Source organism: Phaseolus vulgaris, chromosome 11, assembly GCF_051622355.1.
Source record: "Phaseolus vulgaris cultivar YP4 chromosome 11, ASM5162235v1, whole genome shotgun sequence".
In the NCBI taxonomy this organism is placed as follows: domain Eukaryota; kingdom Viridiplantae; phylum Streptophyta; class Magnoliopsida; order Fabales; family Fabaceae; genus Phaseolus; species Phaseolus vulgaris.
Window position 1 is genome coordinate 9,749,078 of NC_143508.1, and position 125,137 is coordinate 9,874,214.

Below are 125,137 nucleotides of genomic sequence, written 5' to 3' on the forward strand. Positions count from 1 at the left end.
ATATTAGTATATCATTCGAAATGTGAAGTTAAATGTAATTGTTACGTAAAAAAGTACTTATCATTGTACCTTAATTAGCTCACTCCAAACTTCGTCCTCGGCTTCAAAAAGTTTGGTGGTCTGGTTCCATGCGAAACCACTCAATCCACCAAACAAATCATGGATTTCCCTCCACCTGTCCTTCAGGCTTTTCTTAAGACCCGATAAACCAACCTCATTTAAAGCCATAACTATGTTAGTGTATCCTTGAGTGGTCCAGCTACCATCAATTCCACACCCTTTTCGTACCTCGTCAATCATTGCATTGAGCAAAATTTGGTCCATCTCCACCGTCCACTTGGTGAACTCTCGATAAGAACCTGATGAATTTGAAGCCACATTTTTTCCGCGATCCATCTAATTAACTTAAATAAAGTTAGGATGACAAACATTGAAAAATGGTAGAAAATATATTATTTCATTAAATTAATTGTTTACATAATCTTGCCACATTTCGTTTGCTATAGCGTCCCTAATATCACACCCTATCATGTAATCATGTTCACGAGCATGGGTGGTGCTTGGTTGGACATCTTGTTCTAACAATTCATTATCTACTTATTATCGATCCCGCGTAGAAAGTTATGCACAATACAACAATCTAACACAATTTTTGTCATAGTATCCACATCATAATGTGGCTCAGTCCCACTGGCTATAATTGGAAAACGTTTTTTAAGCACCCCAAAGGTTCTCTCAATTACGTTCCTAAGTGATGAATGTTGATGATTAAACAACTCTTTTGCATTTTGTGGCCCTCTTCGCGAATATTCTTTCAAATGGTATCTCACCCCGCGATAAGGTGTTATTATATTTCGTTTTAACATAAAACCTGCATCACCAAGATAGTATTTTCCTACAAAGATTGTGGAAAACTGGGTTAGTATATATTACTACAACCTTTTAATTTTTCTGCACACCCAATCCCCTATAACTAACCTTCTGGAATAACCAAAGGATCGCCTCGTACCAAAGCATCTTTCAATATCCTTGAATCGAAGGCAGTTCCTTTCCAACCGGCTAAGACATATGTGAACTTCATGTCAAAGTCACAGGCTGCAAATATGTTTTGGGTTGGCCAATCTTTTCTCCCTCGAAAACGAGGCGCATCAGCACGTGCAACCTTAGCACGTACATGACTCCCATCTATGGCCCCTAAACAATCCTAATGTAAACAAAAATTCATAACTTTAATTAACCACAAACTAAAGAAGACATTACACATAATTTCAAGTAATGTTTTTATCAACAAACCTTAAAGTAGGGGAAAAATCGACTGTTTTTAAGGATGTGTGGTTCTACAACCGTTCCATTTGGTTGGATTAAGAATTCCCCCTCCAACCTTAAAATTGCACTCAAAACATTATGAAAGTGACGGGAAACTGTTTCTCCAGACCGATGAAAAAAGAATGACACACTTCAATTCTTCACATTATGCCTAATAATGTGCAAAAATTTCGCTACTTGTTCTTCCACGGTTGATCGATATGCATCTTTAACAAGTCCAATTCCCCGTATTCGTTCACATAATTTAATGAAAGCTTCTGGTCCCATGCGAATAATGTGACGAGATTGTTCAGTGTAAACCAAGTACTCCATCAATTCTTGTCTGCGACGCTCTTTTTGTGCTTGAGACTCACTGATACAGTTGCTTGTAGTAGGCACCGTGCGTAAATTTTTTAATCCAAAAGCAATCATACAAAGAATCATGACTGATGCACCTTCATTATTATTTTTTATTTGTTCTTCGATTTGTGAAATTAAATTCATGTTCGCCGCAACAAGATCGTCATAAATTGCAACTGTTTCCTCAAAATGTACCATCTCTGCCTCGTCATAATTTCTTTCTGAATTCATACCGAATGCGGTTACCGTATCGGTGTAAAAGTACACCAATACAGTTACCCTAAAACGTACTTTTAATTAATTTTAATAAAAAAAATTCATAAAAAGTACTATATCATTCAATAACATAATTTAATCAAACAACAAATAAATATAAACAAACCAAATAATTTATGTACAATCTCAAAAAATATTAACTAAACATCAACAAATCTTATGTAAAAAATTTCTGACTTTTTAAATTACTATAACATTTTTTTATAACATTTAATTTTAACACCAATAATTAATGTGAAATACAAATTAAAAAAAATTAAGTCAAAATCATATTTTTACTCAAAACTTTGACTGTTTTTTTAAATTACTACAAATCTTTTTTAATGTTTTTAATTATAACATTAATAAATTATGTTAAATCTACAAAAATGAAAACCCTATAAAAATATTTTTAAAATTTTTAATTTCATTCTGTCTAAATTAAATTTTGTAAATCTTTTTTATGAACAATTCATTTTTAAATAAATAATAACTTTGTACATTTATTATTAAAATATCAATTAAAAATACAACTTCTAAAGTATCAATTACTTTTTAAAAAACCTACGAATTACAAATTTCTATTTTAAATTGTAAAAATATTGATTGTACCTTAATCATTAATTTTATTCTTTAATCACTACAACATTATGTAAAAATATTATTTCTTATAAACAATTTAATTTTGAAACACTAATAACTATCTAAAATTATTATTAAAAATTCATATTTCTTATGTAATGTTTTTCTGACTTTTTAAATTACTATAACATTTTTTTTATAATATTTAATTCTAACACCAATAATTAATGTGAAATATAAATTAAAAAAAATTAAGTCAAAATCATATTTTTACTCAACACTTTGACTGTTTTTTTTAGTTACTACAACATTTTTTTTATTTTTTTAATTATAACATTAATAAATTATGTTAAATCTACAAAAATGAAAACCCTATAAAAATATTTTTAAAATTTTGAATTTTATTCTGTCTAAATTAAATTTTGTAAATTTTTTTATAAACAATTCATTTTTAAATAAATAATAACTTTGTACATTTATTATTAAAATATCAATTAAAAATACAACTTCTAAAAATATCAATTACTTTTTAAAAAACCTACGAATTAAAAATTTCTATTTCAAATTGTAAAAATATTCATTTTAAAAACATTAATTTTATTCTTATAAACAATTAAATCTTATAACAAAAATAACTAAAACAATTTTTTTAATACTTTTAATGATAATATTAATAATTTTTGTCCAATCATTTTAAATAAATAAATCTATTCTCTTATAAACAATATTTAACTAAACTTTTTCACTTCTCTTTAATCACCTAAACTTTAAAAAATTTTGTTTCCAAAATCATTCATTTCATACAAATAAATATTTTTTTAAAATCTTACAAAAATTATAACTATCTACAAAAATTAAAACAATAAATCAAATAATAACATTAATTTACTAACTCCTTAACATAATTAACTAAACTAAAGTCTAAACAAATTATATTACAACCAACATTAATTTACTAACTCCTTAACATAATTAACTAAACTAAATTCTAAACAAACTATATTACAAAACCATAATCATCCAAACATAAATATAAAACAGAAATAAAAAAAATAACTTTACATAAAAAAAATTAAAAACCTGAAGATAAGCAAGAACAACACAATAGGATGACTGATAGGATGAAGAACAGTGCCTGAAAATCACATAAAAAAAATTAAGAAACACAGAATTCCAAAAAAATTTAGAACATAATCGATTATGCTCTCAGTTATACACATAGGATAATCTATTATCCATGGATAATCGATTATGTTGGTAGGCAAAAATCCAGCATAATCGATTATGGCACTCAATCATCGATTATGGCCCTTTTTCAACACTACAAATAATCAATTATGCCTGTAAATTTTTACAGATAATCAATTACTAACTTTGAAAAATCAATTATCTGCACCATAATCGATTATCTGACTGGTTCTAATTGAGGCATAATCGATTATGCACCATTCCAAAAAAAGCTCTCACCTCAGACGAACCCAGATGAACCCAAATGAATCACACATATCAACCCAGGACGTGAGATGAACAAGGTATCCTAACACAAACTATGATGGCTTATAGGAATCTCTCCAACCACACTACACTGCACTCTCTGATGGCTCGGTTTCTTTGGTTTTCTGTGAATGGAGGAACCACCTTCATGCTGTTATATAGCCAGCTTCACGCCCACCTACCTCACCCACTGCATTCACTCTCCTTTCACAGTTTCACACAGAGTCAAACGATTCCTGAGCCAAGTCAGAAATCTCATGGCTTCATGTGGCATGCATGCAGGGCCACTGTTCCTCTTGATTCCAGCAAAAGCAAGGGCAACTTTGTAACTTCCTTCGGATGACTTGGCACTCCCACTCTACAGTGCAACTTTCTCTTCATCTTTGAGCAGAAGGAGAATTCACTCAACTTTCTCCTTCCTTCCACACTCACCCGCAACCATGCATGGATCCAAACGGGGTGCTGTTGTAACTTCCGTCGTCGACAACAGTACCACCCCTGGATCCAAACGGGGCCTAATAAAATTAAATCTCACTGTGAATATGACAAATAACCATCACATAGTTCTCGAAAACCAATCTTCTGTACAAAACAATGCACAAAGCAATAACAATTTTTTTTCAAAACTCTAGGGATAATTTAGTTAGTATACATGATTGTAGGGGTGCAGGAAGAAAAAACAGGGAAGCAAGAAGAAAACTCTTATTTTTTTATGCTTGTTTAAATAGTCCGTTGTTTAATTCTATTGATATTTTTATTTTTTCTCTTAAATTTGATCATTTTATATTTATCTTTCTCCAATCTTATTTAACTCGTCATCAATTCATTCTTAAAAAGGAAAAAAACCACTCTCAAAGGAGATTAGAGAAGAAAAAAACGAGTAGATCGATAAATTAAAGTCGATAAAATAAAAATAATATTCATATAGTCGACAAAAATTAAATGTAAAAAAATATTTTAAACACTTGATAAAATGATTTTTTTAATAAAAAATTATTTAAAAATATCAATATTTATAAAGTTTAATTAACTTTTATTATTTTATATATACCATTATATAAAGATAATATTGGTGTCATAATTTGATAACTTTCTTTGTGTCATCTTTTAATTGGATAATTTTACTTTTTAATAAATAAATGATTAATAACTGTTTTTTTATTTCAAAATACTAAATATATATTTTTTTAAAATAACTACTATATAATTTTGTTAATACTATTTTTATAAAACTACATATATTTAAAATTGTATTAATTAGTTGATTATAAAATTAATAAAATTATATATTTTAGTCTAATAAAAATATAAATACATATGTTATCAATCTAATAAAAATATAAATACATGTACTTACTCACATTGTATTTAGGTTTAAGTAGGAAATTAGTGTAATTTAAAATTATTATTATCAATTTAAGTAAATTATTTTTTTGTTATTCATTTGGCTAAGTTATGGGAAAGGGGACTGATATTAAGAGAGAAGTCGTGGGAGTGGTAAACGATGTTCGTGAGTCATTGCAAACAAATATGAAGTCGCGACGATGGTCTATGATGTTTTTTACATGTTAGGTTGAAGTCTTATGATATTTGCATAACTTTGCTTAATTATGTTAATTAAAGTTAATTATGTTAATTAAAGTTGTGTTAATGTGACACAACTTCAGTTTTGGCTATTTTTTTTAAAAAGAAAAGAATTAGGTTAAGTTTTTAAAAAAAATAAGAATTAGTTTTAAATTGATGATTTATAAAGTTTATATAGTTATTTGTTACTTTGATCATGACACCTCCATTAACGTACTGTCAACTTTCACCATTGTATCTCGACCATAAACTCTATAAACCAATAATATAAAACCAATTCTTAATCTTTTTAAAAATCTTTAACTTAATTCTCTCAATTTTTTTTTTTAAAAAAAACTTATTCACGAGTGACACAATTTCAGTTATATCATTTTGCAGTGAAGTTGTCAGGTTATCATGGCTTTAATTAACATAACTATTTCAAGATGATGCAAATAGTACACAATTTCAAGACAACTCGAAAGAAAAAATCATAAACAATAACAACGATCTTATATTTATTTTCACTAACATAAAATAGTTTATCATTTCCACCATTTTTTCTCTTAAAACGAGTTTCCTCATTGATGACTTAACCAAATCAGTAATAAAAAATAAAATTTGTCCAAATAGATGATAATGATTTTAAATTAGAGTAATTTCGTCCTTAAACCTAGCATCTTTTAGTGTATAAGTTAGCATATAACCATTCTCATTCCATAAGTAATAAAGCAGAAACTATCACCTCGAAGTCTATTTAGAACTGTGTGATGCAAAAAGAAGAAAACAGTGGGCTTTCGGCCCATGGGCCTTCAACTTTCGGATTCGTGTTTTTTTGCCGGGAACGTGTTTTTTAGACAAAACCTGCAAACTTCCAATTTACGACTCTGGCACTGCAGGAATCAAAATTTTTGTTTCGCTTTCTGCAGAAAATTCATGCTCCGTATTCTTGAACTGAAACCAGTGTTCATATTTTGCCGTGCGCGTTCGAAGTCGAGTCGATGAGACGAATTCAGCTTCCGGAGCCGCCGAGCCCTACCTCCCGGAGAGGAACTCCGGACATCTTCGAGTCCGGAGTTCACACGTTCGTGCGACGCGCCGTCGTAATCGGCAACGGCTTCGCCGCATCGGAGAATCAGAGCATCGGATTGGTTCGTGCCCTTGGCCTCGCCGATAAGCACGTTTTACATGTAAGAAGAATGCAGAACCTTTCCTTTTCATTTTTGTTTCTCCGCAACTATTTCTTCGCAGTCCTAAGGTAACAACTAAGTAGAATTATTTGTCTAGTTCTTAACTTGGCGTTTGACTTGATTGAGAAATGGCGTGACTGTGGATGACGGTATAGCTTTTAGAAGAGTTAGTATCGGAATTATTGACTGAAAAAATGTAGCTTTAGTTGTAGTGATCCCTCAAAGATAAAATTACCAATTCAGTCTCTGATGCTTGCAATTGTGCATTACGGCGAGATTAGTGTTGTGTTGATGATTGACAGGGAATAATTGACCGAGGGAGGACTGAATTGGTGGTTTAGGTTACCCTTCTTAATATTGGATCTACAAACTATTCAGGCATAGGGGATAGAATTTTGTTGTTAGAAGATGTGTTGTGGAAGAAGTTTGTACAATGTACAAATATTAAATGTAGTTAAAGCATTTTACTTGATTCGCTCAATAACCCTAGGTATTGCATACTGAATTCGTTGTATCATGTGCCTTGTAGCATGTTGCTTTTATAGAAGGTATTGTAATAGTAATGTAAGAAATGGATGAATCACTAACCTGTACAATGAGCATACCTAACGTTCTCATTCTGCATGCTTGGTATCTGTGTTTAAAAGGGAAAGTAAATTATTGAAGGGAAAACATCTCTGTATGGATTTATGTATAAGTGATATTAGGTAATGGGTGTAGTTTAGAAACACACTAAATTGAGAAAGAAGATTTTTTTTTTGGTTGTCAGTTCCTGCCAAATGAATATTTCCTAAGGCTGAGATTTCCACCTGTTTTGTTATGGTAAACTGTATATTTGTTTACCTTTGTTAGTGTAGCATCTGAATTTGATACACTTTTGTATCCTTACTTGCCTTGTATCACTGTTAGGTGTTTTTATATTAGGTTATGTTTGGAGGAAATGGAGACAAGGTTAAGTAAATTTTCTCTTATTTGAGATTTTTTTAACTGAAGGGAAATAAGAATTGATTGAGATATTACCATGGCAAGAAGCATTTCTCAATGACTCATGCTGATTACCATTGCAATAAGCATTTCTAATTCCTTAATGTCATTGTCACATGACTGTATGCAACTAACACATCTTATTGGGCCTATAATTACGAGCTTAATATTAAGGCTATTATTAATAATTTTTAGGCATCTAATTTGTCTTCTTTATAAAGCATTAGTGCATTATATTTTGTCATGTTCAAATTGAAAGTGCCTCTTAACAGCTGAATGAGTTCACTTATCCTTTTATGACTGACTTTTGGCAGCGTGTTACCAGACCAAAAGGGGGAATTAATGAATGGCTTCAATGGCTTCCAGTCTCTCTCCATAAAAAAATAGATTATATAGTAAGAATGATCCAAGGTTATTCTCAAGAAAAGAAGCTTATGCCTTTACCTTCAGAAAATGGTGTCAGTTCAGGATTGTTAGCTGTCTTGGAAGCTGATGTAAAGCAGATAGTTAGTTTTGCTCGTGAAACTTATGAGAAGTAACTTCCTGTTCTTTTCTCTGTAAACTAATGTCATTAATGTGTGTTGTGTGTTATTTATAGATTGCCTAACCAATTTTGTCGTTCATTTCTTGATGGAGACTGATTCAAATGTCTGAGTAACCTTGCCATTAATAATCTTACTCGCTCAGAGCAGTGTACTTCTTTGAACATTAGAAATATACCTAATATGAGGTGTGATAGGAATTATTTGATAATTTGTTTCTTGTAACTTGTAATAATTATTTTATACAACTAAGACATCTACTAGATTTACATGATTTCCAGTGCATTAATGTTAAGACATGCTTGTCTCTTCCTGTTGTGCTGCTCGGCATAAAACTTAATCTTGTGAGTTGTTATTTAATTTACTCCGCAAATCCAATCAGTATTATGGTTCTGATATTGATGTAATATTAGTCTCTGAATTCATGTTTCTTAACTTTCTTGTATCTTCATCTGCAACTTATTCTTTGGCAATTTACAAAGAATGATATGATTGGTATTTTATCCAGGGAGGGACCATTGTTGGTTGTTGCATGTGGAAGAGATACCATCTCTACTGCAAGTTCCATAAAACGTTTAGCATCTGAGAATGTTTTTGTCATCCAGGTTTGTAGACTTCATGCATACTAATCTTCAATTTAATTTTGATAAGATATCTTGTAAATTATGCAATTTGTTAGTTTGTAGATTAAAATTTGGAAGAACAACTTATAACGTAAACATAATACTATTTCAATGGCACTAATGCTATGTAAGTCCATGTCTGGGCAGGGATGTATAAGGCATGCTCTTTATAGTTTGGTTGGTTTTGTGATGATGAAAACCTAAAGGTGAGACAAAACTAGGCTCAGTGGCTTAAATTAACAAAGAATGGAATTAAGCTGGTGATTGACGAAAGAGGGAATTGTGAAAGCAATTGAAAACACTAGGAGTAATGATTGGAATTTTTTCATGTCAACTTTAATCTTTTGAAATGGTCTTGGTTTACAATTCTTTGACACGATCCTGCCAGGAAATCCAAATATCTCTTACTTCTATGATTTCTTTCCCTTATGAACTCTTATTCAGTCTGCTTTATTTTCTTTACTTTTTTATGTATTACATTCAGGTCTAAAATTATAGTTGTGGTCTTTTTTGTGGTAGCATTCTGTCATTTCAGGTTGATGTTGGTCTATGTAGCCTGTAATTTCAAATTGATGATTGCTACAAAAACACACTATTATGATTACATATTATCTGATGTAGTTAACAATTTAAAACCTTGGTTATGTTGCTTCCAAAATGTGGGCTTTATATTGTATATATGCAGTGTCTATTATCTGGTCAAAATTTCATTGTCCTATGGTGCAGTGTTATTTATTGTTCTTGTATTTTGCTTTGGTGTTCATTACTATGTGAGATGTTAAAAACATCTAATCTTATTTTTTTATCTTGGTCTCTCTGATTGTATTTGTCTCATGACCAGATACAACATCCCAGATCTCTTTTGAATAGGTTTGACATGGTGATTACTCCTAAGCATGATTATTATCCTTTGACTCCTGAAGGACGAAAACAGGTTCCTCGGATTCTGCGAAGTTGGATAACTCCACGTGATCCTCCCGATAGTCATGTGGTATGCATATATTGTACTTGTGTTAGACAGTAACTAGCTTTTTACTTTGATGTTGATTACGGTCAAATCCTGGTTGAGGATTATTATGTGGAATTATATGTTCAGGTACTTACTATGGGGGCATTACATCAAGTAGATTTCAGTTCAATACGCAGTGCTGCTGCCACTTGGCATGAAGAGTTTTCACATTTTCCCAGGCCCTTGCTTGTGGTCAACATTGGAGGACCAACAAGTAATTACTACTGTGAATTTAATTATTTGAAATGTCATTAAGACCTAAGAAGGATTTTCAGTGTGGCTAAAAATTTGGGTATTGACTGATGTCTACAATTGATTTAGGAAACTGTCGATATGGTGTAGACCTTGCCAAGCAATTAGCAGCTTCTTTGCTCAGTGTTCTAGCTAGTTGTGGCAGTGTTAGGATATTGTTTTCAGAGAGGACACCGCAGAAGGTATAGTCCTTCATTCCTTGAAGTTTCTTAGAATAATAACACCCACCAACTTGTCCGTCTCTTCATTCTATTTCTCTCTTTGGTGTTTAAACAGGTGTCCAATATCATAGTAAAAGAACTTGGGAACAACCCAAAAGTTTGTATCTGTGACGGGCAAGGTAAACATATGTTCCAGTTTTGATTCCAACATTTAAAATTTCGTTCAACAGATGAACTTAGACTGTAACACAACTTTCAGGACCTGACCTGCACATGGGCCATTTAGCTTGGGCCGACACATTTGTTGTCACTGCAGATTCAGTTAGCATGATAAGTGAAGCTTGCAGCACTGGGTATGCTTGTACAAGTATTTCTATTATTAGAATAATGATTTTATTTAGTTGTTCTTGATAAAAGTATTTCATGTTATCAAATTATTCTGTTCTATCCCCAGGAAGCCTGTTTATGTTATGGGCGTTGAGCGATGCAGATGGAAGTTCAATGAATTTCACAAATCTTTGAGAGAGATGGGAGTTGTTCGTCCTTTTACAGGTTCCGAGGATGTAAGTTATATAATGATTTTTTTACCAAACAAAAGGGTTGAAGATTATTGTGGAAGGTTTCTGTTCTGGAATCAACCTTATTGTATTTATTTTGTAATGGATATGTGTTTTACTTAAATTTCAGATATCAGAAAGTTGGAGTTATCCACCCCTTGCCGATACTGCTGATGCCGCCAAAAAGGTTCATGAAGCGCTTGCTGCTCGAGGGTGGAAATTGAAGGTATAGAATGCAATTGGAAGTTGACAATATACTTTTTGCGGAATTATTTTTGTCTAAATGGGGTAACCATTTTGTTTGATTGTAAGATTTTGTTGATAGATAATATTTTATTCATACCATAATAGGAAATACATATGGTATGCATGTAATCATTTTCACCATAGCAATTTTGAATGTGTCATGTAAAGTAATAAACACGTTTTTTTTTTTTCATTTTAAAGAATGAGACAAACAAAAAAGGCAGGAAAGAAAGTCTCTTTACCCGTTCTCTTTATATTATTTGGTGTTATCTTTGGTAAAGAAAAGCCGCCAATATGTTGGTATTCAGGCAAGATAATATATAATCTGAGGTTTGGTTCACTCTAAAATGGGAAATTACTTAATTATATGATTTAACTAAACTAGCTTGGAATCACCAAGTTGCTGACAGAATTTAATGTGATTATGTTTGAACTAAACACCAGGTTCATGTTTATTCCTTTCTTATACTTTTAACATGCAAATGACCTAAACTATTGGTAAATTGAGACGAACTCGCCCTACCGATGAACTTACAAATCTTATGATTCTGGTTCAGTTGCCTCAACCTGGCAATTGGTTATAGTGACGCAAGGTAAGATTTGTGGGTTCTAACAACAGTAGTTTTTACTCAACAAAGGCAACAGAGAATCACTGAGAAGAGAGATGGATTTCCTTTCCGGTTTTCAAGCCAATTGCACTACACCAATTGGAGATATATGCTGTGTTAGCACCTAAAACTATAAGGTTGAAGTGTTAGCCAAGATCAGGGAAATAGGGTGTCATGAAATATATTCTCTATGTTAATCCATTCTTATACGAACATGATGTCGTTATCAAAACTTTCGCGGACATTGAGCAGTAAAACGAGGAGAGCCAATTCTTTTCTTTTATTTTTATTTTCGTGCAAGGTGGAGCAAGTGTCAACAACTCCTTCATACTAATGCTTTGTTTGGATTCTTCTATACTAGTTCGATATCACTCAAATCAATGTCAGGCTATTACTTTAAAAGATACTTTTAAATGAATGATTAAGTATTTTTAAAATTATTTTTTTGAATTAAGACAATTACATTATCTTTTGTTATTTTTAGATGTATGACCTTTTTCAATGTTGATATGACTAATAGTGAAAATATTTTAAATTAAGATAATATAATTAATTTATATCAGCAACTAAATTGAGTAGTGTGTATATTATTTTATATGGATAAGGTAATTACCTTATAATGTATAACGTACTTTTTATAATTAACTTAGCACATGTGAGTTTTGCACGCAGAATCTAGACACATATAGAAATATGTATAATCTCTAGAATGTACTATACGGATACACAAGTTTATATATAATTATATAAATTGACAATAAATATTTATATATACGAATTTTTTTTTTTAAAAGATGTTTTTTATGACTGGTTTAAAATGATTTTTTTTCTTATTTTTATAATTGTAATAAAAAAATTATATAATAAGTTTAAGTTTTTAGAAAATTAATTTCTGTTCAGTTTTAAAATTGTGTCCATGATAGAATTGTTATAAATTTAATAAATATTTTTTTGAATTGAACATTTCACCAATACATGTTCTACAAATACATGTTCTACAAGTGTCGATATCCAATATATGATCGATAGACACGTTATCTATGAGGAGTGTCGAGTCATGTCTAATATATTTTTATGAAAAAGAATTATTGTTATACTTTTAAAAAAAGGAGAGTAGTGAAAAATAAGAATATATTTGTTTAATGAGTTGGTATAGGTATTATTTTATCTTAGGGAAGAAGAAAAGAATTTACATTGCATAAGAAAAGACAAAGGAAGTAAAAGTGGCACGTGGGATCAAGTGTGGGTGGGTGGCCAGGTGTAAGGTGGTGAGGGAGGGGACGTTGGTGTTGAAACTCACCGTTCCTTCACCGTTAAAACCTTTCCACACTTTTCTCCTTTCTCTATTCTTCTCTTCAAAAACCCTAATCAATCCTTCTTTTCAGGTCAGTCACTCAACCACTCCATCTCGCATTATTCCCTTTCTTTCTTTTTCTCAATTTTCACATAATCACCATATCCATTTACCCTCTTCGTAATAATTACATTTGCAATTACATTTTTCCTTTCTTATCTTTCATTTCTACCACCGAGACGCCAATTTTTTGGTTTCGATGCGTGCAGGTTGGGGTCGCGGAGGGTTTTGATTTTTCGGCGGCGGAAAATCTTGGTAAAATTCGTCTTCTTAACAAAAAAAGAAAGGTTTTCTTCTTTAAAGTTGGAGGGTTGGGTCTGATGAGAATTGTTAGGGGAATGCAGAGATCGCTTTGCGAGGACCACTACTGCTGTAACGACTCTTTCTTCCAAGGGATTGGCATCACTACGCCCAAGGCCAGGACCCGCGACAAACCAATGATCCAAACCCTCTGAAAATCCAAGATTAGGGTTTGTGTTGCGTTGCCAATTACAATGACTCGTGTGTTGGTCCAGAGAGGTTCTTCCGGTGGTGGTTCTTCCTCAAACGCCAGCCGGAGTGGTGGGTCTTCTTCCAATGCCTCGGTGCGTGCAGAGGCACAGGTTTTGGTTGCGCCGGAGAATACCGACGAGGTTGTTGTTGTTGTGCCAGATGACGTTTTGGAGAGTGGCGATAAGGGGAAGAGTGAGGAGAGTGTTCATTTTGAGCATGGTGATGGGTCGTGTGATGATGACGTGGCTGCTGCTGCTGTTGTTGAGAGTGATGTAAGGGAGGAGTTTGTGAAGAGTGGGCAGAGAGTTGGTGAAAGGGTTGTTGCAGAGAGTGAGGGTGCGAGTGGGGATTCTTCTTCCCCCCCTGTTGGTGGTGGTTCGTGTCCCCCGCCACCTCCGGTGCCGCCTCCCAAGCCTTCTTTGGCGGGGAACATGAATCCAAGGAGGAGTATAGCCGGGAGTTTGAATTCGGGTAGTGGTGGATCGTCGAGGAGGACATCTGCATGGCCGGTTGTTCCGGCCAGGACTTCGCCTGCTGGGTCTAGGCCGTCTTCTCCCAGGTCACATAATGAAAGTGAGGGGTACAATAGTGCTGATGAACAGAAGCCTTGCCTGGTTTCATCTTATGATGATTTTGTAAGTTGATGACTCCCTTTGTACTGAATTTCAGTGTTGCTATGGGTGTTGCTATATGATTCTCTTTAGGCCATATTGGTAAGGAATGGTATTGATAATTTAGCCAATTCCTCTTTCTTTTATAAGAGAATAATCATGATTAAGCAACTATTTAGCTATACCCTTGGCATTTCTTCCTTGTCATGGATACAAAGTAATTGAAATAACATGATGACATATTTAACACGGTTTATATCTTTTTAGGATTAAGTTATATAGTGCTTCAGGGAATGTGTTTAATTTGTATAGAGCACTTGCCATTATTGATCATTCATACATCGCATTTCTTTATGCCGGCAATCCTATGGTGGGTTGTATATCGATACTTGCATAGGGATATCTTTATGTATTTTGTTACAATCTTTTTTGCTAAGTTTCTCTATGTGAATTTGAAGATGATATGACCGTTTTGTTTCTTGACAGCCTTTTCCGAGATCCTTTATGTCAACATATGTATTTAATAAATTGGACTTTTATTGACATCTATTCCAGGAAAGGGAGCGGCAGTTTGAAATTGATATCAGAAGGGCAAAAGGTTACGAAGTAAAAAAAATGCTGGAGGATGGAAATTGTCTTTTCCGAGCTGTTGCAGATCAGGTGTATGGGGACCCTGAACTGTATGATTTGGTCAGACAGATGTGCATAGATTATATGGTATGATAATGTTGTATTAATTTGTATTTATGGCAACTATCCGCACTGTATATGCTTCTGCTCACTATAACTGATAGTATGTTTCTCATTATCTTCTCATGATCAGAAGCTGATTTAATTTCAATGGGTTTCAGTTATCTTAACAGTGTTGATTTTTTGAAAGGATTTAGTTCTTTTTAGCTTTTGTCAACCATGTCTTTTTAGAACATTGGATTTTAGGTTGCTCGTTTTTGGGTGAAGAGGGCATTGAGAGAATTGGCACTATGGTTGGGGAAAAATCATATGGGCAATGGTAACTTGGTCGGCAGTTGATAAAATGAGAAGAGCAAGCCTAAACTCACAATTTTTTAGGGAATGTTTTACAATTTTGGTGCCCATAAGGGATTCAGGAAAGTCCAGTAACTTTATTTTATTTAATTTTTTTATTTGTCAGTGGCTAATACATGTATATTTGCACAATCGGATTGAATTTCCTTAAATTATTGTTCCTTGTCCTGCTTTCTTGCTTTTAGTTTGGTTGGAATTTATTTTTCCTGTTTGAATTTTCATTAATATGCTGTCTCTAATTCAAGTGACAAATTGTTTTAAGTATGTACATTCAACTGAATGGTGGCACATTTTTGTATATGCATAATTCCTAGATTTTTCTCATTTACATACGTTGGTAGAGTTTTATTGAACTTCAGAGGATGAAGTATTTCTGGTTTTATCTTCAGGAGCAAGAGAGAGATCATTTTTCTCAGTTTATAACTGAAGGGTTCACATCTTACTGCAAGAGAAAAAGAAGAGATAAGGTATTTGGCAGTACAATTGGAAGACATTTTATTTCTTGGTTCAACGGAAAACTTTAAGTTATTATTGGGATTTAAGGTCTTTGTGTTTGGATATAATTGCTTTATTTCCCTCTCTTTTCATTTGCTATATTATATGGAGCTTTGCAGGAAACTGTTTAGTTTTTATTTATTGTAAATATATTTTTGGCAAACTGCAGTTTACGATGTTATATACTATCAAAGCTGTATGCCTGTGATAGAAACTGGTTCAGATTAAGCACACAAAAAGTGTACTGGTTAGTAATAATCAGAATTTGAGAGATCAAGGAACTCCCCTACAATACCAACTACCAACTGATTAACTCCTCTCAACCCCTCTTCCTATTTATGGGGGGGGGGTGCATGCATTTATTTGCCCATGAAACTTGATCTCTTGTTCCATTGTGAACTGTATTGTTGCACAAGATTGCAGATCATGTGGGTGGTAAGATGCCAACTTTTTCCTTGATACTCACTGCGATTCTTGATCTCAAGATTTTTATTATTGTTTTAGTTGTCGAGAATGATGTTGGGTAGCTTTTGTTGTGTTTCTCCCGTTAATTTTTTAGATTTTTTTTGTATTTTTTCTTTTCCTTGAGCTGCTGGTTCTATTCTCTCCAAACATCATATTCTGTTATATTGTTTCTGTCTTCGTCATTAGGTCCTACCTTTTCACTCCATTGGTTCATAATGCTTCATTCATTCATTCGGTGTTGCATTTTGCTTTCTCTCCTTCCAGGAAACTCTATCTGAGAGCTCCTCTCAATGAAACCATGATTGTTTCATGTCTTCTTCAGGTACTAATGTTGTCCTCAAAACTCTGGTCTGCATTGGTCAGCCCCGAACTGGTCCCCCTTCCATCATAACTGGAATCAATCTTGAAGTCATTTTCTAGACAATTTCCCCATTCAACTAGGGCTCTCATACCAGATGTTAGAACTGTTTCAGATTATGCACATAAAGACTGTACTGTGATGAACTGAAAGAATGCACAAGTTCCCTGAATTTAAGAGATCCAGGACTCTCCCTAGCCACAATACTAATGTAATGGGTGGTTTGAGAACTATCTATTTGAATAATTGGTTAGAATTTTTCTTTCTTCGTTCTTTGTATCTACAATAAAATGTGATGGTTTAGTTGTAAGAGAGTTAAACCCCCTTTCACTAACATGACGTTACCCTAATGTTATGGAATTTTGGTGTGTTGTCATAACTGAAACATTCCTTGAATGACGTGGGGACAATGAGTTAGGTGAATTGAAGCTTGACTTCTGGTTAACCTATTTTGTGGTGGCATAGATTAACAACACAATAAGAGAAAATCTAGAAATGTGATAGAACTGTCATCTTTTAATATTTTCCTCTGCCTCACTTGACATAATAAATGTCTGTTAGTTCTCTTAATTTTTTGGCATGCCTCACATCAGTGTTTCAAATACGAGGAATTTAAGTTGGAACCAGTAAGTTCTGTTATAAGTAATCTAATCTAGTACTTGCGTGTTGAGACTGTTTTCTGTCTGTCATGAATAATTTAATCTAGAACTTAAATGTGTCGAGACTAGTTTTTCTGTCTGTCAGTTGTGCAAAAAACTTAATTTCTTTAAAGGAAGTGGACATCAATATTTACACGTCATTGCAAACCTAATATAATCTCTGGATTTTTTTCTGTATTTTCAATAATGTGGATGTGGATTTTCCTTTTAAAGGAAGTGGGCATCAATATTTACATGTGGCTCTTAGACAATATTCTCATAATTAAATCAATCTGTCTTCTTTCTCTGACCGTATTTACCTTATTTGGATTAGTGCCATTGTGGATTGTAACCATTCCTTGGCATTCAATTTATGAGATTAACAGTATTTAATTTTCTGCACTTACTCATAGCTAGTGGTGAGCTTGTCCATTATAGAATGACATTTGTATATCAATTTCTTGGAAAAAAGATCGTGTGCATTAATACTGTGGTAATATTATCTGAGTAGTATTTTCATTTGGAATATGGTTCTTTGGACAGATCCCTTGTCTCTTGGTGTTTTGTGTTTCCATTTTTTTTTTTTTTCAAAGTAAATTGTGTATACCTTCTCTATACCTAGAAATTGTCCCAAAAAAACTAATTGTTGGTTAAGAGTAAAGCATATCAGTAGTATCTTTAATAGAATTTATGTTGTCAACAGTCATAGATATTAGTGTTGATGGATGTAATAATGAATGCTTTAATTAGCCTGTGTCATGTTCTTGAAACGTAGTTTGTTGTAAGGAGTTGAAGCTGGCAGTAATCTCTCATAAGGGGCACTGAAAACATAATTTTAGCTTCTACCAGCTATATATGGGGCACCGAAATTGCATGATTGTTTATGCAACTCATATGACCCTTACTTTTTTAATACCGTTTGTCTGTTAGAAAGTGTTTCGAGCTATTTTGAATTTAGGCAAAACTTATGTTCATCCTTTTTGGCAACAGGTTTATGGAAACAATGTTGAGATCCAAGCCATGTGTGAAATGTATAATCGTCCAATTCACATATACTCCTACAGCATAGGTGAGCCTCTGAAACTTTGATGTCTGATTGTTTATGTAACCATTCTATAACATCAATCATTGTGCAGAACCTATCAATATCTTTCATGGAAGCTACAACACTGATACGCCACCAATTCGATTGAGTTTTCATCATGGGAATCATTACAACTCCCTTGTTGACCCACGGCGCTTATCAATTGGTGCTGGGCTTGGGTTCAGCAGTCTTCGTGGAGTAAGTACCATTGCCTATTATTTCATAAGTTGCTGTCATTCTTCTCCTTTGTCATGATTTTAATTTTCTATACTGCTGTGAGACATCGAGAGTTTAGGTTTATCTGACAACGGATAATTAAACTTCGTATTGTACTCTGGAATAAATGATTATATGAAACCTCATAACAATTTTAGGGCTCAGAACTCTGGAAGTTGTGACATTAATAAATTGGTTTGCTAATAGTTGATGGCCCTTGTGTGTTTCATGATGATACGCAGACAAATGTTGACAAAGATCAAGTCAAGGCTGCTATTAAATCTCAACAGGAACAACAGATAAATAATGTAAGTATTTCAAATTGAAATGGTGAGGATGGCAGTTTCTTTCTTAACTCGGTTGCAACAATAATTTTTATATTGTTTTCAACAGGCACTTTTAGCTGAGGGTAGGTTTTACTCTGATCTTGAGCTGACAGAAAAGGAAATTGAACGCATGGTCATAGAAGTTTCTCGAGCTGAGTACCTTTCAGATAGTGGTACATTTAAGCAACAGCTTGGTGACAGAGAGTCCTCTACCTCAAACGCTGAACCATCGTCTTCTGGAGCAACAGGATCATCCGGCACTGGTGGTGGAAAAGAGCATGGTTGTGATCTGAGTAGTGGAATGCAAATTTTACTATCGATGGGATTCACATACATTCAAGCGATTGAGGCTTACAGCATATTTGGAGACGATGTTGATTCTATGGTTTGTTACCTCTTAGAAACTGGCAGTAGCAGCAGACGAAAGGGCAAGGCCACTGAATGATGCCTTCTTCGACTTTAATAAATAACTATCTTTACTTTTTAAATTCACTTTAATAAATATAAATACCCTGTATCAACCTACTAATCATCCTTTTACTTCAATTTCCTATCTCCCATATTCATCACTATATAGCATATAAATACAAATTTTATTTGCCTAATCATCATCCAATGTAGCATTTATCTATCTTACTTTTATAGCAAATATTTCAATAACGTCTGCTCTTTATATAAAATCTTTTGCAATAATTTTTTATTACATTTTTTATTGCATTTAACTTGCATTAGTACCCTTCATATATTCATCTATAGTATTAATTTTGGATATGATTGGCAAGGCATTATTTTGATAAGGAAGTATTTTTTTCTCACTAGTTCAGGGTTTTTTTAAAACTCTAGTTTTAAATGTTAATCTTTTATGATTATTTCCATTTTATCTTTCAAGAATTTATTCACCCTTTCTATTAATATTACCTATGAAAGGTATGTTTACAAACACATGTATATATATAAATTTTTTACTTTGTACTTTTTAATAATTAAAATATCCATATTATTAGTTAACATTAAATTTTAAATATTGATATATAATGTCTTTCAGTAATATATTCATCTACCATTATATTAATTAACATAATGGAAATATGATGTCTGCTTAATGTTATTTAATTTTAAATTTGAATCAGGAGTATTTTAAAGATAATCTGGAATAGTAAAATACATATATTTTTAAAATAATTGAAAAATACATTATTAAAATAATTGGTTTAAAAAGATTAGTTTTTAAATAAAAAGCAACAAATTATATTTGGTGTATTTATTTTTGTCACTTTATATTTAGAATTTATTTTTTATATAAGTATACCCAATATTTATAAGATATTGGCTTGCTTTTTATGTTACATTCTTTTTAACTATTACATCAGTTAACATAAAAAAATTGATATATATATATATATATATATATATCAATTTTTGGTGTGTGTGTATGAATATATAAAAGTTCCTGAAAAAGTTTTCAATTTTTTTTTCAAATACTATGAAGTCCTAGCATTGTATTAATTATTTTTATTTTTAAAATATTTATATGAAAAGATGGGTGAGTTAAAGGGTCCAATTGGCTTAAAAGGATTTTTTTTATTGTTGACTTTTTTTAAGAGATTTATAATGGTTAACGGGTAATCTTTTTTAATGTTAAATTGATGTATTAGATTGGTTTGCTTTTGTATATAATTTATTTTAGTAATGCCATGATATATGACATATTTGAATAAAATTTAAATTTTATAAATTTATGTATGTTATTTTTTTTATAAATGTATTAAAAAAAATTTAAAAATTATTGAAACCAGTTTGACCTCAGTTAAATCTTTGAATTTCGCAATTATCATCCTGCTTTGATTTATTTTCACTAAAAAACATAGAACAAGTGTGTTTTTTAAGACTAGAAATCTTAAAATTTTCAATTCAAATAAATAAATACGAACTAATTAAGCTACAGAAAAATTATATAAAGTACTATTTTTTTTTTCTTTAACAATCGCAATTTTAGAAACAAATATGTTGACTTTTATTATCGCTTAATTATCAGTTTCTAACATGTAAAAATATAATTTATATATTTTTAGTGATTTTCATTATTGATTTTCAAATAATTTTTCCAATGCTTACATAAATTTATAAAATAACTAGTTTAATTTGAATTTTCAAATTAGTTTAAATGATAAAAAGAAATATGAATAACATTAATTTATTTTTAATATTAAATTACAGTAAGTGGAAATCCAATAAATGTTTAAAGTGAAATATAAGAAATAAATACATAAAAGATTAAGTCAATTGGTGTAAGGCAACTTCTTCCTGCACCTCTACAAATTTCTCCCTGTACCTCCACACTTTCGGAAGACTATTTTGCCCCCTTTAAAAAATGATTTTCAGATTGATCTTTCTGAAATATTTTCAGAACGTCTTTTCCAGAACATGTTTTATGAATTTCGGATTTATAAATGTGGAAATTAAAAAAAATGTGTTCAAAAAATAATTATTTGTCTTCCAGATTTTTTATTCCGAAAATATCTTTTGCTAACGGAACTACTATTTTGGAAACACCTAAAACTATAAAGGGTAATTTCAGTCTTTTCGAAAAATGTAGGGGTGCAGGAAGAAAAGTGTAGAGGTGCAGGAAGAAACACCCTTGGTGTAATTATTAGACAGTAGAGAACCTGTGTAACTAGTAACCTTCTCTCTAACATCTCTATATTGTAAACTTGTCTTGTGATAACTTCTTCCATAATATTTATAATTTTTTCAAACAAGTTTACTCTTTTATCCTATTTTTCACTCATCTAATTCTATACAGAAAAAAACTTCTTAAATGACTATTTTTCTCCTAAAATAATTAACAAGATTCTATTAATCAATTTATTTCAAAATTGATGTTTACTGACATTTTTTTCTATCTTCATCTGTTAACCGTAACTAGTCTTCTTTTCAGAAAACCCACAAAAGTAAATTAAATTCAGTTTGGCTTATTCTCACTCAACTTGACCAATTTTTTTATCCAGAATAAACTAATTTAAAAATAAATTATTCAAATAAACTTTTCACTATTTAATTCCTAAACTACACACGTTTATTAGTCGCTATGAAAAATTAGCTCCTAATGTAAAACAGTTGCCACGTAATACAGACCAAAATTTGGTTCTTAGGAAGTCAAATTCTGGCATAATTTTTTTAAAATTTATTTTGAAATATGGAAAAAAAAGTAGGGAGAATCTGTTATTCAGGGACTGAATTCTGAATGTATCAAAAGTGAATGATATAATTGCATAAATAATATTGGGAAGAGTTTATTTGGATAATTTTTAAAGAAACTTTAATCTAGAAAATAAAAATCAGCATGAGCAAAGAAAAATACAAAATGTACAAATTAACCATTACCCTTATGGAACCTATGAGGAGCATAATAAATAGTCATAGAATCCTAGCAACTCAGATAAACAAATAGTTGTTGAAGAAAGACCAAATAAAATAAATATATTCTATAATATATATATGGCAAATTTTACAATTAATTTTGTAAAATTAAATTATACTTAAAATTTATTTTTAAATATTATATTAAAATTATATAAAATTTATTATAATAATAAAAAAGAATTTGTTGAACTTATCAAATTATTAATTAACTTTTTATTATAATCTTACATATGAGTTGTGAGGTTTAAGAAAAGTATGTTTGAACACATTTATAAAAAAATTATAATAATTAAGAATAATAATCAACAATAAATGTGATTTTTTTTACTTCATAACTTTTTTTTTATACTTCTCCTTCTTTTGGAGTTAAATCTCAACATAAAAAATACATTCTGAAAAGGCTTTTGCTTCCTGCACCCCCACAATTCTTAATATTCCTAAAGTATCCTTGACCTATAATTTGAAAAGGGCACTCTCCTGGACTTGCATTGTAGCAGTTCATCTTCGTCACTGAAATATCAATTACTGTTGGGTGTCTTTGCAATTCTTCGGAGCAAGGTGGAGCAATACAGAACGTTGCCGAAGTATTGTTCGGGTGTTAGAGGTAAGACTATAGTTTTTTTTAAAGGCATGACGGTTATGGGGATTTCGAGGTTACCGGATATCGGGATCTGGTAATATATTCCGGATTTAAGAATCCGTAATTAATTACATTGTGTTTTCCAGATGAGGGGTGTTCCGGAAGTAAAATTATCATAGATTGTTGTTTTCCGGAAGCCTGAATTGTATTACGGATTGGTGAATCCGGAAGCTTAAATTGCATTATGGATTGGTGAATCTGGAAGCTTAAATTGCATTATGGATTTCTGAATCCGGAATGGTTTTTTTTGGTTATGGATTCCTGAATCCAGAATGGTTTTTTTGAGTTATGGATTGGTGGATCTGGAATGATTTTTTTGACTTATGGATTCATGGATCCGAAATGCAATGATTTAGTTTTTTTTTGTTTTGTTTGTAGAAGCATGGACAGTAGTCAAGAAATTGAACAAGAATTATATGATGGGGTTGATGTGTGAGATGATGATGAATGTATAAATGCGTTCACTACAGATGAGGTAAGGTTAAGTTTGTAAAGTATGTTTAAGTTGTTTGTTAATTAGTAAATGAAATAATTTGTTATGATAACTTTTGTAGATATTTCGTACTCGGGATGAGCTCCTAAAGTGAGTTAGAAAAGTTGCATTTCACTTTGGTTTTGTTATTGTGATATTGAGATCGGATACTTCAACTGGCCAATGAGGAAGAAAGACATTTGTATTATTAGGTTGTGAGAGAGGTGGTAAATACAGACAATATAAGAAGGATTTAAAGGTTACTGAGAGTGGAACTAGGAAATGTGGTTGTCCTTTCAGATTACGAGGGTATCCAATAAAGAGTGGTCAATGATGGATATTGAAATTAATTTGTGGGTCTCATAATCATGAGTTGGCAAATACATTGGTTGGTCATCCATATGCTGGTTCACATGTAGTGAGAAGTCAATGCTTATGGACATGACAAAGAGTTCGGTGAAGCCTAGAAATATTTTGCTAACAATGAAAGAGCATAATGAGAAAAATGTCAGCATAATAAAACAAGTTTATAATGCACGATATATGTACAAAAGATCAGTACGAGGTGATAGAACTGAAATGCAACAATTGATGATGTTACTTAAGCGAGATATGTATATCTATTGGTCTAGGTTTGAAGAAGGGACGAATGTTGTGCAAGATTTATTTTGGACACACCCTGATTCAGTGAAGTTATTGAATGCCTTTAACATTGTATTGATGATGGACAATACGTATAAAACTAATAGGTATAGGATGCCCTTGTTTGAAGTTGTTGGTGTAACCTCAACGGGATTGACCTTCAGTGCTGCATTTATGTTACTCGCATCAGAACGTCATCATAACTTTGTATGGGCCCTCAAGAAGCTAAAAGGTTTGTTTTTGAGAGTTGATTCATACCCAAAGGTTGTGGTTAGTGATAGAGATATTGCTTTAATGAATGCAATAAATGTTGTGTTTCCCGAAGCTGCTAATTTGTTATGTCGTTTTCACATTGATAAAAATGTTAAAGCAAAATGTAAAATGATTGTTTATCCAAAAGAGGCATGGGATCAAGTGATGGAATCTTGGGGAGCAATTGTTGATTGTGAAAATGTAGAGTCCTATGAACATCGTGTGGAGGCTTTTAATGTTGTTTGTTCACCATGGCCTATATTTACTGAATATGTGATTAGTACTTGGTTAAATCCACATAAAGAGAAGTTTGTTAAGGCTTGGACGGATAAAGTCATGCACTTAGGCAACATGACAAGTAACAGGGTTGAGGCTGCACATTGGAGTTTAAAGAGGATCCCTTGAGAAGTCAATGGGGGACTTATGCTTTTGTTGGGATTCCATTAATAAGATGATCATCTTGCAACATAATGCAATTAAATCTTCATTTGAAAAGAGTTTGCATGTAGTGAGTCATGTCTTCAATGTAACAAGATATAAGAAATTGGTTGGCTTCGTTTCAAAATATGCCTTGCAGTATATTGCAGAAGAGAGTGATCGAGTTGAATATGTTGGTTTAGATAAATCTCATTGTGGGTGCACCATTAGATCTACTCATGGCCTTCCTTGTGCTTGTGATTTGACTTCCTTTGGTGTTGGTAGCATACCATTGCATTCAGTGCATTTCATTTGGACACGATTAAGCTTTTTAGATATTTCAAATGATGATACTTTAGCAGAGTTGTCCATCCAACAAGAGTGGGTTGTCATCATGAATCGGTTCAATGAGGTTGACATGGCTGGTAAGATTAACATCAAAGTCCAAATTACGTGAGATTGCCTATCCAGATAAGACATCTTTATGTCCACCAACGGAGAAAGTCAAAACAAAAGGTGCACAAAAAGGGCGTCAGAGTAAATTTGGTAGATCAACGAAGCGAATTCCTTCTTACTTTGAACATGTTGATGCCATTCTTTCACAACATGATAGTTCATCTAGTTTGAAATGTAGCAAGGGATTTATTTCAGAGACTCCTCTGACCAAATCAATACCAATGCTACAACAATTTCCAGTGCGAATTCATCCTTACATTGTTGATATTGTTGATGTTAAGGCTGACGGTCATTGTGGTTATCATGCGGTTGGTGCATTATTGGGTATGGGAGAGGAGTCCTGGGCTATTGTACGCATGAACTTGCATAAAGAACTTTGTCAATGGCGTCAAGAATATATTGATTTGTTTGGCGGTGATGAACGATATGAATTTCTGAAAAATTCACTTCTAGTTGACCACATGGTAATTCTATAAATTTTGAATGATGTTATTAATTGTAAAATGGTGTATGAGTTGGATTAACTTGTTACATTTTCTTATGTTTGCAGATAAGTACAGATAAGTGGATGACAATACCGGATATGGGATACGTTATTGCGAATCGATATAATGTGATTGTTGTGTGTTTATCTCTTAAACAATCATTGACTATTTTTCCATTAAGATCCCAACCTCCAACAGATTTTAATCATCACCGCATCATCTGTATTGGACATGTTCATGGAAATCATTTTGTTCAGGTTTGTTCAACTTCATTGTTAATGAATTTTAGGAATCATAGAAAAACATAATTCATAATTAATGACATTGTTTACAATTTTTAACAGGTTTAGTTGCAACAAGGTTGCCCGATTCCACCAACAGATATTTTATGGTCTACTCATTGTTATCCAATTGCCAAAACTTGGTGTTCATATTATACTAGTCGGATGCAAATGTTTACACAAATTATGTCCATTAGGCGACATTTATAGTTTTAATTGCATTGATAAATGAATATGTTAACATTCTTACTGTTATAAATGCGGAAGAAGAATTGTCTAATTTCATAACCAAAATGTTCATTCATCAAATTTAGAAATTTAGAAATAATTGTAAACTAAGTCTTTCTTCACGAAATTACAAAACATAACAACAACTAAAATGATCATCATCGTCGTCCGTGTCGTCGTCTGCGAACATACACAAACATGTCCTCGGTGGCTGATCGGGCTAGCATCAAGGCTGTCTGTGTCCCTTCCCATGCAGGTGAATCCTCGGTTAAATGACCATCATCTATAATCAATTGCAAGGTGGATGCTATTCTTCTACAAAGACCCTACAATTATAAACAAATTACATTGATTGCAATTGAGAATGTATTATTTAAATAAACAAGTAATAAGTTCTTACCACTGCGGGATGCTCAGAGATAGTATCATTCCCGTCCTGACGTCGTCCATCAGGGGTAATCACCGGAGGTCGATTATCCTCAGCCATCTGAATGATATATGGATGTGATATAGACCGAAACCACTCCAAATATGCAGGAACACAGGTTCCAACATCAGCTGCTAATACGACACCCTGTACGAGGTTAGCATTAAAATCTAACCATCGATGGTCGATCTCAGATGTGGAGGGATCACCATTGGCTGGGTGACGAGGGATACACTGTATATATCCATACTGTCTAAGTACACGTTCAGGCAAATGCATCTGCCTACAAGCCCTCAATTGAATGTACCCTGAAAATAAAGAAATCCACTCAAAAGGACGCACCGCTCTATGCTCTTCATAGGGCATCCATTGAACAACACTTATACAAAGACTATCTAATTGCATCCGAACAGATGCAAGTGTGGACAACCTACTCCCGACCACATATTTCATACACCGCGGCTCATCCTCAACATAGTCATCCCGAACTTGTCGATGCCCAATACTCGAAAAGTGCTCATATATCCACGATGCCAATAACATGACATACCAGCTAACTGTCTAGTATTTGCATAAGAACCATCTCCCAACTGCTCATACATGTGGGTCAAAGCAGCTGCTGCCCATGAGTATCCTCCGGTGTGCCTTAAATCTACAAATAATCCTAAGTAGGATACACTAATCGATGTAGCACTCTTATCTGCAAAGATGGTGCAACCTACTAGGTGTAACAAATATGCCCGTGCAGCCACAGTCCATTGTCTCCTGCTACATGCGTCCTCATACATCTCCCTCAACCAGCTTAGACGCACATGTCCACCCCGACAATGGCGAGTCTCAGCAACTGCTACTCCCCGTTCTACACGAAGTGAATCAACAAGCAAATCGGTCGCCGCAGCTACATTCAAGCTCGGGTACGTGTAAAACTGACCGATAATTGGGAGGTGCAACAAATTCGACACATCATCCAATGTGATGGTCAACTCACCTACAGGAAGATGAAAAGAATTTGTCTCTGGGTGCCACCTTTCTACAAAGGCACACAACAATCCTTTGTCTATTGTGTCATAGCTTGCCCCAACAAGTCCAACTAAACCTGACAACTCCACTGTAGGTAGTATCCGAGGATGAGGAGCACCCATCTTATTCATTTTTCGGCCATGAGACACCAATTTTAACTCTCCTCGATCCTAATTTAACCAACCAAAATCATATAAAATATTGGCGGTGATGAACGAAAATCATATCAAATTAACAATGAACAAGTATCATAATACAACATATTTACTTACCACACCATTCCATAATTGCATGGCCACATGGTCTTCATAACTTGTCAATAATGTCCCATCTCGTGGACCTCCAGGATAACCTTCACCTTCTACTTCAGGTGCATCTTCGTCCTCCACCTCCATTTGGGGTTCAGCTTCTTCAAGTTCAACATGTTCTTCATCTCCATTAACATGTCTTCTTCTTCTTCTAACAGAGGTTGTGGGACGTAGACGATCACCTTGTGAACCTCCTCCCCTAGTCTTCACCATTTCTATTCAATTACACCATTCCAGTTAAACCAAATTACAAACTAATGAATAAGATGTTGAACCAATACAAGCACAAAACAACAAATATAAAATTCTATTGAAACCAAAAGAGATAAAAAAAAAAAGCATTGTATCATTTCTACTAAACAAACATTGTTATCTAAGATCATAAAAACACAGGTCCGGATCTTCCTTTTATTATATATGTGACTTTGTCTGATCCTTGTTAATGTAACACGAGTTAAATATTTTCAGGAGATTGATTGCAATATACTGGGATTACTGTATCATAGATAAAACATTGCAGTTATACATCTTTCCCATTTTACTTATGATGTATTTCTTATTCATCTATGTAATTTAACTATTTTTCAAATGCAGATTCTGACAATGGAGTATGTTCCGGGGATTAAAATAAATAAAATACAAGCTTTAGATGAACTTAGTGTTTGGGTGGGTCCCGTAAAGATCTCCCATGTTGGATTCCAAGTACACACTTTGCATGCTATATACTTAACTTTTGGTTTAATCATATCATATTGCATAAAATAAGAGAACAAGTAAGAACTTGCACAGTAGAAGGGTGGCAAAGAAGTTTTGCATAAAATATTGTTACATTCCCTTTTCAGCTCAAATAGAAATTGATTTGATCTTTGGCTGTTTTTGGTACTGCACTTAGCATTGGAAAACATTATGATAATTGTGAAGTTTAAAAAAGATTAATAAACAGGGAGTTCTAATAATTTGTTTTACCAGTTAACATTCATATTATTTCAACTAATTTATATGGATTTCATGAGCAGAGGGGAATAAAAATTCAAAACTTTCCCGGATCCAAAATTTTAAACGTTCCCGGATTCAAAAATTTGAAACTTTTTTGGATCAAAAAATTCGGAACTTTCCCGGAACTATAAATTCGGGATTTTACCGCAAGCATAAATTCGGGACTCAAGCGGATTCTATGATTTGGAATGCTATAAAACACTTACAGAAACAAAAATCCATAAAAAAAACCGGATGTGCAGATCCGAAAGCAACGAAATTAACTTACCTTGATTAAAAACACTCTATATCAGCAAGAGAAAATGTCTAAGATTGTAAGGATGGCGATTTGTAGGTGCGGCTGCTGCTAGAAAATGAAACCCACGGCTGCGCACTGAGAGAATGGTTGCCTGCGCCTTTTAGGGTTTTTTTTAAGTGAAGGGTATTTTTGGAATTTGAAAAACTATTAAGGACGATTTAGTCTTTGCATAAGACTGTGGGAGTGCAGGAAGAAAAACATGGGGGTGCAGGAAGCAATTGCCTTCTGAAAATTGTGTTTTAAAACAAATGAGGGTGGTCGAGTATTTATGGAGGCGACTAAAGAAGACAGCTTCTTCCTGCACCTCCATCATTTCTTTGGGCACCTCCGTAAAGTTTAAAAATACCAAAATTATCCTTCAGTAAAAAGATAAAAATGAGAAAGGAAGTTACTTCGTGTGGTGGGGTGCATCTGGAGCTTGAGTGGTGGTGGTCCTTGTAGTGGTGTTGGAAGTGGTGCTGAAGGTGGTTGAGGTGGTGCACGGTGGTAGGTAGCAGCGGTGGTAGGTGGTGTTGGCATTGGCACTGTTGATGAGGTACATTCTCATTCTCATTCTCATTCTTCTGCCTTAAATAAATATTTCCACATTAGTTAATCCGGTGGATCCACGGATCACATAATTCGGTGCTTAAGTAAAGCGTTTCGGATTAGATAACTTTTGTGCATACCGGATCTGGAACCTGCCAAAGTCATATTTCCAGATTGTGTAATCTGGTACCAAATGAACTATGGATTACGCAATCCGGAAGTGATTTTAGAACTTTCAATATGTCTTGCGTATTACGTAGTCCGATACTCATTTTGCTATATGAATTTCAATTACGCATTACATTACATAATTTGGAACATCAAACATGACTTACGAATTACATAATCCGGTAGTCATTTTGCTGTGAAAATTTTGACTTATGGATTACACAATCCGAAAGTCACCTGAAATGACTTATGGATTACGTAATCCGGAATTCATTATGCTGTTAAAATTTGACTTATGGATTATACTATCCGGAAGTCAAGTTGCCAATTACAAAATCTTATGCTATTTTTGTTTTGCATATGTGAATTTATGGAAATTATAATAAAATGAAAATTTATGTTTTATGAATGAAGGTGTAAGTATGGAAGAATTAATGAATTTTGTGCATCAACATGGATTGTTTGAAGGGGACTATGGTATCCATTTTACAACAGATGAGGTGAATACAATTTCATTTCATTTATGTTTATTGCATTATAATTTGAAGAAGTGATTTTGTAATATTGTTAGAATAACTTTGTGTAGCCTTCGCGAGAAGACTTACTTGAATTGGTCCGTAGGGTTGGTTATGGTACTCATAATCATGATTTGTATGATACCTTAGTTGGTCATCCATATGCAGGCAGATTAAAAATGAATGAACATTCAATGCTTGTTGATATGACTAAAAGCATGGTTAAGCCAGGTAACATTCTACGTACTTTGAAGGAGAATAATGAGGATAATATGACAACAATAAAGCAAATATACAATGCAAGATAATCGTACAAGAGATCAGTTAGAGGACCAAGAACTGAATTACAACAGTTAATAATGTTGTTAGACCGTGACAACTATCTTCACTGGAGTACATGTCATGAGTCTTCAAATATTGTTAGTGATATTTTTTGGACTCATTCTGATGCTGTGAAACTCTTGAATGCATTTAACATTGTATTCTTAATGGATACAACTTACAAAACAAACAAATATCGACTGCCTTTGCTTGAGATTGTTGGTGTAACTTGTACAGGTTTGTCCTTTTCTGCTGGTTTTGCATTCTTATCTAGCGAGAAAGAAAAGAACTTCATATGGGCATTACAAAAATTTAGAGGGTCACTTTTGACATCGCATGTGGGGCCTGAAGTCATTATTTGCGATAGAGATCTTGCTTTGATGAATGCCATCAATATTGTATTTCCTAAAACAAGAAATCTTCTTTGTCGGTTTCACATCAATAAGAATGTTAAAGCAAAGTGTAAAATGTTGGTAGATTCTGTCGAGGCTTGGGAAGTTGTGATGGATTCATGGAAGACTATCATTGACTGTACAGAGATTGGTAAATTTGATGAGTTTGTGAAAAATTTTGAAACTATTTGTTCACCGTGGCCATTACTTTTTGAATATGTGAAGAACACTTGGATTATTCCGCACAAAGAAAAGTTTGTCAAGTGTTGGACAAATTTGTTAATGCATTTGGGAAATACAACATCAAACAGGTATATGAATGCCTTTAGTTTGTTTAGAACGTGTATAACGTGTAATTGTTTTATTATGTTTTATACTTATACAGGGTTGAATCAGCTCATTGGTCTTTGAAACGAATATTAGAAAATAGCATGGGAGACCTGTGCTCGTGTTGGGATGCTATCAAGCATGTTATTATACTTCAACATAACGAGATTAAGACATCATTTCAAATGAGTCTACATGTGATAGGACACACATTCAATGTGCAATTGTATAAAATGTTCGTTGGCTCTATATCTAAACATGCTTTAATTCTCATTGCTGGGCAACGACGTGGTACAACACTGGGTCGATCTCCAAGTTCACCTCTGTGAATGTATGGGTGTGATACTGTCCTAAACCAAGACATGTACTCAGGAACACATGCAGATGGACTGGAAGCAACTCTCAAACCTGTCACCACGTGGTGATCAAACTGCAACCACCTTTGATCAATGACATGTGCATTAGGAGCCTCAGCCACCATCGGTGATGATGGAATGCTCTGCTTGTACCCAAATTGGCGCAAAACACGCTCGGGCATATATCTATATGATAAGCTGCCCAATCGCAAGTGACCCGAGAATAAATAGATGGTCTCAAATGGTCTACTCAATCTATGGTCCTCATACGGAGTCCAGATGATGTCATCGTGTGTGACCCCATCCAACTGCACCCGCATATCACCAACTGTGCAAATCTGAAGGGCAACAATATACCGTGCTGCCCGCGGGTGTACATCGTCATATGAGGGATTAATATCCCTTCTTCCCATGCCCGAGAAGTGCTCATAAATCCATGCATACATAATTCAATCATATTAATTATAAAATATTTAATACAAAACATTATGGAATGTAACATGTGATTGTTAATTATTTGTATGGTTTCATACCTGAACCAGTGTCGCATAACTGGCCAACTGCTTCGTGTTAAAATAAGATGCATCCCCCAACTGCTCATATAGATATGTAAGTGTTGCTGCTCCCCATGCATATCCATGACCCATATGTAGATTGCTGAATAACAATAAGTACGATATAGATACATAGGTGGCACTTTTATCTGCAAAAATAATGCATCCAAGCAGATACAACAAGTAAGCCCTGACAGCACACTCCCAAGCCTCTTGAGCGCAACATTCCTCATATATATCTTGAAGCCAACTCAATCGTACGTGGACGCCTCGACACTGCCTCATCTCAGCCTTCCCCCGAGTCTCATCCACCCCTAGTAACTCAGTTAAAATTGTTGCAGCTCTGTTGTACTCTAAGGGCACATATGTTGGGAATTGACCCAAAATGGGGAGGTGTAAAAGAGATGACACATCATCAAGTGTGATGGTCATCTCACCTACGGGAAGGTGGAAGGAGTTTGTCTCCCGATGCCACCTTTCGACAAAGGCTGAAATCAATCCCTTGTCACCCACTTCATAACTTATATTGCACAAACTAAACAATCCGGAATTTTGTACAAGTAGCTCAATATTAGCATGAGGCATCCCAAATTTACGTAATTTCCTACCGTGAGATACCAATTTAAGTTCTCCCTTATCCTAATATAAATTTTGTATATATTAAATATAATTAAATAAATTTAAACAATAATTAATAAAGATAATTTAATTGAAGGTTTTTTCGTTCTTAGCTCACCCTCCCAAAGCTTAACAACAACATGGTCAGCAAAATTTACCAGTAAAGACATATCAGAAGGTCCTCCAGGAAACCCTTCTCCCTGGTCTACATGGTCATCATTCTGTAAACCTTGTTCATTGTCATTATCAATATGAACATCATCATCAATCCTTTCCTCGACACCACCTCGGTCTCTTCTACGGACGGATGTCGTCGGTCTTCTGCGATCCACCACCTCTAGTTTTAGCCATATCTATCCACAACACAATTTAAATTTCAATTATTTACAAATAATAAATAATATAATCATGAATTTGTGTACATAATATAAAATTTTAAAAAAGTTTTTAACAAGTGGGTTGGAAACTAAATATATAACAAAAACGCAAAATCACAAAAATCAAACTTTGTAAGAACACTACCAGATTACATAATCCGAAACACACACAATGTAAACCTAAACCGGATTACATAATCCGAAACACACACAATGTAAACCTAAACCGGATTACCTAATTCGGAATTACTAAAATAACCTAAACCGGATTAAGTAATCCGGTATTACTTTACATTCACAACTATACCGGATTACATAATCCGGTGCCTATTATGAAAAAATGCAGAGAGTACTGGATTACACAACAAACGGATTACACAGCAGCAGGTTTCAAAAGCAATGCAAAATTTGGAAAATTCAACTTACTAACATGAGAAGAGAGCACTTTGGATGTGTGAGTGATAGAGAATGTGGGGTTTAGAGAGATTTGAGAGATGAAGAGAAAAAAACCTTCGAATAGGAGTGTGGAGCGGTGCCGCTGGAAGGAACAGAGAGAAAACGCACGAAAGTGAAAGTGAAAGTGAAGGTTAAGTAGGTTAAAGGTATATTAAACTATTATTTTAATTTTTTAATATTTTTACTGAGGAATATATTAGTAAATGTACTTTTAGTATGGGAGTGGGAGAAGAAGTCATGGAGGTGCAGGAAGAAGCTGTCCTAAAGAAAAGGGCTAATTAATGTTGGCAAACAGGGTAATCCATAAACACATTTACAAAAGGAATTTATTCTTCACTCATATTTTCAAGCTACACATCCATAAACTTTAAAATTTCAATTTTACCTTTTTAAAATTTATATTTTAAATTGTACAATTTAAAATATAATTTTTTATTTTAAATATACAATTCAAAAATATAAATATGTATTATAAAATATACATTCTAAAAAAATTACATTCCAAATATACAAATTGTATTTTAGATTATACATTTTATGATTTTTTAATATTTAAAAGAAATATATATATATTTTAGTATTCCAAATATATAATCTAAAATATATTAATACATATGGTAAATTTTACGAATTGCAGCAGTGCCCCTGTACAAATTAGGGTGAAAAAAAGTACATGAATAAAAAAAAACATAAAAAGATGGAGAATCAAAAGGCTTTCAAAACCCTGTCGAATAAGACTTACTCACGAGCCTTAAATTTTAATAATTCGACATACGTTTATATAGAAAAATATAAAATATAAATTCTAAAAATGAATTGCTAACAAAGGAGATGAGAACAAGCACCGCCTCAAAAAGGGAAGTTTGGGTGCAAAGAGAAGAATGCATAGGTGACAAAGAGTTTTTCTTTCTGCACCCCATAATTTATTCTCTTTTCCTTACATAATATAGAAAATAAGTTTAAACAAAACTCTAGTATTAATCAATAAGTTCATCAAATTAATTAGGTAATTGAAAGGGTAAATTACCTATCTAGCACCATTTTGTTTTTATTTTCCTATCTAGCACTTTTTTATTTTTTATTTCCCTATCTAGCACCATTTCAAAAATAAATCAATAAATAATAATTTATTTATTTTTTGATAATTTTAATTTTGAATGCATTAAAAAATAAATATTTTTAATGTTTAAAATAGTTAGAAATATAATTAATGAATAAAGAAATGAGTTTTTATAAAATAAAATAAAATAAATTAAAATTTTTAGTTTTAAATTATTTTTTTTTAAGAATGAAGAAAATAAAAAAATTAAACCCTACAACAACATAAAAGTTGAATCTATAAACATAAATTACTATTTATTTTTATTATTATTGACATAATTACAAAAAAATACATGACATAATTAAAAAAAATCAAAGTCAATTAGTATTAATTAATAGTGGATACATAAGTAATATTGAAGTGTCTACCCTAAATGCAAAATCCTAAAAAAAAACTAATGCAAATGTTACACTTAATGCTTAAAAATGAGAAGCAAAAAATGAAAAAAAAAGTCTAGAAAATAAAAACAGCAACAATAAAAAAAAAGAATGGTAGAAAAAAAATAATAACTAAAAACATAAAAGATATAAAATAAAGGCAAAACAAATTAAGATAAAGATAAAAGATATAAAAATAAATCCAAATAAGATAAATATAAGAGATATAAGGTTATGCTAAATAAGTATATGTTGATCATAAAAATGAAAATAAATGAAAGATGATAATTCATTTAATATTTTCTTCAATGGTACATTAAATAGTTTGTATGAAATGAAACATAATTAATTATGAGAAGTGCACAATCTAGTAATGTTGGGACATATTCTTTATGTGTTTGACAATATGAACATTTTTTTCCGATCATGTTGTTCTTTTATGTCTATATCAGTCCTTATTTAACTTTGTTTTTTATAATTATGTCCTATATTTTTTACTTAAAATTAACATAATTACATCATCAATAATAATAAAAATAAATACTAATTTATGTTTATATATTCAACTTTTATGTTGTTGTAGACTTTAATTTTTTATTATTCATTCTTAAAAAAATAATTTTAAACTAAACATTTTAAATTTATTAATTTTTTATTTTTATTTTGTAAAAATACATTTCTTTATTCATTAATTATATTTCTAACTATTTTAAACATTAAAAATATTTATTTTTTAATGCATTCAAAATTAAAATTATAAAAAAAAATTTAATTTATTATTTTTTAATTTATTTTTGAAATGGTGCTAGATAGGAAAATAAAAGGGTGCTAGATAGGAAATAAAAACAAAAGGATACTAGATAGAAAAATAAAAACAAAAAGATGTTAATTAGGAAAATAAAAGTGTAAATGGTGCTAGATAGAAAATTCACCCTAATTGAAAAGTAAACATGACATAATAAGCATTACATGATAAAAAGTAAACCGGTTGCATTTGTTTAATATATTTAGTAAATTAAGGTGTTGCTAATGTTAAAGAAAATGTGTTTCTTGGATGAATGATATAGAAGATAATTCGTTAACATAGAAGATACAAAAATTATTGATGGAAAAATTATAATCACTTCTATTTTTTCCATTTTCGAGAAAGACTTAATATACTATCATTTCCGTTCAAACAAATGGAATATATATTGTACAGATAATTTGCGTTTCCACAATCAACTTGTTTATTATGTTTGGGTATTAGATATGTTACTTGTGATGCACCTCCATTACTTCTTCATCCACCTTCATATAATTTTTAAATATAAAAAAAATGAATATTGGATTAACCACATCAGAACCTCGAACTGGATCTGGAATTTCTGGAATGTATATTGTGTACATTCCGATTTGTAAATTTAAAACACAAATTGGTACGCAATCTTAAATCCGGTTTGAGATTTTGAATTGACCATTTCAAAAAAGAAAGGTGACGATTGAAATTGGATTTGCGATTTGCAATTTGTGTGAAGAAAGAGGAGGTGCCAGTGCCTGTCATGTGATTTGGAATTTAAGAAGATAAAGAAGCATTTTAATGTTCCTATCAAACTGCTAAGTAAATGATCGAATGAATATTTTTTTAAATGAATACTGAATTGAACAATCCAAAATCTTAAACTAATGGTAGATTTGATATTTAAAAAATATATGGAGATGGAGGATGAACCAATGGAGGTAAAAAGAGAACTTGTCCAATTTTTTTACCCCCGACATGCACAGCCTCTAGCATTATACATTTGTTATAACTATACCAATTAACCTTTATTCGTGTTCTCCTAAAAGTCCTTTTTACCTCTTTAATCCAAAATTTACGCTTTCTTTCAACCTTTGCACCTCATTGAAAAGTTTAAAAAGTATTTTTCAACCATTATTTAATATCATGATTATGTTCAAAGTTTTCTCCTTCTTCATCCTTAAAGCACCTTACTGCATCTAGCAGATAAAAAAAAAAACTTCATCAAGATCTTGCCTTTTTTTCTCTTATAACTTTTGCTCTCCGAGATATTTTGTAATCAGACTTCTAATCATGTTTCATTCACTGTTTTTCTTTTCTTATTTCTAGCATTTTGATACCTACTCTACTTTTCAACATATAAAAGGCTTAGATAATTCCTTTTGCGTGTTACCATGTCTTGCAATATCTTCATTTCACCACCAGAATTTCTTATTTTATGTACCACCCTCCTCAACTCCAGGCTTCCATAAAGTTGTAAAGACTTTCCCCAATTCAATTACCCCCATTTTAGTAAAAGATATAGATTAACTTTTCAAATTCCTCAAACAAATCCTCACTTTAAAAACGTAAATACGTGATCATTTAGCAAGGTGACAGGTTACACGATCCGAACAGATTAATTTAGTTTAGTAGGTCTTTCCAATTGCAACCTTATGCAATATGAATTTACTTAAGCAAGCAGTTAAGTTATATTTGAAAAATTATAACCAAATGGATCCTTTATTGAGCCGAAACAAAGTAACGTGAATAAGCCTTGTTTATAACAACCCGGATAACCTTTCTGTTAACAAGGCATAAATTAGTAAACAATTTTTACACTACAAAAATGCGCCAAAGGAAAAGGGGCGAAAAAATATCAAAATTTTGGGGTTGTTAACTTCGCACAGCCAATATCTTACTGTTTTTAACCACTAAAGCAACCAACTTCAGGCAATCAGGAAAAAAATCCGCTACAGAACTTTTCATTAGAAACTGGCATCCTAAGATACTATTTAAATATTGAGAACAACGTAGGCAAAATCCTGCCAGCTACTCACTATGCAGTTTTCACTTTTCGAGATGGAGGCCGCCGAAATAGACTGATTAGATCATCAAGACCCTGTCAAACACCATCAGTTAGATTGAGTCCATACAAATTGGATACCTAAAATTTTGCAAAAGGATTAAAGATAGATAATAAAAAGATACCCTAGTGGTGATGACCAAGAAACAGAAGAGCACAATTAAATACGATCCCAATACTAGAAGCAACAGCAAGTCAAATGTCACACTTGCAACCTGTAAAACCACAACAATTTCTTTCAGGGCAACATGAAACTCCAAAGCTAAAAGTTAAATACTTCAGAGCATGTTTGGATTTAACTTATTTTGTAGCATTAAAGAATTTCTTGGACAAGCTTCTTCAAAGAAATTTTGAATAGACTTATTTCCTAAGAATAGCAACCAAACATGCATTTATTGGAAAAATATTATAGAATTTGTTTATGGTGAAAATTCCCTCCTTTTAATCAGGAAAAGATGTCTTTCAAAACAAATATGGGCAAACAGGTCAGTCAAATAACCAAAAGAATGTTGCGCCCTCAAGAAATTGAAAAAAACTAAATTACAAACATGGTCAGGGCTCGGGACTGAAGATAAGATCGTCTAAGAAGCAGGACTCTATCAATGATTCATTAGGTAGATTCAGCTGCTCAAACTGCCAAGCTTTATATACAGAACATGGTGCAAAGAAAATAACTTCAAATACCTGATATATATTCAGCTTTGCCCTGGTTGAATCATAGAAAGTAAACACCCCCTCTAGCACATCTCTATGCAGATTTACCTCGTCAGTGTGATCTTCTAATTCCTATATACGTGTATAAAAAACACTAGGTAAGTACAGGAGTGAAACTCCAGGTATCGAGAATTGAGGAATAAGCAGCCTGAACTTAACTCGAATCCAGTTTCGTTATAACTTTCTAGTAAAAAACAAGTAAATTTTAGGCCTTTTTTCTCCAGAAACATTATACAATATTGGCATATGTAATCTCCCTTATCAACCCAAATTAAAACTGCATACATTTGAATATTGCCACAAATTAAATTGCCGACAATCTGTGTTTACTGTTCTCACTGTATACGTCATGTTGGACATTGCAAGGACGCTTGTAATAATTGCAGTTGTTTTCTTATTATTTTATTTTACATCAATACAAATTGAAACACCGTGATAATTATATAAATCAAAAAGCATTTTACTATATTTACAATGTAGCTCATATTTTTAGAACATGAATTATTTCTTGTGATTTAAGATTTTTTTTATTTACATTAATTTTAGACTAATTTTGTATGTTCTATGGTAGTCTTGTTGTATCTTCATCATTATTTATAAATTTATCACATCTGTATCATGTCATATTGGTGTCTCGTGTCATATCTGTGCTTCTTAAGCTACAGAGATTCACTCAGCTGATCCACATCGAAACCATAGTATTAGGGGTGATCCTTTAACTTGAAAAAAGATAAAAAATTATGCGTCACAATGGCACTTCCACAAAATAAACAAAAGTAGAAGCATGCAACAATACCTTTCTTAGTGCCATGACAAAAGGATCATCTTTAGAGAGAAATGGAGCTACTCGAGGTGTTTGGGACAAAACATCTAACCATGATCGAACATAAGAAGGATTAACAGCCAAGTTAGTGTTGTCAGCAAATATTTGAATGTTCTTTCCTTGATGTCCATAAATATGCCTCTGCAAAAAGTAGAACAGAAGACTGTTTAAAACAACAAAGTTGGCTTCTCATAAAAATAAAAGATACTGAGAATCAAATGCATGTCTAACGTGACTTTTATTACTGGGCAAATTCTTTAAGAGGATCATTCAAAGAGCATCTATTAAATAATCTAGCTTTAGTCTCGCTGATCAAGCCAGTTTGCAATAATCAACAAAGGCAGTGTTTGACCCTTTTTTATGTTTTTATTCTTGAAAGGTACACGTAGACCAGACATATTTTCTGAAAATCTCTTTAGAAAAAGTAACTTAATTTTATGTTTAGAGCTCTTATTTTGAACTATAATTTGACAGTAGGTTTAAACGCAATAATTAAAAAAAGAAAATTGACAAATAATAGGTTCACACAAAATCAAGGATTATCTTTCAGTAAGGATTACCCAAAATGTCAATGAAATGAGCACTTCGAATTTCAAAAAATATTTTTATGATACTAAACACCATCTTTCATATGTACAACTGACATTGTCACAATTCCTATATAATTAAAACAAATATCAATCCAACAATGTTCAAATTTACAAACTTCATGCCTTTACTTAAAAGATGGACAATGAAAGATAAGGTGGAACACTTGAATCCAGGATGGAAGGAGAAAGGAAGCAAAATCTGTGCCAAGAGTGATTAGTTTTGTAAGTTTGAATGAATCAAACTACACTAGAGTGTAAACTTTGCAAATCCAAGGAATTAACTAAGCAAAATCTCATCACAAACTTTTAATGCAAAATGATATTATGCGCAATAAACAGCACGTCATTAATGGAAGAGTTTCATCCACATGCACAGTGCTAAACAGGCATTAATTAGCTCGATTCAAGGGGGTTTGTTGGATAAGACGAAGTGGAAGGGCCACATATTCATCCAAGGGTAAATAACTGAGTAAAATTATTCTGGCTCAGTATGTTTTTCTTAACCATATAATGAAGCAAAGTAATGTCACCATGCAGGAAGTCAAATGGTCCCAATAGAAGCATCAGCAGATGCAAATGACCAAGTGCATATAAACAAATATCTACCAAACAAATTCACATGAAACATTATGCACAAAATCATAAAAAATATTAGTTTTGAAATTAATAGAAATGCACACTCACTACAACAAATATGATGAATAATACTAGATTTTCCAAGTATATTAAGAACTAGTGCCCAGGACAAACAAACAAACAAAACATTCCCTTGTGATTCTTCTTATGCCAAATGATTGGAAGGAAAATTAATTACAAGTACATTGATAGGTTAGATTCCTAATATTTTTTTTCGGGAGGGGGAATGTACATTGACTTCTAGTTTTTTGAGGTAAACTTAGTCTTACCGCAAGACTTTCAGCAATTAATTTCACACTTCTGACAATAGTCGCTTCATTAACAAAATGCCTGCAGAAGCTCAGTCAGCAAAAAATTACAGAAATAATAAAATTCTGGCATTTAGGTCTAGATATGAACCTGCCGTCAACCAAACCACCAGTCTTTTCTAGCAATTCAGGTGCTGTAGAGAGTCCAGATAGAGTGGCAGCAGTAACTCTCAGCCTTGAAAACTGTTCATGCTCCCAAGCTACCTACAGCAGATGACCATCTTTAATAACTAATATTAGAAGTAGCATTTAGACAAAATGCAGGAAGCATGTGCTTCCTATCAGGAAATATTTCATCCAGATATGAAGCACTAAGATGATTAGGAGCAGTAAGTGTGGTTCAATAGGAAAGCTAAGAAATAAAATACAATGGTTTGACATCAGATTAAAATGAAAATTAGAAGAACAGATACATCTTAGTTTCCAGACCTTTTTTTTATAAACATGTAAACCATATATAAGGTGATTGTACATGGTATGGTAGTGCCACTGTACTAAAATAATGTGCCGAAGGCAATTGTCTGAAAATACATACAATCAAATTGAGATTGAGCAAAAGCTAAGTATAAATTACCAAAGATCTAGGCAAGTGAAACAGAACACTGAGAATGTATCACTTACTCGAGGATTGGAAATGTTTATTTTCTTATGCTTCAAATTCACTTTAAAGCCTAATTCTTCTGCAACACTTGAAAAATCCTACACCAATATTTTCCATTAGAAATCAAAAAGATAAAACTGCAAGTCAATCCATTATAGTAAAGCCTGCGCCACTGTGACCATTCACTTACTTCCACAATTTTCTTAATGAAGGCATTTTCTGGGGGCTTAGACACATGAATCCACAATTCATTTTCCCAAGAGCCAATACTATCTAAGCAAATAGCATAGTCAATGCTCTCACGCATACGTTGATCAAAGCTCCGAAGCCACTGAAAAAACGTAGAATTATGTAACAAATCCATAACAGAAGGGGAGGTTGATCACGTGTTACAGAACTGTCAGCAAATAAATGAACTCTCAAATATGATATATCACCTTCCGAGTTCCATTGTAGTTGTAAGGCCCACCAGATGTTAGCCCAAACAGCAGATTGTATTGTCCTCTTGTCTTTGGATTAGAATACAAGAGAGAAAACAGCCTAGCTATTTCAAGAAGAGCCACAATGCCACTTCCATTACTATCGCTTCCCACTGATAATGCCTGCAATTACAGATATTTTAACATAATAATCATATGATTTCGAACAGTTTGGCTTTATAGGTAAAATTCATAAACATACAGGAGCAGCCCCAAAGGTGTCATATGATGCCACTATCGCAATGGTGGGTAATTGATGAGCATCATCATCTGTCTTCAGTCCTGCCAACCATCCCTGCAACCATATAAAAAGTACATCCACAAAAGTTCTATTTAAAGAACACCAATTTTAAAAGACTAATGAGATTGAAGACAGATTGTGTGTATTTTTTGTGTAATAGAGAATCGTACATAGAAGGGAAATCATTTGTGGATATACATAAGCTGTGATAACCATGCGTGTGGAACATGTTTTCAACTGTTATAATTTATCAAGATGTATTTCTCCATGCTTAAATATAACTCATAACTTTACATTTCAATATCTATAACTAATCTGCTACTTGCACAAGCTTTAGAATATCATAATTTAAGCAATTAAAAAAAGTAGACCTGGTTTGGGTATAAGAAGTCAGAAAATTAGATCAATGCAAGAAATAATCCATCAGGAAGGAACTTGCAAATCATAGGGCTGGTTTGGGTAAATTTCTCCATAAGCACTTACAGGAGAATAAAATAAGAAGGAAAGATGAAATAAAACTCTCCATAAGCTAAAGTTAGTTTATGCATGAGTTAAAAATCATCTTTTAAAGAAGATAACGAGAGAGGTTATATAAATTAGTTTATTCGTAAGCTAATTTCATGTGGAGAAGCTCATTTCATATTTTTTTCTCTTAAAAGTGTTGATAGACCCACAATCATATAGTTGATTATTAAACAGGTTACTATAAGTTTACAAAATGCAATCAACCTTTGAAGTGGTAACTAACTATAATGCATGCAGAAAATTATATTCATCTTGGAAAAAGAATACTACAAGAAGCAGATTATATTTATATTTATACTTCATTATTTAAATGAGTTATTAATACTGTAAGTTAATAATGTTATCAAACACTGAAGTGGCAACTAAAATGCATGAAAAAAAGAATGATACAAGAAGATTATCCAATTAAGATTAATCAGTTTTGCTGACACATGCAGCTACACTGTTACTCAACGCAATTTATACCTGTTATCCAGTTATATTTGCACTTCTATGTGAGAATTCCTAAGGGAAACACACTAAAACACAAAAAGTAGCAGATTCTTTCCCATATTGATTGACCCCTATAAAACAATTGAGACACAACATCCGTGTAGCAAGTGAGATCTCCAGTTCAATCTTCCAAGTGAACCATTTCCTTGTAACTTAGTCCAAAACTTGGATAGTGAGGTTTTAAAAAATAATCTTCCACAGTAGGCTTCCCCAGCCAAGGTTCTTCAAAATTTTCTAGATCTTTTCTCAAGGCTTCCTAGAATGATTATAGCAGCAAGCTGGGGGTTTTGTAACTATAACTAACACTGAACCAGTTGTAGTAGAATTTAAACAAAAGAACAGAAAAAAGAAGGCAACAAATTTATGGTATACAACGTAAGTTTGATTTAGCGTTCCAATCACATTGCATTTATATAAATAAAAGGTTGAACAAACACCTGAATATTTGTAATGGGTGGAGAAACAACTTTCCTTGGTTCTGCGGCTGAAACAACAAATTTGTATCTGCAACATCCAAAAAAAAATGAAAGAAATCATTCAAACTGTTACTTCCAAGAGAAAAATAAACTTGGTAATACAATAACTCTAACATACATGCAAATTAAGTGACTACAATAATAAGTCCAGAAAAGAGAATTAAAAATATAAGACAAAAGCAGCAATTATGAAATGAATTAGACAATTGAAACATAATCCAAACAAATAGAACATAAGGTATTCAATAACACAAAATGTAACACCTAGAAGTTGGAAATATAAAAGGTAATTCCATTTTGCGATCCAATCAGTCAAGCCATTAAGTTCCATATCACTTGCTTTGACCATCTAGAGAATTTTGCGAAATATAGTTAAAGCAATGAATTCTTCATTCAAGATTTGTACTCACCCGCCAGTTGTTGCAGTAGCAGGTTGACCAGTAACATCATTCTTCTTGATATCAGCTAACACAGCATCAATATTGTCATCCTCAAATGCAAAATAAACAGGATACTGCAACAAGATGCAGCACCATAAAAGTTACATCTCTCACAAAATGACACGAGTGTACATGGTTTATAAAGGAGGGGGGGAACAAAAAAATAACTGAAGGGGACATACTTCCTCACATTACTATGTCATGTCACACATACTAAAGAAAAAAATAGTTCGAAATCTTTTCACTTAAGAGAAATGGGAAAAACATTGATTAATGGAAGAACAATTAAATTCAAAGATGTGGGCCTTTTATTTTCTCTCACACATAAAAAATAATAATAAGAAGAAGAAGAAGAATAAATTACACTAACACCCTAGTATTAAAAAAATTACATTTTCACACATTTTACATTACATGTGCATCGCATTAAATTCTAGAAACACTCCCCTTAGACTCACTGATAAGGGAGGCCATTATAAAGGTAAAAAAGGCAGAAGGAGCAAATGTAATTTGAAAAAATCTACGAGGTTGTCATTGTAATTTACTTTTAAATCTACGAGGGTCTCCCTAGACTTAACCCCAGGTGCTGAGGTTTACCCAACTCGGACTTATCCTGAAGCTGTCAGCCGCACACCACATAACATCATGGGCCTCCTCTTAATGCCGATTAGGACCAGGACGGCATACTAATGATTGACGGCACACTAATGATTGACAGAGTAAAAATATTTTGCACTAGGTGTATGAAGATTAAACTCAATAAATAAACCATCTGCTACAAGTGAATGTTAAAGTTATATGGAACACCACTGTATGCATGTGATGATATTTGAAACCCAAACAAGTTTAACATGCACATTATGAGGCTATCCAAAGTCTTTAATCATCGTCACATTGGTGGAACTCTTACAAAGCCAATTGCCTTTTTCATCAAACAAACCACCGAATGACAGAAACAATAAATTTATTTATAAGTGATTGAAGGATAATACAGCTTAATTGGTTAATCACTGCATAAAACACTATAAAGATATAAATTAACTTGAGAACATAGTAGTAGCTGAATAAAATCACAAAATCACCAACAACTACGTGAAAAAAGAATTCACAATTCACAAACAAATTAGTTAACTGTCGCTTCCTCATTTCCAGTTGGCAAATATTTTATTTTCTACAAAATTCCAGAAGAAAAAAGACAAGAAAAAGTCTACAAAAAGGAAAAGCTGTTTGGAATTTACTTACCGGTAAGTTGGCGTGTATGAGTATTTGTTCAAGTTCCACCAGTACATTCTTCAGTGGCCCATCACGATGGTTATTTCCCATACCATCTTTGCTTTCAAAACTGAACATCCGGGGAAGCAAAAATATTAAACCCCCAAGAGGCTTGCTTTCTGAAATATATTCTGCCATATTGCAGTCACAAGATTTTGATCTTGTTAAATAACAAGTGAGACAAAATGGCATTCTTCAAATAAAGATCTCAATATAAATTACAAGGACAAGAAATGTTAAGCATTCAACTAGAAAAAATAAAACAGATCAAGTTATTAACGAAATGGATAACATCAGGGCAAACACAGCAATAACTAATCAATTTTATAAAAACAATAAACATATAACTTTTCTTGCTTAACTAGAGAACAAGAGCTTCTCCATATCTAAACCTACAACATATAAGCTACTACGGATGCCTTTGGAAGAGCTTATTTACAGCTTGTTTGGGCTTATCTTACGACAGAATCACTAGAGTAAGTGTTTCAATACAAAATAGTTTATGATATGTTTGTAAGCTGATTTTTAGCTCATTTCCACAACTCTTCAGGATAGTTTATGAAAATAGCTATACATAAATGATTGCACATTAAAAACACTCATTTAGCAAGTGCTTAATTAATTCGTTTACCCAAACGCACCCTAGGACATTTTCACAGGTATGCATGTCTACTTCCAACCAGACTACTAAGCCTAACATCTTAACCAATTTAAAGTGACACTGAAATAACACTTCTGCCACTTCTCAAACACCGTTCCTAACTTCCGCAACTCCGAATTACGTCATGCGCAACAATTAAGTCTGAGCAGAATCAACCGAAAATAAATAATAATAAAACCTAAAATTACAATTTGAAAAAAGGAAAAATAAAACAGAGAGAAGAAGAACCTTGAACAAAAGACATGTTAAGTTCGCGAAGAGGTATGAGGAGGACGGTGCGAGAGAGATCAGCGTGCGGAGAGAAGTGGAGTGAGGCGGCGTGATGATTGAGGCTGGCAAGTCGAGATCCGAAGGGAACGCCGGACATGTCGTACTGGATGAGGCGGTAGACGTCGACGACGGTGGCACCGTCGCAGAGGTCGACGCAGGCGACGAGAATGAAGACGAGCGCGATGAGGGAGTCGAACAGCATTTCACGCTCGCGAGGTTTGCGAGGCGCCATAGCCATGGAGCAAAGTGAGATCAGATCTGCGAGCTAGGGTTTCCAAATTCGCGATCGACAAGTGGATAGAAGAAGACGATTTGGATCTACGCTTAAATATGTCTGTTTGTATCGATCAATATAATATTAATAATTATTTAGTTTTGATTTGATTTGAGCAGAAGGTAGCTACAATACAAAATGATGCAAGAGAAAGCGATGCTGATGAAGATGGGAGAAACCAGGTCACTTACGCTGAAATCATTAGAAGCATAGCACGGTAGCACACTGTACTATAGCAGCAGTAGTAGTAGTAGCAATGACTAAGTGGTTTTTCTTTTTCTTTTTCTTTTTAACATTTTAATTCTTCTTTTTCTTTCAGGTGAGTCTCGGGAAAAAATTATTAGTCCAACAATCATATTTTTCACTTGATTTTTAAATTCCAGTTCATAATTTTTATCTTTAACTTTTCAAAAAATTTAAAATATAATTTTTATTCTAATTCTCAAATTGATATGTATTTTATTTATTTTTTCAACCAAACTCTAATCATATTCATTCAAGATATCAAAAAATAATTTAACTAAATAAAATGAAATAAGATACGTATATGCAAAATTAAAAATTAGAAAATACTAGGTTATAGGTTAAAATTATAAAAATAGGATTTTAAAATGCGCAAAAATTTAAATAAGCGTAAAATTAGAATTAATATTTTTTAAAATTTGGGTAATCTTAGTAGGTGGCAACATGGCTTCTTTTGGCATGTGAAAAATGGTGCGGAGACTTGTTGTCATGGTTAGATATACTCATAGCTCCAATTTGTCAGTTTTTTTATAATTTTATTTTTATTTTAATATATATATTTTTAAACTCTATCTAATTATAAAATATTTAATTGAGTAACTGATTTCTCTCATTAAATAAATTCAAAAATCAGATTAAATTAATTATTTACAATTAATAATTAGAGTTTAGTTTGTAATTAATTAAATTACAATATTACTATATATATGTATATACACAAAATTTAATTTTTTAAATTATTTTTTAATTTAATTTTTTAAATTATTTTTTAATTTAATTTTTTAAATTATTTTTTAATTTAAATTTTAACTGAAAGAATAAGTTGACAAATCCATGTTAAAGTGAAAATACCAACCTAATTTGTAAAATTGTGGCGAGCTTATAAATTAATTAAACCTAATCTATTTTATCATCCTAATCTCTCGATAAGGAGATGAAATTTTTAATTAAAATTTATTTTTATTAGTAATTAAGTTTCATTTAAGTAATATATTTGTTAAGCTAGTGAATAAAATATGTTTCAATATTGTTTTTGAGTTTTAAATATGAGTTGAAAAAATATATACCAATTGACAGGGAGGATGAATAGTTAAGTGAAACACTTCATATTTTTAAAATAAAAATAATGAAGAGTTTTTATAAAATGTTAAATAATTTAGCTATGAGAATTTATGTATCTCAGAAGTTTGTACCAAGCTTGTCCCTCCCTAAATTGACACCATCGACGTTATCTACAAGAGAGCGTGGTGGGTTTGAAGAAGAATATTTATAGTAAATAGTACGAGAATGACATGGGTGTGAGTTTTGAAGGTTAATGAGTGTTTCTTCCTACAAATACTGCATCTAATTTGTTTTCATTTAACTCTTTCCAGAAACACACTCTGAAAAGTTATTTTGAAAAATACAGAAATATATTATGTACGTTTTGAAAATTTTATCTACGTTTTCCAAAATACATTTTATAAATTCTGAAAAATATGTTTTGGAAAAAGATAATTTGAAAGTCATTAAAAAAAATATAAAATAGTATTTTTTTAAAATTGATGGGGTGCTAGAAGAATTTTAAGGGAAAAAGACCCTACCATTTGATAACATAATTTACACTGTAAACACTAAAGAACCTTGGAAAGTTGGGTCTTCATACGTCTCCATGTCCAAAATAAATTACAATTTAAAAATATACTATAAATTATATAATTCAAAATACATTATAAATTACATTTCAAAATTATTTCAAATAATATGTTTTTTAATTTTTCTTTTTAAATTATAAAATCTAAAATACTTTTTAAAGAAATATCGGTTACAGAAATTGTCTAAAATTAAATAGTTGGATTTTGCTGCATAATACTATAAAACTACACTTCTTTATATGCTTTTTCTTTTATTTTTCATTTTTTTATTTTGATTTAGTATAAATGAAATAACACTTTACACAATACAAGGCTGTGCTAGTAGATTGTAATTGTACAAAAACTTTGCTAAAGTTAGCATCAAAAGTTTAAATAACGAAATCGTTAATTTTTCGTTAATATCGTTTGCTAGAGGGTTAACTTCTTACAAAAGTAAAAGAGAATGAAAAAAAAAAATTAAGCATTATTTATTTTTACTCTTTTTTTAGAAAAGTGGATATATGACATGAAGTTGGAGATATGTATAATTTAAAGTAAACGTGTATTGGATAGTTGAGTAACATATTTTAGATCGAGTGAGTTTAATTATGGGTGAAATTATGTTAACCTATTATTTGAAAAGTCATTAACAGCACAAGATAGTTTCATGGGCTACTTCCTTCTTTAAGATATACAAAATTTAAAATTATAAACTTCATGCAATAAATAATAAATCGATCACTCTAAACCAAAAATTATCAAAATACATTGTCATCTATAATATAAAATAACAATAAAATATGGTGCTTCTTTTATGGTTACAAATAAGTGTCATAAATTAAAAATAAAACCCAAGGGATATATAATATTAAATTTACAATTGACATTAACATTTGTGATTTACCTAAAAAATATAAACTAGGCAAACCAGTAAACGTTTGGATTGGACAAAATAATATTATAAAAATTTTAAGTCAAACTCAAATTTCTAGTTCATAAAATAAGGTTTTCATATACTATGAAATATCTTTATTATTAGTTGATGTCCAACAATAATAAACAATAAAAAAAAGGGAAAAGGGGAAAAGAATAATTGCATAAGAGAAGAGTTATAGTATGGATATTAGAGAATGGTTGAGTTATGGATTTGCATTGATTACTAACTCTAATGAGTTGGTAGTTATCAATAATTGAAACTTGATGTGAAAAGTAGTAGATGCAAGATGTTTATTACTATATCAAAGATCAATGATTAAGGATGTTCCTTCCATTCTTTTAGACTGTTTAGTGTGACAAGACAACATCATATGATATGATGAATAAAAGTGCATGTAATATTTTAAGAACACTTGATCTCTTAAATGGAATTAAATTAGCTTATAACTTTCAACAGTCAACAAATGTTGGTTTCAAAGACATGATATTAATACACTCTTTATTATTTACTGTGATAAAATAGCATCGTTCTAAATTCAACATAAGATGAATGTAGTGAAGGGTTGTAACCTGTGATCAGTGCTCAGCTATGGGTGCAGCTAAGCATTTCAAATGTTCCAAGATATAGTGAGTACTGAGTCAGGTACTCTGCTAAGTGCTGAGCATAGGAAAATACTTCAATTGTTTGATCCATCTTCACTTTCTGGAAATACCAACAGCAAGCCTTCGTTGTCTCTATAAACTTGCACCAGAGCAGCAGCCTTGTAGACAAACATTCCGAACATGGCTGGCACAAGCTAGGGTGAACAAGAGACAAGTATAAATAAATGACCAATGAATTTGATGAAAGTTTAATAGTAAGACTATGATTATTGGATAAACCACTCTATAAATACAAATAGAGGGAAAAAAAGATAAAATGAATTGAGCTTTCTTATAAGCTTATATCAAGTTATGTACTTGAGTTTTTAGAAAAATTAAATGAGATAACTTTTATAAAAGTTAAGTGTACAAGTTTATTTTAGCTTATATGAGAAGTTCAATTCATTTTACTTTCTTTTTTCTTCTTCTATAAGTGTTTATGCTGAAATTTATTCAAATGGAAAATGCTTAGTGGCTGAAGAAACATTTTTTGATACACATGCTGCCAAGGATTACCTGGAAATCAAAAAAGTCATTGGCAAAATGTTGATGAAACAGGGCCCAAAGTCCATATATTGTTGCTGGAATAACAAGCCTGGGAGAGGAAAGTGATATACTGATACCCTTGATTGACCTCTCCAAGAAATCTTCAAGGTCCTCACTTCTTATACCAATTCTGGTTAAGAAATATTTTTTTGCCCAAAACAAGGGATAAGAAAATGTCAACAACAGAGAATGTTAACTGGCACAATTACATCAAACTCAAAGCACAAGTTTTCATGTGTACTTCTTAGACTTCTTTTTCTTGAATATTTGAGGAACATTTTCCCTGGATATGTTGTCTGCATGTTGATACAAGAGTTGAAGGTACAAGCAACTGCATTGAAATGATATATCAGTTAAGTATAATAATAAGGAATGATAAGAACAGTTACATCTTCTTTTTTCTCTCCCACAAAGAGAAACAGTGATGAATAAATATCAACTAAGGCTCTAAGGTTATCTCCAATGCAAGAATCATACTATGAGATCTTATTTTACTTTATGTGGGTCATACCATGTCACATCATTTTTAAGATATTTTGCAAGTTTTGCTCCAATGCAAGAGTTTTATAGTACTCACTTTTATAATTTTTTGTTTACACTTCAATGCAAGTACAACCTTTATAAGATGAAAATATTTTTTTATTACCATGATCCAGGGTCTTAAATTTAAGACTCTTTCATGCCACATTAACATGCTCCAATGAAGGTTTCTTATAAGACTCAATTCTTAAACTTAAGACCTTATGCTCTAATAGTCTCACTAGAGTATCTTAAAGCATTAACAATTACTTCAATGAGACATAACCAATATGATAAAAGGCAATAACAAACCTGAAAAGTACACCGATCACATAACTTATAGCAGCCTACAAATTTAAGAGACAGGCACACATCAGTGAAGGAAATAATTAGAAACTTACACCTTGGGATAGTGTTTGAAGTTAAATCATTATGGTATAAGACACTGACATCCATCTAAAATTAGACTTGTCATGAAGAAAGAGAACAAAATTCAATGGTAAGAAGCACAAAAATGATCTGGTAATTACAATAGAAAATTGATGAGACTTTTTTTTGAGACAGCATGCAAATTAAAGTTTACCTGTACTGAAAAAATTACCAAGCAATATCCACTACATGCGAATCCAATACCCACAGATAGAAGTAGTAATTCCCTCTTGAGCTACAATTAAGAATAAAATTGAAAGAATAAGAAGCTTACACAACATCAGAACTTCTAATTGATCAAAACCTACAGCCTTGAGGTAAGAAAACACTGATGTCACTAACTTGAGCTAAAAAAGAACAATATCAAGGTCAAGAGAGGTATTGTACAGATTCATATTCGAGCATGTTCAGTTTCTTGCGCCTCGCGCTGCTGTCCTGCAAACTCTGTTGATATATGAAGTGAAGCATCCAACATTATTGGATGACTGAGTTATTATTTATTTACCCGAGAGAAGGTGAATTTGAAAAACATTTGAAAGAATAAAATGAGTTGCAACATATCAATTTCATAGTTCATATACAGTTTCCCACTTCCTGTCAATGGGATGTAAATGAAAAACTACTCCAAAGCATACCTTAGCAGTCACCTTCTTGTTTATTGGTGGAGAATTATCACCTGTTAACCACTCTTGGGTTCTTGTAAGTTTCAAAAAACCACCATCATTGTCAGTTTCTGTGATCTACAAATATTAGAAAAAGCAGACCAAATTGAATTACGTGACCAATGAATCAACATACAAAATTTGCAATGGATCAGTACAAGGCAAAAACCAGCCAAAACTGATACAATTGATCAAATGTATTAAATTGGATCGGATGATTTGAAATTAGAAACGAAGAGTCTACTGCACCTGCACTGTTTGTTGAGAAGTGTCATCAGTGAGTATGTTAATATCATTATCAGCAGAGTTTCTGAAATTTCTTCTCCATAATAAGTCAGAAGTTCTTGATATAAAATCGCCATTTAATTCTCTCTCCTTAAAAAATATTTGCAGGACATCCTCATCGGCACCACTCACTAAAAATATAAGTTTCAACCAATTAGATTTCAAAGAAACAAGGTCTACAGGTGACAAGAAAAAAGGATAAATTCCAAGATTAAATATTAATTGTACTGGGGCTAAAAGGATAGAAATAAACATGTATTTTTAATAAATATAGTAGCTACAAGGATGAGATATCTGCCAATGAATAATTAAGCCGCGACTGATTAGCAGTTTTTTTGTCCCATGTTCCCTCATGCAAGAGCCTTTTAGGTCTTCAGGAGTAGGCAATGCTTATACTTAGCTCTTGTCTTCAAATTTAATTTTTATTTACACCCTTTCATGAAAGGGCTCTATTTTTGGCTTGAGGATAGAACATTGTGTCAATTCTTATGCTTAGCTACCATGTACTGAAATTCAACGGATAACTAGGATTGAAGTCTTGCTTACTTTATCAAAGGAACTCCGATAGATACCATATCAATGACCAATTCTCCAAACAGCTTAAGCTATTAGGTTTTAAATCGCATGAATTGTTTTTAATATATCTAACAGAACATCAATGGAAAGAAGGACATAGATTTATAAAGTAAGTTGTGAAAAGAACATCCAACCACAATAGCTTTTTAATTAAGAGCTGGGGAGAAAATTTGCAAGTGTAATATAAATCTACAATATAACACATGTTTTAATAGAATAATAGTCAAAATGAATAACAATATTAAACATAAGAAAGGAAGCCATTAAATTCCCCCACAAATAACTGAAACAATTGTTTCACAACAGTCGTTTACTTGATTTGATGCACCCTCAAATTGAATGTATCAACAAACTACAAGTTCAAGAAAACTACACTTCAAATTTCTCTTCTTTCTAACGGTCCAACCTCATTCTCCTGCTATCCAAACTCCAAAAAGATACATTTACTTACATGAGATAATGTTTTCAGTCAATCTTAAACCTAGCTATCATGCAATGTAACAAAAAAAATGGATTTTTTTTAAATGATCCAACCACGGTAATATATTTTCTAAGTTTTCCCAGACAAAATATTCAATGAGGAGCTAGCAAGTCAGAATTATTATTTTTAAAAACCAAATGTTCTTAATAGCAAAGATTAGAGTGTCTTCAATTAATCTTTACAATCCAGAATCTAAGTTAACAAACTGTAATACAGAGTATCTCCAAATTAAAACTCAAGATGGTGTTTCTCCAGCAGAGGGAAACACTGTTCAGAGTTCAGACAAATGATATGTGTATACAAGTACTTACAACCATGAGAATTGTGGCAGTGCACAGTTTCCATTCTGAGTTTGAAACAGCATGTCCAATTGCCTATTACCCATTTCCCCAAACCCCTTATCCTCTCAAAAGATGCTAACTTTCTCAGCAAAGGATAAAAAGAAGTAATGAAACAAGTCCAATCGGGACCCAAGAAACAGAGTGGCTAACCTGAAGGAGGACCAGCTCTTACAGTTAGCACTGAAACCAGGGGAGTGGTTGTGGAAGAAGCATATGGGAAACGAGAAAATGCAGAGACTTTTGGGAACTGAAGGCTGTAACAAGTGGGGGGTAATGTAATCTTCGAAAGGGTCTCCATGGCCTAGATGGAATGGAACCCCCACAATCTGAACCACCTTACCCGCAACAGCACCACCTTTGAAAAAATAGATTCTAACAAAAGTGTACCAAATTTTAATCATTATTATAATTTTGGACTCTGATTTTTATGTATATTGGCTTTGGTTCTTGTTTTTCCACTCCTTCGATTGTAAACCAAGGATTCAGTGAATATAAATTGACAGATTATGTGAGATAAAAATTTGATAATTTTCAATTATTGCAATTGGTTTGGAAAGTAAAATTTCATTTTTTTTCCTCTAAATTTAATGCAGTATGTTATTATAAGAGTAAGTTATTCTTTAGAAATGTTAATCTTTCATAGGTTGAATCATGGTAATTTCTAATTTAAATAATTAGCTTATGATTAACATTATTATTTTTATGCTTTTAATTTTTAATATGTTAATTATTAAACATCTTTTTCAAAGTAATAACTATTGTCCCTTGTGTTTCAATTCAATTTCACCCCCTGCTTTCGAGTTGCTATGCAAATTGTAATTTTTATTTTATTTTAAGTTCAAATTCTATGTTTAAGTTTTAACAGATTTTTTCAAGGAATCTAATTTTAAAAAAAAATGGGCATTCCAAGTTAGAATTTATTCTGATTTTGTCGAGGTTCCAGTTTTACTTTTTTGCAGTATTTCTCGTGCTGTATTCAGAAATAGTACGTGAAACTAACTAGTTGTACTGTGCACCAATTTTGCTGTTGGTGATGCCAATTCTGGCCAATACCTAAATGTTTTGAGGCGATTACTTCTTGCACCATACCGTATAAGCACCCAATTTTAGTATGAATAGAGAAAAAACCTTTAAATAAAATGGAATACATATAAAAATACACTCTAGACTTCCTTTTTCAGAATTTTTTGTATTAGAAATTTTCTTATCTAGAATGAGATTTTGATTTTGTTTCTGAAATTTTATTTTCATAACACAATAATCTCTTCCAAAAAAAATTTTAAAATGTATTATTTTTAATTTTAGATTTTTATTTCTGGAATGAAGGACAATTTTTTGAAATTTAAAACTATGTAAAGTGCATGTTGAAAAAGGTTGGGTGTAGGAAGAATTTGCCATGTTGATGGATTTTGAAAGAATATGAGCTGCTTCTTCCTGCCCCCGCATGACTTATTCTGACACCCATACTAAATGGAATTTACTATTATATCCTTCGGAAAATAATTTAAAAAAACTCTAAACATTTTACCATTACTTTACCCTTTGCTCTCTATCTCTCTCCTCTCTTCTATCACCTCACGACACCTCCCTCCACGGCTTTTGTATTCCGACACACTTTCTGTAGCAAAATTGGCTTTAAAACGAACAAAAATTGGTTTTCTAAGGCGAGAGTAATCACTGTCCGTAAGGACTTATTCGCGATATATTGCGCAAGTCCTCTCAGGATACAACAGGAACTTCTTGGTAATTTCCGATGATCAGAACTAGCAAGGTACTTTCTAGGAGTAAAACACAATAAACCCATATCTATTATAATGGAATGTTATAATTTAAAAAGAAAGAAAAGAGAAGAGGAAGAAGAATGCACGGTGGTGAGTGTTGTGAGGAAGAAGAAGAGAAGGATGTGCAGAGTAAGCCAGTGTGTTTGAGCATTCTCGTGCCTCTTATTTATAGGCAAGGAGAGAAGCTCAAAACCCACGAAAAAGGGGATATGGAGAATTTTGTTCCGGCAGTTCGGAGGTGACGCCGGAGACGCGCCGGAAATGGTGGAAGGCCACCACAACAGAAGGAAACGTTCCAAAAAACACTTTCAAACTCAAAGGCACGAACTTGAAACAAAAAGCGAGTGGAGAAACAGATCGCAGGAAAAAATGGAGGAGATCCCGCGGTGTATGTCAATCTGCAACGACTCTGAATGTGCACTGCAACGGTTCACTTTCTTCTTCAATATATATATAACGCATATTGTGCTCTGCAAGTGTTCACTTTCTTCTTCATATGTAACACATATTTACAACACCTCATCTACAGTTCTTGCATTTTTGTGGTGATTTTTCTCAAGTTTTTAAAGCGTTTCATTCTTTGCTTGCGATTATGTGGTTGTAGAGGTGAATTTTTGCATTTTTTTAGTATTTTGTTGCAAAGTTTAATGTTATTTGGTTCCTATTTTTTGCATTTAGAACTACAAATTATGTAAATCAAGAGCATTTTTTTAAAAAAACATCTATCGACATAATTTAAAATTAATTTAAAAATTAAATAATACTTAATTCATTTGATAATTAAAAAATAATTTTTAAATTGAATAATCCATGACTCATTTGATAATTCAAAAGTAGCTATTAGATTAAATAATTCATAACTCTGATTGTGTAATCCATAACTCATACTTTAAAATATTATCGATATTATAAGTTATCGTTACCATTGGCGACTGCATGTTTCAGATAATATTAGGAAATGGCCAGGTTTAGAACAAATGGGATATGGCCAGGTCTAGAACAAATGGGATCGCGTAGTATTATCCGAAATGGCTAATAATAGGACTTCCATCATGTGAGTTTGTGTGTTAGGTATGCAAGATATTTTCAGCCTGCAACGTGAGATAAAGCAACAAAAGCTTAAATGATAAGGTAATGGTGTCTACACTCTCCCTCTTCTTCCTTCAGGTCGTCATGGAGACTTTAATATTTTCATCTAAAGTGCTGTTTATGTTGTTTAGTGGAATTCACGGATATCACCAAAAAAGTCTTAAAAAGAAAGTCTCAAAATGTGATTCGAATCCCTCTGTCCCTCTTTAATCAAACTAAAAGCAAATCAAAACTAGTTACATTAACATGAATTTGTGTTCACTAGTATATCATAGTACGGTCTAAACCAGTTTTCAGAGTTACCATACTATCCCTGTGTTACTGATTCTAAGTTGTAATATTATAAACTAGTTTTGAAAGCTGCCAAGTACCCCATCAACAAAATTCAACCATCTAATTATAAATATACAAGATCAAATGATTAAAAGCTGTGATAATAAATTTGGCATTAATGTGTGGATGTCGGAGCCTGAGTAATTTTGATCCACTCGATACACAATTCGTTTTTGTACTGGTAGTCTCCGAATTCTTCAAAGTTCTTTTTCTTCTACGCGCATGTTCCGCCAGTTGGTGGGATACCTGCGATTGCACTCCGACGCTTAAGTCAGTGCTAGTGATTGGTCTATTCTCTTAGGATCTGAAAAACGTACATTCCCCCCCCCCCCTTCATAAGTCTTATTTATAGGTTGACTTGGGTCTCTTCCCGCGTGGGCTAGATAATCAATTCACTAAGACGTGTGTAGTGGTCTCCAGGTCGTGTGTAGTGGCTTCCTGATATCACGGGAGTGTCTTTTGCAGTGTGCCCTTGATTCATTCAAAGTTAGTTGTAACTGCTTTCTTGTCACGTATTTATCATGTTATATTATTAATTCATATCTTCGGTTGTTCGGAGTCCGACTGATACAAGTATCATATTTAAAAAAGAGTAATCTATGCAGCTTACATATAACACAACAGACCTAAATATCACGTTTAATAGACAGGGAAAAGAGGGATGATACTAATGGTGATCACCTCCGCAATGGTGGTACATAAGCAGAAATTGGAGTTGCGCAACATGTTACTTTGGCAGGTACTACCAGCAGATTGAACATGTTACTTTGGCAGGTATGACCATAAACTTGAGACCTTCTATATCACATCAAAGCACTAACAGAAAATGCAATCTACAATTATCGAATTGCGAATTGCCAAACAAACTTTTGAATTCTGATCATAATTAGATTCAAAGATTATGAAAAGGAGCCTTCAAATAAATCACATAGAGCTGACCATATAAGTGTAGTTAAATAGGCTTTAAAACGAACAAAAAATGGTTTCCTGAGGCATGAGTAATCATTGTCCGTAAGGACTTATCCGCAGTGTATTGTGCAAGTCCCCCAGAATACAACAGAAACTTTCCGGATATTTCTGAGGATCAGAACTAGCAAGTTACTCTTTAAAAGAGTAATACCCAATGGAACCCAAGGTTTTATAATATTAAAATAATCTAATAAAGATGAGAGAGAAAACTAAAAATTAAAGGTGATAGGAAGAGGAGTTTCAGGTGGTGTTGGGTGAAGAAGATGAGTGAGAGTTGTGTCTTTTGAGGCAAAGGGTTGCGGCTTTTATAAATGAAGAAAGTAACCGCATCCCACTACATGAGCAACTCTGCTTCCATGGTCAAGGCGGTTCCGAGCATTTTGCGGAGAGAAAGACTACGTCTTCCCGGAGAGTGCGGAGCAGATTGGATCTATTGAGAGCACACACGTTCTGAAAGACCCATTCAAGGTAGGAACCGTTACTGGAGGTCCCCTTAGGTTGCGGAACGTTGGGACTCTATCCCACGTTCAACCTTTGAGAAACGAGGGTTCCGAGCGTTGGTCCTCTACGAACGAGGGTATCGGAGGTTTGTTCGCTCACTCAGATTTCCGTTTCTGCACATGCTCTGTTTCTAGGTTTTCTGTTTTGCAATATTATAGAATCTGTTTTACAAAAAGAGATTTTGTTTTACAACAATCCCCCACATATTGCAAAAGATAAAGAGAAAAAGAAAATAAATTTCTGGGTTCATCTAAGATGTAATGCATCAGATCTGGTATAGCAAGCTATATGAACCAGTCTTAGATTGATGAACGTAACACATAGTGTAGTTGGTATAGCGAGCTATATGAACCAAGACACTTAGTATGTGTTAGAGGTTTATCAGTCACAATACACCCCCACATTACTTGTTGTTATCACTGTGTTGCGCTACTAGGCCTTGCGCGTGCCCGGTATTCATGAGTGTTATAGAGATCTTGCCAAGATCTCATGCAAGTGGCCCCACTTGACACTCATATAGGTGATTTCGTCAAGTGTATGCTGCAAATTATACACCACCCATAAGGGATATGAAAATCATTAAAACTTTGTAAATCGTTAAAACTCTTTTACCTCTGAATTTTAACCACAAAGTTTATCCTCTCGATATGCAGTATCTAACACTTTCACACACACCATAGGAATGGACAAAATTGATTTTAAATCAATATCAGTGCTAGCAGAACTAATAAGTTACTTGTTTTTACCCATATGAACCTTATTCATGGGATCTCCAATCACAAAGGTTGGGTTTCCATCACTTGTTTGTTTGCAAGTGGCTTAAGTCCCATTTTCCTCGATGTTTCTAAAATCATTTTTCTCCCTAGGGGTTTTGTCAGAGGATCTGCCAGATTCCGTTCTGACTTGACATAGTCAATAGAAATTGTTCCACTCTTTAACAACTGTTTCACCAAATTATGTCTCAATTGTATATGTCTATTCTTTCCATTGCAGCTTTTATTTTTAGCTATAGCTATTGCCGATTGGCAATCACAATGCATTGATACAGATGGGGTTGGTTTCATTCCTAAAGGAATGTTTGCTAAGAAGTTTTTCAACCACTCAGCTTCACTACCAGCCATTTCTAGAGTAACAAACTCAAATTCCATTGTTGATCTTGCAATAATAGTTTGCCTGGCTGATCTCCATGTAACTGCACCACCCCCAAGTGTAAATACATAACCACTAGTGGATTTTGTCTCATCTGAATCAGAGATCCAGTTAGCATCACTGTACCCTTCTAACACAGCGGGAAATCCACTATATTCAATGGCATAATCCATTGTACCTCTCAAGTATTTCATGAGTCTCGCAAGTGCTTCCCAATGATCCTGACTAGGACATTGAGTGTATCTACTCAATCTACCTACTGCATAAGCAATATCTGGTCTAGAAAAGCTCATTAAATGCAATAAGCTCCCAATTATCTGGGCATACTTAGTTTGAGAAATAGATTCTCCTCTGTTCTTCTTTAATTTAGAGTTAGCATCATAAGGGGTACTCACTGACTTAAAGTCATAGTAACCAAACTTCTTTAGAAGTTTCTCAGTGTATTTTTCTTGGGATAGTAATATACTATCTCCCTTCCTTATGATTTTAACTCCTAGAATCACACTTGCTTCACCCATGTCTTTCATCTCAAACTTAGATCCAAGAAACAATTTTGTTTTAAAAACTATATCATTGCATGTACCAAAAATTAGCATGTTATCCACATACAAACATATAATGACATATTCACCATTTTTCAGATCTAGAATACACACATTTATCAGCATCATTGGTAGAAAAACCTTCACAAAGTAAAACATTATCAAGTTTTTCATGCCATTGTTTTGGTGCTTGTTTCAAACCATACAAAGATTTTAAAAGTTTGCATACTTTTTCCTTTTGACCTGAGACTACACAACCTTCAGGTTGAGTCATATAAATTTCCTCTTCTAATTCACCATTCAAAAAAGTTGTTTTAACATCCATTTGGTGAATTACTAACTTATGGATAGATGTTAAGGCTAGCAATACACAGATAGAGGAAATCCTAGTAACAGGTGCAAAAGTATCAAAGTAATCTATGTTATGTTTTTGAGTAAACCCTTTAGCTACTAATCTTGCTTTATATTTCTCTATGGATCCATCAGGATGGTACTTCTTCTTAAAGATCCACTTACAACCAATGGGTTTTGCTCCTTTAGGCGGATCTACTAAGGTCCACGTATTATTTTTCTTTATTGAATCAAGCTCAGTTTTAATGGCCTTATCCCAATGTTTAGCATCAGGAGCACTAGTAGCTTCTACAAAACTTATTGGATCATTCTCAACTAGATAAGTATAAAAGTCATCTCCAAAAGATGTTTCCTTTCTCTGTCTTTTACTTCTTCTAACATCCTCACTCAAGGTATCACTAACACTATCTATAGGTTGTTCAGATGTACCACTACTCTTTAGCGGAAAGATGTGTTCAAAGAACTTAGCGTTTTTTGTCTTTACTATAGTGTAGCGTTCAATTATATCACTATTAAGAACTAGAAACCTATAGGTAGCACTATGTTCTGCATATCCTAAGAACATACAATCAGATGTTTTAGAGCCTATTTTCCTTTTCTTAGGATAAGGTAACATCACTTTAGCTAAACTCCCCCACACTCTTAGGTATTTCAGATTAGGTTGATAACCTTTCCACAACTCATAGGGTGTTTTACCAATTTTCCTATGTGGTATCCTATTTTGTTAAAAACACGCAGTAAGCAAAGATTCACCCCATAAATTATCAGGAGCATTAGAACTAATAAGCATGGCATTCATCATTTCTTTAAGAGTCCTATTTTCCCTTTCAGCTACTCCATTAGACTCAGGTGAATATGGTGGGGTTACTTCATGAATAATACCTTCTTTTACACAATAGTCATTAAATAAAACATAGTCACCACCTCTATCTGATCTAATTCTCTTAATTTTCTTATTAAGTTGATTTTCTACTTCCGCTTTATAAGTTAAAAATATGTCAAAAGCTTCATCCTTATGTTTAATTAAATACACTTTGGTGTATCTAAAAAAATCATCTATAAAGGTTACAAAATGATTTTTACCACCTCTAGACATGGTTTGTTTTAAATCAGCAAGGTCGGTATGAATTAAACCAAGAATTTCAGTTTGACGTTCTATAGAGTGACATGTTTTCTTCGTTATTTTAGATTCTACGCATACATCACATTTACTACTTTGTTTGTCATGCATGTTGATTAATCCTAGTCGTTGCAATTTTATAACATACGAAGAATTCACATGTCCTAATCTAGCATGCCATATATCATACAAGTCAACAATATAAGCAGAAGATTTAGATTCATTCATAATTTCAGAAATGTTTAATACAAAAAGGCCTTGATCACAATATCCCTTTCCCACAAAAACATTGTTTTTTGTCATAACAATCTTGTCATATTCAAATGACACTTTAACCCCAACTTTGCTTAGTAATGCCACAGAGACCAAATTAACTCTAATTGATGGCACATGTAGCACATCATTCAAAGCTAGAGTTTTACCAGATGTGAGCTTCAGAAGAACTTTTCCTTTTCCTAGGACAGGAGTTGTCCTGGAGTCACCGAGATATACTTGTTCTTCTCCATCCCCCACACTTGTGTAGGAGGTGAACACATTTCTGTTTACACAGATGTGTCTGGTAGCCCCAGAGTCTACCACCCATTTGCTCACATTTGTCACAAGGTTTACTTGTGAAACGACTGCCACAATAGTATCTTCCCCTTCGGCTAGATTTTCCTTTGGAGGATAGTCGTTTTTAGCCTTATGTCTGCACTGAGGTGCATGATGGCCTGGCTTTCCACAGACAAAGCAATTACCTTTTTTCTTGAAAGTGGGGTTAGTTCCACTGGGACGAGAGAATTTGTTATTAGGTTTCTTTTTGTGATCAAATTTTTTTCTCGTACCTTTTTGGAGCTGGTTTGTCTTCTATCACCACTAGTACAAAAAGGTAAATTAACGACGGTTAAAATCGACATTTAAAGACGGTTCTGGAACCGTCGTTATTACCGGCGTCGTTAAAAGGTATGGTTTTTTAACGACGGTTCCCATAACCGTCGTTAAAACGCGCGACTTATAACGACGGTTCCCACAACCATCGTTAAATGTTGCGCTTTTTTGATTTAAAAAATTGAAGGCACTTTTAAAGACGGTTCCCATAGGAACCGTCGTTATAAGTATGGCTTTTAAAGACGGAACCGTCGTTATATGTCTTGATTAAAAAAAAAATCTTTTAAAAATCTCAAATAACCTGCTTAAAAAGTTTTCAATTCCAGAAAATAAAAACATTTCAAATCATAATTTAAATATAAAAATTAAATACAACAAATTATAACATTATAAAAAAAAGTTTGGTAGTATATAAAAAAATTTGTCATTGTAATTATTTATCTATACTAGAGTGTTATACATGGTTACAAAATACTTTGACCATGTTGTTCTCACATACTCCAATGCTTCTAAATCTAGCGGGTGTTGGTCGTTGAACAATTGTGACATTTGAAATATTTTGAATTAGTGCATGAATAATAAATCTCAAATTTTAAAGTGTTTATTGTATTGAGGTATTACCTTATCCCAACCTTTCTTAATTTCAGCTTGCAAAATAGTCAACATCCACTGCATAACATAATAATCACACTCATAATTTTCAGGTTGCCTGTTGGACTGCATGTGAAAATAAATGTATTAAATGAATGAGTGAAACACATTAAATTAAGTAAACAAATATACTCTAAATACCTTAAGGTACATCCAAGTGAGTTTTTGTGCGTTTGAAGTTCTCCTCCCACACAACATATTATATCCAGAGTAAGCACTAAAATAATAAGATTTCATGTTAGAATACATAACATTATATAATATATAAGTAATAATAAATGTTAAAGGAAACTGTCGTACCTATCTATAATGTTTTTAAAATAGGCATGAGGTTTTTTATGCAAGGAGAAAAACCATGCAGCGGTATGATCTTGAACAGATATGATCAATAGTTGCCAATGACGCCTGTATAACAAATCAGTTAATTAGTTTATCTTATTTCAATAATTTATTAAAACTTATTTAATAAATAAGAACTTACTCATGGATGTACGGAGCAAAATAAATGTGTTTTCCACCATTCTTTAAGGCGGTGGTGATGTATGTTTGTGTTTCCGACTTCTTGTTTCCAATTGATTGAGTGATTTGAGGGTCTAAAAACCCATATATATTGTGTTTCCCCTCATCAAAGCATAATCCAGAAAGATACCTAAATTTCAATAAGTTAGTACTAATATATTTAATAAATCAAAAGTATAAAGATTTTAAAATTTGAACTTACATCATGCATAATTGCAGAACTGTTATGTTAATCTCTTGATCTCCGGATGCAAGGTCCAACAAATCAGACATGTGAACGTACAACGGTAGATTACTATGCCTTCCAAATACATTGGCATCCCATGGAACCTCTAAGACGGTTGTATCTAAAGCTGTAGCAACTTCCACCAATGCCGCCAAAGGATCATCAATGGAGACTATTTTCTTCTTTCCCAAAGGCAGATTTGTCTTAGGTTCCTGCTACTCATCAAAACAAAAAAATACTTAAATTAGTTAGAATGTAATATATCTGATATATAATTCTATTAGTATTAGTGCAAATATATACCATAGAGGCTATAGGTCTGACGAGATGTCTAGGCCAGACAACGAAAGTATGTAATGCCTCTGCCACAATTGTCACCTCTGATGTCGGCATAGGAACTGCAAGATCACCATAAAGGACCTTCTCCACCGTGACCTTCATGAAATTAGAAGGAAGAGGCACATTGTGTAACATTGTGACCCCTTCATAACACTTACCCAAGGCAACGAATCGGGTCAAAGAATTACACTCAACATATAGTTCGCATTGGCTAGTTGAGCCAAAGTCATCCCCTGATAGATCAACTGCCGAACAACTCCCTTTAGTGCTGACTTTCTTAATAGGAGGCGGAGGTGGTTCATCTTCTACCATAGTAGGTGGTTGCTGTGAGTGTCCTAAACCCTCCAACCGCTTTTTGAACTCCATTTCCATTCGCGCACTAAACTCCTCCATGAAGCTTTCTTTAAGCTCTTGAGTTACCTCAGCCTTTAACTGCTCACGTAGTTGTAGTAAATACTCTTGGCTAGGTTCATTGGAAAATTGTTCCTTGCTGTGTGATGGAGTTCCAAAGTATGACCGAATCCCAACCCCATATCTAGCTACACGAACACGTCCAGGGTGTTCAGGTCGTCCGAGAGCAACATTAAGAATATCATTGCGACCACATGGTTTAAAAGTCCCTTGTGTTGATTGCTCATTAAGAGAATCCTAAAACAAATGAAAAGAAATTGACAAACTTCAACACATTGAATTTAAAATAACACATTGAAAAGAAATTGTCAAACTTACAATGCGTTCAACTGTTTGTTCTGTAGACTTAGAACTCCATGTCCCTAATGTGTTTATACGGGCACCCTTCCACATCTCATGTCGGAGTGGTGGGGATGGAGGTCTTAAAGAATCTACACTATTCATTTCCTCAATGGAAGTAGAACGTGCTTTCTTCTTTTCTTCAAGCATCTTCTGCTCTAGCAACTTATAACCACCACGAGACAATAAGTGTGGGGTATCATTATGTGCCTGATTGGCTTTTGCTTTGTTCCGAACCTCCTATCATAACACTCAAAATTTAGTAATACGTTAATATAAACTATATTCAAATATAAAAGTGATACTAACCTGCCATTTTTCAGTTTGTCGAATATTGACAAACTGCTGCCAAGTTTCTTCATCAATGGATGCATATTTTGCACAAGGATTTTCTTCTTTCATTTTCCCATATATATAATCTGTTGTCAATTTTGATTTGAACTGACGAAACTTGACACCCACATCAGAAAGAACCTTCGCTTTCAAGGTTTCCACATTCGGGATGTTGTAATGCATCTACATTGTTTGAAAGAATTAGTTCATAAACAAAAACAAAGTATAAAAGAACTTTAGATTGAGCAAAGTAAAAACAGTTACATACCAGAATATCTTGCCAAATCATGTTTTTCTCGTGGTCAGTCACGTGATCCCAGGACTGAGTTAAGATAGAGATCCTTTCATGAGATAGTACTCCGAGATAACTCCTATATTTCTTTGCTTGTTGCCCAGTGGGCACACCAGTGTGGATATCAATAGACAAAGGTATTTTGTCATCTTTAGTTATCTTCTTAAACATATTCTTCAATCTTGTAGGTCCTCTACTAGATTTTGAATGGGAAACTTTATCATCTGCCATGTTCATGTTATCAAAAAAATATAATAAGCATCAAGAATATGAAATATAATGAAAATGAAATATATTGTAAAACTAAACATGAATGACATGTACATACAAATATAAATTCCTTCATCATGATCATTTCGAGTTGCATGTACAACATCAGCAACATCCTCGTACTCTTTATTGATGGTCGTTCTTGTAAGTGATTCAATCTCACAAATGTCATTGTTTGTATCTTCTGGGTCATTATGTTGTTTTTTTTCCATGTAGCACAACAGACTAGTGGTCAGACGTAGGATCTTGGATATAGAAAACTTGGGAAGCTTGATGTGCCATTATAAATGGTTCGTCATGATAACCTATCTTTCGAAAGTCAACCAAAGTCATTCCTGATTCATCAACTTTGACACCAGTCTTATTGTCAACCCACTTGCATTTGAAAACAGGTACAGTAAACTTGGTATAATTAACTTCCCAAATCTCTACTATGACACCATAATAAGGCATTGATCCCACAACAGGATTTTGATCCTTTGCAGTTGAAAACTGCATAGACTCTGCCTCCAAGGTGACTCCGCTATTTTGCACTGTACTCCTATCATCTCGAGACTTTGTGTAAAACAAACAACCATTTACTTCATAGCCAGAACAACATAAAACATCAAATTTGAGACCGTTTGCAAGCCATGTTAATGTTTCAGATGCTGATGGATCATTCATTATTTGTTGCTTAAACCATGACATGAAAGTTTTGTTATGCTCAATTAACACCCATTTTTCTGATTGTCTTGGATTTTTATATTTGACAATGTCTTTGTGTGTATCTAAGTATGGTAACACCTCATCAGTGTTATTCAAGATATACAAGTGTGCTTGCAGAACCTCTTCTCTAGATTTGCTAATGACATGTACACCTCTTGAAGATTTACTTATGAATCTACGAGAGTGCCAACCTTTTTCAGGAACTCCTATACATTTGGCTTTTGACATGTACTCGGAACAAAACTCAATAGATTCTTCTGAAATGTATCTTTCAATAATGGAAGCTTCTGGACGACATTGATTCTTCACATATCCCTTCAAAATCTTCATGTATCGTTCAACTGGATACATCCATCGCATATAAACTGGCCCACACAATCTGATTTCTCTTACAAGATGAACAACCAAGTGTACCATAATATCAAAAAAAGATGGAGGAAAAAACATCTCGAGTTGACACAAGATAACAATTATTTCTTCTTCAAGTTCATCTAACTTCTGAGAGTCAATCTCTTTACTACATATGGAATTGAAAAATGAACATAGTCGAGTGATTGTATGCCTAACATTTTTGGGCAAGATTCCACGAATAGCCACTGGTAATAATTGTTGCATTAGAACGTGACAATCATGTGACTTTAAGCCAATTAGTTTCAAATCATTCATAGATACAAGACTCTTCACATTTGAAGAGTAGCCTTGTGGTACCTTAACACCTTTAAGACATTCACAAAAACTTGTTTTCTCTTTCTTTGACAAAGTGTAACACGCTGCAGGCAAGTATGTACGTTTACCAACTTCTCTCGGTGCCAATTCCTCTCGTATATTCATTTCAATCAAATCCAGACGTGCATTCACACCATCCTTTGTTTTCCCTTTAATGTTCAGAAGTGTTCCTATTAGACTGTCACACACATTCTTCTCTACGTGCATTACATCTAGGCAGTGTCTAACATCCAACTTACACCAATACGGAAGATCAAAAAAGATTGATCTCTTCTTCCATATTTCACTCACCGTTTGCTTCTTCTTCATTTTTCCAAAAGTCACATTAACATTTTTTATTTTTTCATAAATTTCAACACCACTTAAGGGAGTGGGACAAATGTCATGTTCTTGGTATCCGTTAAAAGCTTTTTTCAATCGACGATACGGATGATATTTCTTTAGAAATCTACGATGCCCAAGATACACGGTTTTTATTCCATGTTTCAACTGCTCATAAGATGTCTTGTCTTGACATATTGGACATGCTCTATGGCCTTTCACACTATAACATGACAAGTTCCCATATGCAGGGAAGTCATTGATAGTACAAAACAACATTGCATGCAATCGGAAAGATTCATTTTTAAACGTGTCAAACACATCAACCCCTTCATTCCACAATAATTTCAAATCTTCAATCAATGGATTAAGATAAACATCTATGTCATTTCCAGGTTGTTTTGGACCATAGATCATCATAGATAACATCATGTATTTGCGCTTCATACACAACGCAGGAGGTAAGTTGTAAATCATTAACAAAACGGGCCATGAACTATGATTACTACTTAAATTTCCAAAGGGATTCATTCTATCAGTTGCCAATCCAAGTCTTAAGTTTCTTGATTCTTTTCCAAATTCAGGAAATTCTTTATCAATATTCTTCCACTGCAAAGAATCAGCAGGATGACGAAGTAATCCATCACATTTTCTATTATCTGCATGCCACCTAAGGTTTTTAGCGTCATCTGCATTTGCAAACAAATGCTTAAGCCTTGGAATTATCGGAAGATACCAAACAACCTTAGCAGGAGGACCTTCCTTTGTCAATTCATCAATTTCATCATTTTGACCAACCTTAACCTTATAGCGTGACAAACCACACCTGGGACATCTTCTTAAATCTTCATACTCATTTCTGTATAAAATACAATCGTTAGGACATGAATGTATTTTTCTATACTCCATACCCATTGGACAAAGTATTTTTTTCGCCTCATAATTTCGATTGGGCAAGGTATTTCCTTCTGGAAGCATATCCTTAAGCAATTGAAGCAATTCTGTAAAACTTTTGTCGGTCCATCCATTCATTGCCTTCAAATTCATCAACCTTAACACTGCTGATAATCGTGTGAAGTTAGTTGAACCAGGATACAAAGGAGTCTCTGCATCATTAGACATATTTTCAAAAACTACATTAGCAAATGATTCTGCTCCCACATCACGTATCATGTCTTCTAATCTATCATCCATTGAGAAATTAACTTCCTCCGAACCTCCGTGCACACTTGGCAAGTCTAACAATTCACCATGCCACGTCCATGTTGTATAACTTTTCAAAAATCCATCACACAAAAGATGTTCTCTAATTTCAGAAACAGTCAATATCCTTCCATTTAAACAATTGATACAAGGGCACCTTATCCTTACTCCATTCTTATAACTAACGGCATTATATTCTGTGAATTGTATGAACTCTTCCACCCCTTTTTCATAAGTATCACTTATTCGTGATGTATTAATCCAACTCTGATCCATAGAACTGCTAAACTAAGAACCAATACTTTCAATATGTAATCATGAAAAAATAAAACAAAAGTGCCGAAGGTCGGACACCTCCAGACTCAGAACCAGTGCGTTCAATATGTCAAAACAATATATAATTACTGAAAATTGTCGAAGGTCGGACACCTCCGGACTCAGAACTAGTGCGTTCAATATGTCAAAACAATATATAATGACTGAAAATTGCCGAAGGTCGAACACCTCCGGACTCAGAACCAATGCGTTCAATATAAACAATTAATATCAAAATCAAAACGAATACTTTCAAAATATAGGTGATAATAAATAAGAATACACTAACCTTAAATGGATGGGCGGTCACGACAAGCGGTTGCAGCAAGGAGTCAGTGGTCACGGACGTGCGTCGCGGCACAGGTCGGTCGTCACGTAGTCGTGGACGGCGGTCGCAGGTGCAACGACAGAGTCGGCCGGCGGTTGCTGGAACGGTCAAGGTGGTGTCCGTCGGGCGGTTGTTCGCGGCAAGGGCACGGGCGGTGCGGTCACGACAGGGGGTCGCGAGCGGTCGCGGTCGTCGCGGTCGCGGTCGTCGCGGTCGCGGGGCCCGGTCGCGGTAGGGACGGTGCGGAGTCGCGGCAGGGGCACGGGCGGTGCGGTCACGACAGGGGGTCGCGAGCGGTCGCGATCGTCGCGGTCGCGGGGCCCGGTCGTGGCAGGGACGGTGCGGAGTCGCGCAGGAGGTCGCGGTCGTGGGGCCCGATCGCGGCAGGGGCGAGCGGCAGCGGCGCGGTGGGGAGTCGCGCGGGGGTCGCAAGCGCTGCGGATTCGCGTGGTCGCGGTCGTCGCCGGTGTGAGGGTTGCGGTCGGCGCAGTCGGCGGCAGGGCTGTCAGGTCGGCGGACGGTCGGACGTCAGCGGTGGAGCTCGGTCGTCTACGGGTGTGAGGGTTGCAGAGAAGAGTTTGTGAGAAAGAGTGTGAAAGAATTGGAGAGAGTGTGAGAAAGAGGGGGAAAAAATCAACTCTGAAACTTTTAACGACGGTTCTTGAAGAACCGTCTTTGAAACTTCACTTTTAACGACGGTTCTTGGCGCGAACCGTCGTTGTATGTTTAGCGTCTGGTTTTAACGACAGTTCTGGTGCGAACCGTCGTTAAAAGTCTGAAAAAATTTGAAAAAAATTACAGGAATGCCACCGCGTCGTTTTTAACGACGGTTATCACTAAACCGTCTTTAAAGGATGTCGTTATTGAAGAATTTTGTACTAGTGCACGTTTGCTTTGGCAGAGAAAGCTTTGGCCTTTGCAGCAGCGCACTCCTTCCTGTTTGTGTCTTCGATGATGATGTGGGTGATCAAATCTGATAGAGACATCTGTTTTTGTCTGTGCTTCAGTTGTTGTTTGTAATCCGTCCAAGACTGCGGAAGCTTTTCGATCAAGAGTTCAGACACGAATTCATCTGGCAATTTTATGCTTTCAGTTTTGATATCTTCAATCAGCTTGTGATATTCGTTTATTTGGATTTTGATGTCTTTGCCTTCGATCATCTCCCAGCGGTAGTAGTTTGCAATTACGAACCTTTGTCTGACGATGTCTTCGGCAGTATATTTGAGGATAAGAGAATCCCAAATATCTTTCGCATTCTTATAAGAAGCATAAACATCGAATAGATCGTTAGATAACACACTGAGTAAAGTGTGACGGCATACCTTATTCGCATAGATCCAGTCGTCAACTTGTTTCGCAGCCGTGGTTGAGTCGGGTTTGCCAGTTGTAAGTGCATGAGCAACTCCGTACATGTCCAATAGGGTGGACACGCGTTCTTGCCAACGTCGGAAGTTCTGACCGGTGAAGACTTCAATTTTGGAGACGTCCGGAAATGGTTTCGCAAAAATGGTTTGCGTTGCGGAAACAACATTTGATGTTCCCGTAGCGGTGTTGTCGTTGTTGTTTGGATTTTCAGTCATAAGTCCTTACGATTGTAGTTAAATAGGCTTTAAAACGAATAAAAAATGGTTTCCCAAGGCGTGAGTAATCACTGTCCGTAAGGACTTATCCGCAGTGTATTGCGCAAGTCCCCCAGGATACAACAAGAACTTCCCGGATATTTCCGAGGATCAGAACTAGCAAGTTACTCTTTAAGAGAGTAATACCCAATGGAACCCAAGGTTTTATAATATTAAAATAATCTAATAAAGATGAGAGAGAAAACTAAAAATTAAAGGTGATAGGAAGAGGAGTTTCAGGTGGTGTTGGGTGAAGAAGATGAGTGAGAGTTGTGTCTTCTGAGGCAAAGGGTTGCGGCTTTTATAGATGAAGAAAGTAACCGCATCCCATTACATGAGCAACTCTGCTTCCACGGTCAAGGCGGTTCCGAGCAGTTTGCGGAGAGAAAGACTACGTCTTCCCGGAGAGTGTGGAGCAGATTGTATATGTTGAGAGCACGCACGTTCTGAAAGACCCATTCAAGGTAGGAACCGTTACTGGAGGTCCCCTTAGGTTGCGGAACATTGGGACTCTATCCCACGTTCAACCTCTGAGAAACGAGGGTTCCGAGCGTTGGTCCTCTACGAACGAGGGTTTCGGAGGTTTGTTCGCTCACTCAGATTTCTGTTTCTGCACATGCTCTGTTTCTAGATTTTCTGTTTTGCAATATTATAGAATATGTTTTACAAAAAGAGATTCTGTTTTACAACAATAAGTGCATCGAATGGACCAACGTATAAAATGAGTTGAGTCTTTCAAGCCGAAAAAATAGTAACCTAAATTAAAGCATGCCAATCCCCAGTCCAACTAGACTTAGACTGAACCTATTTTATGAATTATAATAATAATTTAAGAAACTAAAAAATATTATTATTTTATTAAAGCATATACTTGTGTTAAAATGTATACATCAATAATTTCATTTAAAAACTAAAATTAATTTTATTTATGTTACTTATCCTTAGAAAGCCAGTATTTTATTTAGTATTTTAAAATTTTAAACTATTTTTTAAATAGGGTCAAAATATTTGTTTACACAATATACCTATGTTCTGGTATAAGATTTTGGAAAAATGTTATGTGAACAGCTTCTTTCTCAGTTATGCATGCATACAACCCCAGGTGGCTCAGCTCTGCTGAGGAAGCAAAGGGCAATTTTGTCAATGAACATGGGTGATGTGGGGCCAAGGACAATTTCAAAAATAATTTTTAAATTGAATTTTAGGGTATATAGCAGGAGAAACTGAAACTTTTTGAGTTACGCGTGTTTGTGAGGGGCATTTGGTGGTGTAGCAAAATATTTCGCATTTGGTGGTGCAGCAAAAAATTTCAGAGCCGCAGTGGGGTTTCTGTTTTGGGAAACATTTAGAGTTAACATTTAGAGTTCATTTGAATTATCAATTTCAACCCTTATAGACAACTGAGCTTGATTTGGCCCTTTTTTTATGGACTAACAATGAGTTGAACTAAAAAGAACCAAAAAGATCCATTTTGTCATCTCTATCACTTTTGTACGTAAGTAACTCAACATCAATCATTATTTTTTTTTGAGAAATTACATTTGATATAATTTTATATTTCTTTATTTTTATGATTTTGAAATTATATATAACAATGTGTTATAGATAAGAGAAAGATCCCGAGCATTTAGTTTAGCTATAAAGAGTGGTTTTTAGTCGAGTAGTTTGTGTTCTTAATCGGTCTTCTTTTTATTTTATATTGGGTTTTTCTTTCTTCCGTTTCTTAGTCTTTATTGTGCATTAACAACTTTATCCCGCATATCTGCCAATCACCATAATTCTCATAATTCCTAATGATAAAGACAATATCTCCATTAATTTTCTAAATCAAAATTAAACCATTCTCCTTGATTACAAGACCCATAACCTCACAACCTCCAACCTCAGACATAAGCCAATAAAACTAATAAGCTTCCAAAATCTGCCAACCACTCTGTCTGATAACAGATCACCCATAATCTCACACAATGTATTCCTTTATTGTTTGGTGACTAAATGTAAAATGGATGGAGACGATTGAGTTTGTGTGATAAATGGATATTTGTAAAAATTAGTTTTAACTTATGTATGCTTTTTCTTTCCTCACCTCCTCTCTTTGCATCACTGTCAACTTGTTATTTTGTTTCCATTGCTTTCTCATAACTGTTTCTTAATCTATCAAGCAAATCCCATTAATCAGTGTTTTGATTGTTCAATAAAAATTGTAAATTATTATTTGTCATTTTAATCTTTTAGATACTTCTGATTTCACTTGTTGGTCATCATGTTTAGTAGATTGTCCATGACCTTTCTTAGTCTCACCACTCCTCCAATAATTTAAAAAATAAAGTTTGTTTACGTAAAAACTACTATACAACTTTTTTTAAATTGTTTTCGAACGGGTTTGGGGACCTAGAGAACGATTGCTCCTACTCCAATGTTCGGTCGGTCTAACACTCTTGATACTCCTTATGTTGTGCTTCTCTTCTCTCAGTCGTCCTGCTCCTCAGGTGGAGGTGGTACCTGCAGAAGGCACTCCAACACTCAAGTCAGTGGAGTATCGGCACTCGATAGTCAGAGTACTGTATATAATGACGTACATTTCTCCTTGAAGTGCGTGCTATTTATATTACTTTAATTAGCCTTCACTGTTGGACCAGGTTAAGAGGGTTGGTTTGCATTTAGGGTTTCGTTAAGCTACCCTTAACCATGGATTAGCCTTGCTAATGTGGTCAACATTTGACTTGAGCGTTATAGGTCGGTCGGCGTGGGCCGAGTGTTGGCCGACGCACTGAATTGTTCGGTCGTACTAGTACAGTAGCCCCTAGGCTCAAGAGCTGAGACAGCCGAAGAGTCTAAAAATGGGCCTTGGGCGGTGGTGTAATGATGGGTGAAGTGACTGAAAAACGGTGGCTGAGTGAATGATGTGACGCGCATTTATGAGGAGGGTTTTGGGCGCCAAGCGATGTGGGCCGTTAGATCAAGCAAATCCGACGGTTGAGATCTTGTGACGTTTGGGTTTCCAAGACGTCTTCGGGCTATAAATAAGGGCTGGGAGTAGTTGCCTCTTACGCGTTTTAATACTGATTGAGCTCTGACACCAGAACGAATCCGAGCGACCTAGTTACTTCCTTCGTTCGTCCAAAGGTTAGTCATGTCTACTTATTCGCGTCCAACTTCTACCTCTTCTCCCGCTCGGTCTCCTCTCCCGAACCGCCCTCCTGTTCGTCTTCGTCTTCTTCATCCTCTTTTACACCATCATCTGACAAACCTATCTCGGTCGGGGTGATTCAGGCCGTCGCCCCAACGGTGAAGGGGGTAAGGGGTGATGACGCTGGCAATGCGTCAGACCGGTCTAACTCTTTTGTGCGACCGCACTTTCACCAGGGTCCTGCTTGGGTTGACCCCAAGGTGTGCAAGATTGCGTCTGACGGACGCCTCAGTGGCCGAATTCTTGGACAAGGTTCCAGTTTTGAAGGCCTCCGCCGAGGACTCCTTGTTAGCATTCGATCCTTGTTCCTTGGAGGATCGTGTGTATAGGGAATGGTCGTCAACCGAGCCCCTTTTCTTTTTTATGTATAGTTGTCTTTTTTTTCGATTTGCATGTGTCTCTTCCCTTCGACGTGTTCACGGTGAGCGTTCTTTGGGCACTTAACGTGGCGCCGAGTCAGCTGCACCCGAATACGTGGGCGTCCATGCAGGCTTTCCGCGTGGTATGCCGGACGTTCGGGGTGCGCCCTCTGTCGTCTTATTTCCTGCATTTCTATGCTTCTCACCCTTCCGAGTTGGTTGGCTGGCATTCCTTGGTCAGTCGTCCAGGCAGCGTATTGTTTAAAGCCTTCACAACCTCCTATAAGAATTTCAAGGAAAAATTCTTTAAGGTGTACGTGGAGCCGACGGGCACACGATATTTTTTTGACGAGGTTGGCCAGTCGAGGTTTCCCTTCTTCTAGACGAGGAGTTCGACGAAGATAAAGGATTGCCATGTCCGGCCAATCCAAGCGAGGGCGAGCGAGAGGTTTTTGCTCTGTTTGATAGCCTTCCGAAGAAGCTTCCCGCTTGACCGCTGATGTCTTTGTACACAGAGACCGACTGCAAGACGATCTTCGAGGATACGTTTATGTCGTTCTGTATTTCGGTCATTCTTCTATATTTGTGATTAACATGTTGCTTTTGTTGCAATAATCGCCGAGAGAGTATTTTCCCAAACGATCCACATGTTGAGATCGTTTAAGACAAATTTATAAATAAATTATATATAATTTATTACATTGCAATTAAATTTTTATATTAATGGATAGAATACACAGATGTTAAAAAATGTTTCTTCAAGTCAACTGTATTTAACACCGACCATGAGTACAAATTAATCTCTTAATATAAATATTAGAAATTTGTTATAACGATATAAAAATATATTATATTAAATCATTCTTTACCTATTAATTAATGCTTCATTCTTTCATTATTACAAAAAGTTATATAGTGTTGATGTCTAATCTTGACGAAAATCATGCAAATATAATATATATTTAAGAAAAGTGTTACTTTAATAGTAGAATAGAAAAATACGAGTATATAAAGATAAATATTATAATTTGAAAATTATTTCCTTTTATTGTTTTTTTATAAGTTTGTGTAAGGTTCTCAACATATATTCATTCTATATTTAATCAGATTTGTTTTGTTTTGACATGAATTCATTTGAATAGTGGTGCGTAGGTAAGCAAAAATAAAAATTGGAATTAGGTAGTCGATTACTTGGCCCATAGCCGCCTTAATGGAACATCATAGTCCAGGTTCAGTGACGTATGAACCGTTAACCCTACCATTACACCATCTCATCACTTATTTTAATTCTTTAACTTTCACGTCAATGCCAATCTATTTACCATAGATACAATAAACACGAATATATATATATATATATATATATATATATATATATATAATTTTCAAAATATAAGATATGGATATATTATATAATTATAAATTATATAAATTGATAATGAAAATTTATGTGTATCAAGTATGTTCCTGTTTTTAAGAAAAATATGTTTTTTTCAAAAGGATTAGTTTGAAATTTTAAAAATTTAATGTATTTTTTTTAAATTATATTAAATTTAAGTTAAAATTGTCAAAAATTTAATAAATATTATTTTAATTTAATATTTCACCGAATATGTTCTATAAGTGTCGCACCATATTTGACACGTGTATTTAAAAGAAGTGTAAAAACTTGATGATATCACGTATTTTTCAAAAAAAATTCCATTTCAAAGTGATTATGATTATTATAGACAAATAAATAAATTTTCTCAACATATAATGTAACTTCATATCCACTGTAATGCTGTCATCTTCATTGGAAACTGTAATGTTCTTAGTGTGTTTGTGTTTTTCTTCAAATTATATATGTACACATAATCAAAACAAAATTTGTTTTTTTTTAAATTATTTTTAAGAGGTTTATTTTAATATTTTATTTCTTAAAATTGAATTGATGTTATTTTTTAAAAGAGTGATTAATAGAGAGTGACACATGAAAAGCATAGGATGTTTCCAAACGAAACTAACGAGATCTACAATGAGAAGTGACGAAGCCGAGTTGGATTTCGACAGCCACCTTTGACTTGACTCGTGTTTCTAACTCATATTTATCGCACTTTCCATTCTTTTCTTCATCACTCTCTTAAGTCTATTGCACGTTCCTTCTTTCCCACACCAACAAACTCTTAGAATTTGGAACGCAACCACCATGCCTGATACTACTTCGCCACCATCGGAAACTACCCAAAACACTTCAATCCTCGCCACGCTCCACCCCGACATCATCCACGCGCACATCCTCACGCGCCTCGATGCCGCCACGCTAGCATCCGCTGCGTCCGTATCCTCCCTCATGCACCGCCTCTGCACCCAAGAGGATCTCTGGCGCCAAATCTGCACCGCCACGTGGCCCTCCTTGCACGACCCCATCGCCCGCCGCGTCATCTCCACCATCCCCGGCGGCCACCGCTCCATCTACTCCGACGCCTTCCCTTCCCTCTATCATTTATCTCTCCACTCCAGGCTCCCGCCACCGCCACCGCCGGAGGATCTTATCTCCGCCGTGGACATATACTACCTTGGAAGGCCCGTGTTCTCGCGCGTGAAACGCATCGAAACGCAGAAAAACTGCTTCCTTTCCTCGCCGCTGTGGGTGGACGCGCTCGAGCCCAACGAGGTAGTTAAACCTATTTTTAATACTAGCTCGATCCCTTAATACGACATTTTAACTAATTAATAGCTATTAAGAAAGTTTTTTAGTTTTCTATTATTGTTGTCTTAGGAGATATACTGATAAAGAAGATTTTATAAATAGACGAATGAAAATAGTTATTTTAAATGATTAATATTAAGTCTTGATTTATGCTGATAATGCGCGTGTATTTCAAGGGTAAAAATAATAATTAATAATGTACTATAAAGTTAAAATGACAATTAGTTTATTTTTTTACATGACCACTATAATAGGACAAATAGAGTTGTTACATTAATTTGTTTAAATATTAACATTCCAATGTTTTTTAAAATAACTATGTATGGAAAGAGAATAATAGTAGTGAATTATTGGTTTTGGGTAATGCATAAATTCCATTCCCTTTAATTTTTCATTTACGATTTTGATCTCTTATTCATATTTCCATGATTTTAATAACTAAATTTTAAAAATTTAAACCATTTTTAATTTATTTTATTTCAATAATTAATTTCTTTTAATAGTAACATGAATGAATGTGATGGAATTAGGATTCAAATATATTACTTAATAAAAAATATATAATACGAGGATCAAAATTGAAATTATTGTTTTTATTTTTAAATTAGGCTCTTCAATTTATCATTGGTAAAAAAAAATTCATAACATTTACTATTTACGAATGAAGCTAATTAAGGGCACGAAGTACTTTTTTTTTTCTTAACTAGAACGTATTAAAAGTTGTAATTTTTTTTGTACTGTCATTGTCCCTCTTATAGCAATAGTTACTATCTCTTTTGGTTCAAAACAGTAGCTTTAAACTAGTCAGTTCAAGCGTCTCAACTTTTAGTGTCTTTTATAGAAGTAGAATTAATAGTGATTGCAAATTCTAAACTATTCTTCCCATTAAATCTAAATTGGACTAAGAATATTGGAGGTGATATTACAAATAATAGAATAACTATTTAACAATCTAATATATTAATATGTTAATTATTATTTTTTATTTAAAATACTATTATATGTTATTTTATTTATTAAAATGAATTATAAAGAAGTGTTTTTTTAGTGTGTCGTTGTATTTTATTAGTTAAAATATTTTATTATTAAAAGTCAGTGAGCACATTCTGATGAGATTGTTTTTCTAAATAGTTTTGATGGTTAATTTTTGTTACAGATGATTCCCACGACGGTGAAGTTCACGAGGAAGGAGGAGAAGTGGTTGAAGCAGTTGGAGGAGAGTCTGACCGTGAGCTGGATCATGCTAGAGCCCAGAGGGAAGCGTGCGGCGAACGTTTCGAGCCGGAGGGCGGTGTTGGCGCGGCGGCACTGGCTGACGCGGGAGGTGGAGGTGGTGTACGCGGCGGAGATGGCGAGGGAGAGGGTGCAGTGCGTGGTGAAGGTGACGTGCGGCGGGAAGGTGGGAGGGGAGGTGCACGTGACGGGGGTGAATCTGGTTATGGAGGACACGGAGGGGAGGCAGGTGAGTGGGAAGGAAGGAGTGGCGATTCTGCAGAGGGCCATGGAGTGTGGAGTGAGGAAGAGAGTGGATAACGTGAGGGACAAGGAGAGGTTTCAGAAGTTCACGTGCTTGATGAAGGAGAGAAGAGAAAGGAAGTTTAGGAGGGAGGAGGCACGTGATCTTCTTTCAACACTCTTCGCTTTCCTCGCTTTTCTCTTCTTCTGCTTCCTCGCCGGATTCTGACCTTTTTTTGACTCTTCATCATATTCGTTTGAAGAGTGCAATCAGTAAAACGGTTCACTATTGGGCTTTCTGACCCAGGTTCAAAACAGAGAAGCCCAATACTGGCCCAAATTAGAGCCCAATAGTAATCTTATTTTAAGTATCCAACCTATACTTAAAAGTGTATTTACATTGGGGTAAATTCCCTATCTAGCACTATTTACACTTTTATTTCCCTAACTAGCACCCTTTTCTTTTTATTTACATATCTAACACTCTTTTGTTTTTATTTTCCTATCTAGCACCCTTTTATTTTTTATTTCTCTATCTAGCACCATTTCAAAAATAAATTAAAAAATAATAAATTAATTTTTTTCTTGATAATTTTAATTTTGAATGCATTAAAAAATAAATATTTTTAATGTTTAAAATAGTTAGAAATATAATTAATGAATAAAGAAATGTGTTTTTACAAAATAAAAATAAAAAAGTAATAAATTTAAAATGTTTAGTTTAAAAATTATTTTTTTAAGAATGAATAAAATAAAAAATTAAACTCTACACCAACATAAAAGTTGAATATATAAACATAAATTAGTATTTATTTTTATTATTATTGATGATGTAATTATGTTAATTTCAAGTAAAAAATACAGGACATAATTATAAAAAAACAAAGTTAAATAATGACTGATATGGACATAAAAGAACAACATGATCGGAAAAAAAATGTTCATATTGTCAAACACCAAGACACACATAAATAATATGTCCCACCATTACTGGATTGTGCACTTCTCGTCATTAATTATGTTTCATTTCAAACAAATTATTTAATGTACCATTGAAGAAAATATTAAATGAATTATCATCTTTCATTTATTTTCTTTTTTATGATCAACATATACTTATTTAGTATCGCCTTATATCTCTTATATTTATCTTATTTGGATTTATTTTTATATCTTTTATCTTTGTCTTAATTTGTTTTGCCTTTATTTTATATCTTTTATGTTTTTAGTTATTTTTTTTATTGTTGTTGTTTTTATTTTCTAGACTTTTTTTTTTCTTTCATTTTTTGCTTCTCATTTTTAAGCATTAAGTGTAACAATTGCATTAGTTTTTTTTTTTAGGATTTTGCATTTAGGATAGACACTTCAATATTACTTCCATTATTAATTAATACTAATTGACTTTGTTTTTTTTTAATTATGTCATGTATTTTTTACTTAAAATTAACATGATTACATCATCAATAATAATAAAAATAAATAGTAATTTATGTTTATAGATTCAACTTTTATGTTGTAGGGTTTATTTTAAACTAAACATTTTATTTATTTTTATTTTATTTTATAAAAATTAATTTCTTTATTCATTAATTATATTTATAACTATTTTAAACATTACAAATATTTATTTTTTAATGCATTCAAAATTAAAATTATCAAAAAATAAATAAATTATTATTTATTTATTTATTTATTTTTAAAATGGTGCTAGATAGAGAAATGAAAAATAAAAGGGTGCTAGATAGGAAAATAAAAACAAAAAGGTACTAGATATGGAAATAAAAACAAAAGGATGCTAGTTAGGGAAATAAAAATGTAAATGGTGGTTGATAGGGAATTTACCCACAATATTGTATACAACAACATACACCATTTTTATTGATTTTTTAAACAGAATTATTTTTTGTTGTTTTATTCCTTATAATTTACATAAATATCATTTTGAGGATTGAATCTGATTGAATGTATGCCACTAGTTGTTCCACGTGGACAATGATTTTCTTTCTTGTGGACAAGGGATTAATGCAGACCCCACTTTATCTGATAAACTCCACGTGGCGAAATGTGATTGAGTAACGTTGGCATCGATGCAAACGCAATCCAAACCCAATCTAATTCAATGGAATCCATTTGGTAGAAAAGAATACGAAGAATAGGAACCCAAAAACTAGCACAGCCACTACTTCCCGACGCTGGTGATTCAGAGAGCAGAGCGAAAATGACAACCTCCTTGGCGACCGTCGCAGGATTGGGTGGCGCATCCCTGGGCTCCACCGCATCTCGTCTGACCTCCGGTACGCATGAAGGAAGTTAGTAAAAATTGATTTTGATTGAGGAGAGCATGATGTGGGAGATGTTTTGTGTTTGTGAATTGTTGCAGGGTTTGTGAGATCGCCTGTGAGTGCTAGGAATCCCTTGAGGCAAGGTGTGGCAATGGGAAATGGTGGGAGGGTTACATGGTAATTTTTCAGTAAGAGATTAATAATTTGTGTAATTTTTGAAAGTAACAGAAAAGGGAAAAATAGAATGAATGAATGGTGACATTTGTGAATGGTGATTGAAGCTTCCAGAGGAATTGGCTGCGCGCAGATTACAGTGTGATCGGGTTTGGGTTGATCGGTTGGTTAGCACCTTCCAGCATACCGGCTATCGGCGGTAAAAGTCTGACTGGCCTCTTCTTTGAGAGCATTGGAGCTGAGCTTGCTCACTTCCCCACTCCTCCTGCTGTTACTTCCCAGTTCTGGTTAGTCACTTCTCCATTTTTTGTAGGACAAATTGTTATAGAATACACCGATGAAGTCAAAATTAAACAGTAACGCCTTAATTTGAAACAATTACGCTTTAATTATTAATTATTACTTTTCTTTTCATGATAAATAATCGATAAAATTTTAGTTAAACATGAAACACATAGTGTTAACAATAAAAATAAATTTTTAAACTAATGAAAAATGACTGTTCTAATACTTCTACAAACCTTTTAAAGTAAAATAAAACCCTATTAGAGTTTCTTTCAATACTCTTAATTAACTACTGCAACAAAAATATACTCAATGTAATTCTTCTTTTAAATACATGTTGTTCGTTCACAAAACTAAATATCGACATGCTATTTACTCTGTTTGTTTTAGAGAAACAACTGTTTTTTTTTCAAAACAACAGAAAAAAAATTAAAAATATTTTTTTCAATAATAGCTCCTAGTTAAATTTTTATTTTGGCTAGTTAAGATTTATAATAGTTTTGCCTAATTTTGAAGACAGAAGTATGAAAAGAGTGGACTTGGGCTTAAGCCCATTTTGTTCAGTGACCCAACCCAAACAAATAACATTTGAAAAACCATAAGTAAAAAAGAAATTATCATCAAAACAAAAGGTCCCACCGAGATTTGAACTCGGGTTACTGGATTCAGAGTCCAATGTCCTAACCACTAGACCATGGGACCAGAGATGAAAACAAAAGCAATTTGTTGCTTAATAAACTGTAAAACTGTAAACACATTTTGAAGAAGAGAAGACATAATAATGATTTGGTGAGACATGTTATTCCCAGGTTATGGCTGGTTACATGGCACCTTGGGTTGTTCCTGTGTCTCACTTTTGGGCAAATTGGTTTCAAGGGAAGGACTGAAGACTACTTTTGAATTCCAAACCTATGGTCTGTTTTCACTTTCTTTTTTGTTTCTCCTTTTGTGCCTTGCAACTGCAATCTATGATGTATAACTCTATATGCTACCTTTTACCTTAGAAATCCGTGTAATATTGTCTTCATAATGTTGTATATTATTATTGCTGTTGTACTACCTTCTTCCTCATCAATGTCCCAGCTTTTACCCCACCAATTTTTTCAAACCCTACAGTTTACTTTCAGTAATCTATCATTCTCATAATTATTCATCAACAAAAAGAAACCATCTCAATTATGCTAGTATTTTCAAAATCCAAATGTTTCATTAGACACTTTTGTTTTTATATTTTCAAAACAAGTAAGTTAATATTAGTTTATACATAAATTAATTTGTAAAACTTATGTTTTATTATTTTTCTCTTTTAAAGGTTTCTAAAGAAAAAAATTTGTAATAGATAAACAAATAGCATGTGTTGTGATAGAACTAATTACAAGCCATTGTCACAACACAATATGAATTCATATACTTTTAGCAGTTTCTATTTTATGAAACACCAACATTTTTTTTTTCTGAAGAAACAATGTGGTGGTCAAAGTTGCACCTAACAATTATGAAACACACAACCTTAATGACAATTTTTTACAACATTATTCTTCCTTTGATAAAGCATTGCCCCACATATACAATCTTTGAGTTACTCAAAGAAAATGATCAATTTTTGTAATTAGGTTGTACTTATGAGTATGTCATTTAAGAGGAACCACTCACTATTATTAGAGGAACTTGTGTGAATAGAAGAGACTTCTTAAGTCAAAAAGGGGATGGTGCTTAAAAAAGAAGATGTATGCGACTTTAAGAGATCCAAGAATATTTCTTGTGAAAGATTATTTATCATTTTTATGTAACTTTTTGATTAAGGGATTAAAGTTTATAAGATATTGCTGATTTTTTTATAGATAAAATTTGTAATCTTGTTTTGATGTAGCAAATATTTATTTTATTCGAGCATTTTGTAACATGGAAAAGATGCATAAAATGATTTTACATAAATACTGTTTATTAATAGTTTTACTGATTAAAATCAGAATTTATATGTTAATAAACAAAATTTATAAGGATTAAAAATAGTAATTCAAAATTTATAAAGATAATAAACAAAATCCAAACCCATTAGTTTTACGGTATCTAAAAATTAAATATAAATATATATTAATTTCAGATAATGTGATAACAGATAAATCAACATTGAATTATATAAATAACTATAGAGATTATAAACCCGTTAGAGTAACTTTTAATAAAATTATTTACTTTTATAATATATATATATATATATATATATATAATTTTACTCGTATAATCATTAAATTAAAAAATTTCACTGAATATATTAAGTTTACAAAATTGTATTGCTATTTGAAACTTCATAAAATAATTCAATTCCTCATATATTATACTTTTAAGAAGTATAAGCAAATATAAATATTGACTGCAAATATTTAAGTTATTAAAATTTTGATTAGAATATTGTGAAATTAGCTTAAAAAATTTAATAGTTAAATTGCTCAGTTTATATTTATATATATATATATATATATATAATTAATAGATAGTGTTCTAGATAAGAGCATAAACAATCTTTACTTTTCAAAGTGGTTAAGAATAAGAATATTCTTTTACTATTAGATGATTTTTACTATAACATACTATATTATATATATGGACACATTCCTAATCTTCACTTTACGGTTATAATTATGTTTTACGGTTATGATTGTGTTTTAATTAAGTAATTAAGCTTAATTATTCAGATATTTTGATATGTGCTATTATTTTGAGTCACCCAATAGTACTGTGGTTACTTTTTTATATAATTATGTTTCTTCATTCTCTTAGCTAGTAATATATTTTTGTGTGAATAATACGTTTTCATTCTCCAACATCAATGCAAGGTACCTTATGATACTTTGCTGCAATTATAATCGGTTATAAAGATAATCCATTATTGACTCTTAAATGGCTAAATATATATTGTTATGGATTCAAAATTTTCATTTTCATTTTTTGAAAACGAAACTTATATGCATTTAATTTGTAAACAATAAAAATTAAAAAAAAAATGGATGGGAAAGGTTTGGTACGAATTCTTTAGAAGCTAATGATAGTTTGGAGTTGAATGGAGTTGGGTAGCGTTTGGCAGTTGCATTGAGGAAAAGTACATTAATTTTTTCTCCGTTTGCGGGTGAGTCGTGTCTTGTAGGAACAGACACCGAGAAAGAGTTCATTGATTTTGCAACTGAAGGAGCCACTGGACCAGTATTTTCATTCATCAATCCTTTCATCTAGCCACCCTCCCTTGTCGGCAATCTTCAAATTAAGATGCCACCATTTTCCTTCTTCTCTCTTCAACCATTAATGCAGCCTTCACCAACTCTACAACACACCAATTTCAAATTTCCATTTCAATTTCTTGGCCTGCAAAAAATAGGGTTAATGGGTGTTCCGTGCAATTTCCCGCATTCTTCCACACATAACGGCCAAATGTCGAAACGAAAGCACACTGTATGTTCCCTTTCCGAAACAATGGATGATGGTAACAGGCAAATTGTGTGTATTTACTTCACTCCATTTGATTTGTTTTGCCAAAAGACACCTTCAACCGTTTCTTGGAGCCCACACCAAAAAAAAAAAAAGCATTACCCGGTCACTTGTTGACATGATTGATTGTGAGTTTTAAGATGCAGAAGGTGGCACTGGTGTGTGTGAGATTAGACACCTACCTCAATTATTACTTACTCCGTGCTTCTCATTTCTTTTCGCCTAACTCTGCCTTCTGCACTCTCTGCATTCTGCGTTCTGCAACTGCATTCTTTTTTTCTTTTCTTCTAACTTAATTCTCATCTTCATATCATCTGTTTCATCTATTAAAAAACAGTATTCACAACTCTTACATTACCTACTTCGGTGCACTTTTTTTTGTTTTTAAGAATCTAGATGATCAAAATATAATTTAAGTCTCTGAAAATACATTTTTATATTTTATCTTTTATCAATATATTCACTCTTTTAATCTATTTTTAAAATAAACTTATGTAAAAAATATAACGCATGTAAAAAAATTGGAAGAATTAGAATAAAATCAATCAAAAATTGAATTTAGATTTAGGGACAAAATAATTTTTTTAGACATTAATTAATCAAGATATGGATAGAGAGAGAAAGAGAAATGAGAATGATGACATGTGTATATGCTTAGAATATTATTGTGAGGTCATGCTTGAAGATTAGTTTCAAGATCAATTTATAATTAATTACTTTTTAAGTTTATTGATTTATGTTTAGGTTAAGGGACCCTCACATCATAAGTCGAGGCAAATTATAGGATAAAAATATTCTAATGTCGATTCATAAAAATAATGAAAAAATCTTTTTTACTTTTTATTAAAGACCGTGATTATGAAAATTGACTAGATATACAATATTGTAATCAATTACAGAATATAGCTAGAAACGAAATCGAATTCCAAAAGAAAAAGAGAGAACATTACTCAATATAAAAATAAGAAGTAAGTCCAATAAGGAGAGACGACAATTAAACTAAACTAAATGTTATAGTCACGAGATATATTTTTGACTAGAATAATTATTAAATTGATAAGAAAAAGTATTAAATTGATAAATGTTATTTTTTGAAGATAAAATTAGTTTTTTTATTTATTAAAATTAAAATAATAATTATTTTTTTCAAAAATAAAATTGTAAAAAGATTTTATACATAAAAACTATTATTAGAATTCTCGTTATAGTGATAACATGTATGGTTAATATAGATATAAAAAAAATTGGTAGCTTTCTAGCTTTAGCAGTGGAAAACATTTTACATGTTTAAGGATGAATAGATGTTTAATTTTAGTTGTTTTTCTAACCACCCTTTCAACTATCTCGGCATACCTTTTTTTCACCCTAATCTGTCTTGATCTGGTTGTAATGTTAGGGTTATCTCCATCTGTTGATTAATTTTGCTATTCCTCAAATTAAGAAAACAATAAATCAGTCGTGTGACTGCTAATGATTTAGCATTCAATGCATCAATATACTACTAGTCTCCACATGCTGCTGAGATGTGACAATAATTAAACTTTATCTTACCATTAATCATCTTTCAATCATATCAAGAAAATTATTGGGATTGGTCCAATTACAATAAGTTTATAACTTCAACGAGTGATGACAACAAGGAAGAGAAAAAATATATTCTTGACAGCATGCTCCTTTTCTTCAACCAAAAATATATTCAATCAATCATAAGAGAGATAAGAAAGAAAATATTTGACAGGATAAAAGGAAAAAATCACTACAATACAGTAACCCCATCACATTGATTTCTTGAAAGATATAATACCATCACATTAATTCTTAAAAATATTAAGTATCTAAAATTTTTATGTTTATAAACTTGTTACCATTTGGATTTTTAAATATGGAATGGTATTATGTTTAAGTTATAATTTTAAAAATTTATACTAATGTGATAAAGAGTTTAAAATGGAATTTTAGGATTAAAGTAATAAGATAGTTGAAGAAAAGGAGGAGATGATGCCGTGAAAAGTGTGCAATGATGGACAGATTTGAAGAACATTCCAGGTATGATCAGGGTTTAAGTGCTAAATGCAGAATCCATATATTATTATTATTATAGAATTACAGAAGAAGAAGAAGAAAAAATGAATGAAAGCAGTGCAGAGAATGAAGGCAATAAATCAGGGCAATGAATTGAAATATGAATTAAATATAATACAGAAATATTTATTAAATAATGATAATAATAGTAATATATTAGTAGATAGTGTTGGAGGCATGGAGGTTTCCTTGAACCTAGAAGTTTTATGTAACACAAACACAACACATGCACGTTGCTGATAGAAAGCACATGCAGGTCACGTGTCTGCCACGTTGTCTCTTCTTTTTAAGTGGGTTTTCCAATGACCAATAGACTGTGTGCACCCTTCCCTCTCACAGGATTTCCCTCACCTTTTTCTTTCCCTCTCACACACTCAATTTCTCTCACCAAACTCAACTTAAAGCTTCTTCTTCGGTTTGTTTAGTTTCTTTTCCATCACAAACGTATCTTTCCATTTTTTGACATGTTCCTACTTTCCTTGGTCCTCAACCTCCTTTAGCCGTTCAAAATAATAGGAGTGGAAGAAGAAGGAGCATAAGCATAAGCACAAGCATAAGGAGAAAGCTAGAAAGAAGATCTTTGATGACCCACTTTGCTAAATTCAAGGCCAAATAGTCTCATGTCTATTTTAGCATTGAAAAAAGAGAGAAGATGATGATGCTGACCACAACTGGCACCTTGCTTCAAGAAACTTTGTGCACTTAGCACACACACATATACACACACTACACACTACACACTGCATGCCATGCCCTTATCCCGTGTCCGAATCCTCATGTGAATCTCGCAAACCCGGGATTTTCGGGTACCTCAAACTCCTTCACACAATTCTCATCACCATGCCCTCGTGTCATAACACCAACAACAACCTCAACCTCAAAGAAGGTCTCACACAGAACCACAGCAAGACTAGGAAACGAGGTTGCTCCTCCTCCTCTTCCTCATCTCTTGTCAGAAGATACCGTTTCAAGAGAGCCATTTTGGTTGGGAAGAAAGGAGGTTCCAGCACCCCAGTTCCCATGTGGAAGACCAAAACAGCTTCTCCTTCTCTTCCTGCACACCACACCAAGCCTTTGCATTCTTCTGCCTCCATGTTACCCTCCAAGGACAAGGAGCTTTCTGTGTCAGCCAGGAAACTCGCTGCTACACTCTGGGAAATCAATGATTTGCCTCCTTCCAGGGTCAAGAAGGAGTTCGAGGTTGATCAAATGAGAGGCTGCAAGGAGAAGGGTAGAGGCAGAGAGAAAAGTGCGGGGTTGTGCAGATCGGGCTTGTTGCGGTCACAGATGTCAGATCCATCGCATAGTCCTGCCTCTGAGGTAAATTCGTTTTAAAGTTCTGTTTTTTTCTTGTGTTGGTTCATTGGGTGTGGCGTGATTTTTGGGTCGTCTTTGTTTTTGCAGAGGATGAAGGGTCTTGAAGGGGATAGCTGCAAAAGAAGAGTGTCGGGTTTTTCTCATCAGCTTCTGTCGGGTGATTACTATTTGGATGCTCTGGATGCTCATAGCAATGCTAATTTAATTGAGGTAAAGAGTGAATTTATCAGACTAATTGAAAATTTGGTAAGAATAAGTGGTTGGTCATCGTTTTCACAAAGTTCTTCCGGTGATTTTATTATTATTTTATCTGGGGGGTTTATTTAATGGACCACAAAGAAGATAGGTGGATTACGTTAGGATCCAATTGCAAGACAAGACATGAGACTAGAGTCCTATATTGGAAGTGTGGGGTTTATTAGGCTTTGGGGTCTCCTAGACGTGAGACTTTTTGTTGTGTAGTTCATCCTTATCAATTGGTATGTGAGGATGTGGTGGTGAGGTGTGGGGTTCATAAGGACTTTCTGACTGCAACAACTAGCTTTTGTTGTGATTCTCCCAAGCCTCAACACAAGTTGTGCCCATGGTATCTTTTAAATTGTTTACAAGGACTGTCTTAAAATATAGTGAATTGTTTGAACTTTCAAGTAACAACGATGAAATTATTGCTCCTGAATTGGAAATCACTAGTTTAAAGATTAGACTGTTATCATTCACTTCGAACCTTTATTTTATGTTCTTTACATGGTTTCCTGTATCCAGATTAGAGATTTAAGATTCGTATTTCAATTGAAACAGTAACGACAAGAAACTTTAGATATAGATCTGATTAATTAAATAATTTATAATTTTGTTGCACATATGGTGTTTTGTTCTGTTCCTTCTGTTCGGTGTGAAGGATGAAACTGAACTATGTTGAAAAGTTGAAACGCAGGAGGTGGAAAATCAGTTAAGAAGCGAAAAGAATCGAGGCAAGTGCACTGGTGGTGTTAAGAACCGTCTGAAGGAAGCTAGAAGTGGATTATCTACATCAAAGAAGCTTCTAAAGGTGTTAAATCAAATGTGCCTTAGAGAGGAGCAAGCATCAAGCATGCCCCTCGTCTTGGCTCTGGGGAGTGAGCTTGATCGAGTGTGCCACCAAATTGATCAACTGATCCAAGAACAGCGTTCAAACCAGAACGATATTGAGTATGTCATGAAGCATTTTGGAGAAGAAAAGGCTGTTTGGAAAAGAAGAGAACGAGAAAGGGTCCATGATGCCATAAAACATGTGGCGGAAGAGCTTGCGGTGGAGAAGAAGTTGAGAAGGCAAACTGAACGGTTGAACAAGAAGATTGCCAAAGAAATGGCCAGCGTAAAAGCTTCCCATTTGAAAGCATCTAAAGAACTTGAAAGGGAGAAGCGTGCAAAGGAGATTCTGGAGCAAATTTGTGACGAACTAGCTAGAGGCATTGGGGAAGATAGAGCGCAGGTGGAGGAACTAAAAAGGGAATCGGCTAAAGTTCGCGAGGAGGTGGAGAAGGAAAGGGAAATGCTTCAGTTAGCTGATCTCTTACGCGAAGAGAGAGTCCAGATGAAGCTTTCAGAGGCTAAGTATCAGTTTGAGGAGAAGAATGCTTTCCTGGAAAAGCTGAGAAATGAGCTTGAGGACTATGTGAGGACTAAAGATGAACAAAATGAGGATGCTTCTCCAGAATGTAAAAATATCAAGGATCTTGAGTCTTATTTCAACAATATTGTCTATAGGGGATTCCAGAATGCAGAGAAAGAGGATGATTCAGATGTTGAAAATGATGTAGGACAAGGAAGAGATGATGACTCAGATGACAGTGATCTTCATTCAATTGAATTGAACATGGATGATGTCAGCAAAGGCTACAAGTGGAATTTTGCGTGTGAAAATGATGGTCAAGACAAGAGATTTTCTATTGACAAAGAAAGTATAGGGAGGAAGTCTTTCTCTGAGAAAATTCAGTGGGGAAGTATTTGCTTCAACAAGGGAACTTCAAGTGGTAGGAAGAGGGATTTTTCTATAAATATTCAGGAAGTTTCTGATCATTTTGATCCTGATAGGTCGATTGAATTTCTCTCACAAGCTCGGATACAAGATGATAATGATGAAACTCAAAGCAAAAGGTCAATTAAGGGGCTCCAAGACTCTATCTCATGTGCTAATTCTGATAAGATAAATGGCAGACTATTAACTTTGCAGTGTGCTGGTGGAGAAGCTGGTGAAAAAGCTCTTGCCCTGGAGGATGACAATTTGAAGCAAGAAATTGCAGGAGAAAAGTCTGGATGTTGAGAATTTTGATAGTGGTAGTGAGTAACTTATTGTCATGGATAGCTTCTACTATATCTGTTCTGAACTGTAAATGCTGTCTTTGATGAGTTAAATATGTTGAAGGCTCTTATATCATTGTTTTGTGTGGTAATTGTTAAAGCCAGAGCAAGAAAAATGTACATATTGAATAGAGTCGCATACTGCAGTTTTGTGCTAGTTATTTTACTAGCTTTACTGGCATTTGATGTGCAAGTAAATTTTCCTATTTGAATATTCAGCCGACATACCTATAAAAGAAAAAGAAAGAATCTAATTTGAACAAGTTGTTAATAATCCACCAGGACGAAAATTGCTGGCAAACAATGTCATTGTCACACATGGAATTCAATTTCCCTCATAGTTCCAAAAGGAAATAATGGAGGCTTTTCGGCTTGACCTCAAAACAAATGAGATAAGAACAAAGAGTCTGCTACTAAAAACTATTCTGGGGACACAATTATACGTTAGAGAGATGCATAGTTGTGATTTAAATGAAACAGTACTGGCAGTGACAGCGTGACGGATAACATTATCATTGGATACTTCCAACTCCAACAATTCAAATATTTGAATTCTGTACTCTATGTTGCCTCTGTTTGGAACTTTGAATCAACCATCGTGTGGTGGGCCATATTGGATATTATTTGACAACAACGGCTTTAACTTTTCCAAAACAAACGTTTCCAATATTAATGGGTTCCTAGCACCTTCTACTGTTCATATTAATTGAGCTACTATTTCTTGAAAGTATACATGCTGATTTATCACCACATGGTAAACTTTATATGGATCAAAGAATCATAGGTACTCAAGGGAATCTGTTTAGTAACATGCTTCTGTTCTACCACTTTCTATTGTTTGTTTATGGAATTCAAAAAAATACGTGTGTTGACAAATTAATAGAGAAAGAACCCATTAAATATCAAAGCATAAAACTACTTGATGCCACACTATGGTAAACAACGCTTAACAGAATGCAGAATAGTGCCTAAGATTGCACATACTTTAAAGTCCAACTTCATTTTCCATCCATGTACGTCATCAAATGATAATAGAGCTTTAATGAATTTTCTTTCATAAGTGGTGTTCGATCTGGACTACTATAGAATTGACCAAAGAACACTACTTTAGAACTAAACTAATTCGAACCAAAATATTTTTATAAAAACTATTTGGTTCGAGCAAAACTATTTTCATAAAAAGGTTCTGTTTGAACACATTGTTTAATTAAAATTCAGTTCAGTTATTTTTTACAAAAAACTGAATTTTGCAGACCTTATTTTTGGTGTTTGAATTTAACTAAAAATGAGTTCGAATATCATTTAATGTGGTCACATAAGCCAACCCAAAATGCAAGCGCTTATTGTACAAGCTAAAGCCCAAATAACTTCCATATATGAAACGCAAGTGTTAACATACAAAGGGGTCAGGTTCAGAAGTTGCTGAACTTGAAAGAAAGACACTACTTGGTGTTGTCTTCAATTTTTTTTGATGTTGATGTAAAAGTAACTGCGTTTGTTGGATGGTCCTTTACAGTCAAGCTAAGCACTTCTGGCCTTGAATAGTGTCCAACCACATCAAAATCGAACTTAGCTCTTGCTATTTCTCCAAGATCTGTGCAACATTTTCAAGAATCACAATGTTAATAGACGTCTTTTAATAACCAAAGACAAAGAAAGTGATCAAACTAAGAATATCTGAAGCAATCAAAAACAACCTCAACGACTTCCAGAATCAGGAGTTTGAGGGAAAAAAGTGAAATACTAACGAAGATTGAAGAATTAATGATTATTTTTCAAAGTAATAACTCTTCCAAGGGAGAGTCCCTTATGTTACAAATCAATCTCGCTGCCCACCTAATTCCTCAAACCCTTTATTTATACTAGGGGAAAGATACATTCTGTTAGACTTATAGTAGTTAAAAGAGGTAAAATAAGTAAACGAAATAGGGTATCCTTTTGTTATTGTTATAGTGTTATAGATATTGTTATTTATATATTACCTAACTAACATCCTTTCTGATTATCTTACCCACTTTGCTGTTTTCTTTTGTACGTACTTGTGAAACCCTTTGTCCCCAACAAATACATCATCCATCAAAGAAAGTAATACTCTTCTGAGCATTGTAAGACAATGGAAGCAGAAAGAGTAAACATGACATACCAAGGTCTGCTGAGATTAGTGCCTCCCCATCATAATTTGGTCCAGCCAGAACAGCCCCTGATGGTGATATAATGACACTACCCCCAGCACATACAACAGAATCCGGTGTCAGGTCCTCTTCTGTGCCAGCAAAAACATACTCCGGAGGGGGAGGGTAATCCCTCCTCCTACAAAACTGGTTTGCTGACAAAACAAAACATCCACCTTCAAGAGCAATGTGGGTCATTGATGCTTGCCACACATCTCTGGCATCAGCTGTAGGAGCACAATATATCTCTACACCTATAGCATGAGGATTTTAATTAGAATGTCATGATAGTATACAAATGACATCTAATCATGAACTGTCGTGATTAAAATTATTCACTGTTGTAATGGATGCTTTAAAAGTCATACTTTTTAAAGCTTAATTTCTATGCAATCATAGTGTAAAATCTTTTACTATGTTAGCCAATAAAAAATCACAGTCAGTATGTTTTTAAGCTAATTAGTGTAATAGTCAGCAAACTTGTAATGCATAACAATTTGTTATTGGATGGCAGAGTACAGATTCTTTACACTGTCAATGGATAGATTATTTTCTCTATTTTTAATTGGTGGACACTGAAACATCTTTACATTGACAAATCCCCATAGACTCAGCAAAAGCATAAGAACAAATAATACATGTGCTTACAGTGTAAAAGTTTTTCACTCTATCATCTAATAACAAATCATCATGGTAAATTTGTTGAGTTGTATAATAACTAATTTAAATATACTCTGGCAAAAATAATTTCTAATTAGATGATAGCGTAAAAAAATTTACACTGATTGTCAGTGTGAAACTCAAAACATAATAGCACACTCTATTTGGTGTAAAGAACCAGCCCCAATACCAGAAAACAATAACTTTAAATGCTCTTCTCTAATGCTAGAACACTGCGTGTAACAAGAAGATAAAAAAGCTAACATAAAAACTCCAACCTTTGGCATACATTGCTGTCCTTAATAGTGGCATTCTGTTTTCCCAACAAATGGCAGCACCTATCTTTCCAATGGGAGTTTCGAACACTGGAATGGTTGATCCATCCCCGAATCCCCAGATAATTCGCTCCAATGCCGTTGGCATGATTTTCCTGTGCTTTCCCAGGTAATGACCTTGAGAATCAAAGAATAGAACAGAACAATAAAGTGTGTAGCCATCCCTCTCTATCACACCCATCACTAAATGTACTTTATACTTCCCTGCCATTGTTGCTAATCTATCAACTTCAGGACCTACAACAATACAACATTTGTTAATGGAAACCCTAACTTGGATCTGTAAAATTCATGAGTAATATTTCCAGGGATTTGGATTATTAGAAATAGTATTATTTAAAATCAATGAGTAATAATTTCAGGACCTACAACAAATACAACATTTGCTAATAATTTCAGGGACTTGGGTATGTTGAAGAATGTTACTACTTATAAATTTTTTAAGACTTTTATGACTAAGATTTTGTAGTATGAATTTTAATGGAGTTATATATATCAATTCACAAAATTGGAAAGGACATGGCTTTGTAATATGTGAAATTAAGGGTAATCCAAGGGGGAGAAGCAAAGAGGGATCTTCAGTAAAGGACCATGAGCCAACCATACAAATGTGATTGACACCATACTTAATCCAAAACCTTATATGTTTTTCAATTAACAATTTTCCCTTTTAAGTATCCTCTACTGTACTCTTCTGTACCGATCATCAACACCAACTATCAGATTTAATACCATTTATTAGTATGGGGAAAACAAAGAGAAATCTTCACAAATGGATTATGAACCAACCATTGAGGCATTAAGTTTACGAGTTTTCTTTACTTATATGTTTCTCAACTAACAATCTGCCATTCTATGCCATTGTTTGAGATTATTAGAATTCCAATTGGAAGAAAGAGATTTCATTCATGAATCATGAGTCAACCTGATGAGAACCTTGGAGGGTTGCTCCAAGATGTGGACCGGCTATCCTAAGTTCTTACAGAATCCATGGTTTAATATAATGGGTTTTCTTCACGCTTTAGTTTTGATTGTAGGAAGCTATTTGGTTGAATCTTGGAAAATTTCTTGAATGGTTCAGATTTGGTTGAATCTTGATGGTGGAAGGTGATCTTTGCTAAGGTTAACTTCTCTTGGAAGTTAATCAAAATTATAACTCAAAAAAGGACTAGGAATTAAAAAGAACTTTATGCCACTCAAACTTTATCAGATAAGCAAGTATGGTGCTTCACCACTTGAAACCTAATTCTCAAGACAAAATCCTGTAGAGAGAAACTCTCTACTTTACACAAGCACTCCAGGCTTTCTGCACACAAAATGACTTTTATTTCCAAGGTAAAAGAATGTCTACAAAATGGGCACTACTTATACAGGAGGCATGTGAGAAGGGAAGGAGGCCAAACACTCCCCATCTTATACATGTAATCAAACATAAGAAGTTTTATCCTATTCTTCCTAGCTAACCTTATACCATAAAGGGTTTACAGTTTTTTCCTTTACCTTCCCCTTGAAATATTTCCTTCATATCCATGATCACATCACAATTGCTATTAAGAAGTGTACTCAACCTTACCAAATCAATTTATAAAGTGAAATTTACACCTATTTATTTTTTATTTATTATAAAATGACTTTATCTTTAATCGACGTGGATCTCGTTTGAGATTATACTCAAACCAAACTTAAGGTTGAGTTTGTGGATTTTGTTACTTATAATTGTTCAACTTGTCTATTTTTATCTAATGTGCAACTTCATATTCAGCTTATATTCAAATAAAACAACGACATGAATTTAAAAAAAAAAAAAAAATTACTAGATTTAGTGGGAAGAAAAAACAAGGTTAAACAAAGTAAGACTAATACAATTTTTTCAATCTTTCAATAGTCAATTGGTTACAGTCCGATGGGTTGACTAGTAGTTAGAGACACTCTGTCCTCACATATTGTGGGATGATTCATGCAAAGGAAAACCTGTGTTTGATTCCACCGTGTGCAAAAATCGCTGGAGCAACGACAATCATAGTATTGGGAAGGATTAGTCTTTAACCTAGTAGGTAAAAAATTAAATCCTATTTAGGTTTGAACAACCGTTTAAAAAGTTATGGTCCTCTTAAGTTAGTAATATTGAAGATAATAATTCGTCAATTAGTTAATTGGAAATTCATCACAGAAAAGAAAATGTAATAACCCAAAAAGAAAGAAAGAGAGTATAAGTAACACCTGTAAATGATAATTCTAAATGTTATATTAATATGCATATCAAACAAAAGAATATTAAATGATAATTCTAATTAACATCCAAATAAGATCTAAATAATTTAAAAAATTATAATTTAACATATTTATCTTAAAACTTAAATTGCATATAGGTAAATACATCTTAAATTTAAAAGAATCCGTACAGACTGAAGAAAATAATGTCAGCAGACAGCATATTGATTCCTGCAACCCTTTATATGTTTATTATACCTTTAAGACAAAATAATTGTCTATCTGTTTTATAGTAATTTGTTCCAACATAAAGTAAGTTTAGCAGCTGAACTGCAATGTGTGTTTGATCTAAGCCTTACCAGGCACATCAATGGCTGCAGAATGATACTTGCGAAACTCTTCTCTTCCCTTGGCCGTGCGATTTCCAATAGAAACACCAAAATCGGAACCACGCGGGTACCCTCCCACAAACGCTTCTGGAAACACTACAAGCTGGGACCCATGCCCTGCAGCTTCACCCAACAACCTCTCTGCCTTATCTGCACACAAAAATCACCAACCAAGTTAATTTCCCCTGAACCAACAAATTAGATAACTTATCCACCCAAAGGATCGTTGCGTGGACCAATCTGGAGCACCCCAGATGGCGCTTTCAACACAAAAACACAAAAAGAAGGGAAATTTGAGAAGAAACGCAAAAGGGTAAACGGATGAAAAGAGAAGAGTAGAAGGACCTAGAGTGGCTGGAGTGTCGTAGAAGATGGTGGAAGCTTGAACAACGGTGGCTCGGACAGTGGGGGCGTTGAAATCCGAAGCCATGTCAACCTCCGCGAACAGAGGCCCCTCGTTTATGATTGGCTCTGCTGTAACGAGTGCCATCTCTTCCACAGCTTCACTCTCTTCTGATCTTCTCCCTTCTTGTTTCAAGCATCACAATCCTTCTTATGGAACTCCAATTATTTCAAAAAGTTATTTTTGGTTAAATTATTTTAAGAAACTTCAAAAGTTCTTTCCAGCCTCATTTATTAGTTAATAGAAATTCTTCAATTTCACAAACCTAACGTTAAATGTTAGAACACCATACTGTATATTAATAACACCTAATGCTATCAAACTTGTTTTTTTATATAATTTTAAAATTTTAAGAAAAATTAATTATTTTATAAAAATCCTATATTTACTTTATATCAATTTTCACTAATTAATACATATACACACACAAGTTATATATATATATATATATGTTATATAATTAAAATAAAAGTTAAAAAAAATCATCAAAATAAAAGAACAATTATCACAATAATTACAAAAATAAAAACAAAAACATATGCATAATACCAAGTATGTACATCATAGTGAATTTTGAGAATAAACGGAACATTTTGGAGAGAATGAGGTGTATTTTGTTAGGAACTAAAACGGAACATTTTGGAGAGAATGAGGTGTATTTTGTTAGGAACTTTAAAATCTTTTTGGAAAAAAGTTGGAAACACTTTAGTTTACTTGATAAACATGAGTTAATGATATATTTAAATTGTAAGACTCCTTTAGAGGTATGGAGTGGGAGATCTGAAACACAAACTGAGAGGTTTATTTTTATTGGATATGTAAAATGTATGAAAGGTATAAGTTGTGGAGGTTGGAACTTGATGAGGCTAGATGCTTTGTTAGTATGGCGTTATATTCAATGAAATTCAAATGACTACAATGTGCATATCCAAAGAAAGGTAAGAAGAAAAGTCATGTTGAAGTGGAGTCTTTTGGTAATGAATCAAACCATCTGAAGGTTAGACGATATAAACCAACCATCTACCTCTTACTCGAGAAGGTCAAGACGTGCAAAGTTTGATTATGATAGCCAATTTACGTGTCATAGGGAGAGGAGAACAATAAAACCTACACAAAGATTTTGATATGTTGATCTTATTTGCTATGTTTTGACAACAACTAAAGATATAGAAGGTCTAGAGCCTAAAAGCTTTAAAAAGGCTATAAAAGGCGTATAAGGTCAATAGTGGCAAGTAGTTGTGGAAGAGGACATTGTATTTCTAAAGAAAAACAACACATGAACACTTAAAGATCTACCAAAGAATCAAAAGGCAGTAGAACACAAGTGGGTGTTCAAGAAGAAAGAGGAAATACTAGGTATGGAGAAATATAGGTTCAAGGCTAGATTGGTGACAAAAGATTTTACAGAAGTGGGATGGGATAAACTATAGTGAGATCTTCTCACTTGTGGTAAAACATTGTTCGATAAGATTTTTGATATCTATTGTTAACCAATATAATATGGTGTTTAAACAATTAGACGTGAAAACAATTTTTCTGCAAGGAACTTTGGAGGAGATGGTCTACATGTACCAATTAGAGGGGTTTGTTAAAGTACAAGGAAATGTGTCTCTTGAAGAAATTTTTTTATGGTTTGAAACAAAGTCCAAAGTAGCGATACACAAGATTTGATAGTTTTGTGAGGGAGAAGAGAGTCCAAATGAGCAATTATGATAATTATTGTAAGCATCTCAGAAAAAGAAGAAATGACTTTGTTGTTCTTGCTTTTATATGTAGACGATATTCTTATAGTCAATCAGTATAAAAATAAAACAAAGGAGCTCAAAAAAAAAATTAAGCTCAGAGTTTGAGATTAAAGATCTCGATTCTGCGAGACAAATACCAGGGATGGACATTGTGAATGTGGTTAGCAGGTTCATGACAAGTCCTAGATGTCCTCACTAAGAGACTTTGAAGAGGGTGTTGAGATATTTTAATGGAACAATATTGTCTGGTTTGGTGTATTGACGATTTATCTATGGTGAAGTTGCTATGGAATGGTTTGCATGACATATTAATACCAGAAAGTCGCTTGCTCGGTATGGTTTCATATTGCTTGGAATTGTAGTTTGTTGGAAAGTCCATTTTCAATCAGTGGCGACTTTATCTATTACCCATGCAAAGTATGTCATGCTTATCAAGAAGGTGAAGGAGACATTGTGATTGAAGGGGATAATAGGAGAGTTAGTTACCGTGTAAGATTATGTGACTACTCACTGTGATAGTCAAAGTACCATACATCTAGTTGTTCATCAAACATATAACAAGAGAGTCAATCCTATAGATGTAAGACTTCACTTTGTGAGAGACGTTGTTGAGTCTGGGGAGGTCAGAATCGAGAAGATAGTCTTGGAGGAGAATCCTACATATGTGTTTACAAGTTCCTTTCCAAGATCGAGATTCAAGCACTATCTAGAGTGGATTAATTTTTTGTTTTATGATAAATGATAAATGTTGTTTTGCGCACTATTTTTGTGTATAGACGGTCTTCTGCTACATTAGTATTTGTATAGATAGTCTTCCATTATACGGTCTTTCGCTAAACCGTCTAATCTTTCTATAAACAGTCTTTCAATAGACCGTTTAGTTTTTGTGTTGACGGTCTTTTGCTAAATTAGTTTTTCTAGTTCGTTGCTAGGTCATCTAGTATGTGAATATCTTCAATGTTATGGTTCTCCAACAAGATAAATGCACTACTATTAGAAGTCTTAAACTCACAAGCTTTGGAACAAGCTCCTTTGGAAAACGTGTGATACAAACATATAGTGTTCAACCACATTTAACACCCTCAACCACACACGACCTAGTCAAAGTTACTTAGGAATCTCCATTGTTGTTCTGCATGCATGACCATGCAACTTTTATGAGAGGAATTTACATTGTGCACTTATGGAGATTGGTTACAAATTAAAAGGTAAAAACGTAAATTAGGTGTAGTCTACGTAACTTTCTTCACATTTTTCCTTTCATACACGAGGAATCCTTTTCATGCTTTACTCGCTTTTACACACTCACATTTTTGCTTCAATTAGTTGAAAAAAAAAAAAACCTTCATAAACATAATTCATCCTTGTTTATAGTTGACCTCAGAAACAAACACATGCTTAATTCTATTCTATACCATACTTTCCTTTGAATGTAAAAATCACACATTTGATGCATAAATAACATAAATGAAGGTGAACATATTTTATTAAATTTTTAACTATTTATCTTTGAATTGACACGATATAGTATTTTCATATGATTTTTAATAAAAGTTAATAGTTTTTACTCCTTAATCAAAGTTATTTTTTTATCCTTTTTATTAAATATTATTAACACCAATTTTATTCGGATAAAATAACTTTTACTTTTAAAGAAAACAAAATAAAATAATTTTAAAAAATAAAAATAAATAAAAAGGTAATTCTTTAAATTTTTTATTTCTTTTTATTATTTATTATAAAATTTTAAAATATCATTTTTTAAAATTTTTATTTGTAGAAAAAAGACAAAACAAAAAATGTTAGGCCCAGCCCAATTTAATTTTTAAAAAAGTGAGGGCAGTTTCTTCCTGCACCCCACATTTTTTTGCTGCACCCCCACACTCTTATGAAAAGACTAAATCACCCTTATTAGTTTTTAAAATTTCAGAAATATCCTTAACCTAAAAAAACCCTAAAGAGGTGCAGGCAAGGATGCTCTCTTGCGCAACCGTGTCTTTCATATTCCAGCAACAACACGCTTTCATGTTCCAGCAAGAGTGCAACACCTCCAAATCCTTCTCCTTCAATCTCACTTTTTGTTGGTCATTTAGAGTGTTCTTGACAAAGGTAAGTAAATTTCTTTGCTTTCGGATCTGCACATCCGTTTCTTTTATGGATTTTTGTTTCTGTAAGTGTTTTCTTCCATTCCAGATTATAGAATCTGATAGAATTTTGGATCACAAAATATGGTAAAATCTTGAATTTTTGCTTCCGGTAAAATCCTGGATTTGTGGTTCTAGGAAGATTTCGAATTTGTGGATCCAGGAAGGTTCCGAATTTGTGGATCTGGGAAGCTTCAAATTTTGTGGATTCGGATTTGTGTTTTTATGGTCATCCTTTCTTCAACATATAAAACTTCATCAAAAGATTTTTTCTATCTTCAAAATATGATTTGCAATGAGCTTTTTTTTTCTTCTTTTAATATTTTTTTTGGTCTATAGTTTATTTATATTTGTTTAGTAGAAATGATACAATGCTTTTTTTCCCTCTTTTGGTTTCAATAGAATTTTATATTTGCTGTTTTTTGTTTGTATTGGTTCAACATCTTATTCATTAGTTTGTAATTTGGTCTTGAATGGTGTAATTGAACAGTAATGATGAAGACTAGGGGAGGAGGTTCACAAGGTGATCGTCTACGTCCCACAACTCTGTTAGAAGAAGACATGTTAATGAAGATGAAAAACATGGATAATGACTTCTCAATATCATCATCATCCCACAGATCAACCCCATCATATAATTCTTGTTCAAATTCATCAATAATGTCCATGCTTCTACAAATAAAAAAAAAATGAAACAAAATCATTGCATTTCGGATCCATGAATCCATAAGTCAAAAACATTATTCTGGATCCAACAATCCATAATTCAAAAAGACCATTCCGGATTCAGGAATCCATAACACAAAAAAACAATTTCGGATTCATAAATCCATAATGCAAGTGATGCATTCTGGATTCAGGAATCCATAACACAAAAAAACAATTCCAGATCCACCAATCCGTAATGCAATTTAGGCTTCTGGATTCCCCATCATATAATGATTTCTCAATATCATTATCATCCCACAGATCAACCCCATCATATAATTTTTGTTCAAATTCATCAATAATGTCCATGCTTCTACAAATAAAAAAAATGAAACAAAATCATTGCATTTCGGATCCATGAATCCATAAGTCAAAAACATTATTCTCGATCCAACAATCCATAATTCAAAAAGACCATTCCAGATTCAGGAATCCATAACACAAAAAAACAACCGGATCCACCAATCCATAATGCAATTTAGGCTTTCAGATTTAGCACTCTGGAAAACAACAATTTATGACCTTTTACCTTCCAGAACACCCCCTCATCCGAAAAACACAATGTAATCAATTCTGGATTCATGAATCCGAAATATATTACTGGATCCCAATATCCGATAGCCCCTTTTGAAATTATAGGTCAAGGTTAATGTTGGAATATTTAAAATTGTGGAGGTGCAGGAAGAAGAAGCCAAAAGTGAGAGGAAAGAAGAGAGAGAAAACATGAAAAATTTTGGGCCAGCCCATTTTCGTTTTCTTTAAAAATGTAATGAATAAAAAAATGTTTTTTCATTGTCTGGTAGCCTCTGTTCTCACGTTCTCTATCGACACTTACGTTTTCTACATCTCTCTCAATATTACTTATACACTTCAGTGAATCAACCGATTTTACTTTATTTAATAATAAATAAATTTTAAATATAATTCAATCTTCCAAAAATATTCAAATGATAAAGTTTATATCTATTTATGTAAGTATTTAGGATTTTTTTTCTGCACCCGTCAAAATTCTTCATACACCTCCATCAAAAATATAAAATGATCTAAATGTTTCATCTAATTTGTCGCATTCCAAATAGCTCTTTCCAGAATATATTCCAGAAATATTCTTTTTGAAAACACATTCAGAAATGTATTATACACATTTGATTCCAGAAACCTTATTCTAGAAATCCTTTGTAAAAATTCCAAAAGCGTTTTCCAGAATATATGTATAAATTCTGGAAAAGAATGTCGAGAATATTTCAGAAATACTAATCCATAAATTATTTTAAAATGAGGTAAAATGATATATATATGTCCAAGACCATTTACGGATCCGTTGCTCCTGCTCCATCGGTTCCTTTTAAAATTGCTGCACCACTCACAACTACAACACAACAAGAGCTGCAATTGCTGTGTGACTCTTTCTTCCTACACCTCCATACCTTCTTGTGTCACCCTCTACTAAATGTAAAAATATCGTTTTATCTTTTTTTGCCACCTCCATATATAATCCGAAAAATGTTTTTGGATCTGGAAGTGCTCTTTAAATTTATAAAATCTGAAACTATTTTTTAGATTTGAAATAAACTTATGGATTTGTAATGTAGATATATTTCGGACTACATAATCCGAAAGTTAATCTCATATTCAGAAAAGACTTTCGAATTATATAATCTGAAAGCTAATCACACATATAAAAAAAAGCTTTCAGATTACATAATTCAAAATCTAATCTTATATATAGAAAAATTTCTGAATTATGTAATCTGAAAGCTAATTACAAAAGGCTTATGAATTACATAATCCAGAAGCTAATTCTGAATCTAGAAAAGAACTTCTAAATTATATAATCTAAAATATTAAAAAAATTTATTTTTTTAATATAAAAAGTTATGGGGGGTGACAGAAGAAGAAAGTATGGAAGTGCAAAGAAGTAGCCTGTGTTGCTTTGCATGACAAATATGCAAGTGGGGCCACCAATGTATGAGGCCATTAATGCATTTATGTGCCAACCATGTGCATGTGGGCTCCATTGCTTTTTCTTGTTTTCTTTGCTCAACACTCTCCATCTTTGGTGCATGTCAGGACCGTGTTTCATTCTTATGATATTTTCATATGATTATAGCAATTTTGGTTTTCTTTGGTTTAATCTAATCCCCTTTTCTTCTCTCGTTAGGCCCATTCTTTTTTTAAGCCCAAAAACGTGTCACTTGTTTTTGTACTTGAATTGGACATCACTTGCTTTTGGTCCCCCTTTTGTTTTTAAGACTGTTTCTTCCTGCACCTCCATACCTTCTTCTCACCTCCATAAATTTTCAAATTTCTAAAAATGCTCCTTTATAATATTCTGGATTACGTAATCCAGAATTCATTTTTCAAATTTGTAATTAGCTACCGGATTTCATAATACGGAAGCCATTTTTCAGATACATGATTACTCTCTGGATTATATAATCCGGAAGTTAAATAAGACTTTTGGATTATGTAATCCGGAAGTCTTTTTTCAAATGAGTTTTTGAATTACATAATCCAAAAACTATTCTATGGGGTGATACAAGAAGGACAAAAATGTATTTTCATGTTGTGTATGGAGGTGGCAGAAGAAGATATGGAGGTGCATGAAGAAACATTCTTGTTTTTATTATTTCTCCAAGTTTACACTATACTTTTTATAAGTAAATACCCCTTTTGCAATATTTTTGTTTAAAAATCTAAGTCCATTTATATTTGGGCCAGCGATTTCACTATTTACCACTTACCTTTTCACATTACACCATGTTAGGTGTTTCTTTATGCACCCCAGCATTTCATTTCAAAATGCAACTTGGTAGTGTGTGGATTGCATATGGGATTGTAGAGGCTGGCGCAGGAAAGGTGGAACTCGATATAGGTATGCTGGACTTGCTGGTGTGTTGAGAATATTTTGTTGGTGGTTTAAGGTAAAAAATGAGGTGTATTGTACTATTTTTAGTTTTAGTTGGATATGGTGACGTGGGTGTTTTTGGAAATCGGATTCCAGAATAACTTTCAGAATTGAAAAATGAATTTTGGAATTTGAAATCTTAAAAAAAAAATTAATTATGGAATGGGGTGTTCCAATATGGAAAGTTATTTTCTAGAATGGAATTTTTGGAAGAAAAAAATCATTTTATAATGGATGCTTCGTAATGCAAATTTTTTTCTGGCATTTTGAAGAGAAAAAAATCTTCCAGGATCATTTTCATCATTTTACATATTTATGGTGTAAAAATAAGAATGATAAGGTACAGGAAGAAACACCCAAGTATTATTTTTGAAAAGCTTGGGACTTTTTGTTGGCCTATCAGTTTTAATATTCGTTATGCGCATCTTTTTTATGACAATTTCTTCCTGCACCCCTATATTTTCCTTCCTGCACCCCCAAAAGGTTATGCAAAGACCAAATTGTCTCCATTATATTTTAAAAACCCTAAAATGCACTGTATTTATTTTTTTTGCATTCTGGATTATGGAATCTGGAAAAATTTTGGATTGACACTTCTGGAAAATTTTTGGATCCACCAATCCGTAATTCAAAATATGCATTTCACATTAAAAAATTTATCATTAAAAAAAAAAATTCCAGATCCACCAAATCGTAACAAAAATATGCAATCCGTATTCAGAAATCCATAATTAAAAAACAAGCATCCTGGATTCACCAATCCGTAATAGAATCAGGCTTTCGGATTCGACAATCCAGAAATCAATAATTTATGCAAAATTTGTTTCCAGAACACCTCCTCATCCAGAAAAAAATGATTCAGTTCCGGATTGATGAATCCACATAGTACTCTCAGATCTCGATTTCCAGTAAATACGGTGCCCTTTTTTAAATAAAAGGTCTTTCAAGATTTAGAAAATTGTGGAGATGCAGAAAGAAAAACGTAGGAGTGCAGATAGAAAAATCTCTTTTTTATATACACTTCAGCAGTTTTTTATACAATGCCCATTTGGCTGGCCCAGAAGTTTACTATTCGTACTCATATATTTTATACACACCGCACCATTTTTTTTATCTGGACTCATACGTTGACCCATCATTTCACTGCACGTCACTCGTTCTTTCTACATACATAAGCCTCATTTTTTCGGCTCATAAGTTTGGTATTTATATATATATATATATATATATATCCAACTATTGGTATTTGTATGACTACACATCATATACTCAATACATTTTTTTTCAAAAAAATAAAATTATATTTTCTTCGAATAAGATTCATGTAACAACTGGTATAGTTTCACTATCTCCGCCCACTGCATGGTTCCTAAAGAGTATTAAGTATAATCTTATACTCTAATAAACATAAATAATAAAAAATATATAAAATATGAAAAATTAAAAATTAGAAATTAAAAAATTTAAATATTAAACATACAAACAAATAATTTATCATTTAAACTTATGTAAATTATGATTTTTTTTACTGTAAATGGAAATACGTACTATTAAGGTTTATTTTTGCCGAACTCAAATAAAATATTTAATAAACGATTATTTTTATTTTTGAAGAAAATGAACATTTTAAAAGTTATATTCATTTTTCATACTTAATTAAAGGTACAGTATAAAGTACTACTGTATTTTCTGTATATTAATTATTTGTAAAAATATACTATTTTTATCTATAATTATTTATAATGTTATTCTTATTTTAATAACATTTTGATAAAAAAAAATTAAGTGATGATTATTGTTTTCATTGTGATCACTTTTTATAGAGTAATTAAAATATGAACAGAAAGACACAATTTCTACTAATTATTTTAAAAATAATATAAATAAAAATATATAATTAGAGATAACACAATAATTCTAAAGGCTAGTTAGGTTGAAAAAAAAATCATTGGACACAAACAAATTAGAGTTTAAATCTGTTAAACTATAATAAAATTCGATTTAAACATAGAAGAATAAAAAAGTACTTTACATACAATTTTTTTTTAAAAACTTTTTGTATAACTATTTACTCATATATATTATTATTTATGTAAATATAATTAGTAATGAGTGTTACACTTTACTCAGAAATTAAAAATATTATTTTATTAATTAAGGAACTAAAATTAACTGTTTTTAATTTGAAGAGGAATTATTTTTTAAATTAATATTTTTTAATTTGATGAGTTAAAAAATATTTAAAATAAATTTATTATCCATATATTCCTTCTCACAAAATAACAATAATTATATATTTGTTGTCTACTTGCTTCTAGATTTATTATACTTTTTTTTATTCTTTTTTCACAAATAATAAATATTATTGCTTCTTCATTCACTTAGTTCTTAAGTTCATTTATATCCATCATATCACTTTTTACTTCCTCCTTACTTCTTACTTATAGTACTCTTAACATCTTTTTTTATTTTTGTCAAACCTATGAGATTTTTAATTTTTAGTTAAAAAATCAAGATTTTTTTTTGCATTATTTGTGAGATGAATTAGTAGAGACCTTAACCAAATTTTGGGTATTTTTAATCTTAAAGAACCACAAATCTAAGATTGTGTTGTAGTGACAAATGTAAATTTTTTTAAAACCTGTGTGAACTTCATACGACTTCATAAAGTATTTTAAATTTGTACCATTTGTCACATATGCATGATTACAATATCAATAAACAAAGACCTAAAATTTGAACTTATTTGATTAAAAATGATTAAAAATGTTCTAATATTACAATGATGTGTGTACATGCATGTGATAGAAGTGATGATGAGATCAACTAACATCATATTAATATATCAACAAATTACTTAAAATGAAAAAGAAAAAAATTCACCTATGTGAGAAGTTTAGGGTTTGAGAATTCATCACAATACAAAAGATTTCATCCATCTATGCATATATTACAGAGGTCATCATTGTCATTGGTAGAAAATTTGAGACCTTGTGATAGGGAGATAGTCAACTCATGGTGGAGTGATAGTTCCTTAGATTTAACTATGTGCACAAAATTAAAAAAAAAAAAATTTCAGGAAAATAAAAGTATTGGTCTCCAGTTGCAAATCATAAAAAGTAAAGAAAAAGTGAGGATGGGACGGGATGAGAAAAAAAGAAGTAGCAACAACAAGAAAACTTATTATGCAAAAGTAAAATAATAGTAAGAAAAGTTTCATTTTAAGAAACATATATTGAATATTTTAACATATAACTATTAATAAATAACTATAGTGATTTTTTAACAACACACAATACAAGTAAACAAATACTCAGTTTTTGTCGTGGTGCCTAATCACCATGTGATTCAAATTGAAAAAGATTGACCTAATCATCCATTGTTTTATGTACATAAAATGTGTCAAATGTATCATTATCATTAAAGTCAATAATTGAGACAACATATGTACAACAACACATGGAACATACTTACTTCCTAGTTATTTTTTCTTTGTCTTTCCAAAACATGTGATATGTTTCATTCCATGATTGAATGACTTTGGAAGTAGAACTAATTTTGAGAACTTATAATAGTTTGATTAATTAATATTGTATTATCATGATTAAAGTTAAATATAAAAAATCAGATCAATATAAAAAAAATTATCACATAACAAGTAGTGTATGATATATACTCAATCTTGTATCATACAAATATGTAATTTGTTACGCATGCAAACATATATGCATGTGAGAAAATAATTTGTTAATTCACAAAATTAAATGAAAAGCTAAATTGTTAATATAATTAAAAGGAATATTTTCATAATTAATAAATTTATTTAGATTTAAAATACTTAGTTTTAAAATAATTTGTTTTAAAAAAACTATTGGTTTAAAATTTGATTGGATTGCTAAGTAAAAAACTAGTTTGTAAGACTAAGCATATCAACAAATACATAAAAAATTAAAAAAAAAAATTCAATATATAATAAATAAATTTAAAAATACAATAAAATTTTTCAACAATAATAATATAACAATAATAACATTTCAATTAATAATAATCTATCACATAAAATTTAATAAACATTATACAGTTATAGTTATGTAAATGTAAATGTTGTTCCGTATATATTTCATTATTATTTTTTCCTTGAATTTTAATTATTATATTTTCTTATTATTTTGTGTTACTTATTATATTTAAGAAAATAAAAAAATTTATACAGAGTTTTGTATTTTATTCTCTTTTTCTCTCTTCTTCATGAATTATTTTAAATGTCTACTTATAAAAATACATTATTTAATGAAAATTTATCAATTATATTAAGATATTAATGAATAAAAAAATAAAATAAAATAAAATATTGAAACATTATTTAATTTTAATGTATTATTCTTTCAAAAATTGCGCTCAGTAAATAAAAATCATTCTAAATATTACTTTATTATTATAAATGTTGATATATATTACATCTTTTATGTTATTATAAATCTAAATAAACTTTAAAACATAAAAAATATATTATATATTTGATAAGAGTCAAATTTAAAATGCTATTACATAAACAAAATCATATTTTTAAATAAATAAGATATTTACAACAAAAATCTTACTTAGGTAATATTTTTTTAACTTTTTTCCACAATGTGTTATGTGTCATTTAATAATTTAATGGGTTTTAACAAAATTATATAAATTATATTTTTAAATGAATTAGATAATTTAATACGGGAAAGAAAGATACTTAATTTAAATAATTTTTTTCATCAGAGAAGTTTGATTTTAAATATAAAGTTAACTTGACTCGTGACTTAAATTAAAACGCTTAATTTACGAATGCGATTATTATAAATAATCGTATTTATAAATGAACTTAATTTTAAAAATATTATCGTATTTAATACATGTTTAATTGTAAATTTATTAGTTGTTTCTACGTGTTTTACTAGTGGGTTTAAAATTATAACTCTTGTACTTTACATAATTATGCAGAAATGAACTTTCAGAAAACACAATTTTTGTGTGCAGGGAGTATCTATTTATGATTTTTGGTTTAGTGTTCGATGCATTTAGAAACTAAATAATTGGTAGTTAAAATTTTGGTTATTAATTAGATATCAATTTAAAAATTATTTAACAATAATAGAAACTAATTTAGAAACCATTTTTTTTAGTTTTTAAAATTGTTTTTAATTTAGTTACTATTGCAACTAATTAATTTGGTTTCTAAAAATTGATTTCTATTTCATGATTTTATTGTAGGTAGACGTAGTCGATTATGTTATAAATTTTATAATTAATTATTATTTATTTATATTATATTATATATAATATTTTTAGTATAATATTATATATAGGTTAGGTTATTTATGTGTATAAAAAAACAATTAAAAATATTTTTGATTTTTTAATAGTATTATGTGAATTTATTTAATTTTTTTTCTTGGCTCCATACAGGGGAGTTGTTTTAATTTCTCTCTCGCAAATTAACGTTTTCCAATCTTGAAATTAAAAAATGCTAAAAAGTATTCACTCGAATCCAAGATAATTAGCATCAATGATAAATATCCAAAGAAATCTTTGTCTTTCTTGATTACAAAAATTATAGCGCGTGGTCCACACCGGACAGTCCCAAACCAACAACCGAAACACCGTGCTATATTACCATTACATAGGGATTTCACAATTATTTAGTTTGAGACCCCATTATTGAGCTATGTTTTTGCCATTGCTGCAACTCTGTTTCATGCACGAATCCACATCCTAGACTAGCAGTGTTTGCAGCATTGCATTTATGAATAAACAAATGTATATTCTATAGAATCAAATAACCAGTGCGCAATGAAATTATACCATCATACTAAGCATGTCTTCGGACTAGGAGTGTCATTGTATCGCGGACGGATTTGGATTTGAGAGTGCCATCCCGTTTTGTTGTGAGAGGAGGAGGGTCAGATTGAGTGGAAAGACAGGTGATTTTCGGTTACTCTCAAATATGGAGAGTGGTTAGAGAGAAAAGTCATTTAGGATGTAATAAAATACCATCGTTCCTTTACTTTTTTTTTTCAAGTTACACAGTTGCATACACTGCCATTGCACAATTTTACAGCAGCAACAAGAATCCTCGAATAGTAACACTTGATCACTTGCCGTGAAGATTTCTTCACCGTCTTCGTCCTCAGGCGCCCCATGCTTCTTCTTCTTTCTCTGCGGCTTCTCTTCTCTCTTCTCTCGCACTCTGCTCCTTCAAATTTAGGTTTTCATATTAACTTGGACCTTTTTTTTTTCACTATGAACTTCAACTTAAAATAAAATAAAATTACATTACTTTGTTTCTTCCTGCACCCCTTTATATTCTTACCCTTAAGTTATTTTGGATCCTTAATTGGTCTGCACCAGAATATTTAGCTTTATATTGAAAGACATTAATTACATATCATTACAATAAAATTATTAAACAAATAAAAATTAATTTTAAAAATTAAAATAATTAGTTATTATTTAATTAAATTAAAGAATATTTTATAAAATAAAAAATTATTAATATTTAAAATATTTTTTATTATTAATAAAAATTTATAAAATAATTTATAAATTGGTTTTTAATTATTACCTATCAGTTAAGAATTTAAAATTAGTAACTAAAATTTTAGTAGTTAATTTAGATACAAATTTTAAAATTATTTTAAATTTTTTATTAATAATAAAAATAATTTTAAATATTAATAAATTTTTAATTTCTAAAATAATAATTAATCTAGTTATTAATTATTATTTCATTCTAAATTTAATTATTATGTAATGATTTATTGTTTATACCAACTAGAAACAAAATATTTTTATTAAGATTAGGGATCCAGATCCAATCTTTGAATTACACATCCAAAAATGTCTTTTCGTCGTCCCACCCACCATTGAAGATCACTTTGTTCCTATCCTAGATTTTTTTTATCACCACTTTGTTTTCCAGAATAAATTTTATCTATTAAAGAATCCTAAAATATTGAAACTCATGAAAATGAGAGCGAATAGAATTATGTAACATTGTATAATCTCTATCCAGTTAAGTAATGATATATTCACAATCATAAACTCTCAAACTATCAATATATTTATTTATTTTTAGACCGAACTCTCAAACTATCATTTTCCTAACCCTGTTATAGTAGGTTCCACGCCCTACAGTCAACTTTGCATTTTGTAATTATATATGCCTTGAAGATTCTACCTCTTCAACATGTGCCAAAGCTTTGATGTTAGGTTTCCAGATTTGGCTTAGTGACAATCCTATTTTTGTCTATCCTCCAAGCAAATAATTGTACGCAGATTTCACATCTTTCCATACTCATTTATTTGCTAAAAAATAATTTGCTATTTTTCGAGGTAAAAGAAGATATTTTTCTCTCGGACAATGATATATGGACAACCTAATTTTTTATACGACCACTTAACTCCCAATACTATTATTTTAATATTTTTTTTATATCATTTAATTACAAATTTACTCTTTATTATATATATTTATTGCTAAACCTATCCCATCAAAAGTTGTATACAACTCCAAGAGTTGTCAACCTATCATTTTCCTTTTCTCTGTAGTTCCGAACCTATCATTTTTCTTTTCTCTCTTATAAATAGAGAACCACTAAGATGCTCAATATAGCACACAACCTTCTTTCTTAAGCACTTCGAAGTTGAAAGTCATCCATATCTTACTCCTTATTTCTCCATCCCAAAGCTCAGCTATGGCTACTCTCCCTCTTATCTCAGCTGCCGGAAAAAGGTAAAGAGAGTTATCTTAGCCCATTTTTTCTTTCTTACAAAAAATATAAATACTTCTGGATACAAATTAGTAACTCAACTACAAATAATTTCATCTTAATGTTGTAATTACTCAATTCTTTTTCTAAACTGCAACAATTTATTATAAAACATGTAAAAACACTTGATAAATATTTGTGAAAGTATTTATTATTACAACCAATTAAGATATCTAGTGAATATCTTCATATATAACTTGTTATTACAACCTGTTTCAACATAACTTTTGAAAACCTTTTTTTGAAATAGTATAAATGTTAACATAATATACATGTGATGCTCAACACTGATTTAGCAGGCTTGAGGGGAAAGTGGCAATGATCACTGGTGGTGCAAGCGGCATAGGTGAGGCCACTGCAAGACTCTTCTCTAAGCATGGAGCACACGTAGTGATAGCTGATATCCAAGACCATTTAGGTCTTTCTCTCAGCAAGGAGTTGGAATCCGCTTCCTACATCCATTGCGATGTCACAAACGAAGACCACGTTGAGAATGCTGTGAACACAGTGGTTTCCAAACATGGCAAACTAGATACGATGTTCAACAACGCCGGCATAACTGGGGCGAACAAAACCAGCATACTGGACAACACGAAGTCCGAATTTGAGGCAGTGATTAACGTTAACCTAGTTGGTGTTTTTCTTGGAACAAAGCACGCTGCAAGGGTTATGATTCCTGCGGGAAGAGGAAGCATAGTTAACACTGCTAGTGTTTGCGGAAGCATAGGTGGCGTGGCCTCACACGCGTACACAAGTTCCAAACACGGTGTGGTGGGACTGACGAGAAACACTGCGGTGGAGCTTGGAGCATTCGGGGTGAGGGTGAATTGCGTGTCACCCTACGTGGTTGCCACGCCCTTGGCTAAGAACTTTTTTAAGCTTGACGACAAGGGGGTTCACGGAGTGTACACAAACCTAAAGGGTGCTGTTCTTGAGCCGAAAGATGTGGCCGAAGCTGCTCTTTATTTAGCCAGTGATGAGTCCAAGTATGTTAGTGGTCACAATCTTGTGGTAGATGGAGCCTTCACTGTTGTCAACAATGGCTTTTGTGTCTTTGGACAGTCTTCCTGAAATTTTCTTTGTGCTATTTTGAATAATTGAACAATAATTGTTGCTAGTGTTTGCCTTAGGTATGTATTTGGATGCTTTTGCACAACATTATTGTTCTTATAAGCTTTTGACAACCTTAGTAAGACTCAAGTATTTTAATAAATTTTATTTGTATAGTTGATAGTTGTACTCTGTTAGACTATATAAAATTAAAAAGGAAAATGGTTTTTTGACATCAATGATCCACTCTACACCTCACTAAATATTAATATTTTAATTTTTTTTTTAAATTTTAAAAATTATTTTAACATTTTACATTTTGCCTATATTTTTATTAATTTTTTTTATTTTTAATTTTTTTATTACAAATATTAATATTTTGTTGTGGATGTAAAGTGGAGCAGGGTGTCAAAATATCATCATCCAATTAAAAACATAATAGTATAGAAAATATCAAATCACCCTAATAAATCTAATGGTAAATATTTGATTAAGGCAATATTCAAAACTTATTCACAATAAAGAGGTTAAAAATGACAAAGAAAATAAAAGTACAATTAAGATTGTCGTGAAAAAAAAAGTATACAATTGAAAAAAATATAAGAAAGCATGTTGATTCTCAAGTTAATCCATCATTGTTTTTTTTTAATTTTCACTCTATCAATTCTCACACGGTGTGAAACTTAATCAAACAAGTGTCAAATCAAATTTAATAAAATCTTATAACAAAACAAGTGTCCACATATGTATTATCTCATTAGTTCCAATGTCTACTCCTAAGAGGTTTATCTTCTACCTCTTGAATTAAGTAAACAAGAGATACACATTACATTTTTACAGAAACGATATTTCAAAAAGACCAACAGTAAAACACCATTTGCTATAGATAATTTAAAAATAAAACTTTATTGAACATAAACCTCAAAATTCACTGTGAAATCACAAGAGAATCAACCACAAGGAGTTTAACCTTCCATACGGAAGAAAAAACAAGAAAGAATTACAAATAATAAAATAAAGAAAACTAAAGAAACCCTAATGCTTCATTTTTCGAATGTCACTCTGAAGCTTGATCTTTTTACAGTTTTTTTATTTATTATAAGGATCTCAAAATTATAGTCCGGTTCAAATATTGTTCACAGTTTTCAGTTTCCAACTTTTCAGAATTCTCGGATTTTGTTTCTAGTTTTATCGCAAATTCTGTTTCTTCGTAATTTGAAAAAGATTTGCTTCCAATTCTTTTTTTGAGAAATTGTAGATTTTATTCATAATTATTCTCCTCAGATTTAGTTTTCTGTTTTGATTCAAAGAAGCAACTTGAACTTTTGCGTTTCTAGGCCCATTCATAATGCACTACAAGAAAATCATGAAATAGAAACCAATTTTAGAAACACAAATTAATTAGTTGCTATAGTGACTAAATTAAAAACCATTTTAGAGACTAAAATTTTTTTGGTTTCTAAATTAGTTTATATTATTGTTAAATGGTTTCTAAATTGGTATCTAATTAATTAGCAACCAAGGTTTTTGCTACCAAATTTAAAATCTAAATAATTGGTAATTAAAACCTTTGTTGATAATTAGATATCAATTTAGAAACTATTTAACAATAATAGAAACCAATTTTTTTTAGTTTATAAAATAGTTTCTAATTTAGTTACTATAACAACTAATTATTTATTATTTCTAAAATTAGTTTCTATTTAATGATTTTCTTGTAGTGATGATAAAGACTTCCTTCCAACTGTCTTGTCAAATGCTCCTATAAGACCTTATTGTATGTAACCAATAGAGCTTTTAGTCAAATTGTATGTTCTGACTAAAACCACATAATTAGAAAAAAATAATAGTTAAAGACAAAATAAACTAATTAAACAAATATAAATTAAAAAAATGAATTCATTTATGATTACACTTAAGAATCTATGATTAAAAGATTTAAACTGTGAATAAAAATTATACTCATCAATTATTTATACTTTCTTCATATTTATATTAACTTTCAATTAGTAACTTAATAATGCATTATTGAGTATGAAATATCTTTAATATTTAATCAAGATGATTATTTTCGAACTAATTTGAATATTTTCTTTTATATTGGTTAGTATAAGCATAGGCCACGAAATACAAATCTTAAACTATCAACATGTCAAAAAGATAATCTTTGATCAACATGTCAATATTTGATCTACACTACTAGAAAATCATGAAATAAAAACTAATTTTAGAGACAAAAAATAATTAGTTCCTATAGTGACTAAATTAGAGAACATTTTAGGGACTAAATAAATTTTTGGTTTCTAAATTAATTTCTATTATTGTTAAATGGTTTCTAAATTGGTATCTAATTAGCAACTAAAGTTTTTGCTACCTAATTTAGAATCTAAATAATTGGTAGTTAAAACCTTGGTAGCTAATTAGATACCAATTTAGAAACTATTTAACATGACAACAGAAATCAAATGGATAGGTTGGGACAGCCGTATCATAAAAAATATTAAAAAAAAGTAAAATATTGTATAGCAATTTGCAACGAAATCTAGTTCTAGAAACTAATTTAGAAACCATTTTTTTAGTTTCTAAAATGGTCTCTAATTTAGTTACTATTGCAACTAATTATTTTGGTATCTAAATATTGGTTTCTATTTGATGATTTTCTTGTAGTGTAAGAGTTGGTATAGGGGTTGCAATGATATTGTGTTTTAGCCTTATTTTTATATAAATAAATGGTGGAGTAGAATGACATTGGGACCAATAATTTGAAATGTTTTATCCTAAAAACATTTGGATTGTGTGTAACATCAATGAGGTTTTTGGTGGAGGAAAGAGATTGTACGAGGAAGAGTGTTTAATGGTAAAAGACATGTACAAGAATAAAATTGAAATATGTTTATTAGGATGAGTAAAAAAGGGACACTAGCTATAATAAATGGACGCAAAAGTGTAGTTATCATTAAAATTTGGAAGCTAATATGCTTGACATAAAAATAGTGGCGTTGCGTGAGACACAAGTGATGTGTTTTTTTGTTGCGTAGGCCTAGCCTACATGCTCCTCACACAAAAAATTATATTTTATATTGTTTATTTAAAGAAGCGTGAGCTAAACATACATATTGGCCACATAATTTTTAAACAAGCGTGGACTTAGCCTACATGTTGCCCACACAAAATTATATTTTATATTGTTTATTCAAAGAAGCGTGGACTTAGTCAACGAATTGACCACACAATTTTTGAACAAACATGAGCTTAACCTTCATAATTTTATTACACATTTAAATTTAATTAAAATATATATATATATATATATATTATGTTTCCGTGGGCTTAACCTACAAAATTTTAAATTTTTATTATTATTTATTATTTATAGTTTCAGTTGTGACTGTTCGACCCACAATTATCTTTTTTAGTTTATGTCCATATAACTCATGCTTACTGATGACTTTTTACGGCAAGTGCACCGCGTTTGTCAGAAGTAATAATTGTCCTAAGGACGAATATCGATCCCACAAGGAATAATGAATTATTGAGTACAATATTCGCTAAATATAACAACAGAACAATAAAAAGAGTTTGAAGTGATTATGTTGGCACTAATCAATAAGAAAACAAACAAAGAATTAGTTGCTTCAATTGGAAAAATAGGGATTAGGTTTCATCGTTCTCACTCTCATGTATTTTGATTAGCATGTCAATATTAAGTTCTTTGATTGAATATGATGCCCGTAGAAAATTCATTTATATCGATCTCTCGCATATAAAATTCTTAAGAATGTTTCCTAAATATCGATCTCTTGCATACTAATAAAAACAACTTAGAAATCACAATCAGACGTTAATGGCAATTAACATTTTAAGTCTATCTCTAGCACTCAAATATGCTAAGTATTGATGTTTAGGTCCGAATCCTAAAAATACCTCTCGGTCAGATTTAAAATTCTCAATTTGTCACGGAAAGTTAAAAGTAAAACAACAATACCAATAATCAATCAAGAATTGAATATTAATATATAAAATATCAGCTCAATACATAAGAGTTTGAGCAGATTACTCCCAATCCCAAAGGATAGAATTAGCCACACATACTTCTAGCACCTTCCATTCTCCCAATGAGGTTACAATTCACTCTATGGTGTTTTCCTCTCAATCTGGAACCCTAGGGTTGAACCTCTAGCCTCCTATTTATCCTAATTTTCTGTCGTTAGGTTGCTTCCTATGTCGCGTTAATGAGCTAAGTGATAAAACATACAAAAGACCCAATCTTTCTTTGCATCTTTCCATTATGGGACCTTCTATCTTTCTTCTTATTCAAATAAAGCTCATAAAAAATGTAAAAAAAATATAAATTCATAAATTAAGGATTATTTTATATGTAAATTAGCAATAAATCCTCATAAGTGCCTATATTTTATTATGAAATATTACTGAAATTAGGCACTTATCACTCTCCTCAACTTAGAATCTTGTTTGTTTTCAAGCAAAGTAAATGAATATATTTGAATGTAAATATCAAACCGCTTAATTCACTAAACAACAAATCAAATTAGAAACTTATGATGCTTACAAATTCAAATATAGAAAAATATAGACACATTCAATTTCCAAGATCAAATCAAAACAAATAAATGATAATTCATCAAAGAATATTTTCTCATATTCTCACGGGTAAGTGTTTCTCTCTATTTTCATTGAATCATAACAAATCACAGTTGTTTTTCATTTCATCTTCAAATCACAAACATATTAGAAACATGAATCTTTAGGTCTTTTCTAGGGTTGTAATGAGGTTGGGTTTCCAAAAAATATTGGTTTTTCTTAGATAACAAAATGCACATCTTAAAGAAGAAGAACATACCTACAATTCAATTATAGAGAACATATATATTATCTAATTACCACTTTCTTTCGATGTCACCTTTTTCCTCTTTTTCTTTCTGACTTTTCATGATTTTCATGATGATTTTTTTTTTCTATTTCTTTTTCTTCTTCTGTTTCTCTTTCTTTTTCTTCTTCTGTTTCTCTTTCTTTTTTTTTTCTTTCAATAATAGGAAAATATTCTTCCTATATTTTAACTTTTTGAGCTTTCATAATCAGAACCAACCATTCCCTTTTGTATACGTATTGCATCTATATTCTCCTTCCTTAAACATGCTAAAGGGTAGGAAAATATATCATTAAAGATTAAGGTGCAATATTAACAAAAATTCTTGGCCCAAAGGGGATAAAAAAAAATGGAATTCTAATATAAAGGTTGGCTTTTGGCCCTGGCTCCTAATTAACACAAACAAATGCCTCAATCATCTTCATGCTCTTTTATGATGCAACAAAAATAAAAATTAAGCAACCACAAATGTCAATTCATTAGTAAAACTCTCAAAACTGTTTAAGGTTCACACACTCACTTGGTTTAAATGGTCTCATTCATTTTTGTCTTGTCATTATCTGTTCTAATCAATCATCCTGTTAAATTTTCATGTATCATAATTTTAACTACATTTGAATAGGGATTCAATCATATTTTCTTTTCTAACCTGTGTCTAATCATATCACTATTTAATATTTAAACAAAAATTCTTTTTTCCACAATTCAAAATTAATATTCTAGTTCTTTTTTATTTGAAAAAAAAAACTAGAAAACAAACAAATTAAAACTGAAATTTATTCAAGAAAGATAATTCAAGACGTAAAACTAACAAACTAACAAAACAGGAAATTTATTCAAAATAAGCAATAAAAACAAACTAAACAAATAAGAAAATAAAAATAAAACAAAATAACCGAAAAATAAAATAAATAAAATAAGAAAAAATTCAAATAACTGAAAAGAAAAGAGAATTAGAAAGATAAAACCATATTTTTGCTCAATCCTATCTTCTTAAGAAGTCATCCAGCTTTTTGTTAAAATCTTTATCTACAGTTTTACTTCATTTGCTGGATCTGCCCCCTGAATAATAGAACCTATCTTCAGGTCGAAATACATAACCTGCAAAATGATTAGGAGGCATATATGATTTTTTTTATATTATTTAATTTTTTTTAAAATAAAATTAGCAAAGGTAATAAAACAACATAAAACTAAAACGTGGATTGAGTTGCCTCCTAGTAAGCGCTCATTTAACGTCATCTAGCTTGACGCTTGTTTATTTCAAGATGGACAACTCTCTTTGTTGCATCATGTTGTATGCATTCTTCCTTGTTACAAGAACATCTTCAACCACACCATAAGGATCTTTGATGGATTTGTTTGCCAACTGCATTTTGGTGGGTTGAACCTCCAAATCACCTAAATACAGTGCAACCTTGTCCACAGATAAAACACCTATAGACACGGGAAGATTAAAACCTCCTAAGTTCTTGATATTTTGAAGCAAGTCCTTTTGAGTCATGACACTGCATCTTGCCTCTAGCTCTCTATTTTTCTCTTCAATATAGCTCTTATTCTTTCAGAAATCTCTCAAATGTTGAATCTTGCTTCAAATTTCCTGCAAAATAATTCATAGGGAGCAATTTGTCAAAGAATTTTCTTTCCTTCTCTTTTTTTGAAGGAGGATGAGGATATGATAAATCATTTTCAAGAACACTTCTCTCCTAATTTCTAATTTTTTCTTCCTCACTTCTTTTCATTTCTCTCTCTAACTCCTTAGTCTCATCTTCTTTTTCAGCTATTACATTATTGCAATGCTCTTTTGGGTTGGTTTGGTTGTAGACTGAAAATTGGCCACTTTGTATTTCTTCGAATTGTTTGGCCATTTTTCCCATTCGGAACTCTATATTCCTCATCGTTGCCATTCTATTTTCTTCCATTATCACAAGCTTTGTTAGGAGTTCTTCAACTTTACTCATTCTTTCAAGCATGGATGGATCCTATACTTCAAGTGAATTGTTCAAATAAGAACAGTAACCATTAGGATGATCATTTCCACAAAAATAACACATGATTGATTGAATCTGGCTTTGAGATGAATGCAAAACATATAACTGTTGCGGCAATTTAGCCATTTGTGCGGTTAGTTGCCCAATCTGTTGTGTCAGAATTTTGTTACTAGTATTACTAGCAGTACTAATGTTACTAGTATTACTTGCAATACTAATATTACTAGCAGTACAAGCAGTAGTAGCAGTACAAGTATTACTAGCAGTACTAGGATTACTAGTAATATTAGGATTACTACTATTACTAGCAGTAGTAGTATTACTAGCAGTACTAGTATTACTAGCAGTACTAATACTACTAGCAGTAGTAAATGTAGAAGTATTACAAGCAGTACTAATATTACTAGTATTACTAACAGTACTAGTATTACTAACAGTACTAGTATTACTAGCAGTACTAGTATTACTAGCAGTACTAGGATTACTAGCAGTACTAGTATTACTAGAAGTACTCGTATTACTAGCAGTACTAGTATTACTAGCAGTACTAGGATTACTAGTAGTACTACGATTACTAGCAATACTAGCATTACTAGCAGTACTAGCATTACTAGCAGTACTAGCATTACTAGCAGTACTAGTATTACTATCAGTACTAGTATTAGTAACAGTACTATCAATACTAGTATTACAAGCATTATTAGTATTACTAGCAGTACTAGTATTACTAACAGTACTAGTATTACTAACAGTATTAGTATTCTTAACAGTACTAGTATTACTAGTTTTACTAGCAGTACTAGTATTACTAGCGGTACTAGTATTAATAGTGGTACTAGTATTATTAGCGGTACTAATATTACTAGCGGTACTAGTATTACTAACAATACCAGTATTACTAGCAGTACTAATATTACTAGCAATACTAGCAGTAGTAGTATTACTAGCAGTACTAGTATTACTAGCAGTACTAGGAGTACTAGCAGTACTCGTATTACTAGCAGTACTAGTATTACTTGTAGTACTAGTATTTCTAGCAGTACTAGTATTCCTAGATGTACTACTATTACTAGCAGTTCTAGTATTACTAGCAGTACTAATATTACTAGCAGTACTAGTATTACTAGCAGTACTATCTGTACTAGTAGTACGAGTATTACTAGCAGTACTAATATTACTAGCAGTACTAGTATTGCTAGTATTACTAGCAGTACTAGTATTACTAGTAGTATTAACATTACTATCATTACTAGTATTACTAGCAGTACTAGTATTACTAACAATATTATTATTAGTAGTATTACTACCAGTACTAATTTTACTAGCAGTACTAACATTACTAGTATTACGACCAATACTAGTATTACTAGTATTACTAGCAGTACTAACATTACTAGTATTACTTGTATTACTAGCTGTACTAGTATTACTAGTACTACTAGTTTTACTACCAGTACTAGTATTACTAACATTACTAACATTACTAGCAGTACTAGTATTACTAGCAGTACTAATATTACTAGTATTACTCTCAATACTTGTATTACTAGTATTATTAACAGTACTAGTATTACCAGCAGTACTGGTAGTACTAGTATTACTAGTAGTACTAGAATTAGTAGTAGTACTATTATTACTACCATTATAAGCAGTACTAGTATTACTAGCAGGACTAGAATTACTAGCAGTACTAGTATTATTACCAGTACTAGTTTTACTAGAAGTAATAGTATTACTAGCAGTAGTAGTATTACTAGCAGTAGTAGTATTACTAGGAGTACTAGCACTACAAGAAAATCGCTAGTTACATACAATTTTTTACATACGGATCTGAATCCGTATGTAAAATGGACATTACATACGGATTTTACATACAGATTCTGATCCGTATATAACTCCGACATTACATACGGATTCTGATCCGTATATAACTCCAATATTATATACGGATACAGATTCCTATGTAATGTTAGTATTACATACAGATTTTTACATACGAATAATAATCCGTATGTAAGGGAAAAGTTTTTTTTTTAAAAAAAATTACATACGGATAGAATCCGTATGTAACGATTTTTTATTTTAAAAAAAAAACTTACATATGGATAGAATCCGTATGTAACGATTTTTTTAAAAAAAAAACTTACATACGAATATAATCCGTATGTAACTATTTTTTAATATTTTTTTTAAAAATTTACATAAGTTTCTTTTTTTAAAAAAATTACATATGAATATTATCCGTATATACGTTATTTAAAATTTAATTGAAAATAGAAATTCTTACAAATTTAGTTAATTAAAAAAATAGAAATAAGGAGTTAACGTATTTTATGTTATTTTACTAAAATTAAAAAACAATAAAATTGAAAAAGAAAAAACAATAAAAAATAAAAAATATTGAAAATAGAAATAAAAATATAAGTGATCTTAACGTGTGTTACATCATAAATTAATTTAATTTTATATTTAATTTTGATTATTTAAAAGTTAATTAATTAATTACTTAAAGTAATTAAATATTTATTTAAATTATAATAATAAATTATATTCAATTAAAAATAATCAGATAAAGAATTTTAAAAATAAATAATATAAAAAATTAAATGTGATTTATGTTATTTCATTAAAATTAGAAAACAAAATAATTGAGAAAAAAAAACAATAAAAATTTAAGAATATGTTGAATTTGAGTTTGAACCCCAACCACTTCACTACAGTTCTCCACTCAGCCCACCTTCACTTCAATAAAATATTTTTTATTATTATTTAAAGTTAATATATTGAATTACTTAAAGTAATTGAATATTTATTTAAATTATATTAATAAATTATATTCAATTAAAAAAAAATCAGATAAAGAATTTTAAAAATAAATAACATAAAAAATTAAATCTGATTTATGTTATTTCATTAAAATTAGAAAACAAAATAATTGAGAAAAAAAAAACAATAAAAAATTAAGAATATGTTGAATTTGAGTTTTAACCCCAGTCACTTCACTACAGTTCTCCACTCAGCCCACCTTCATTTCAATAAAATATTTTTTTTTGACTATTTAAAGTTAATATATTGAATTACTTAAAGTAATTGAATATTTATTTAAATTATATTAATAAATTATATTCAATTAAAATAACTAAATAAACAATTTTAAAAATAAATAACATAAAAAATTAAATGTGATTTATATTATTTCATTAAAATTAAAAAACAAAATAATTAAAAAAAAATGTTGAATTTGAATTGGAACCAGGCACCTTAACGTAATCTTCACTAAGCCCAGGTTCACTTTACTTAATGTATTCTTCACTAGCCCACTTCACGTATCTTCATTCAGTAAAACCTAAATCACAACAACCCCATTTCCACCCAAGGACACCAGCGAACGACACTAGCTAACGGCACCAGCGAACAACAACCCCATCTGCCACACCGCACGCACGATCTCTTTCGGTTTAGTAGTGTCCAGCTTCCCCCTTTGCCATTGTACCATCCCGTGTGCTTGAGATTTTGCAAACACCGACCCGACCTGACATAGTCTTCCCAATCGCCACCACCGTGTGACCTCCGGCCACCACCGCTGCAATCATTCAGGTTTTGTTTAGTATGTAACAAAAATTGTAGGAAAAAATAGAATCTACTTTTTTGTATGCTGCTCTCTTTGTTTGCAGGAAGTTGCTGGTTTTTTGGTTTATTTTGGCATACATGGTTTATGGTTTATTTTTGGGTTATTGAGTTGGGAATGTGCAGGGCTTTAGTTTGTCTCTGTAAAGCCGTTGTTGGTTAGAAACTGTAGGTGGAAGGTACAAGGGACGAGTATATGGGGTTGGACGTGTTGATCGTCAGGACGACTGTGTTGGTCGCTACCTACAAGAAACACAACCATCTTCTAGTAATAAGAAGGCTAATTCAGAAGAAATTGTTGAACTTAGGCAGCATATTGAACGCATGGATGCAAGGTTTCAAAACTTTCAAAATTTCATGATGCAATATCTACCACCTGAGGCAGCAACTGCAGCACAACAGTTTTTTCAGCAACCAAATACCCCGCCACCAACACAACCGAATCAGCAGTCAAATGAAGTCCAACAACATCATAATAATCATGATGAACAACAAAATTCACCCGATGAAGATAATAATAATTATTAGCTTCTCTAGAACTTTGTTTTAATGAAATACATTTTAGATATTTAGATATTTGAAAATAGTAAGTATTGTATGTATGGATAACTTTGAATGTGATGAATATTTGTCTTCTGAAAACTGAAATGTACTGGAATGTTGATGGATGATATGCAGGTGTAGAATATGGGGTGCTTCCAAATACAAATAGTTGGTGGTGCTGTGTACAATGTTACATATGAATAAATTCGTATGTAAGTCTGCTTGTTAATTACATACGAATTTTACATACGGATTTATCCGTATGTAATAACACACGGATTTACATACGGATTTTATATACGGATAAATCCGTATGTAATTACATACGGATCCAAAATCCGCATGTAACAGTTACCTACGACAGTTTTACATACGGATTTTTGTCTGTATGTAATCCGTATGTAAATGGGTTTTATATACGGATTTT

At 32.5% G+C, this 125,137-nt stretch overlaps 12 protein-coding genes, 1 non-coding gene and 1 pseudogene across 25 annotated transcripts; 8 read left to right on the forward strand and 6 right to left on the reverse strand.

The window, feature by feature from the left end:
- The first annotated feature begins 6,347 nt into the window (after positions 1 to 6,347).
- On the forward strand, positions 6,348 to 11,377 carry ELM1 (fission ELM1-like protein (DUF1022)). Its single transcript, XM_068633318.2, has 10 exons — positions 6,348 to 6,749; positions 8,048 to 8,268; positions 8,784 to 8,880; positions 9,740 to 9,889; positions 9,995 to 10,121; positions 10,229 to 10,341; positions 10,436 to 10,499; positions 10,580 to 10,673; positions 10,775 to 10,883; positions 11,008 to 11,377. Exons 1-10 carry the CDS (start codon positions 6,561 to 6,563, stop codon positions 11,107 to 11,109), a joined length of 1,266 nt encoding a protein of 421 aa, XP_068489419.1. The 5' UTR covers positions 6,348 to 6,560; the 3' UTR covers positions 11,110 to 11,377.
- Positions 11,378 to 12,944: 1,567 nt separating this feature from the next.
- On the forward strand, positions 12,945 to 19,419 carry OTLD1 (OTU-like cysteine protease family protein). 7 transcript variants are annotated; one of them, XM_068645270.1, is made up of 9 exons: positions 12,956 to 13,116; positions 13,295 to 13,340; positions 13,430 to 14,212; positions 14,744 to 14,905; positions 15,622 to 15,699; positions 18,179 to 18,257; positions 18,325 to 18,470; positions 18,731 to 18,796; positions 18,882 to 19,419. In XM_068645270.1, the coding sequence occupies exons 3-9, from the start codon at positions 13,580 to 13,582 to the stop codon at positions 19,257 to 19,259; spliced, it is 1,542 nt and encodes a 513-aa protein (XP_068501371.1). In that variant the 5' UTR covers positions 12,956 to 13,116; positions 13,295 to 13,340; positions 13,430 to 13,579; the 3' UTR covers positions 19,260 to 19,419. The 7 variants fall into 7 exon arrangements, with proteins under 7 accessions (XP_090153211.1, XP_068501371.1, XP_090153209.1 ...); XM_090297083.1 differs by having other exon boundaries at positions 12,978 to 13,116; positions 13,420 to 14,212; XM_068645335.2 differs by lacking the exon at positions 12,956 to 13,116 and adding an exon at positions 13,117 to 13,205.
- A 4,371-nt stretch (positions 19,420 to 23,790) lies between these two features.
- On the forward strand, positions 23,791 to 24,648 carry LOC137833895 (protein FAR-RED IMPAIRED RESPONSE 1-like). The gene has a single exon (XM_068641967.1). It carries the CDS (start codon positions 23,791 to 23,793, stop codon positions 24,646 to 24,648), a length of 858 nt encoding a protein of 285 aa, XP_068498068.1.
- A 7-nt stretch (positions 24,649 to 24,655) lies between these two features.
- On the forward strand, positions 24,656 to 25,951 carry LOC137833901 (uncharacterized; annotated as a pseudogene).
- Positions 25,952 to 31,591: 5,640 nt separating this feature from the next.
- On the reverse strand, positions 31,592 to 32,179 carry LOC137833903 (uncharacterized). The gene has a single exon (XM_068641973.1). It carries the CDS (start codon positions 32,177 to 32,179, stop codon positions 31,592 to 31,594), a length of 588 nt encoding a protein of 195 aa, XP_068498074.1.
- Positions 32,180 to 37,731: 5,552 nt separating this feature from the next.
- On the reverse strand, positions 37,732 to 47,208 carry LOC137829921 (M28 Zn-peptidase nicastrin). Of its 5 annotated transcripts, XR_016517144.1 has the most exons (16): positions 47,087 to 47,208; positions 46,580 to 46,955; positions 45,661 to 45,821; positions 44,389 to 44,492; positions 43,940 to 44,006; positions 42,447 to 42,539; positions 42,203 to 42,367; positions 41,956 to 42,096; positions 41,786 to 41,863; positions 41,594 to 41,685; positions 41,256 to 41,364; positions 41,126 to 41,186; positions 39,604 to 39,771; positions 38,778 to 38,879; positions 38,219 to 38,308; positions 37,732 to 38,129 (listed from the first exon to the last, which is right to left on the reverse strand). XR_016517144.1 is itself a non-coding variant. In XM_068636983.2 (15 exons), exons 2-15 carry the CDS (start codon positions 46,857 to 46,859, stop codon positions 38,067 to 38,069), a joined length of 1,686 nt encoding a protein of 561 aa, XP_068493084.1. In that variant the 5' UTR covers positions 46,860 to 46,955; positions 47,087 to 47,208; the 3' UTR covers positions 37,732 to 38,066. The 5 variants fall into 5 exon arrangements, 2 of the variants coding, with proteins under 2 accessions (XP_068493084.1, XP_068493164.1); XR_016517143.1 differs by lacking the exon at positions 41,594 to 41,685; XR_016517145.1 differs by lacking the exon at positions 41,594 to 41,685 and having other exon boundaries at positions 41,256 to 41,385.
- Positions 47,209 to 50,106: 2,898 nt separating this feature from the next.
- LOC137825364 (NF-kappa-B inhibitor-like protein) lies at positions 50,107 to 54,562 on the reverse strand. The gene is made up of 9 exons (XM_068631038.1): positions 54,319 to 54,562; positions 52,735 to 52,901; positions 52,459 to 52,563; positions 52,211 to 52,267; positions 51,978 to 52,058; positions 51,707 to 51,741; positions 51,117 to 51,206; positions 50,846 to 51,005; positions 50,107 to 50,484 (listed from the first exon to the last, which is right to left on the reverse strand). The coding sequence occupies exons 1-9, from the start codon at positions 54,464 to 54,466 to the stop codon at positions 50,365 to 50,367; spliced, it is 963 nt and encodes a 320-aa protein (XP_068487139.1). The 5' UTR covers positions 54,467 to 54,562; the 3' UTR covers positions 50,107 to 50,364.
- An 11,913-nt stretch (positions 54,563 to 66,475) lies between these two features.
- Positions 66,476 to 69,484, reverse strand: LOC150023049 (uncharacterized). The gene has a single exon (XM_090297690.1). The coding sequence runs from the start codon at positions 69,482 to 69,484 to the stop codon at positions 66,476 to 66,478; it is 3,009 nt and encodes a 1,002-aa protein (XP_090153816.1).
- A 7,518-nt stretch (positions 69,485 to 77,002) lies between these two features.
- Positions 77,003 to 79,663, forward strand: LOC137839254 (F-box protein At2g27310). The gene is made up of 2 exons (XM_068648401.2): positions 77,003 to 77,675; positions 78,868 to 79,663. The coding sequence occupies exons 1-2, from the start codon at positions 77,208 to 77,210 to the stop codon at positions 79,393 to 79,395; spliced, it is 996 nt and encodes a 331-aa protein (XP_068504502.1). The 5' UTR covers positions 77,003 to 77,207; the 3' UTR covers positions 79,396 to 79,663.
- A 1,672-nt stretch (positions 79,664 to 81,335) lies between these two features.
- On the forward strand, positions 81,336 to 82,966 carry PSAO (photosystem I subunit O). Its single transcript, XM_068621241.2, has 4 exons — positions 81,336 to 81,460; positions 81,547 to 81,625; positions 81,730 to 81,909; positions 82,717 to 82,966. The coding sequence occupies exons 1-4, from the start codon at positions 81,385 to 81,387 to the stop codon at positions 82,805 to 82,807; spliced, it is 426 nt and encodes a 141-aa protein (XP_068477342.1). The 5' UTR covers positions 81,336 to 81,384; the 3' UTR covers positions 82,808 to 82,966.
- Positions 82,538 to 82,609, reverse strand: TRNAQ-CUG (transfer RNA glutamine (anticodon CUG)). Its single transcript has one exon. It is a non-coding gene; the product is annotated as a tRNA-Gln (tRNA).
- A 4,618-nt stretch (positions 82,967 to 87,584) lies between the features above and the next one.
- Positions 87,585 to 91,310, forward strand: LOC137818022 (uncharacterized). Of its 2 annotated transcripts, XM_068621246.1 has the most exons (3): positions 87,585 to 88,792; positions 88,877 to 88,999; positions 89,724 to 91,310. In XM_068621246.1, exons 1-3 carry the CDS (start codon positions 88,217 to 88,219, stop codon positions 91,089 to 91,091), a joined length of 2,067 nt encoding a protein of 688 aa, XP_068477347.1. In that variant the 5' UTR covers positions 87,585 to 88,216; the 3' UTR covers positions 91,092 to 91,310. The 2 variants fall into 2 exon arrangements, with proteins under 2 accessions (XP_068477347.1, XP_090152999.1); XM_090296873.1 differs by lacking the exons at positions 87,585 to 88,792; positions 88,877 to 88,999 and adding an exon at positions 89,006 to 89,375 and having other exon boundaries at positions 89,713 to 91,310.
- A 1,162-nt stretch (positions 91,311 to 92,472) lies between these two features.
- LOC137818381 (bifunctional nitrilase/nitrile hydratase NIT4A) lies at positions 92,473 to 97,571 on the reverse strand. The gene is made up of 5 exons (XM_068621779.2): positions 97,241 to 97,571; positions 96,866 to 97,045; positions 94,239 to 94,532; positions 93,273 to 93,554; positions 92,473 to 92,723 (listed from the first exon to the last, which is right to left on the reverse strand). Exons 1-5 carry the CDS (start codon positions 97,383 to 97,385, stop codon positions 92,572 to 92,574), a joined length of 1,053 nt encoding a protein of 350 aa, XP_068477880.1. The 5' UTR covers positions 97,386 to 97,571; the 3' UTR covers positions 92,473 to 92,571.
- A 14,843-nt stretch (positions 97,572 to 112,414) lies between these two features.
- LOC137831192 (borneol dehydrogenase, mitochondrial) lies at positions 112,415 to 113,837 on the forward strand. Of its 2 annotated transcripts, none has more exons than XM_068638778.2 (2): positions 112,415 to 112,574; positions 112,911 to 113,837. In XM_068638778.2, exons 1-2 carry the CDS (start codon positions 112,537 to 112,539, stop codon positions 113,680 to 113,682), a joined length of 810 nt encoding a protein of 269 aa, XP_068494879.1. In that variant the 5' UTR covers positions 112,415 to 112,536; the 3' UTR covers positions 113,683 to 113,837. The 2 variants fall into 2 exon arrangements, with proteins under 2 accessions (XP_068494879.1, XP_068494872.1); XM_068638771.1 differs by having other exon boundaries at positions 112,421 to 112,574; positions 112,908 to 113,837.
- Positions 113,838 to 125,137: the final 11,300 nt, after the last annotated feature.

What these genes read in the sequence shown, in the direction of transcription:
- LOC137839254 (XM_068648401.2), top strand. Translation starts at nt 77,208, where the DNA reads ATGCCTGATACTACTTCGCCACCATCGGAAACTACCCAAAACACTTCA. An exon ending in ACGCGCTCGAGCCCAACGAG is followed by an intron (nt 77,676 to 78,867) that starts GTAGTTAAACCT and finishes TTTTTGTTACAG; the next exon opens with ATGATTCCCACGACGGTGAA.
- LOC137833903 (XM_068641973.1), bottom strand. Translation starts at nt 32,179, where the DNA reads ATGGGAAGAAGGGATATTAATCCCTCATATGACGATGTACACCCGCGG.
- LOC137818022 (XM_068621246.1), top strand. Translation starts at nt 88,217, where the DNA reads ATGCCATGCCCTTATCCCGTGTCCGAATCCTCATGTGAATCTCGCAAA. An exon ending in CGCATAGTCCTGCCTCTGAG is followed by an intron (nt 88,793 to 88,876) that starts GTAAATTCGTTT and finishes TTGTTTTTGCAG; the next exon opens with AGGATGAAGGGTCTTGAAGG. An exon ending in GCAATGCTAATTTAATTGAG is followed by an intron (nt 89,000 to 89,723) that starts GTAAAGAGTGAA and finishes GTTGAAACGCAG; the next exon opens with GAGGTGGAAAATCAGTTAAG.
- ELM1 (XM_068633318.2), top strand. Translation starts at nt 6,561, where the DNA reads ATGAGACGAATTCAGCTTCCGGAGCCGCCGAGCCCTACCTCCCGGAGA. An exon ending in GCTCGTGAAACTTATGAGAA is followed by an intron (nt 8,269 to 8,783) that starts GTAACTTCCTGT and finishes TATTTTATCCAG; the next exon opens with GGAGGGACCATTGTTGGTTG. An exon ending in AGTGAAGCTTGCAGCACTGG is followed by an intron (nt 10,674 to 10,774) that starts GTATGCTTGTAC and finishes TTCTATCCCCAG; the next exon opens with GAAGCCTGTTTATGTTATGG.
- LOC137833895 (XM_068641967.1), top strand. Translation starts at nt 23,791, where the DNA reads ATGACAAAGAGTTCGGTGAAGCCTAGAAATATTTTGCTAACAATGAAA.
- LOC137818381 (XM_068621779.2), bottom strand. Translation starts at nt 97,385, where the DNA reads ATGGCACTCGTTACAGCAGAGCCAATCATAAACGAGGGGCCTCTGTTC. An exon ending in CGACACTCCAGCCACTCTAG is followed by an intron (nt 97,046 to 97,240) that starts GTCCTTCTACTC and finishes TTTTGTGTGCAG; the next exon opens with ATAAGGCAGAGAGGTTGTTG. An exon ending in TGCAGCCATTGATGTGCCTG is followed by an intron (nt 94,533 to 96,865) that starts GTAAGGCTTAGA and finishes GTATTGTTGTAG; the next exon opens with GTCCTGAAGTTGATAGATTA.
- LOC137825364 (XM_068631038.1), bottom strand. Translation starts at nt 54,466, where the DNA reads ATGGAGACCCTTTCGAAGATTACATTACCCCCCACTTGTTACAGCCTT. An exon ending in ACATGCTCGAATATGAATCT is followed by an intron (nt 52,059 to 52,210) that starts GTACAATACCTC and finishes TCTTAATTGTAG; the next exon opens with CTCAAGAGGGAATTACTACT. An exon ending in ATGACTTTTTTGATTTCCAG is followed by an intron (nt 50,485 to 50,845) that starts GTAATCCTTGGC and finishes TGTTCACCCTAG; the next exon opens with CTTGTGCCAGCCATGTTCGG.
- LOC150023049 (XM_090297690.1), bottom strand. Translation starts at nt 69,484, where the DNA reads ATGGATCAGAGTTGGATTAATACATCACGAATAAGTGATACTTATGAA.
- LOC137831192 (XM_068638771.1), top strand. Translation starts at nt 112,537, where the DNA reads ATGGCTACTCTCCCTCTTATCTCAGCTGCCGGAAAAAG. An exon ending in ATCTCAGCTGCCGGAAAAAG is followed by an intron (nt 112,575 to 112,907) that starts GTAAAGAGAGTT and finishes ACACTGATTTAG; the next exon opens with CAGGCTTGAGGGGAAAGTGG.
- PSAO (XM_068621241.2), top strand. Translation starts at nt 81,385, where the DNA reads ATGACAACCTCCTTGGCGACCGTCGCAGGATTGGGTGGCGCATCCCTG. An exon ending in CGCATCTCGTCTGACCTCCG is followed by an intron (nt 81,461 to 81,546) that starts GTACGCATGAAG and finishes GAATTGTTGCAG; the next exon opens with GGTTTGTGAGATCGCCTGTG. An exon ending in AATGGTGGGAGGGTTACATG is followed by an intron (nt 81,626 to 81,729) that starts GTAATTTTTCAG and finishes TGGTGATTGAAG; the next exon opens with CTTCCAGAGGAATTGGCTGC.
- OTLD1 (XM_068645270.1), top strand. Translation starts at nt 13,580, where the DNA reads ATGACTCGTGTGTTGGTCCAGAGAGGTTCTTCCGGTGGTGGTTCTTCC. An exon ending in AGATGTGCATAGATTATATG is followed by an intron (nt 14,906 to 15,621) that starts GTATGATAATGT and finishes TTTTATCTTCAG; the next exon opens with GAGCAAGAGAGAGATCATTT. An exon ending in AGGAACAACAGATAAATAAT is followed by an intron (nt 18,797 to 18,881) that starts GTAAGTATTTCA and finishes TGTTTTCAACAG; the next exon opens with GCACTTTTAGCTGAGGGTAG.
- LOC137829921 (XM_068636983.2), bottom strand. Translation starts at nt 46,859, where the DNA reads ATGGCTATGGCGCCTCGCAAACCTCGCGAGCGTGAAATGCTGTTCGAC. An exon ending in TCATACACGCCAACTTACCG is followed by an intron (nt 44,493 to 45,660) that starts GTAAGTAAATTC and finishes ATCTTGTTGCAG; the next exon opens with TATCCTGTTTATTTTGCATT. An exon ending in CAAAGCTGAATATATATCAG is followed by an intron (nt 38,309 to 38,777) that starts GTATTTGAAGTT and finishes GTGGTTTTACAG; the next exon opens with GTTGCAAGTGTGACATTTGA.